This window comes from Chiloscyllium plagiosum, unplaced genomic scaffold (genome assembly GCF_037043375.1).
Source record: "Chiloscyllium plagiosum isolate Xiang-an unplaced genomic scaffold, Cpla_swu_hap1 HiC_scaffold_31, whole genome shotgun sequence".
Taxonomy (NCBI): Eukaryota; Metazoa; Chordata; class Chondrichthyes; order Orectolobiformes; family Hemiscylliidae; genus Chiloscyllium; species Chiloscyllium plagiosum.
Window position 1 is genome coordinate 12,651,760 of NW_028270169.1, and position 138,891 is coordinate 12,790,650.

Genomic DNA, 138,891 nt, shown 5'->3' on the forward strand with positions numbered 1-138,891 from the left:
GGTAAGTGGAGTTGAAATGCCCATCAGCCATGATTAAATGGCGGAGTGGACTTGATGGGCCGAATGGCCTTACTTCCGCTCCTATGTCTTATGGTCTTAATATGGCCTCCCAACTCCTGTACTCAATACTCTGACCAATAAAGGAAAGCATACCAAATGCCTTCTTCACTATCCTATCTACCTGTGACTCCATTTTCAAGGAGCTATGAACCTGCACTGCAAGGTCTCTTTGCTCAGCAATACTCCCTTGGTAAAAACAATGACTGCAGATGCTGGAAACCAGATTCTGGATCAGTGGTGCTGGAAGAGCACAGCAGTTCAGGCAGCATCCGACGAGCAGCAAAATTGACATTTCGGGCAAAAGCCCTTCATCACGAATAAAGGCAGAGAGCCTGAAGGGTGGAGAGATAAGCTAGAGGAGGGTGGGGGTGGGGAGAAAGTAGCATAGAGTACAATAGGTGAGTGGGGGAGGGGATGAAGGTGATAGGTCAGGGAGGAGAGGGTGGAGTGGATAGGTGGAAAAGGAGCTAGGCAGGTCGGACAAGTCTGGACAAGTCAAGGGGACACACCAGATGGCCTCCTTCTTTAGAGACCACAATTTCCCTTCCCACATGGTTAAAGATGCCCTCCAACGCATCTCGTCCACATCCCGCACCTCCGCCCTCAGACCCCACCCCTCCAACCGTAACAAGGACAGAACGCCCCTGGTGCTCACCTTCCACCCTAAAAACCTCCGCATAAACCAAATCATCCGCTGACATTTCCGCCACCTCCAAAAAGACCCCACCACTAGGGATATATTTCCCTCCCCACCCCTTTCCGCCTTCCGCAAAGACCGTTCCCTCTGTGACTACCTGGTCAGGTCCATGCCCCCCTACGACCCACCCTCCCATCCTGGCACTTTCCCCTGCCACCGCAGGAACTGTAAAACCTGCGCCCACACCTCCTCCCTCACCTCCATCCAAGGCCCTAAAGGAGCCTTCCACATCCATCAAAGTTTTACCTGTACATCCACTAATATCATTTATTGTATCCGTTGCTCCCGATGCGGTCTCCTCTACATTGGGGAGACTGGGCGCCTCCTAGCAGAGCGCTTTAGGGAACATCTCCGAGACACCCGCACCAATCAATCAAACCGCCCTGTGGCCCAACATTTCAACTCCCCCTCCCACTCTGCCGAGGACATGGAGGTCCTGGGCCTCCTTCACCGCCGCTCCCTCACCACCAGATGCCTGGAGGAAGAACACCTCATCTTCCGCCTCGGAACACTTCAACCCCAGGGCATCAATGTGGACTTCAACAGCTTCCTCATTTCCCCTTCTCCCACCTCATCCTAGTTTCAAACTTCCAGCCCGCACTGTCCCCATGACTTGTCCGGACTTGTCCGACCTGCCTATCTCCTTTTCCACCTATCCACTCCACCCTCTCCTCCCTGACTTATCACCTTCATCTCCTCCCCCACTCACCTATTGTACTCTATGCTACTTTCTCCCCACCCCCACCCTCCTGTAGCTTATCTCTCCACGCTTTGGGCTCTCTGCCTTTATTCCTGATTAAGGGCTTTTGCCCGAAACGTCGATTTTGATGCTCGTCGGATGCTGCCTGAATTGCTGTGCTCTTCCAGCACCACTGATCCAGAACACTCCCTAGGACCTTACCATTAAGTATATATGTCCTGCTAATATTTGCTTTTCCAAAATGCATCACCTAGCATTTTTGGAGATACAAATTGGAAATTATCTTCTCCAACCCTATAGCTTTACAATATCCAATGGAGAAAACCAGTGACTGGGAAAAAATTGTAAATCAATTCAAACTGCTCAGTATTAATCCACTTTCTTTATTGTATATCCAATTAATTATAGTCATATCATTATGATATGTATTTATTATTATGTTCTGGATGAGTGAATTTTCTCGTTGGTGGCAGTTAGAATTTATCTGAACTCTGGCTTTCATTGACCTTTGGTCACACCCTCACTATTCCTACTGCAGTGCTCTGTCTCTCCATGGTTCCCTGGGGTCTATGAGCCCTTTGAGAGAGTGAAGTGTATGACCAGTCCAATGGCCAGGATCAGGGGTCCTGAGAGGAAGGCTAGCCCACGGCGAATGATCAGTTGTTTTGTGGACAAGATTTCTCCGACTGTGGTAACTCCAGTTTCCAAAAATGAGGATTCGTCTGTCACCCGGTCCTTGTCCACATTTGGTTCCAGTTGTGAAACGTTGGACATCAGAGCCACTGTGTTGTTTGCTGTGTCCTCCCCTGTGAAGGAAACTCACAGTGAGACATTGTAAGCACACAATGGCACTGTTTGGTTCATTTTCTGAGGCGCACCCCATTGATCTTCTGTTGCTAATGCCACGTGATCTACATAAAAGAACCATCCTGCCAAAAGCATAGGGACTCACCTTAACGCCCAATCTTTTGACTCCTTCAACAAAGAGTCCACCTTCTCACTGCGTAGAGACAGGCGGCTCTACAGCCCTTCTGAGACAGTCAAAGGGACCAGCCCAACCCAGTAGATTAACCAAAATACACAAAGACACAACCTTCCTCGGGATTTCTACCGACTGTTCATAATTCATCTTCAATTTTTGCCTCAAGGAGGATGTTAACTGAGGACTATCACCACAAAACCATGCAGCCACGCGGTTAGCACGCAGAGCAAGATCTACCCAATGTTCAGAGATCACGTCGCTGGTGGAATATTGACACCTGAGCAGAATTTTCTGCTTTTTTGTCTCATTTGTCCTCAAGGATTGAGCAATCTGGCAAATTAGTCATTACTGCCCACCAATGCTTGCCCTAAGAAAGTGGTTGTGGGCTTTCTCCTTAGTCAGTTCTAACCAATAGTCAATTCTGTGAGACAGCAGCAAACCAGAAATAGCCTCTCACCTCACTTGTATGTCACAGTTGCCAGTTTTCTACAGATTATACAATGTTCACTCCCTTATATCTCTGTGTTCACCTGACTTCACCTAATGAAGGAGCAGCGCTCTGAAAGCTTATGATTTCAAATAAACCTGTTGGATGATAACCTGGTGTCATGTGACTTTTGACTTTGTCCACTCCAGTCCAATACTGGCACCTCCACATGATCTCTGTGTAAATCACAGATCATTTAGTTAAAGTTTTCACTATCTTCAGTGATCTCCAATATGGATTGGACTTTTAAGTTTGGCAGTGAATCAGGACTTAATGATAGTAAATGTTTTACTCCATTAAGGTTGATAGGTGCGCTAATTACTAACTTTGATTAATTGAATGAAAAGTATCCAAGAATCTTCTCAATCAACTTTTACGAAGCATCATTCCTTTCTTACCGGTTGAGAGATACTTGGTTTGACCATCAGAGGTGCTGTTTGAGATACCCAGTCCTCCCATCATCCCTGCATTAACCTGGGCCTTTGAACAAAACACAAAATTGTCATAGACAGTGAAGGATGGACGCATCAGAGAGAATTCTTCCTTTATCAAAACACTCTTCGATCTGTATGATTTACAAGCTTCTTTAAACATGACATTCCTGCCAGTTATTAGAATTCCACGTCATATTAATTGTATATTTAGTCCTCCCTAGAGATCTTTGAGCCTTGCTTCATGAGCTACCCATTGCAGTGATCTATTATGCAAAGCTCCAAGCAGATTGGAGGGAGTTCTTTATTTTAACAGAAAGTGATGATTCATAGCAGTTTGAAGATCGGTATAATTCATCATTCAATTTAGCAACAGGAGTCTCTTGTCCCACCAGTTCAAGATATCTTCAAAAGCAAGTTGTAAAGGTGAACAAGACAACCAAATCTTGGTCTGACCTCAGTTGAAAGTACGAAAGCTCTATAAGAGGTACATATGCCGACTTTATCACCTGAGGAGATGGCACAGTGTTTTGCGAGTTCCTGGGCATTGCATGGGGCACTGACATCTCTATGACTCTATATAGTTTATTGCATGATAGCAAAAGGGTACAAGTTGCATTAGTAAGTTGAACATTGTTCTGATCATTCTGCCAAATGGGCTCATGGCATGGTCTGAGGAAACAAGGGGCGGTGGGAGAAATGAAAATTCTACCAAAGAAAATGGCGCAATGACCTCTACTCCCTACTCTTACCTGACTGGCAGTTTTCTTCCAGTTGATCCAGCAAATCATCATCAGAAAAATAATGGATTGTACAGACGCACAGAGCAATATTCCACACCAGAGACCTGCAAAATAATAGTGGTGCAGTCAGTACAGAGAGAATGCGGCTGGGATTTCCTTTCAATTCTACTCTTTTAACAAACCCTTCTGCCTGTATCAGATGGCTGGTGTCAGTCTGTGTGACATTATTTTGCTCCCATTTGGCGTCAGCATCGCTCAATTCGGGACATGAGGAATTCAGCCAGAGATCTCACTCCTAATGAATATCTAACAGTTCTGTGATGGAAATGTACATGTGCGCAGATTGGGTGAGCTGTGACACTCACCTCCTGTCGTTATTCCAGTGTCTACAGTTTCAGATGAAAAATGGTTTCGGGATCAAGGTGTTGCTCTGAAAGGGTCAATGCTGAAGATTATATTTAAATTCTACCCAAACAATAATATCAAAGACTTGGGTGTGAAAAGGCAGAATATCTCAAGATTCTGAGGGGATTAGACCTGTTACCATATGTTTCCAGATAGTTTTAGTAATAATGTTGAACTTACTAATGCAACTTGTACTCAGTTGCTACCATGCAATAAACCATATAGAGTCATAGAGTGGATGTAGGTTTGCTCGCTGAGCTGGAAGGTTGATTTCTAGACGTTTCGTCACCCTACTAGGTAACATTTTCAGTGGGCCTCAGGTGAAGCACTGCTGAAAATTCCTGCTTTCCATTTATATATTTGAATTTCTTTGTGTTGGTGATATCGTTTCCTGTGGCGATGTTATTTCCTGTGGTGAAGTCACTTCCTGTTCCTTTTCTCACGGGGTGGTAGTTGGGGTCTAACTTGATGTGTTTGTTGATAGAGTTCCGGATTCTCTGACTCTTAAGCGCTTCCTAAAAATGCATTTCCCAATCACATGCTGTTGTTCGTTGGTATTGCATGTGCATTTGACACAAAGTACTATGTATATTAGGACAGAGTGATTGGAATTGGCCTCAAACATACACATATTAAAATGGGATACAACTGAGGCCCTCCACAGTCCTGAAGATCTGTACTCACCATCCCCAACTCAATTACAGAATTTTCTGACTTATAGAGCTGTACAGCATGGAAACAAACCCTTCGGTCCAATCGCCCATGTCGACCAGATATCCAAAATTAATCTAGTCCCATTTGCCAGCATTTGGCCCATATCCCTCTAAACCCTTCCTATTCATATACCCATCCAAATGCAATTGTACCAGCCTCCACCACTTCCTTTGGCAACTTATTCCATACACACGCCACCCTCTGCATGAAAAATATTGTCCCTTAGGTCCCTTTCAAAACCTTCCCCTCTCACCCTAACGTCATGCCCTCAAGTTCTGGACTCCCCAACCCCAGGGAAAGACTTAGTCTATTCACCCTATCCATGCCCCTTATGATTTTGTAAACCTCGATAAGGTCACCCCTCAGCCTCTGAGCTCCAGGGAGAACAGCCCCAGCCTGTTCGGCCTCTCCCTATAGCTCAAATCCTCCAACCCTGGCAACATCCTTGTAAATCTTTTCTGAACCCTTTCAAGTTTAATAACATCCTTCCTATAGCAGGAAGAGCAGAATTGCACACAGTATTCCATTAGTTGCCTAACCAACATTCTGGACAGCCAAAACATGACCTCCCAACTCCTGCACTTCAATTCACTGAACAAAAAAGGGAAGCATACCAAACACCTTCTTCACTATCCTATCTTTCTGCATCTCCACTTTCAAGGAACTATGAACCTGCACTCCAAAGTCTCTTTGTTCAGCAACACTCCCCAGGACCTTATCATTAAGTGTATAAATCCTGCCCCGAATTGCCTTTCCAAAATGCAGCACCTCGCATTGATCTAAATTAAACTCCATCTGCCACTCCTCAGCCCATTGGCCCATCTAATCAAGATCTCGTTGTACTTTGAGGTAATCTTCTTTGCTGTCCACTACACCTCCAACTTTGGCATCATCTGCAAATTTACTAACCCTACCTCCTATGTTCACATTGTTTTAGTACAGCTATGAAACTGGCTTTAACTGATAATTTGCAACCACTAGGATGATAAACCTGAAGTCAGTCATTCCAGCCAAACATTAATAAAGTGCTGAAGGCAATCCAAAACTTATGTGCGTTGTATTCACTTGTGCTCCATGTCAAAGATACAACTTCTATTCACAGGTACTGTCCAGTATTGACCTTGTGATAGAACAACATTCCTCATGCCTTATCAGAGTGGGTGGATAAATGACAGAGAACAAAAGAGAAAACGAATGAGATTCATACCAAATACACCAAGTTTTCCAGCAAACATCAAAGAGATTCCAATGGGAAACCCAATTAGATAGTAGCCAATCAGGTTACCGATAGCTCCTAGCTTTTGCTTCCCAGCTCCTCTTAACACTCCACCACATACACCCTGCAAAATAGACACACAGAACATAATCACAGTGACCACACCACACTTGGCTTCTACAGATGGGAAACAAAACTTAGCAAACTGCCATGTTCGCAAATAGTTCACAATCAATGGAGGACATTTTGGAAATGGTCATCAATGTCATTTAGGGAACAGGTCGCGCGATGAAGCAGCTTTCTTGCAGAGTTGGCGTAAAGTTACCAAATGGAAATGAACTAATGATATGAAGCCATGTCTGGAGTCCAAATGTCAGCCCCATGATCTAATTGGTTGGCAGAATAGTTCTGAAGGGGCTGAATGGTCTCCTCTTGCTCCTATGATCCAAACCAATGAGGTTGTTGACTCTCTGGCTGCAGACTCCATGAGAATGTGATAAGATGGTGGCACCTTTTCCCCATGAGAGCCGTGTTTCTCTGTTGCAGGCTGCATGGTTCACTCTGTTCTCAACATCTTTAATAAAACTTCAGCTTAAAGAAATTAATTACTATTGAAGTCAAGGGATCGCAAAACAGAAACATATAAATCATTCAGCGATACCATGGAAATGTAGGAAACAGGAGTAGCAGTAGGCCATTCAGCCCTTCAAGCCTCCTCCGCCATTCAGTACAACAATGTCTGATCCCCTAATTGCAGTACCTGTTTCCACTTTCTCTTCATTATCTTTGATTTCTGTAGCCCTTCAAACTATGTCCATCTCCTTCTCGAGAATGTTTTGGCCCCAACCACTTCCTGTGGCAGAGAATTCCGCAGGCTCCACACTCTCTGAGTGAAGACATTTTTCCTCATCTCAGCCCTAAACAGCTTACCTGTATTTTCCGAGTGTGACAGATATTGGGAATGAATTTCCTCAGATATTTCTCCCACTCGAGGTTCAATGGATATGTCTGTTTTCAACGGTGAATGAAGAATTCCAGTTTACCACCTTTGGAAGTTGCTCACTAAATATAAAGGGAAGGTCACCATTGCCCTGCTCTCTAATCAGAGAGAGATGGCTGGTGGTGGTTTAACCTGAGGGTCACCGTGCCTCAGGTGAGGGGAGACGTTGAGAAGATGGAACCTTCCTGGTAACCTCAGCAGTTGAGGGAATTGAACCTGCAATGTTGGCATCACGCTGCATCATGAAGGAAGCAACACTGGGTCCATCGGAAACTGTTGAGAGACGTCCAAACCAGCCATCCAGCCAACTGAGCTAACTGACTCCTGTCCCCCACTGTCATCAATGTTACCCGTCTTTCCAATTGCTGCCATACCTCTTGGTGATAAGAAGTGACTGAACACAGCAAAGACAAAGGGGGCTCTGATTTTGCTGAAGATATTGACAGCAAAATGAACCATTCCTCAACCCAACAGTTTCAATACAGCAATGAAACTGGTTTCTGTACAATAGTTAGGGATCTTAGTTATTTTGGGTAATTTGAAAACTGGACAAATACAACCCTAATGGTTTCCTCACAATCATTAAGAGTGTTGAGTTCAATACAGAAATTATTGTAACTTTTTCATGTCGTATGTAATTTACTTAACATTTGTAGCATCAGTCCAAGCCATTTGACCCATACCATTGTTAACGCTCGACATAGCCTGCTCCCACTCTCCTTCCTACCTACCCTCACATTCATCTCTCTCTCTCTCTCTCTATGTGTTTATCTAGAATCATTGAATTCCCACAATGTGGAAAAAGGATGTTCAGCACATCAAGCATCTGAAGAGCATCCCACCCAAATCCAGCCCCCTCCCTATCCCTGTAACCCTGCATCTGCTATAGCCAATCCACCTAACCTGTACATCTTTGGACTGTCAGAGCAAACTGGAGGAAACCCACGCAAACAGAGTTAATGTTTTGAGTCCAATGACCCATCTTCAGGACTGCTTTTTTAAATAACAGTCTAACTCCTTGTTGAATGCATGGATTGAACCTCGCTCTACGTCACCCCCAGGGCAGTGCATTCTGTAACCTGGTTGCTTATTGTATAAGAAAGCTTTTGCCCCACATCTCTCTTGACAAAATATCTATACAATTCACTTCAGGTCCATCTGCAGTGCAGCGTTTCACATGATCTATAAGACCATAAGAGAAAGGAACAGAGTAGGCCATTCAGCCCCTCAAGCCTGCTCTGCTATCCAATAGGATCACGGATGATCTGACACTCCAGACATGCATGTTCTTGCCCTTTCCCATAAACCTTGATCCCCTGACTGATCGAGAATCTGTCTCAGCTTTAAATAAACACAAAACATATCTTCTGTGTTCCTACATGGATTGATCAGTGACTATCATAGATTTATTACCGAGGCTTCCTGTCTCACCTGCAAGTGGGAATATTTTCTAATCCACCAGATCCTTTCACAATCTTAAAGCCTTCTATCGGATCACTGCATAGCCTCCCCACCTCTAACTGTTTCGGAATTTCTGGTTCCAGGTCAGAGAGTTCAGCATGAATTGAGTGGCTTTCATTTTTAGAAAGGGATGTTATTCTAAAATATCCCCCTTTTTTAAAGAAATTTAGGACGAGCTGAAGTAGAGTGGAAGCAAGAAGGCTAGCACAGAACAGTTGGGCTGAATGGCTGTAACATCCCTTGGAAAATGCAACTGCATGTGAACAAAAGTGGGAAATGGAATGTGAGAGTAGGATTTTTAAAAGTTTTTATCACAGGGTGTAGCTCTTGCAGCCAAACCAGTGCTTATTGCCAATGTCTAACGACCTTGGAGAAGGCGGTGGTGAGCTGTCTTCTTGAACTGCTGCAGTTCTCAGGGTATAGGGTCACTCATCGTGTCGTAAGGGAAGGCATTTCCAGAATTTTCACCCAGCGATGGTAAAGGAATGGCGATGTATTGCCAAGTGAGTGACTTGGAAGGGAACTTGCAGATGGTGGTGTTCCCATGTATCCACTGCCCTTGTCCTTCCAGATGGAAGTGATTGTGGGGTTGGAAGGAATTGTCAAAGAACCCCATGGCCAGTTGCTGTGGTGCATTTTACAGGCAGTACACATTGCTGCTCCTGTGGTTTGGTTCCTGATGGAGTGAATGGTGAAGGTGGTGGATGGGTCTTCAATCAGGCAGGCTGCTTTGACCGAGATGGTATTGAGCTTTGGATGTTATTTGAGCTGCACTCATTCAGGCAAGTGGGGAGTACACCATTACAGTGCTGGCTTGGGCCTTATAGTTGGTGGACAAGCTGTGAGGTGTCAGCAGCTGAATTACTTGTTACACAATCTCCAGCTTCTGTCCTGCTCTTGCAGCCACAGTGTTTATATAATCAGTCCAGTTCACCTTTTGTTCAATGGTAACTCCGAAAGAAGTTAAAAGTGGGACACTCAGTGACAATAATGTTATCTGACAGCTTTATGTTGGATGAGACTCTTGAATTGAAATGAGAGAGTAAGTCTTAAGTAAACGAGTGAACATTTAAAAGCAGAAATAATCACATAACCCTGCACTGATATCACAGATACCAAAATACTCACCGCTGTGGCATCAAAGATATGAAAAGCAGAACATAATGGAACTACTTCGATAACCAAATGGAGAATTTCACTGCAAAATGAAAGAGGGACATGAGAGAGGTTTCACATGATTCGGAATCCATTTTGTAAATGGGTTTTATGATGTTTTCATGCTTGTCGAACTTATATTTTACTGGCCTGTCACTGGTGAAGATATAACCCACCACGTTCCTTATTGCTCCAATTATCACAGCATTTATTAAGGAGATGCAACCTGCAGAAGCAAATTTAAAATGTGAAGAATTCCCATCAAATAATCTCATCAAAGTTTCAAACAACCTTTTGAAGGAACTTGCCATTCATTGTTACTGTGTTAGGTGCTCTTTTCAAATCCATTCCCATCATCGCCCCCTGGTGTACAGGCTGTCAATTCCCTGCCTGAATACAATCTGATGGACTCAACCATACTTCAGACCATTCCCTCCAGGAACCTTCCTCCTGATTAAGCCCAGGCAGTGAATATCGCCTCACTGAGTATGGTGGAGAAGGTATTAAAGCACTTAACAACAAAGTCATTATGAAGTGTTGTCATTGATGGAATGTAATGGCAGCAAATGACAGCACAGTAAGCTCCCACAAATGCAATACAACCATGACCAGCTATCTGTATTAATGAGGCTGATTGACAGATTAATACTGGCCAGCTCACTGTGACAATGTCCCTGCTTGTCTTCAATATAATGCTGTGGGTATCTTTTACATCAAGCAGGTGGGGTAACTGATTTAACGTCACATCTGAAAGCCCGCACTTTTGACCGTGTGGCGCACAATCACTTGAGTGTCCAACTGGGATTACTTGTGCTCAAATCTTGGAGTGAAGCTGCAACCAAGAAACTTTGGAAGCAGAGACAAGAGTATTATTAATTCAAACCTACAGTGCAGAGAGAGGTCCACTCGGTCCATTGAGTCTGCACTGACTCTCTGGAGAGTGTTCCACACAGATCCCCACCCTATCCTAGATACCCTCAAGACCTCACTGGGTGAAGTGCAGCATTCCCACTGACACCTGGGAACCACTGGCCTGAGGCTGTCCAAAGTAGAGGAGGAGCGTCCGGCAAAGTGTCAATCACCTTGAGACTTGCTGTTAGGAAAGAGCGGAAGCCGGCAGGGGGGTGGAAATCAGTGTGAGGAGCACACTGCCACACCAACACTCCACCCACCCCTTCCCACAACCACCACCTACCCCCAAGTGCAACAGAGCCTGTGGGAGCCCCATTCGTCTGTCCAGCTGCCTACAGACTCCCCCTGAGAGTGGGAGAGAGTCATCCGTGTCTGTGAGAGACTGCTGATGAAGCAATGATTTCCCATGCCTAGACTACTAACCTACACCTCTCTGGAAACGATGGGGCAATTTACCAAGACTGATCCACCTGACTTGTATCATCACTGGAATGACCTCAGCTACAGCCCGATGTGAACAAAACTTTATAAAATAATAACAGGAGAATATGGAAACAACTCCGGAGTGTGAAATGGAGCCAATGTTTCGGGGTCATTGACCTACGGTCAGGTCTGATGAAAATTAAAGGTGGAAAGATTTGAAAAGCTGTGGAACAAGATGGGGGTGGGGTGTGGGGGTGGGGGGTGGGGAGGTGAGTGGAGTGGATGCAATGCACAAGAAGGCCTGTGATATCATGCAAGACCAGGAGTGATCCAATTATGTTTAAGGGTCATAGAGTCATAGAGTCATAGAGATGTGCAGCATGGAAACAGACCCTTCGGTACCAACCCGTCCATGCCAACCAGATATCCCAACCCAATCTAGTCCCACCTGCCAGCACCCAGCCCATATCCCTCCAAACCCTTCCTATTCATATACCCATCCAGATGCCTCTTAAATGTTGCAATTGTACCAGCCTCCACTACATCCTCTGGCAGCTCATTCCATACACGTACAATCCTCTGTGTGAAAAAGTTGCCCCTTAGGTCTCTTTTATATCTTTCCCCTCTCACCCTAAACCTATGCCCTCTAGTTCTGGACCCAGGGAAAAGACTTTGTCTATTTATCCTATCCATGCACCTCATGATTTTGTAAACCTCGATAAGGTCACCCCTCAGCCTCCGACGCTCCAGGGAAAACAGCCCCAGCCTGTTCAGCCTCTCCCTGTAGCTCAAATCCTCCAACCCTGACAACATCCTTGTAAATCTTTTCTGAACCCTTTCAAGTTTCACAACATCTTTCCGATAGGGAGGGGACTAGAATTGCACGCAATATTCCAACAGTGTCCATGGGGCAAGGGAAAAGAATAGGTGATATAAGAACAAATAATGACAGAACAGGTTACCCTTGACAAGCTATGAAAGAGTCAACTGACAGCACGGAGAAAATGGAAGCAGTGATTATGATCTAAGTTGCTGAACACGATGGTTAGGGATTGGACGTCTGTGGACTGCCAAGATGAATGCTGAGGTGCGATTTCTCAAACTTAAAACCATAAGACCATAAGACATAGGAGTGAAAGTAAGGCCATTCGACCCATCGAGTCCACTCCGCCATTCAATCATGGCTGATGGGCATTTCAATTCCACTTACCCGCTTTCTCCCCGTAGCCCTTAATTCCTTGTGACATCAAGAATTTATCAATCTCTGCCTTGAAGACATTTAGCGTCCCGGCCTCCACTGCGCTCTGCGGCAATGAATTCCACAGGCCCACCACTCTCTGGCTGAAGAAATGTCTCCGCATTTCCGTTCTGAATTTACCCCCTCTAATTCTAAGATTGTGTCCATGGGTCTTAGTCTCCTCGCCTAACGGAAACAATTTCCTAGCATCCACCCTTTCCAAGCCATGTATTATCTTGTAAGTTTCTATTAGATCTCCCCTTAACCTTCTAAACTCCAATGAATACAATCCCAGGATCCTCAGCCGTTCCTCGTATGTTAGACCTACCATTCCAGGGATCATCCTTGTGAATCTCCTCTGGATACGCTCCAGTGCCAGTATGTCCTTCCCGAGGTGTGGGGACTAAAACTGGACACAGTACTCCAAATGGGGCCTGACCAGAGCTTTATAAAGTCTCAGTAGCACAACGGTGCTTTTATATTCCAACCCTCTTGAGATAAATGACAACATTGCATTTGCTTTCTTAATCACGGACTCAACCTGCATGTTTACCTTTAGAGAATCCTCAACTAGCACTCCTAGATCCCTCTGTACTTTGGCTTTATGAATTTTCTCACCGTTTAGAAAGTAGTCCATGCTTGTATTCTTTTTTCCAAAGTGCAAGACCTCGCATTTGCTCACATTGAATTCCATCAGCCATTTCCTGGACCACTCTCCCAAACTGTCTAGATCCTTCTGCAGCCTCCCCACTTCCTCAGTACTACCTGCCTATCCACCTAATTTCGTATCATCAGCAAACTTCGCTAGAATGCCCCCAGTCCCTTCATCCAGATCATTAATATATAACGTGAACAGCTGGGGCCCCAACACTGAACCCTGCGGGACACCGCTCGTCACCAGTTGCCATTCCGAAAAAGAACCTTTTATCCCAACTCTCTGCCTTCTGTCAGACAGCCAATCCTCAATCCATACCAGTAGCTCACCTAGAACATCATGGGCCCTCACCTTGCTCAGCAGCCTCCCGTGTGGCACCTTATCAAAGGCCTTTCGGAAGTCTAGATAGACCACATCCACTGGGTTTCCCTGGTTTAATCTACTTGCCACCTCTTCAAAGAATTCCAACAGGTTTTTCAGGCACGACCTCCCCTTACTAAATCCATGTTGACTTGTTCTAATCCGACCCTGCTCTTCCAAGAATTTAGAAACCTCATCCTTAATGATGGATCCTAGAATTTTACCAACAACCGAGGTTAAGCTAATTGGCCTATAATTTTTCATCTTTTGTCTTGATCCTTTTTTGAACAAGGGGGTTACAACAGCGATCTTCCAATCATCCGGGACTTTCTCTGACTCCAGTGACTTTTGAAAGATCTCAACCAACGCCTCCGCTATTTCCTCAGCCACCTCCCTCAGAACTCTAGGATGTAGCCCTTCGGGGCCAGGAGATTTATCAATTTTAAGACCTTTTAGCTTTTCTAGCACTTTCTCTTTCGTAATGGCAACCATACTCCACTCAGCCCCCTGACTCCCTTTAATTGTTGGGATATTACTCATGTCTTCAACTGTGAAGACTGATGCAAAGTACTTATTAAGTTCTCCTGCTATTTCCTTATCTCCCATCACTAGGCTTCCAGCATCAGTTTGAAGTGGCCCAATGTCTACTCTTGCCTGTCGTTTGTTTCTTATGTATTGAAAGAAACTTTTACTATCATTTCTAATATTACTGGCTAGCCTACCTTCATATTTGATCCACTCCTTCCTTATTTCTCTCTTTGTTATCCTCTGTTTGTTTTTGTAGCCTTCCCAATCTTCTGATTTCCCAGTGCTCTTGGCCACTTTATAGGCTCTCTCTTTTTCTTTCATAGATTTCCTGATTTCCTTTGTCAGCCATGGCTATCTAATCCCTCCCCAGATAATCTTTCTTTTCTTGGGGATGAACCTCTCTACAGTGTCCTCAATTATACCCACAAACTCCTGACATTTTTGATCTACTGTCTTCCCTGCTAGGCTCTGCTTCCAGTCTATTTTCGTCAGTTCCTCTCTCATGCCCTCATAATTACCTTTATTTAACTGTAACACCATTACATCCGATTTTGCCTTTTCTCTTTCAAACTGCAGACTGAACTCTACCATATTATGATCGCTGCTTCTTAAGTGTTCCCTGACTTTAAGATTTTTTATAAAGTCTGGTTCATTACATAGCACTAGTACAGAATAGCCTGCTCCCTTGTGGGCTCCAGCTGTTCCAAAAAACTTCATAAAGCTGTCAAACTTCATAAAGGGATTGGGACAGAAGTTCCGAACATAATGTGCTGATCAGAGAAGAATGCACACTGACAATTCAGGCAGGATTTGCACCGCTTCCTCAGATTAACAGGAACTTGCTGCAAAAAGAAGGAATGGTTCAGCTTCCATTCCTGCCTGCTCTGAATGAGCTAATCCCAGCTGGGCTCTGGGGTACGGTGTGTGATACGAAATGGGGTTTACAATTATAACAAAAACAGAAATTGCTGGAAAAGCTCAGCAGGTCTGGTAGCATCTGCAGAGAAAACTCAGAGTTAACATTTCTGAGGAAGGGTCACTTGACTCAAAACGTTAACTCTGATTTCTCTGCGCAAATACTGCTCGACCTGCTGAGCTTTTCCAGCAATCTCTGGTTTTGTTTCTAATTTCCAGCATCTGCAGTTCTTGCGCTTTTTATAAAATTATAACATTGGTCTCAGCACCCTTAGGTGAGGGAGGGAAAAACTTCCAGAGTTTCACCTCCTGATCCTTACACAGTGATTGTAATCCAGACATCCTTATTTGCTTCACCAACAGCCTTCCCTCTAACCAAACAGGAACTCTTTGCTGATTATTTTTACAATTTGTAGTTCCATTTCTATGTCCTCCAATAACAAAGCAGAGTAACGAGGATCTTGCTAATTTCTAGTCTTGAGATGGTAAATAACAGATGATATTTGCACCATCTCTGTGCCATCTGTGCCCACTTGATCCACAAACATCCACCATCGGCACTCAGTAGCAGCAGTGTGTAATACAAGATGCAACGCAGAAATTTACCAAAGATCCTTAGACAGCACTTTTCAAACCCACGACCACTTCCTTCTAGAAGGACAAGGGCAGCAGATACATGGGAACACCACTCCCTGCAATTTCCCCTCCAAGCCACTCACTACCCTAACTTGAAAATATACCACTGTTTCTTCATAGTTGTTGGGTCAAAATCCTGGAATTCTCTTCCTACCGGCATCGTGGGCTGCAGCAATTCAAGAAGACAGTTTACCACCATCTTCTCAAGGGCAAATACAGATGGGCTATCAACGCTGGCCAGCCTGCGACACCCAAGTCCCACAAATGAATTAAAAAGATTAATCACTATCTCAAAGAGAGCATTTAACCACTGAGTTCAAATAGTCCAACCATTCCTGGGGAATCACAGTTGCCTGAAAACATAACTATGGCACCCCCTTGGCTACAAGAACAGAGCAGAGAATGGGCAGACTGATCACCCAGAGCCTCTCTATTATCTAATATCTCAAAGCAAGAATGTCATAGACATTCACAGGCTGTCAGCTTTACCTGCTGCCACAGAGAGAGACTGGGGGACAATGTTGAAAATGGCCATCCATCTCCTACACCATCTTACCTTGAACATCAATCATCACGGTCATAGAGTCATAGAGATGTACAGCACGGAAACAGACCCTTCGGTCCAACTTGTCCAAGCCGACCAGATATCCCAACCCAATCTAGTCCCACCTGCCAGCACTTGGCCCATATCCCTCCAAACCCTTCCTATTCATATACCCATCCAGATGCCTTTTAAATATTGCAATTGTACCAGCCTCCACCACTTCCTCTGGCAGCTCATTCCATACATGTGTCACCCTCTGCGTGAAAAAGTTGCCCCTTAGGTCCCTTTTATATCTTTCCCCTCTCACCCTAAACCTATGCCCTCTAGTTCTGGACTTCCCTATCCCAGGGAAAAGACTTTGTCTGTCTACCCTATCCATGCCCCTCATGATTTTATAAACCTCTATAAGGTCACCCCTCAGCCTTTGACGTTCCAGGGAAAACAGTCCCAGCCTGTTCAGTCTCTCCCTAAAGCTCAAATTCTCCAACTCTGGCAACATCCTTGTAAATCTTTTCTGAACCCTTTCAAGTTTCACAACATCTTTCCGATAGGAAGGAGACCAGAATTGCACGCAATATTCCAACAGTGGCCTAACCAATGTCCTGTACAGCTGCAACATGACCTCCCAACTCCTGTACTCAAAACTCTGATCAATAAAGGAAAGCATACTAATTGCCTTCTTTACTATCCTATCTACCTGCGACTCTACTTTCAAGGAGCTATGAACCTGCACTCCAAGGTCTCTTTGTTCAGGAACACTCCCTAGGACCTTACCATTATGTGCATAAGTCCTGCTAGTATTTGCTTTCCCAAAATGCACACTGGATCAGAATTCCTGTCACCATTGTGGAAGGGCCAGCACCAGAGGAACTGAAATAAGGGTACCCACCACCAAAAACACCTTCTCAGGGACACTAGGAATAGGCAATAGATACAACATTAATGGAATCCACAAATCCTAAAATAACAGGATTGATTTCAAAACCTCAGTGGAAGTGTTTAGTGTGCAGACATCAGGCTCGGACAGAATCAAGGTCAGCTATTATAACTCCTGCAGTCAAACAGCCTATCAAAAATCACCATCTAGTTTGAGAAGATTTGTAGCTCAGATTGAAGTCCTGGATTTAGGTTTGCTCGCTGAGCTGGAAGGTTCATTTTCAGACGTTTCGTCACCATACTAGGTAACATCGTCAGTGAGTCTCCGGATGAAGCACTGGTGATGTAGCCCACTTTCTATTTATATACTTGGGTTTACTTGGGTTGGTGATGTCATTTCCTGTGGTGACATCAATTCTTATGGTGATGTCATTTTCTGTTCTTTTTCTCAGGGATCCAAGTCAGTGTGTTTGTTGACAGAGTTCCGGTTGGAATGTCATGCTTCTAGGAATTCTTGTGCATATAGCTAGTCTCACAATCAAAGAATTACCAATTGGGAAGGTCATGGAGGATGCTGATACCCAGGAAACTGCATCCCAATGAGAAGTCAAACCACTCAGGAGTTTTTAAAGGGGTGAATGTTTGAGAGAATGATCACAGTTTTGATTAATGAGGCTAAAGAGTTGGACTTACCAATGCAGTATATAGCGACTTTGGCAAAGTTTACAGCCTGCTGAGGATTTCTGGCACCCAGCGCATTACCCACATGAAAAGTTGCAGCCACACTGTATCCTATAGCAATCTGCAGGAGAAATAAAGATAAACAGTTATGTGTGCATTATTCTCTACTTTCTTCTCCCCATTTTACCTGTTACTGCAAATTACTGTTCTAGCAATATTTCAGTGTTGGTGAGATACTTTTCCACTGCTGGTGTCTTGTGCCATTTAATACCTGTACCACTTTGTGATACTGGATAAGGGCTGTTTAAAGAAATCATCCTTTATCTTTGCTTTGTCTATCTAGTGATGAGAGGATACACCACCATAAGATTATCTATAGAAGAGACACTGTTCTGAGTTAATGAGAAGATTTACTGCATGGTAGCAATAAGTACAATTATATCTGGTCAGGCATAAATAAGGGGGCGTTGGAGAGTTGGTATCTGCTCCTGTTGAAAGTTAGAGTAGAACCCCTTTCCTCTAACATCAGACTGTGTGTAGGATTAACAGAATGGGTGGAGCCAACGTAACATGACCATTTACCCCTTCATTATATTATGCAACAGATTGACATATCTGCAAACATATCCGTAAGGTTAGAGGTTTCATGCTGTATTGGTGCTGAGTTACAGTGAATTCAGTTTGCCAAGTGGTTGATTTTACAACTAACCTCATTAACCACCAGCCCCCAACCCCAGCTCCCCCCATCATCCTCAGGGCTTCTGGAAGGAGTAAAAAGATCTTAAGTTTCTGTTTTTAAATTCTGACTGTTAACAGAGTGTCCCAAGCATGGATGTCAATTGTGTGTAGGATCCGTGTTGGTTGTTATTCTATTCTTTCTTGTGACTCGCGTCTTCAAATTGCCTTATGATACTCATCACTCCTAGGCCTTAACTCCTCTTGTCTCTGCAACCTCATCTAAATTAAACCCTCCAAAACCCCTGCACTCCTCTGATTCCTTTGCTCACACCCTGATGTTCAGTCCTCCAGCATAGCTACATAGGTGTCTGAAACTCATTAATTTCAATCCTATGACCTCTCTATCCTTTTAAGTCCTCCTTAATGCTCCTCTCTGTAAACAAGCTTTTTTGGTCAACTATCCTGGTATATCCTTCATAAATTTTGTCTGGCTACACTCCAGTGGACCAACTCGTGATACTATACCAGGATTGAAGTGCTGTAGTAGTGTGTCGCAATTGCTGGGCAATGACTGGGTGACGTGGTGTCTCAGTGGTTAGAACTACTGCCTCACAGTGCTGGAGACCCGGGTTCAATTTTAGCCTCAGACTGACTGTCTGTGTGGAGTTTGTATGTTCTCCCTGTGTCCTCCCACAGTCCAAAGATGCATGGGTTGGGGGGACTGGCCATGCAAAATTGCCCACAGTGTCCAGTGATGCAGGCTAGATGGATTAGCCATGGGAAATGCAGGGTGGGATGCTCTTCGGAGGATCAGTGTGGACTCGATGTGCTGAATGGCCTGCGTCCATACAGTGGGGATTCTAAATGAGGTACTTGAAAGCCGCTTCGGAACAAATTTACGATGATTGCAACAGCTGCAAAAGTCCTCCATGTGAGATAAACAGTTTACTTGTTGCCAAGAGCTGGAGTTACCATGGTTGTCAAAGACATCAGTGCTCTTTGTGTTTTTATAATTTATCTAAATGAGAGGGCAGAGGTTTGAAGTTTCATCAAATAACATTGGCACTCACTGAGGATACCCAGGTTAAGAGACATGGCAAACTGAGGAAGGAGACAGAGAATGGCACGGGAGTCTGGGCAGAGCTGTGGCAAATGCAGTTTAGTGCTGCAAAAGATGGCCATTGAATATTTCGGAGAAAAAAGAAAAATCAGTGTGTGATAAAAAGCTTTAAAATGAGCTTGTGAGTTTTACACAAAAGCTAGGGATTAATGTTAAATTTCTAAACAATACCAGTTAGGTTACGACTGAAATATTGCATTCAGTCTGAACACCTCAGTTTAACTGCAGTAGGAAGAGGGGAATCTTAATTTTCATTTGATGCTAAAATCCTAACAGTTAAGCTGTTTGTGTTTTTGTTTTCTTAGAACTTTTATTCTTTGCTGAGACATGTATTTATGTAAATACTGTACTTTTATTGAATCTTTAGCCTTACCCTGTATGGTACAGTAATAATCTGAAATATGATGGTCTGGGCTCCAAGTTGAACTTCATTAAGTAACCCTGTGAACAAGTAAATGAAAAGCACACTATTACAGAGACTGGAGGCGAAATAAAACAGAAACGGCTGGCACTATTGAGCAGGTCTGGCTGGCAGTACCTGTGGAGAAGGATAAATAATACATGTTTGAGGTCAAGTGATCCAAAAAGGAAATCAATCTTTATTGAAGGAAATTATTTTTAAGGTAGAATGATCCTCCAGTTGCAACTGCTGCTGTGGATCTACTCATCACAGCAGGACACAGTTGGTTTAAGATATGGCCAATGTCTTGCAGTATATGGTAAGTTTAAAGGTGCAATTTGAATGTCAGTGGGCAGAGGGAGTGGGCAAGTGAGTGAATAGTTAAGTAGATGGGTTGGTGGGACAGTGGGTCGGGCGAGTAGGAAGGTGAGGTAAGTCAAGTGGGGGCGAGTGGTGTAGGTGGGTGAGGTAGATGAGGTGAATGCTGTTCTTTAGTGCATAAATGGCAAGGTGGTGTAAATTGATAAGTAGTTAGAGGTTAGTGGGTAGTAGGTTCATGGTATTAGTCAGGTTGGATCAAGGTTAGTTGGGTGATGTTGGAAAGGTAACCGGATATTCGGGAGAGTTACTCTTAGGTCAGGCATTGAGTCAAGCTGTGTCAACGTAGTCGAGTGGAAGGGGTAGTGTATAGAATCATGGAAGCCCTACAGGCTTTTCGGCCCATCGAGTTCACACCGACTCTCTGAAGACTATCCCACCCATACCCACCATCTTAGCCCTGTAACCCTGCATTTCCCATGGCTAATCCTAACCTGCACATCCATAGACACTATGGGGCAATTTCCCATGGCCAATCCACCTGATCTGTACATCTTTGGAATGTGGGAGGAAACTGGAGCGCCCGGAGGAAACCCACGCAGACACGGGGAGATTGTGCAGACTACACAGTCATCCAAGGCTGGAATCAAACCCGCCTCCCTGGTGCTCAGCTAAATAAAAAAATGACCTGAACTCTCTAATACCATCTTCTGAAAAGGATTGTTTATTTAAGATTTATTTGACTTATGACAGACGCAATCTAGAATACAGTGCAGTGCAGTAACATAGGAATCAAAATCAATTGATAAGGAATGTTAGCACCAGTTCATCTTTAGGTTCTCTATATCATGTCTCCCATTGTCTAAAGGTGGGGAGAAATTGAGGATGAGTCAATTTTGACAAAAGGGAGTTAAATAGCCACCCACACTGGTATGGGTAACCGGTTCGCAATGAGGTTACATGAATTATTGGACACACTAGTTATTGCATCATATCACTTACTAAATTTTAATGTTCAGTGTGGACTTACAATCTGGAAAGTGATGGCATAATAGAATCCTTGTCTTCCCAAATAGATGTTGAGGGATGTACAGGATTAGGAATAATGGGGTGCTTATGGCAGGTTCTGAGGGCTTGAAACATTGGAAGCCTTTGAGTAGTATAGAAAGTGCAGAGGGCTGCCTATAAAAGAAATTGCATAAAGAGGTTGAATGAAGGGATAAGAAAACAAGTAAAATCCAAAAGTGCTTTGCAAGTATATTAAGGCAAGAAGATTATTAGGGAAAGCGTAGACACTATTATAGACTAAAGTGGCAGTCTGTATGTGGCGTGTGGAGGACGTGGTGAGGTTTTAAATGAGTATGTTGCATCTGTATTCACCACAGAAAAGGATGATGTAGGTTTAGAAATCAGGAAGGTATACTCAAACAAATTACAATTGGGAGAGAGCAAGGAACTATTAGCAGACTTAAAATTGGTTAAATTTGGAGGTAAGGAAGGTGATTGCTGGGGCTATGATTTTCATTTACAAATCCTCTCTGGCCACAAGAGGGGTACCAGCAGACTGGAGGGCAGCTAATTATTCAAGAAGGTTGCGAGGGATAAAATAGGAAATTACAGACCAGTGAGTCTAACATTAGTGGGAGGGAAACTATTGGAAAGAAGTCTGAGGCAGAGAATTCATCTTCACTTGGAGAGGTGACGATTAATCAGGACTAACCAGCATGTGTTTGTCAGGGGGACATCACATCTAATAATTCTGACAGAGGTTTTTGAGGTTGTTAGGGGTAGGTAGATGAGGGTAGTGCAGTTGATATAGTCTAAACAGACTCCAGTGAGACAATTGACAAGGTCAACTTGCGGTTAGTGGTGTGCATTAATGATCTAGACATGACTGTAGGAGGTATGATCAAAACATTCACAGACAACATGAAATTGGTGATGCGGTAAATAGGGAGGAGGAAACCCATAGACTACAGGAAAATATAGGCAACTGCTTAGAGGCAAAACAGTACAAATGCAACTTGATTTGAGATGGGTACATTTTAGATTTTAAAGGCATCAAGGGGTTTAAGGAGAAAGGAGGAATTTGACATTGAGATAGAACATTAGCCATGATCATTATGAATGGGGAGAACATAAGAAATAGGAACCGGAGTAGACCATTTGGCCTTCTCCGTTATTCAATAAGATCATGGCTGATGCTCCACCTCAATAGGATCTGTGTGGAGTTTGCACATTCGCCCCGTGTCTGCGTGGCTTTCCTCCGGGTGCTCCGGTTTCCTCCCACAGTCCAAAGACGTGCAGGTTAGGGTGAATTGGCCATACTAAAAGGGTCAAATGGTCTACTTCTGCTCCTAGTTTTGATGTTACTTTGTTTCTGATTCTGAATATATTATGGGAAGGCTCACAAGGCAATAAAATATGCAATGAATGGTAGGGCACAAGAAATTTCAGACGATCAGATGGACCTTGGTGTGTATATCCACTGGGTCTTTGAAGGTGACAGGACAGGTGGACAAGGTGGATAAGAGGAGAAAGTGAGGGCTGCAGATGCTGGAGATCAGAGCTGAAAATGTGTTGCTGGAAAAGCACAGCAGGTCAGGCAGCATCAAAGGAGCAGGAGAATCGATGTTTCGAGCATAAGCCCTTCTTCAGGAATTTCCTGAAGAAGGGCTTATGCCCGAAACGTCGATTCTCCTGTTCCTTTGATGCTGCCTGACCTGCTGCACTTTTCCAGCAACACATTTTTAAGGTGGTTAAGAGGTCAATTGAGATATTTCCCTTCACTTGTCAAGGTATTCAATCCAGAGCAGGGAGATTATGAATGAGTTGTATTTAATGTTAGTTAGGCCACAGCTGGAGGACTGAGTATGCAGTTTATTCTAGGAAGGATGTGATTTCACTGGAGAGTGTGCAGAGGAGTTTGAACAGGATATTACCTGGGCTGGAGTGATTCAGCTCCGAAGGAAGACAAGATGGGCTGGGACAGTCTTTTTTAAAACAAAGTCAGAGAGGGGATCCGAATGAGGAGTACAAAATCATGAGGGGCATAGATAGGAGCGAGGGGAAGAATTATTTTCTCCTTTGTAGAGGGGTCCACGAGGGGAACAGATGAAAAGGTTTAGGGGTGATTTGAGAGAAAACTAGAGGATGGAGGCATTTGGAACTCACTGCCTGTAAGGCAGGTACAAGTGGGAACCTGTCAACATTGAAGAAGTATTTCGGTGACCGCTTGAAATGCTATAACAAACAAGGCTAGAGGCCAAGTGCTAGGAAATGGTGCTTTCTGACCAGCGTGAACAAGATGGGCAGAAAGGCTTCTTAATATATTGTAAAACTCTATATGATTCACAACATGTTTTACTAATGAGTTCAGTGGCATTAAACTCCATATCGATTTGTTTGTACCTTTGATCATTCCTGTATCTATGACTAACTTAGATTCTACAAAAGAGACATTGTGTGAGTTCATAGCTGCAGTTCAGTCTCAGTCTCCCTGGTTATTTCCTCTTAACTGATGTAGAGGTCCTTTGATATTGTTTTGCTGTGATCTATCACTTTGTACAGCGCTACATACGGAGAATTGTGATTCAACTGCAGCAGAGACAGAATTTATCTTGTGATTTCACGGAAAGTGTGAGAATGATCCAGTAGCACACTTTACATCCCCTGAGGTGGTTAAAAATGCATTTAGCATGCTTGCCTTCATTGCTTAGCCCTTTGAGTATAGGAGTCAGGATGTAATGTTGAGATTATGCAGATCATTGGTGAGGCCTCTTCTGAGCACTGTGTCCAGTTCCAGCCATCCTGTTATAGGGAAGGATACTATTAAGCTGGAGAGGGCTCAAAAGATACTTACCAGGATGTTGCTGGGTATGGAAGATTTGAGTTATACAGGAAGGCTGGATAGGCTGGGACATTTTTCCAGTGCAGCATAGAAGGTTGAAAGGTGACCTTATAGAGGTTGATAAATTTATGGGGGAGTATAGATAGTGTTAATGGTTGGTGTCTTTTCCTAGGGTGGTGGATTTCAAGAATGGAGGGCACATGTTTAAGGTTGAGAGGATAGAAATTTAGAAAAGACATGAAACACAATTTTCTTACAAACTGAGATAAGTACATGAGCAGGAAAGGTTTGGAGGGATGTGAGCCAGGAGCAGGCAGGTGGGACTAGTTTAGTTGGGATGATGCCCAGTATTGTTACGACATGGGGTAAAACCCTCTGCTAATTTATGCCAGCCACACAGAAACGATTCACTCCGTACTATAATCTGTTAAAATTCGAGAGGCACAGAACTATCCCTAAAAGTCACTATTTAAAGTAAAAATTTAAGAACTTTATTCTTTAAGTCTAAAAGAGAATATTAACTAACAACTATTTATAACTCCTTTCTCTTAAACCTTTTACCTCCCCACACTACAATTCTAGTCCAATAAAAAAGCCTGATTACGATTTACAAAAAGAAAAATCATGTTTCAAAACCAGTCAGCTTTGCTGAGTATCCTCTGTAGATGTTCCTCTGTAGATGTTCCTCTGTAGATTCTCTCTCCAGGGTTGGCCTCAATGTTCTGCTGCACAAACTCAGACAGATACCTCTCGGAGAGTTATTCTGAAAGATTAGATTTCCTTCAGTGTGGAAACAGGCCCTTCGGCCCAACAAGTCCACACCGACCCTCCAAAGGGTAACCAATTTCCCTCTGACTAATGCACCTAACACTATGGGCAATTTAGAATGATTGGTTCACCTGACATACACATCTTTGGACTATTCCACTGGCAGTCTGTACTGCTGGGTGGCTTGGCAGTTCTCCCATTCTGGCTAAAAGCTCAAAATGTCTTATGTTTATACCCCAAAACATCGGATCATTTTATTGGTTTTAATATGATCAAAATACTAACTTCAAACTTGATTGGAGTTTGGTATCTTGGGGCATAATTTAAATTGATTGGTCGAATTTGAATTTATTTTTGTCTCATAGCAACCCAGCTACTGCTAGCTGTTCGACCAAATGTTACATTTTAAATTTTCCAGTACTCTGTGTACTTGCTAAGTCCTTGCAACTCTCTTAAAGATACAGTACACCCACAATTTCATAACAGCATGAACTGGTTGGCCCGAAGGGTCTGTTTCCATGCTGTATGACTCTATGAGAAAAGACAATTGTGTGGACTGACTCATGCCCGGTTTATAATTCCTATCGAAGTTAAAAAATCACACAACACCAGGTTATAGACCAACAGGTTTATTTGGAAGCACTAGCTTTTGAGGCGCTGCTATAACCTGGTGTTGTGTGCTTTTTAATGTTGTCTACCCCAGGCCAACACCAGCACCTCCAAATCAATTCCTATCAAGATAAAGCTCACCCCACTGCCATATTGTACATGTGTCTTATGGCAATGTAAACTCCATTGCCATAAGAAGAGTGACCTATCTTTGTCGCACTCATTTGCCGTATATTTTGATGACCAGCTCCTTTCAGCATGTCACTGACATAGCATCACTAGAAGGTGTGTTTTTCATAGCAGTGTGCTAGTTTATTTACCTACGAGGAATGTTCCAATATGAAATGCCCACCATTCAATACAGAGCATGAACATGCTGGGAATCGCCAGGCGTATAAAGCTCCCCCACTCCTGCAGGCATTCAGTGGACCAACCTGCAGAAAAAACAAAACAACCAAGTGATTACAGAGAATGTATCAAAAGTGAGGACAGTCTGAAAAGCATCCGATCATCCAGATCACCTTCTCTTTCATCCTGGAGCAGGGGTTCCCTCTGGGTTCTTTGTCCAATTAGACATCATCCGTTTCGCACCACGACCCAAAGTGTAAGTGACCCTCCCTGAAACCTACCTCCCCAGCTCTGAACATGCAACTTCTTCCATCGAATGTACCCGAACAGGAGGAGAAGCTGACAGTACTGAGAAGCAACATTGGCAGCAGCCGAGCCCCTGGAAAACAAAAGTCTGCAAATTAAATGTGGCTTTGCAGAAATCCTAGGTTACTGTTCATTTCTCAGAACTAGTACCAAATTATACATTGAGAATGTTTAAATGTAGTGGACTACTTACGGCACTCCCAGCGTCAGCACGTAGAGCAAGAGGTAATTGATGACAGCATTGAAGATGTTGGCGATAAAACCAGCAAACACCTGAGGCATGATGATCCCCTGGGGTGGGAACAAAGCAATAGAGTCATTCCTGGCATTGTCCGTCAATCAAGCACAGTGCTGAGGTAGAGGGAAGATAAGGTGTAACCACTCTCACAATGCCCATGTTTGGAGACTCCTTTCTCCTCACTTGGATCAGGTTCACTGCTGGAACTTTCCTGATTGGAGGTGTGGATGATTTGTCCACTTTTGCAATTGGATCATCAAATGTAATTTCGGGTTTGCTCTCCACATTTCACAAATTAATCCCTGCAATATTTAGTAAAACCCAACTGCAGGGCGAACGTGAGGACTGCAGGTGCTGGAGGTTGGAGTCAAGAGTGTGGTGCTGGAAAAGCACAGCAGGTCAGGCAGCATCTGCGGAGAAGGAAAATTGACGTAATGAAGGGCTTTTGCCCGAAATGTCCATTCTCCTGCTCTTCAGATGCTGCCTGACCTGCTGTGCTTTTCCAGCAATACACCCTCGACTCTAACACCCAATTGCCGCTGACCATTAAAATAAGGAACATGCAATTGACAACGCCCAACTATATCACAATGTAAAAATTGAATCTCATACACTCCAACATTCAGTGACTTTACCTGGTTCTGAAGGTATCGAACCTCTAAGTCATAAAGAAATGCTGCCTAAGAGAAAATATTGAAAATAATTAGGGAAGCAATCACTCCTGAAATAGAAGAAGGAATTGCATTCATATATAGCCCTTAAAATGTTTGAACCACAGCTGCTGTTTAGTTCTGTCCAACATAACTAGACACAATTTACTCAGATGCTGTACGACCCAAGCTTTGACTGTCCTGAACAACATCTACAAAAGCAGGTTCGAGGCTAGGAATTCTGTTCAGGTTTCTCAACCCCTCACTCTCCAAAGCCTGTCCTCTTTCCACAAGTAAAAAATGTGATGGAAAACTGGAAGAGTGCTGCTCCAATACCCAAGAAACTTGGCACTATCCAGGAGAAACCTGTTCAGTGCCTCTTCCACCAGTTTTAATGTTGTCTTCCACCACCACAGTGCATCGTGGCAGCAATGTGTACCACAGCAGAAAATCACCAAGGTGCTTCCTTAGCACCTTCTAAACCTGCATCTAGAAGGATAAGGCCGACAGACACAAGGGAGAGTCACCATTCCTTCCAAGTTATCCTTCGTGGAATCCCTACAGTGTGGAAACAGGTCATTCGGCCCGACAAGTCCATACTGACTCTCTGAAGAGTAACCCACCCAGATCCATTCCCCTACTACTCTACATTTACCCCTGACTAATGCACCTACACATCCCTCAACACTATGGGCAATGTTAGCCTGGCCAATTCACCTAACCTGCAAATCTTTGGACTCTGGGAGGAAACCGGAGCACCCAGAGGAAACCTGCGCAGACATGAGAAGAATGTGCAAATTTCACACAGTTACCCTAGGCTGGAACTGAACCTGGGTCCCGGGCAGTGCTAACCAATGAGCCACGGTGTCACCTGCAAGATCTCAAGATCTCACCAAGATTTTACCAAGATCTCACCCTCATGGGGTCAAAATGCTGGGAATCAACATCACAGCAATAGGCTGAATGTCCTTGCACCACATGAACTGTAGTGGTTCAAAAACGTGGCTCACCACCACCTTCTCGGGGCTAACTCGGAATTATTGTAACTGCTGTGTGCACACCGCATTAAAGGACAAAATCAGAACAATTGAAAGAAAGGTAAAGTAGCAATTTTTCTCAATAGCCTTTGTCGAATTCCACTGCTTATAAATTGCCTGCTCTGTTACCTACATTAAAAACTAAAGCACACTTCAAATGCATTACTTGATCAGAGTGTTTTGTTGGATTTATAAGGTCACACACAGATGGATCCAATGCAAATTTTGCAGACTGAATCCTTTTGGTCTGTCTACATTTCAGCTAATGAATGACTTCAGCTGTCTAACAACCTGTTTGGATGCATCAATGCTACCTATAATAATTTACTTACAGGAAGAGCAGGAATAAATATCTTCACATAGAGTTGTGTTAATCTGCAAGAAAAAAATACAATGCTCTTAATGGCAGAGAACATCATTACCTGAATACAAAGATTAAACCCAAACTGCAGTTGCAATGATATAAAATACAGTGATATACAAACATACCACACCATGCAGATATTAGGTGGCTGTTTTCCACTGGCGCAGACACAATGGGCAAAGGGGCCTTTTTCTGTCCTGTAGATCTCTCTGACTCAATGAAGGCTGGTGTTTAAGACCTGACACATAACAAAGTCTATCAAACTTATATGGGAACGTAATATAAAAAATACACTGTATCGTAGAGTTGCTCGCCCCAGGCAACTCTGATGTTTCTATTAATTTCTGGTCTGGTATAACATTCATACATGCAGGAAATCAACATTAATTTCACTGTCTCATTGATACATTAAGGAGTGGAGATCCCTTTCAGTGTGACGACCCAGTGCACTGGAATAAAATGGCAAAAGGAAATGGACAAGGTTCTCACTTGGCTACTGCAGGAGACTGTTTGAAAGCCAATAAAATGTGCTCAATGTTGATGAAGAGAGCCCAGCAGGGGAAGCAGGCGATCAGGAGAATGAGAATCCCTCTTTGGAGAATCACTCCAATTCGTTTCAGGTTCTTACTGCCATACGTCTGGAAATCAGGACAAAATGTTTAAATGATTTGGATCAATATTGACCAGTGCATTCTATTCCATTGTCTCTCTATAAGATATTATTGCCACAACTTAAAAAAACAGAATATTTCTCTCTCATAATAAATGCATCATGATGGGATACCATTTATGCTTAGCATTGGACATGTTCAAATCACAAGTGCATATGAACTAGTTAATTCTTACCCACGATCACACTGATCAGAGATTTTACTTATCGTGATAGGTACTTTGATATTCAATCATCAATCGACACATCAGACTCTATTCCAAAGCTATCAACCCACAAACTATGAACAACTTAAATGAGAATCTATTCTGGATACTCACTCCAATGCAGGGTGGGAGAGCGAGGCTTAAAACAAGTCTTGTTGATTTCAATACCTTTAATTTTGAGTTCACAGTTTAGTTAAATAATGTGATAGTGTTTGCCACATCTATTCCTCTGAACTTTTCAGAACGCAGGTTAATGTTTCTCCCAGTGTTATTTCAGTGAAATTTATTCTATGTTTCCTCCCAAGTGAAATTCATGTCTCTTCACAATCACTAAATCCCAGTTCTTATCCTCAACTCCTAAGTCAAATTATAGCCGCCTGGTGCTAGCTGAGAACAGCTAATTCAGGAATTGGATCTGGCATTTCTGCCTGGCTCATATTCACACAATGTCCTGTGTTTTCCAATGTAGCTTGATGAAAGATTTATTCCTTTGATGGAACAATATCAACTGTTCCTTTTACAGACTGCAGTTTTCTGCACCCACCTGAGATATAAGAGTGTCACATGCTGTCGACAGGCCCATACCTATGGAGATACCTGATACAGTTATTACCTGTCCAAAAGAAATAACAAAGAGGAAGCCTTTAGAAATATCATCCTGTGATCTGAGGAGTTAATTCTAACTTTGTAATATGCTAATAAAACTGTATGTCATCACAGGAAGTGTTGCAATGTCACATGATCTTGCTGTCTTTTGAAAAGCCTGCTAGCAAGATGAACCCACTGTAAGGTGTTCCTTAACTAATTCAGTGTGTGCCTTACCTCAGCAGACTCCATAAATATTCTGCACTATCACAACAAGACCAAGAATTTGAGTGTTGCTGAGAAAAGGTACATCTTGGTGAAGCTTGCCATTTTGGTCTCATCAGGACAATTTGCAAGAACATCAGTTTCGGGGAGAATCAACATTTATACTGTGCTGCTAATGCTGATTGGTTCACAAGTCCACCTCCATGGACAATGCTCAGTTAATGATACTAATGGATTGTTTCAATCCTAAACTCTGACCATTTCCCTGAGAAATGGACTAATAAACAGCTGTCACTTTTTTGGTTGTATTAAAATAGTCACAGTGTGTGTATCAGTTCTTTCTGTGTGTAAAGAACATGATCCCATGTGTTACTATATGCAACTTTCAATACATGTAGATGTGACACATTGTAAGTCTAACAGACAATCCTAAATCGATTGTCGGACTACTTCTTGACACACTTGGGGTTATCCAGCAACGATATCCAATTGCAGCATTAGATCTAATATTGCACAGTAGGTGGCACATTTTGCAGGTGTGTTTTGCAGGCTGGATGTGTGCAGTTGGGTAACAGCCATTCACATGTCATTCCATTCCATCATTATGCAAAAGACCAAATGGGCCAGGAGATACAGAACTCAAGGTCACAGAGACAACTGAACACAACAATCCTTGCAGACTACAGTAACTAGAAAGCTGAGGTGATCATCTGAGCAAAACTTCAACAACTCGTTCACAGGTTAAAAAAGCTGGAGAGAGAAGACTACGTCATTCCAGGTCTTGAAATATAGCCGGAGTGTCTGGTTAAAACCAGAGCATTTCCTCATCCACTCCTGCTAAAGGTAAAGAAGGAAATGGACTCTGTTGATATAAAGGATCTTTCACGTGTGACAGAACCAAAAAGCTGGCGCACAGGTTTAGTCACAGTGCCAAAGCTGGTGGGATCTACCGAAATATGCTCAGATATTGCACAGTTGGTCATAATAGTCAAATGTAAAGTACATCTTCTGTGTATATCAATAGGGCCTCAGCTAAGTTGGGTGGCATTCAAGCTTCACAAAGCTAGACGTAAATAATATGTTTAATATTTGGGAAGTTACATTATGTTAAAGATGTTAGGCAAATGTAATGTTGATATAACTCCACGGTGCTCAGCAGACCCTGATAATCTGCACAATTTACAAGTGACCCATCCTCCTGTGTCGGCCAAGTGACTGCCAGAGGGTGATCTCCCATGGAGGGCATTAAGACGGAGCACAATCTCACCCTCACCCAATGTCCCCCACACCCATGGGACTTCCAGAATGGCTCATGGAGAATGGTGATGAGCTGGAATGCCAAGCTGATGTTCCTGGTCTTTAGCCTGGGGGGGGGGCTACTGAAGCAGCTGCTGGGCTCCAGTTGCCCTTTCATTGAGAGCAGCAGGTAAAGACCAGACGTCTGCACAAGGAGCAACTCATCAGCTGGTAACAGCACTGAGCTTGACACTCATAGGAAGCAATGCAACTTCATCACTATTTTATTCAGGAGACACTAGGATCAATAAATGTGCACATTCTCAACACAAAACTTACCGCTATGGCAAGACTGACAGCGCCCAATTCAACTTTACCTAAATGTCCACAGAACACAGAGCTGACAATATTTATTAGGAGAATCATCAGCTGTGACAAAAACTGTCAAAGAAAAATGAATGAGAAATAGTTTACACTGGCAAATGAATGTTTATCATGGTCGTAAACATTGAAAATTACTTATAAACTAGTTCAACAGATCAAATTTCTTATTGAAAACAATAATCACGTTTCTCCATAATAGTAACAGAAGTGTTTCATCGAGGGTTTCAGGATGATGAGGGATCTCATGCATTGATGAAGGGTTCAAACATCACGATTTATGAATGCAAAATAATGGTCTTTGAGGTAATCAGACAAGGTTAAGCAGTGGATTGTCCCTTTTAAGATAGAGAGGTGTAGAATACATCAGCAGACAAGGTTACTGTGGGTAGGTGGATGTGGGTGGATTTTGATAGGGGGATGTGGGTAGATTTGGGTAGGTGGATGTGGGTGGATCTGGGTAGATGGATGTGACTGGATTTGGGTAGGTGGATGTGGGTGGATTTGGATAGGTAGATGTGGGTGGAGTTGGGTAGGTGGATGTGGGTGGATTTGGATAGGTGGATGTGGGTGGATTTGGGTAGATGGATGTGGGTGGATCTGGGTAGGTGGATGTGAGTGGATTTGGGTAGGTGGATGTGACTGGATTTGGGTAGGTGGATGTGGGTGGATTTAGGTAGATGGATGTGGGTGGATTTGGGTAGGTGGATGTGGGTGGATTTGGATAGGTGGATGTGGGTGGATTTGGGTAGGTGGATGTGGGTGGATTTGGATAGGTGGATGTGGGTGGAGTTGGATAGGTGGATGTGGGTGGATTTGGATAGGTGGATGTGGGTGGAGTTGGATAGGTGGATGTGGGTGGAGTTGGGTAGGTGGATGTGAGTGGATTTGGGTAGGTGGATGTGAGTGGATTTGGGTAGGTGGATGTGAGTGGATTTGGGTAGGTGGATGTGAGTGGATTTGGGTAGGTGGATGTGGGTGAATTTGGATAGGTGGATGTGAGTGGATTTGGATAGGTGGATGTGAGTGGATTTGGGTAGGTGGATGTGGGTGAATTTGGATAGGTGGATTTGGGTGGACTCTTTTGGATGGTTTCAGATGAATGGCAATAGCTCATTGGAATCTTCAGTGGCCCAAGCAACTCTCTCAGAGTCTGCTGTGTCTGGGGTCCTGCACGGATCCAATGCACAATCCAGTCTATAATGCTCCAACAACTCCCTGACCATAAAAATCTGAGGTCATTAGGTGGGTGTAAACTCACCAGCGGGCCAGCCAGTCTGGAAATACGCTTTGCTTCCTGCCAGAAGTTGTTGGGTTTCAATCCCCCTATCTTCCTGAGAAATCGGCTACTGCAACTTCCATGTGTCAGGGCAGCATTGTTAGAGTTAAGTTGGACTGAATTCTCCATTTTTCAAAACCTTCAATGCAAAGGAAGAGTAAATCATTTCCCTTAGGTTTCTCATATATCTTCCTCCACTGCCCCTCTCCATTGAGGCTGAACCAGCCCCTTCTGTAACATATGGCTACAAACATAAATTGATTTCCACCCTTAGACTTTTGTTCTTGGATTAATCTTTATCGACTTTCCCTTCACTGCCCAGGTGTTGCACTTAGGGTTGAATGTTTTTGCAGAACTGCTCATGCAAATGATTGCATATTAATTATGTCAGTTTGTGAAATTTTCATCACAATAGATATTAAAACTTAATCAATGATCGATCTTTTAATGCTGTATTTTTGACTTGTCTGCTTTTGAGGTACAATCAAGGTCAACTGCATTGAGAAGCCAAGCTATTGCATTATATCTGTTCAAGTGATGCAAGGTTTGATGGCCTTTTTTGCAAAATCTTGCAAATCCTCACAGACCCTCTCGCAATGTGCAAAACATTGTTTTAGAGCTATTGCCCTATTTGATTTCCTAGCAAAGACCTTACGTCTTATCTCTCTTGTTTTCCTGTCTTTGTCCAAGGTCCATGTGAATTGAATACAAAATCCTGGCTGACAATCCAGTGAGACAAGCAGGAGGATGGAAGGACACAGCAAGCCAGGCAGCATCAGGAGGTAGAGGAGTCAACATTTCAGTGTAACCCTTCTTCAGGATTGACTCCTCCACCTCCTGGTGCTGCTTGGCTTGCTGTGTCCTTCCTGCCTCTTGCTTGTCTACCCTGGAATCCAGCAGCTGCAGTTTATTTGTCTCGACAATCTGGTGAGGCACCCAAGGAGTGCTGCATTGCTTTAAGTGCAGTCTTTCATCTATGATGTTACATCAAACTTTCCTATCTCTCTCTGGTCGAAGGAAGAGACGCACCATTTCAAAGTAGGTGATGGTGGGTGTGGCAAGCAGGTGGGAGAAGGGCAGGGGAATATCCCAGTTCCCTAGCAACTGTGTCTCTCTCAATCAACAGCGCAAAAACTGATTATCTCTCATCATAACACTGCTACAGTGGGATCTTGCTGGACAGAAACTGATTGCTACATTTACCACATAGGTAAAAACAATGACTGCAGATGCTGGAAACCAGATTCTGGATTAGTGGTGCTGGAAGAGCACAGCAGTTCAGGCAGCATCCGAGGAGCAGTAAAATCGATGTTTCGCGCAAAATCCCTTCAGTGCTCCTCGGATGCTGCCTGAACTGCTGTGCTCTTCCAGCACCACTAATCCAGAATACATTTACCACATGTCAATAGGGACTACAATTTAAAAAGTTCATTGACCAGAGTTTTTAAAAAAATGTTCTTGTTGAATTATAAAGTCATAGAGTTATACAGCATGGAAACAGACTCTTAGGTCCAGCTCACCTGGACCGAATAAATATGCCAATCTGACCCAGTCCCATTTGCCAGCATTTAGTCCATATCCCTGTAGACCCTTCCAGCCACATGCCTTTAAAATTTTGTCATTGCAACAGCCTCCACCACTTCCTCTGTGTGAGCAGGTTACTCCTCAAGTCCCTTCTAAATCTTTCCCCTCTCAACTTAAACCTACGCTCTTTAGTTTTGGACTCCCCACATGAGGAAAAAGACGATTTAGTCATGAATTAAACACTTCAAACAACACATTAGGTGATGCATTAGTGAGCTAAAGAGCCTAAGATTTAATAAGTAACTAGTATTGTCAGTGAGTGGGTGGCACTTTGGTAATAGCAGTTTTTCAAACTGAAACATCTTGTCCATGAATTCAAGTATATTTTAAGTGAACCAGTTTAATAAAGCAGAGAAGCTGTGGGTCGTAAGTGAACACTTGTCTTAACAGCTATTCCACAGCTGCCAACTAATCTACATGGAGTGTTATTGCCTCATGGATTCAGCACATATCCTATCATACAATGCAACAAAGCATTATCTGGAAACTTTCATCACTGGCAACATGCAGCACACACACACTTCATGTCACATTCACATCACACACAAAATGAATGTGACAATATGCACCACACCTGCTCAACACCCCTCTCCTGCTTTCCTATCTTAGCAAACAACATTTTTCCACCAGATCCACTGGCTGACAAAACTCACAAGGTGTTTGTAAATATCCATCCATTCCCTCACTTACCATACCCTTGTGACCAGGTCAACCCACATACTTGCCTGGGTCTGTAGTAGGTGGTATGGGGAACAACAGGCTAGATAAACATGCTTGGCCTCACCCTCTCCAATCTGCCTCACTCCCCAGTGTATCTGCCCACAACAGTTTTGAAAAGAGTGACTACTGCATTGTCCTTGCAGAAGCAAAGTCCCATCTTCCCGTGGAGGATGCCCTCCAGTGTGCTGTGTGGCACCTCGCTAAATGGGATACATTTCAAACAGATCTAGCAACTCAAGACTGGCCTTAAATCAGATGCGGGAGCCAACAGCAGCAGCAGAAATGTATTCAAACACAGTCTGCACCCTAACGGCTTGGCACATCCCCTGTTCCATCTCTACTATTAAGCCAGGGGATCAAGAATGCAGGTGGGCCTGACTGAAGCAACAAGTACCAACCTGGTAAAGCTGCCAAAGTGGACTGCTTGCATACCAGTCAGCATCAGCAGTTACCAATAGACAGGGCTAAGTGATCACACAACGAATGGATCAGATCTGAGAGTTGCAGTTCTGTCACGTGAATATTGGAGGACAACTAAACTATTCACAGAATGGGAAGGATCACAAATATCCCCATCTTCAATGTTCGACAAGCTGAAGACATCACTGAAACAGGCAAGGCTGAAGCATTCACAGCAATCTTCAGCCAGAAGTGCTGAGTGGATGATCTATCTCAGCCTCCTCCAATGGTCCCCAGCATCGCAGATGCCAGTCTTCAACCAATTTGAGTCACTCCAAGCGATATCAAGGAATGGTTAAAGCCACTGAATCATGCAAAGGCTTTAGCTCCTGACAACATTCTGGCAGTAGTACTGAAGACGCTGTGCTCCAGATTGTGTCACTCCTGTAGCCAAACTGTTCCAGTACCATACCTGGCACATAGGAAGATGGTTGTGGTTGTTGGAAGTCAGTCATCTCAGCTCCGGGATATCTCTGCAGGAGTTCCTCAGGGTAGTGTCCTAGGCCCAACCATCTTCAGCTGCTTTGTTAATGACCTTCCCTCCATCATTAAGTCAGAAGTGGGGTATTTGCTGATGACTCAAATGTTCAGTATCATTCATGACTCCTCAGATATGCAGCAGTCCATATTCAAATACAAAAAGACCTGGACAATATCCAGCTTGGGCTGACAAATGGCAAGTAACATTCACGCCACACAAGTTCCAGGCAATGACCATCTCCAATAAAAAGAGAATCTAACCAAGAGCTTTTGACATTCATTTACATTACCATTGCTGAATACCACACAGTCAAATTCCTGGGGTTTACCATTGACTAGAAACTGAAATGGTTTCACCATACAAATACAGTATGTAAATTAACTCGCTGAGCTCAAAGGTTTGTTTTCAGACATTTCATCACCATACTAGGTAATCTCATCAATCAGAGTCTCTGGTGAAATGCTGGTGATATGTCCCGCCTCTGTATTTATAGGTCTTGGTTTCTTAAGGTGGGTGATGTCATTTCTGGGTTTTTTTCATTTTTTTGGCATCATGGTAGCCCAAAAACCTACCAACGCACTTAAGGATCCATTAGATACTACCAGCAAAACGAACATCGTTGACAAGATACCATGCAAGAACTGTAAAAAACACTAATCGGACCAACTAGCAGGAAACTTGCCACCAGGATACATGAACACCAACTGGCCACCAAAAGACATGGCCCACTATCATTAGTTTCCATACATACAGACAAAGAAGGACACCATTTTGACTGGGACAACACGCATTTCCGAGGACAAGTGAAACAAAGGCACGTACGAGGAATCCTAGAGGCATGGCATTCTAACCAGAACTCCATCAATCAACACATCAATTTAGACCCTATCTACCTTCCCTTGAAAAAAAACCCAGAAATAACATCACCCACCTTAAGAAACTAAGACTATAAATAGAGAGACGGGCCATACCACCAGTGCTTCACCAGAGACTCTCACTGATGATGTTACCTAGTATGGTGACAAAATGTCTGAAAATGAACCTTCCAGCTCAGCCAGCAAACTTACATACTTATCATCAACTTGACCTACAAATCTTCTCAAAAATTGCTAATATAAATACAATGGCTACAAGAGCAATTCAGAAGCTAAGCATTCTCTAGTGAGTATCTCACCTCCTAACTCCCTACAAGGCACAAGTCAGGAGTGTGATGGAGTACTCCCTACTTGCCTGGATGGGTGCAGCTCCAACAACACTCAAGAAGTTTGACACCATCCATGACAAAGCAGCCTACATGGTCCACATTCTCAAGTATCCCCTCCCTCCACTGTTGCACGATAGTAGCAGATGCACACAGAAATTCGCCAAGGCTCCATATGTAGCACCGTCACTTACATTCAGAAAGGCAAAGGTAGCAGGTACATGGGAACACCACCCCCTGCAAGCTCCCCTCCAAGCCACTCCCCATCCTGACTTGGAAATATATCCCTGGTCCTTCACTGTAGCTGGGTCAAAATCCTGGAATTCCCTCCCTAAGGGTATTGTGGGTCAACCCACAGCAGGGGACTGCAGTGGTTCAAGAAGGTAGCTCACCCCCATCCTCTCAAGGGCTAAGTAGGGATGGGCACTAAATGCTTGACCGGCCAGTGACACCTACATCTCCATGAATGAGTACATTTCAATTCAGTGCCCCAAATGGAGCAGCAGACATCCTTCAAACCTTGAAGTGTGAAACATGTGAAGTCACAAGTTTCTTCTGACAAGCTCCAACAGTCCTATGTCAGGTCTTGAGCCATCGCAGTGCGAGTGTTCTGTGCTAAATCAGTTCAGGACAGAGTCAGGGACAGATCCCTGTCGCCAACCTTCATGACTGGGTTCTCAGAACAAATCCCTTGTGTGTTTGTGGGGAGGTAGAAACAATATTGCATATTGCTCAACAGTATCCACATAGCAAGTGAGAGTTCTTTGGGATCATGGCCTCAGGAAGTCTGGGTTCAAACACTTCCCCCCCCATTCCCCCTTGGTATGTTCAAACAGGTCTAAGCAGCTTGATTTCCAGACTCAGCAATTGAGGAGATGATCATTGGTTTCAAAGGAACTTTTTTTTTGCTAAGTTGAAAACAACGTCACCTTCTCCTGTCACAGAGGAAAGCACCCACAGTTACGAAAGCTAATTTCATAGATTCATGCCTGCACTCAGGAACATTGAAGCACTCTCTTACATGTCAGTGATGGAGGGTTGGTCACAGCAGCTACTCTCTTCAATAAATGGCCTGACCTTGATTTCTGATCTTGCCCTGAGCCTGGCATTGTGCACCGACCCATCACCACTGCAACCAAGATCAGACATCCCGAATGAAGAAGTGAAAACACTCACTCTGTTCACTGTCCAGAAGATAGGAGTGAATATCCACTTGATGGGAGGCGTGTACAAGTGTACAAGAGCAGAGGGAGACTGGGCTGGGGGAGAGGGTGGAGAGAGTGGTGGATACATTTAACAAGATTTTTGAATGTACCAGGGTAGATTGAGAGGGCAAAATAGAAGACCTTAGCACCCTGGCAGCATCTGATTAAACCTGTTTCTCTCTCTCTATCTGATTAACCCTGTTTCTCTCTCTGATTAACCCTGTTTCTCTCTCTCTCTCTGATTAACCTTGTTTCTCTCCCTCTCTTTCTGATTAACCCTGTTTCTCTCTCTCATTAACCCTGTTTCTCTCTCTCTCTCTGATTAACCCCATTTTTCTCTCTCTGATTAACCCTGTTTCTCACTCTCTCACTGATCAACCCAGTTTCTCTCTCTCTCTGATTAACCCCATTTCTCTCTCTCTGATTAACCCTGTTTCTCGCTCTGATTAACCCCGTTTCTCTCTCTCTCTGATTAACCCTGTTTCTTGCTCTGATTAACCCTGTATCTCTCTCTTGATAAACCTTGTATCTCTCTCTCTCTCTCTGGTTAACCCTGTTCTCTCTCTCTCTCTCTCTGATTAACCCTTTTTTGTCTCTCTCTATTTGATTAACCCCATTTCTCTCTCTCTGATTAACCCTGTTTCTCTCTCTCTGATTAACCCTGTATCTCTCTCTTGATAAACCTTGTATCTCTCTCTCTCTCTCTGGTTAACCCTGTTCTCTCTCTCTCTCTCTCTGATTAACCCTTTTTTGTCTCTCTCTATTTGATTAACCCCATTTCTCTCTATCTGATTAACCCTGTTTCTCTCTCTCTCTATCTAATTAACCCTGTTTCTCTCTCACACACAGATTAACCCTTTTTTGTCTCTCTCTATCTGATTAACCCCGTTTCTCTCTATCTGATTAACCCTGTTTCTCTCTCTCTCTGATTAACCCCGTTTCTCTCTCTCTCTCTGATTAACCCTGTTTCTCTCTCTCTCTGATTAACCCCGTTTCTCTCTCTCTATCTGATTAACCCTATTTCTCTCTCTCTCTGATTAACCCTGTTTCTCTCTCTTTCTGATTAACTGTTTCTCTCTCTCTATCTGATTAACCCTATTTCTCTCTCTCTGCTTAACCCTGTTTCTCTGTCTGATTAGCCCTAACTTCCTTTCTCCACAGACTCTGCCAAACCCTCTGAGTTTCTCCAGCATTCTCTGTGCTTGTTTCAGGTTACAGAAAAATAAGTCAGAGTTAGTGCAGACACTAACTGGAACCCCCCAGAGAGTGTCCAAGTCTTTGTAAGGACACTCTGGGCTCTAAGTAGCCGTGATTGGAACTTCTGTGCTGGGTGAAATTGTCCACAGCACCTTCAGCGTGTGGCTCAACTCTCAGACTCAAATCCCTCACTTGGGCGAACTGTCCGTGAGCCTAAAGCAGTGAGGAAATCGTGAATTGGAACAATGTATGTTACTCTAAGCACTGGGTATTCTTTACTAAACCTCAAAGCCAAGGCAATAAAAAAATTGCAGTGTTAACAGTGAAACAATGACTCGTTTCAGCGTTTTACTCAGGGATTTCCAAGTCTACATCACCTTCAGAAACCCGCGATTTCGTGAATGGACATCTGAAATACAATGCATGAAATAATACGACGCACTTGCATTTAAATCTTGAATTAATTGTGTCCTAATCTACCCAATGCATTGTTGCTCCCAGGTAAGTGCCGCCGAAATTGAGGGATGAACAGTGTATGCAATTTCAGGCGTAAGTTTCCGCCGGTCCCCCGCTCAAGGGTAAGTGCGGGAAATTCGCATTGACCCGGTCTGTTAGCGCACGGGGACAAGCGTGGAGGAAATTCGGGCGCGGCGTACAAGGGCAGGCACAAGTCGAACTTTTTCTCTCGATTCTGCAGGAATTCCCCAGCATTTTGGTGTCTCCTTCCCCCCGGCCATCAGTTCTGCCTCTCCATTGTGCATTATCCCACCCCGCTTGAAATTTACCTTTTCCTTGATTCTGAGTGTGAAGTTCAGCAAGTTCCTGTATCCCTCCAGCTCGATATATTTAGGAGCAGTAATTGGAGATGCCTGGGACTCTCCGAAGTTACAACTGCAGCAGCAGATGTATTGCTGTCTGTGGGCACAGTGGGGGGTAGCTGGATTGGAAAGTGATCATTTATGATCCTGAGTTACTCGATTCCTATCAACTGATCGCTTGAGAAGCCAACTCAGTTCTCAAGAGTATTCAAACAGTGTCCAGTCTCACGCACAGTTAACCGTTTCTTGTTGTTGATTGAATTTTAACCTCTGCCACGAAATGCATGATCTAACTTATTGTTTAATCAGTCCTGTAGCCAACACGTAAATAATAGAAAGGCTCGCCAATAAACTGGTGCTGTTTTTTTTTCCCCTGACGTGCAGTCACTATTGAGATGCAGCCGCCAATGACTGCACAGCAAGATCCCACACAGCACGCTCATGATGTGGGATTCATCTGTTTATGGGGGTTGTGGACTGAGGGATGAGTATTGGCCAGGGAACCAAGGTCAGGGGCTGGCATGGTGCCTCAGTGGTTAGCACTGCTGCCTCACAGTGCTAGGGACCCGGGTTCGATTCCAGCCTCGGGCAACTGACCGTGTGGAGTTTGCACATTCTCCCCGTGTGTGCGTGGGGTTTCCTCCGGGTGCTCCGGTTTCCTCCCACAATCCAAAGATGTGCAGGTCAGGTGAATTGGCCATGCTAAATTGCCCGTAGTGATAGGTGCATTAGTCAGAGGGAAATGGATCTGGGTGGGTTAATCCTCAGAGGGTCAGTGTGGACTGGTTGGACCAAATGGCCTGTTTCCAAACTGTAGGGAATCTAACCTCTCCCTTGCGACTTTGCATGTATTTGAGAGAGCCTAGGGTCTCAGGTGAACATCTCAGTTCAAAGATGACATTTTATTTATTCATTCAGAAAGTGTGGGTGTCCACTGGCTGGGCCAGCGTCCATAGCTCATCCACAGTTGCCCTCCAGAAAGTCAGGTGAGTGACCCTCTTCAGCTGCTGCAGTCCAACTTGGTGTCAGAGCACCCACAGTTCTGTTAGGGAGGGGGTGTGCAGGAGTTTGATCTCCTGACCTAAAGGAATGATGATGGAGTTCCAAATCAGGGTGATGTGGAGCTTGGAGGGGAACATGCTTGTGGTGGTGTTGGAGAGTTATAGAGTCACACAGCATGGAAAAACTCCTATCGGTCTAAGCAGTCCATGCTAACCAGAATCCCGAACTAAACTAGTCAAACCTGCCTGCACTTGGCCCCTATCCTTCTAAGCATTTCTTACTCTGTGTAAAAATTATCCCTCCATCTTTTTGAATCTTCCTCCTCTCACCTTAAAAATATGCCCCCAGTCTTGAAATCCGCCACCCTAGGAAAAAGACACCTTATCTATAACTCTTATGATTTTATATGCTTCTATGAGGTCACCCCTCAACCTCCTACGCTCCAGAGAAACATGTCCCAGCCTATTCAGCCTCTCCTTATAACTCAAGTCCTCGATTTCTGGCAACATCCTGGTAAGTCTCTTCTGGACCCTTTCCAGTTTAATAACATTACGAATACCAGCTCCCTTGTCCTTCTTATTGGTGGAAGCTGCAAGTTTGGTTCATGCTGTTGAAACAGTCAGAGTGAGTTGCTTCAGTGTATCTCACCAGTGGTACACACTCCTCCTACTGTGTGTCAGAGCTGGAGGGAGTGGATGTTGAAAGTTGTGGATGGTGCCAAACAAGGCGGCTGCTTTGTCCTGGATAGTGCCAAGTCTCTGGAATGTTGTTATGGCTGCACCCATCCTGGTAAATGGGAAGTATTCCATCACATTCCTGACTTGTGCCTTGTAGATGACGGACAGGCTTTGGGGAGTCAGGAGATGAGCTACTCACTAAAGTTTTCCTCATCTCTGACCTGCTTGTGTAGGCATTGTATTTATATGGCAAGTCCAGTTAAGTTTCAGCTCGATGGTGACCTCCAGGATGTTGATGGTGGGGCAGTTAGTGATGGTAACACCGTTAGCTTTGGGGAGTCAGGAGGTGAGTTCCTTGCTGCCTATAACATTCCAGCATTCCCTACAGACTGGGCTGGAGTGTCGGCCAGGATTATATTCTAAACTGACACGGATAGTAGAGAAAAGTTTGGGGATGGTGAATTATTCTCAAAGTGTAGATTGCGAACCTGTGCAGGTCTTCTTCATCAAAGAGGAGAAAGTGAGGACTGCAGATGCTGGCGATCAGAGCTGAAAATGCGTTGCTGGAAAAACGCAGCAGGTCAGGCAGCATCCAAGGAGCAGGAGAATCAACATTTCGGGCATGAGCCCTTCTTCAGGAATGAGGAAATTATGCCAAGCAGGCTAAGATAAATGGTAGGGAGGAGGGACTTGGGGGAGGGATGTTGGAAATGCGATAGGTGGACACCCGGACCAACCAACCCAACCACCCCGTGGCTGGGACACCCGGACCAACCAACCCGACCACCCCGTGGCTCAACACTTCAACTCCCCCTCCCACTCCACCAAGGACATGCAGGTCCTTGGACTCCTCCATTGCCAGACCATTGCAACACGACGGCTGGAGGAAGAGCGCCTCATCTTCTGCCTAGGAACCCTCCAACCACAAGGGATGAACTCAGATTTCTTCAGTTTCCTTATTTCCCCTCCCCCCATCTTGTCTCAGTCCGAACCTTCGAACTCAGCACCACCTTCCTAACCTGCAATCTTCTTCCTGACCTCTCCGCCCCCACCCCCACTCCGGCCTATCACCCTCACCTTAACCTCCTTCCACCTATCGCATTTCCAAAGCCCCTCCCCCAAGTCCCTCCTCCCTACCTTTTATCTTAGCCTGCTGGGCACACTTTCCTCATTCCTGAAGAAGGTCTCATGCCCGAAACGTCGATTCTCCTGCTCCTTGGATGCTGCCTGACCTGCTGTGCTTTTCCAGCAACACATTTTCAGCTTCTTTATCAAAGACCCCTCCCACCCCAGTTATAATCTCATCCACTGTCTTCCATCAGGTAGAAGGTATAATAGCTTAAACACACAGGTTCAAGAGCAGCTTCTTCCCCGCTGTTATTAGACTTCTGGATGCACCTCACAAATCTCAAATCGAACGTTGTTCTTGCTTTTTGTGCACCTTCTTTGCAACCATAACATTGTATTCCTCACTCTGTTCACTTTATGATCTTTGTCTGGTATAATCTGCCTGCACAGCTTGCAAAACAAAACTTCTCACTGTACTTAGGTACATGTGAACAATAATAGATCAAATCAAATCAACCATTGAGAGCACTTGGGATTCTGTACCATACATACTCTATACATCAATGAACTGCTGGCTCTCTTGTTAGATGGATTTTGTGGAATTTATAACAGATTATTTGGTCAGAATGTTTTGTACATTTGCCCAATTATTTGTTCCGTGCTTTGGTGCTTTATGCAAAACTTGAAGCTGAGTTTAAAACAATTTCTACAAGCCTTTAATCCTCAGCTGCATGTGGTTTACAAAGTAATGTAAGGAACTACATCTTCTTGCTTAATGGGTTGGAGTTTATAGGAGATCAGTCACTGTAAATATCACTAAAATATCAAAGGAGCTTGGTAACTTGAAAAATAAAGTGGCGCACATTTTTCGCTGCACAAGACAATGTTGCTCTTGGAGCAATGAGATTGTTGTGTTACAGAGACAGAGCAGCTCAGGTGTTAGAGTTGAGGAAAAACTGCCTGATGATAACTCTCGGATCGGTCCAGGTACAGGTTGCTAGAAATGTTAGTGTAGTGCAGCCAGACTCAGCAGACAGGAAACAGCTCTCTCTCCCCCGTCTCTCTGTGCACGTGAAAACAAAGGGACTCAAAAGAAAGAATACTAATTAAAAAGGAGCCCTATTTCCCACTGAGCTGCTATCGAGTAAAAGGGCAACAGCATGTCATCATTGCTGAGATCAAAAAAACTACCAGAAACACCTCCCTACTCTGGTGCCTGGATGAATGATCCACAGAAATCACTTTCCCTGTCTTTCTTTTTTAACTCAGAATATTTTTGTCAAACTATCTGCATTCCATCAGCTTTATTCATAAGATCATAAGATGTATGAGTAGAAATACAACATCCAGCACATCAAGTCCAAACCAACATTCAATGAGATTGTAGCTGATCGGATAATCCACATCTCCACTTTCCTGCCTTTTTCCCCCATAACCCTCGATTCCCTCATTGATTAAAAGCCCTCCATCTTAGCCTTGATAATACTTAACTCCCCACCCCGACTGCGGTAAAGAATTGCATGGATTCACTCCTCTCTGAGAGAAGAACTTCATCCTCATCTCTGTTTTAACTAGATAACTACTTACTGACTGAAACTTTCCTGGACTGCCTCCAATACCAGTACAATGTTCCTTCGGGAAGGGAAACCAGAACTGTTCTCAGTGTTCCAGCTGTGGTCTGGGCAGTGCCTTGTAGAGTTTTAACATTCTTATTTTTACACTCCATTCCCTTTGAATTCCAGCCAACATTCCACTTACCTTCACTATTACCTGCCGAAGTGATGCTCTAGAATCCCGAAATCTCACTCAGCTGCAGCTTTCTCCGGTCTTTCCACGTTTAAAATAAAAATATTTCGCTCTTTTATTCTTCCTGCTGAATTGCATAACCTCACAGTTTCCCACAATACATTCCATCTGCCGAGCTGTAGTTCACTCATAGACTCACAGAGTTGTTCAGCCTGGAAACAGAGCCCTCGGTCTAACTTGTCCATGCCGACCTACATTAACCTCGTCCCATTTGCCAGCATTTGACCCATATCCCTTTAAACCCTTCCTATTCATATAACCAACCTTTTAAATGTTGTAATTGTCCCCACCTACCTGACCATACCCTCTGTAGGTTTCTTGTGTTATATGATCTATCTGGTAACTAATTGTGGCCCAGCGTTGATCCCTGTAGCATTCCACTGGTCACAGGTCATTATCCTGAAAACACCCCCTATCCCAACTCTTCTTAATGGAATTAGGAGTGAAAACAATGACTAGTTTCCCCTTTGCCAGTTTTAAACCACCCTGAGTGATCAGTGTCTGCTCCCATTGCCCCTCTGAATGTGACAGTGACACGTGCAGCTACACACAACCCTCCAGAACATGTTCACAGTGATTCACTGCTTCTCCTGACAGTGCATTGTCGCAGTTCCTGTTACCTTCCTCAGACACCTACAGGGACAATGCCCTCCAGGTTCTATGTGAGCACGAGAAGTTTTACTTAATGCTTTCAAATGTCTGCTCAACCATAGTTTTCTTCCTGTCACCATCCCAGGCCCAACAAATCACTCATAGAGAGAACACACAACAGACAAACATAATCAAACACTGAACAAGTTAACATGACACTCCCAGTGACAGTTGGAAGTCATTGAGCTGAAACTACCTCCATTCCCAGGGTGGAATTTAATGTCCTCTTGAGGGGCACTTTTGGAGGTAGAGAGCATTCAATCAGGATGGAGATGCAGTGGAATGGGTTTACATGAATATGGAAGTAATCATATTTATATCAGTATTCGCAAATGATGTATGATCACATGATCAGTGGGAGCTGGTTCTTTAGCAGCCTCATCATAGATGCGGGGTCTTAACCCGTATGTAGTTAGTGTTTACCACGGTTAAATAAAACAACAGTGCCAGTTCGTATGTCAAAGCCTCCTGTAATCTTTACCAACCTGGTCATGTGGACCCAACCTCAGTCAGTGCCATTCATATGGATCTCGTCAGAGCAAGACACCCATCCTCAATGGCTTCTCTTCCAGTTACAGGATGGTTACCTCTGGGGTCCTTCACAAGTCCATTCTTGGCACCTTCCTGTTACTTCCATCCAAAGTGAGGTGGTGAAGTATTAAATTAGATGCTCCAATAAACACTCATCTTTTTCTTGCTAATAGATTTATTTACAGAATGCAGGCTGCTTACTCCTCCTGTGTCCCAGGTCTTTTAGGTGTTTAATCAAACAGTGCCCTTCACTTGTATATCTTCACAATATCACAAACGTATCAACCAATCAATAGCTATGATCAAATCTGAGTATTACTGAAAAAGGAGTCATTTTGTCAAAGCTTTCAACCTTGTGCTCATCAGGACGGTTTGCAAGAATCCCCGTGTGAAGGGGGACAATGGTTTCTGTTGTATGAGAAGAGTAATCAGAAGTCTCAGCTCAAACGGAATAAAATATTCCTCCAGTTTACGTTGGTATTCCTGCAAGGCTGTGTTTGCTGACAATAGCACATGCACATTGAACCAGCCCAGAGGGAAGGGGGCCCTGAGAATGGGGAGGGACTCAGGAGAGGGGGTTGTAAACTCCCCTCCCTGTCCCCATTCCCCTCTCGTCCTTTATTGTCCTTCCCTGTCCCTCCCCTCCCCGTCCCCCTCTACCCCATCCTGGGCCGTCACTCCCTGTCACTGAACCCCATTTCAGAAACGTGCTTCTCCTCTGTGCATGCTCAGTGCGGCTTGTGCATATGGCGTCACACATAAAGTTTACGTGTTGATGTAGCGGGTCTGGACATGTGCTTTTGGCAGGTGCCGTTACCCCCAGTTGAGGGTGTCCACAGCATTCCTGCACAAAAACAGAAATTGCTGGAGAAACTCAGCAGGTCTGGCAGCGTCAGTGGACAGAGAAAAACAAGAGTTAATGTTTGAGTCAGGTGACCCTTCTTCAGAACTGATTGTATCTAAGAGAAGGTGGTACACATCCTGATCGATAGGTGGAGATGGAACTCAGAGAGACAGGAAGATGTTCAGGCAGATGGTATTATGCCAGAGAAGAAAAGCTGATAATGAGGACTGTGTCATGACAGGGCCTGGGAATGTGGGGGTGGCCAATGGACATAGGAGGAGGCGTTAAGGTTCCAAAATGATTGAATTCAATATTGAGTCCTGAAAGCCGCAGGGTCCCCAAGTGGACAATGAGATGCTGACCTTCACTGGAGCACTGTAGCAAGCCTGAGACAGAGATGTTGGCCAGGGAACAGGGTGGGGTGTTGAAGTGACAGGCAACAGGAAGCATGGGCAGAACCTGGGTGTTCCACAGAGCGGTCACCCAGTCTGAGGATCATCTCTCCAAAGCAGAGGACACCTCATTGTGAGCAGTGAATGCAGTAGACTAGATGGAGCGAAGGGCAGGTAAATCACTGCTTCACTTGGAAGGTGCATCTGGGACCTTGGATAGTGAGGAGGGAGGAAGTAAATGGGTAGGTGTTACACCTTCTGCAGTTGTAGGGGAAGGTGCCGTGGGGCTGTGGGAGGGTGAGGGTATTGGGTATGGAGCAGGAGTGGACCGGAGTAACAGGATGGAATGGTCCCTGTGGGACACTGACAAGGGAGGGGAGGGGAAAGTGTGTCTGGTTGTGGCAGAAATGGTGGTTAGATCTAAAACTGCCTTTTGGGAAATATCTCAATGAGTGCAAGGTAAAATACTTTGATAAAGGTGTATTTTTTCAGCAATAACAAAAATACCATTAATTTGATTATTGCGTCCTATTTCTCATCCACAAGCTACAGGTAATAGCATTACTCAAAATGTCAGCATCACTTTCTGCAGGCCAGCTGCCAACATTGGACTACCCCATCTCTATTCTCTGGACCCTTAAATGTCTCTAAAATTGTTAGTCTGCTTCTCTGAGAACCCTGTGCATAAATTTCCCCAAATTCAAAACGGGAAAGTTTCATCAGCATTCCTCTTCCTTTCAGCAATGTTCAAACTCTTTTCTACCAAGTGTTTACATATTTGGGTGATGACTGGAGCCCACCAGCAGAAGCAGATTTTTGTGGGAACTTGGCTTCATGTTGTCCTTTGGTCACACCTTCACTATTCCTTCTGCAGTGAGTAACCGTACTCTGCCTGGGGTTGTTCCCTGGGGTCTACATGTCCTTTGTGAGAGTGAAGTGTATCACCAGTCCAATGGCCAGGATCAGGGGTCCTGAGAGGAAGGCTAGCCCATGGCGAATGATCGGTTGTTTTGTGGACAGGATTTCTCCGACTGTGATAACTCCAGTGTCCACAATGGAAGCCTCATCCATCACCTGGTTCTCCTCTGTCTGTAATTTGATTTGATGATCACATGGAATTGGATTCACTGCTCTATTTCCTGTGTCTATTTCTGTGGGGGACATTGTCACATTGTGAGCACATGATGACACTAGTTGATGGGATTGTTTTTGTGATGGTTGGTGATCAGATATATTTAACAAAAGGTCATGATGTGGAGGTACCGGAGTTGGACTGGGGTGGACAAAGTTAAAAATTACACAACACCAGATTATAGTCCTTTCAAACAAACCTGTTGGACTGTAACCTGGTTTTCAACTTTAACAGGGGGTGTTAGTGTTGCGATAACATCACTGGGCTAATAATTCAGAGACGTGGTAGGGCTGTGTTGGTGGAGTGAGTTCCAGCACAGCAGGTGGTGAGATGAAAATCCAATTAATACATTTGGTTATAAAGGCGATAAAGGCTTGTAGAGGTGATGATGACAACTATTATTGATCGTTGTAAAAGTCCAAATGCATCATTCGTGGAAGGAAAGCTGCCATCTTTGCCAGAGTTGATTGCCTATGGGGCAACCCCTGCTAAGGGGTTGACTCTTAGCAGCCCCTTGGAATGGCCTTGCATGCATTCAGTTCAGGGGCAATTAGGGATGGACCACAAATGTGTGACTTGCTGATCCCGTGAAAGAATAAAGGAAAAGGAAAGACCAGTGTACTCCTCCATGACTATCTCTCATTGGCCAAGCCCCTTGATCCATATATGGGAGATCAGTTCTGCAAATGGTGACCAACTTGGGTTCCTGTTTTTTTTTTGACTCTGTGTTGTATCTCTGCATTCAACTGTCAGAGGGCCAGCTCAGGAACCAAGTCCCTGAGACTAAAAGAATTCCCATGCTATGGATTATTTTGTGTGCTCTCTCCATTGTGACTGGATTAAAACATACAAATTCATGAGGGAACATAATAGGGCAGATATGGAGAGAATGTCTAGAATTATCCAGAACATAGTAAAGACGTTGTAAAACTTTAAAGGATGCAGAAAAGATTTACAAGGAACGGAGGGTTTGAGCTACAGGGAGAGGCTGAATAGGCTGGGGCTTGAGGGGTCAGAGGCTGAGGGGTATAGAGGATTATAAAATCATGACGGGCATGGATAAGATAAAGAGACAAAGTCTTTTCCCCAGGGTAGGAGAGTCCAGAACTAGAGGGCATAGGTTTAAGGTGAAAGGGGAAAAATATAAAAGGGATCTAAGGGCAATTTTTTCACACAGAGGGTGGTGTGTATATGGAATGAGCTGCCAGAGGAAGTGGTGGAGGCTGGTACAATTACGGTATTCAAAAGGCATCTGGATGGAGACATGAATAGTAAGGGATATGGGCTAAGTGCTGGCAAATGGGACTCAATTAACTTAGGGTATCTGGCCAGCATGGACAAATCAGACCGAAGGGTCTGTCTCCATGCTGTACATCTCTGTGACTCTATAACTCCAGAACTAGAGGCTCCGTGTTTAAAAATAAGGGGTCACCCATTTAAAACAGAGATGAGGCAGAGTCTTTTTCTCACAGAGGGTTGTGAGACTTTGGTGAAAGGAGGTGGAAGCAGAGGATTTGGATGTCTTTGAGGTAGAGTTGGATAGATTCTTGCTGAAGTAAGAGGGTAAAAAGTTATCAGGGGAAGGTGAAAGGTTATTGGAGTAGGTGGGACTGTGCATTTGTGGTTACAATCAGGTCATCCATGATATAATTAAATGGCAGAGCAAGCTCCAGAGGCAGAATCATTGATTCCTGCCCCTTGGTTCTACGTATCAAACTGCTGCTGTGCTATCAGAGGGTATAATCTCAGATCAAGGGCTTACCCATTTAAGGCAAAGATGAAGCAAAATCTTTTTCTTGCAGAATGTGTGGAATTCTTCACTGCAGTGGGCCTGCAGTTGGGTCATTAAGTGTATTCAAGGCTGAGACAGGCAGATTTTTAATCTGTAAAAGGAAGTTAGGGTACCGGGCTAAAGGCTGGCCAGTGAATTGAATTGAATTTGTCTCGCGAGCAATATAGGCAGATCACAGAGTTAAGTAGCATAGATAAGTAAATGATAAGTAAACAGTGGCAAAAACAAAACACAGGAACAAGCGAATGTTAAGAGTTTGTGAGTCCATTCAGTATTCTAACAACAGTAGGGTAGGAACTGTTGTGAAACCGGCTGGTGTGTGTGTTCAGGCTTCTGTACCTTCTCCCCGATGGTAGAGGTTGTAGAAAAACATTGTTGGGGTGGGATGAATCTTTGAGAATTCTGGCGGCCTTTCCTCGACAGCGGGCCTGGTAGATGGATTCTATAGATGGGAGGTTGGTCTTTGGGATTGTCCGGGCCGAGTTCACTTCTCTCTGTAACCTGTCTCCGGTCTTGAATGGTCCAGTTGCCATTCGAGGTGGTGACACATCCAGACAGAATGCTCTCGATGGCGCACCTATAAAAGTTGGCAAGGATATTCGCCGTCATGCCAAATTTCCTCAGCTGCCTGAGGAAGAAGAGACATTGTTGGGCTTTTGTAACCAGTGCTTGCACATGAAGAGTCCAAGAAAGCTTGATGTGAATGACCACTCCCAGGAGCTTGACACTCTCCACTCGTTCCATCTCTGTGCTGTTAATGTGGAGGGGGGCATGAGTAACATCCCGCTGAGAGTCAATAATGAATTATTCAGATTTGCCGACGTTGAGAGCTAGGTTGTTCTCAGTGCGCCATTTTTCCAGGTCTTCCACCTCCCATCTGTAGTCTGTTTTGTCGCCATCTGAGATTCGACTGACTATGGTAGTGTCATCAGCGAACTTGTAAATGGCATTAGTCTGGTAATTGGCGACACAGTCATGGGTATACAGTAGGGGGTTCAGTACACACCCCTGGGGGGCTCCAGTGTTGAGTGTTAGTGAGGATGAAATATTGTCCCCAATCTTCACTGATTGTGGCCTGTGGGTCAGGAAACTGAGGATCCAGTTGCAGAGAGTGGGGCTTAGTCTGAGATCACCAAGTTTAGTAATGAGTCTCGAGGGGATAATAGTGTTGAAGGTTGAACTATAGTCAATGAGTAGGATTCTTTTGTAGCTGTTCTTGGTGTCAAGGTGTTCTAGGGAGGAGTGAAGGGCAAGTGATATGGCATCTGATGTGGATCTGTTGGTCCAATAGGCAAATTGGAGTGGGTCAAGAGTAGTGAGGAGGCTGGAGTTGATTAATGCCATGACTAGCCTTTCAAGCACTAATGACCACCGAAGTTAGGTCCACTGGGCGGTAGTCATTGAGACATGCTGCATGGGCTTTCTTAGGCACAGGGATGATGTTGTCAGTTGCTGTGACAAAATTTAGATAACTGAGTTAGAACCCTGGAGGACAGAAAGAGAGACATCCTGATTTGTTTTGTATAAAATAGCATTCTCTTGTTTACATTTTCTTTAAAAACAGACACTGTGCTGGATTGACAAGATGGATTCCACTGATCACATGATACCAGTTGACCACAGTTTCTGGAAAGATCTGATCAAGTGTGACCATGGAACAGAAGCTTCCACCACCCACCTGCAAGATCACACCCGTGGCAAGGACAAGGTGAACCGGAGTCAGTTCTGAACAAAGGAGAAACGCCACCAAAGCTCTGTATGGCTTGAATTGATAAGATCATTGAATTCCTACAGTGTGGGGGCAGGACATGTGGCCCATCAAGTTCACACCAACCCTCCCACGAGCATCTCACCCAGACTGATCCTTGTAACCCTACATTTCCCATGGCTAATCCACCTAACCTGCACATCCCTGGACACTGTGGGAAATCTAGCGTGGCCAATCCACCTAACATCTTTGGCCTGTGAGAGGAAACCAGAGCACCTGAAGGGGACCTGTGCAGACACAGGGAGAATATGCAAACTCCACACAGACAATCGTCCAAGTCTGGAATCGAACCCAGGACCTTGTAGCAGTGCTAACCACTGAGCTAATGCACTGCCCCAATCCTGGTGACAGTGATGACCAAACACAATGAAATGTGGACAGGATGCCAAAAACACAGCTATCTATCAGTTTGGGGAAGCCTGTCTCTTGACTGAAGCTGCTAGTTTTTGAAACTACCTTCATTTTCTTTTTATTCTTACATGAGATGTTTTCACTGGCTAGTCCATAGTTTATTGCCCAGAGGACTGTAAAGAGTCAATCACATTTGGAGGTTTGGAGTCAGACCAGGCAAGGCTGGCAGATTTCCCTCATAAAGGACATTAGTGAACCTCATGGTTTTTGTTATGTTTCATCACCATTAGGTTAGTTTTCTATTCCAGATTATTTTTTATTCAATTCAAATTTCACCACCTGTGGGATTTGAACTCATGTCCCCAGTACACGAGCCTGGAGTTCTGAATTGCTGGTCCAGTAACATTACCGTTGCCTCCCCTATTCAGCTTTCACTTCTGTTTGTAAGTCTATTCATAACACCCAAGGCACAAGCAGCTCCTGGCTTAACCAACAGCCCTGTGGTTGACCGTACACTCCAGGGACAGCAACTCACCATCAGTGTCTCAAGGGCAATTAGGGATTTGCAATACATGCTGGCCCAGCCACTGATGGCCACATCTCATGATTTAATATAAAAAAAGCTAAATCCCTAGACACATTATCCCACAATTTCTGCAAAGAAACCAGTGTTTTGCCCGCAAACTGAGCCGTTCCCTTGCTTAACCCAAAATTATCAGCAATTTGACTGTCTGTGAGCAGTCTTTCTTTACCTGTTGATCTATACTGGCTTCGTGCAGCAGGTATTCTGTGTGAGATGTCCACATTTTACATTACACCTGCATTAACCAGAGCCTTGAAGCAAGACAAAAAAAATTGTTAAAGCCCTGTTAGGATTCACCTGAGGCAACACTTTCTGTACATCACAATCTCCCATTTCATTTTTATTTATTCAGTCATAGGATGTGGGTATCACTGGCTGGGTCAGCAGTTATTATTCACTCCTACTTGCCCAGAAAAGATTTAACAGTGGATTACATTGCTGTGGGTCTGAAATCTCATGTAGTTAAGGCCAACAATGCATGGAGGATTCCCTGAAGGACATTAGTGATGGGTTTTTAAACAATGATGATATCATTGCAGTTCTTTAATAAGATCCCTATAGTGCAGATAAAGGCCATTCACCCATCAAGTCTGTACTGAGCTTCTGAAAAGCATCCCATCCACACATCCCTAGGCATTATGGACAGTTTAGCAACCGCCAATCCACCTAACCTGCACATCTTCAAACTGTGGGAGGAAACGGGATCACGGGGAGAACATGCAATCTCCATGTGGACAGTCACCCGAGGCTGGAATCAAACCTGGGTCCCTGGCGCTGTGAGGTAGCAGTGCTAACCACTGAGCCACCGTACTGAGTTTCACTATCTGCCGTAAGTGAGATTGGAAACCATATTATGAAAGATGTTCTTACCTGAGATACTGGTTCAGTGATATTACGACTGGGCCACTTCCAATCAGAGTGTCTAGCATCTAATCTTACCTCATCAGATGTTTCCTTCCAGTTCATTCTGCAAACCACTGTTAGATAAACAACAAATCGTACAATTGCAGACATGAGCATTCCAGTCCAGAAACCTGCAAAATAACATGGGGGCAGTGAGCGTGGATGCAATGCTGTTGGGCTTTCCTTCCATTTCTGTTCATTTAAGAAACATTTTTGCCTTTATCAGGTCAACCTGTGAGGTGCTATTTGTCCACTTTTAGTCACAGCACCCCTGGATTCAGGAGGTAAATAATTTAGCCACGACCTCACTCCTGAATTCCATCCAACTATTGGAGTAAATGGGTCTGAGTAGAAGGTGGGCAAGATCCTGGCTTAGCTCAACCATGACACATGCTTCCAGCCAATATTCCAGGGTGGCACTGTGACTAGCACTGCTGTTTCACAGCCCCAGGTTCAATTCCAGCCTTGGGCAACTGTCCATGTGGAGTTTGCACATTCTCCCCATGTCTGTGTGTTTCTTTGCCGGGTGCTCTGGTTTCCTCCCACAGTCTAAAGAAGTCCAGGTTAGGTGGGTTGGCCACGCTAAATTGCCCTGTAGTGTCCGGGGATTTGCAGGTTAAGTGGATTAACCATGGGAAGTGTAGGGTTACAGGCATGGGGCACGTCTGAGTGGAGTGCTCTTCGGAAGGTCGGTGTGGACTTGATGGGCTGAAATGACCTGCTTCCACACCATAGAGATTCTGTGATTCTTTGGCTACAAGTGAGAATTGTACACGATGGCTCAGTGGTTAGCACTGCGGCCTCACTGCGCCAGGGACCCAGGTTCAATTCCTGTCTCGGGTACATGTCTATGTGTCGTTTACACATTCTCCCCATGTCTGCGTGGGTTTCCTTCGGGTGCTCCGGTTGCCTCCCACAGTCCATGTGCAGGTTAGGTGAATTGGCCATGGGAAATTGCCCGTAGTGTCAGGTGGATTAGTCAGGGGTAAATGTAGGGGAGTGGGTCTGGGTGGGTTGCTCTTCGGAGGGTCAGTTGGGCTGTAGGGCCTGTTTCCACGCTGCAGGAAATCTAATCTAATAATACAGAGTATTGATCAACATTGGCCCCAAGAACCATTCAGGGCCGGTTAGACTCATCATACGACAGGGGTGAACTAACTTAACTCTCCAGTACTGATTGCAAGGTGCACTACACCTTTAGAGAGTGGGTGGAGGGGTTGCTAATTGCCAGTAAAGAACAAAGGGAACAATTATTCAAATTCATACCAAAAGCACCAAGTTTTGTAGCAAACATCAGTGCTATTCCAATGGGAAATCCAATCAGGGAACAGCCAACTAGGTTACCAATAGCTCCCAGTTTCTGCTTCCCAGCTCCTCTTAACACTCCACCATTGATACAATGCAAACAAAGCATACCACAGTTATTTTATAAAGACTTATAATTTCTGCAGAAAGGAAACAAAACATAATGGCTTAGCATGTAGTTGAATCATTCTGAACCAATAGGTTACATTTTCAACACAATCACTGATGTTATGGAAGGAGGAATCGCTCATGTGAACAATAGTCTTTCTTGGAACACTCACACTGAAAGTAACAAATGAAAATTATTTTCTAAATCTATAATCTTACTGCACACAATGATTGGAAGTCTCCTGAAAGTGTAGGGATGCCAAAGGGAAGTTGGAGCTTTCAAGACAGATTTTTGTTGAATCAAGTTATCAGCGTTATGGAATCAAGGCAGAACAATGGACTTTAGACACAGATCAGTCACAATCCCGTTGACCAGCAGAGCAGGTTTGAGGGGTGGAATGGCCTCCTGTTCCTAAGATCCAAATCCATGTGCCTGTTGACCCTCTGGCCACAGTATCCATTGCAATGTGATAACAGTCAATGTGATATCACTTTCTGTCCATGAGACTCACTTCAGAGAGCTGCATATTTCAAAATGTTCTCATCAGCTCCAATGGAACTTTAGTTGACACATGCATTAAAATTCAAAACAGGGCACTTTTCAGTCGAAATGCTTTAAACAATTCCAAGGTCAAAAGGATTAGAGATGAATATCTTCAGGGATTTCTCCAGTTGTACGTTCAGTACTTGTTTTGAAAAAATACCTTTTCTGTCAATAATTGTCAAATGGGGAACTTCACTTAGTTACCTCAGAAGGTCCCCCACTATCGATCGTATTAGTGTCTTTCCAAGTTACTTTACCCTTCATGAAGCTCTTAATTGTAATGGGCACAGCAAAAAATTAGGGGACTGTAATAGTGCTCAAGACAGTGTTGCAGCAATCCAACAATTTGGAAACCAAGACGCCTCCTATTCTCAAAACACAGAAGAAATCTAAAACCAGCCCACACTAAAAATCATGCAACACCAGTTTATAGTCCAACAGGTTTATTTGGAAATACTAGCTCTCGGAGCGCTGCCCCTTCATCAGGTGGTTGTGGAGCAGCATCATACAACACAGACTTTATAGCAACAGGATTGCAGTGTCATGTAATGTAATATTGAATAAATTTAGCTTCAGTCTTTCATCTTTTAGAGTGACCATGTTAGTTTTTATTCTTTCATATGAGGGTTACCTCAGATTACAACAGGATCTGGACCAGATGGGCCAATGGGCTGAGAACTGGCAGATGGAGTTCAATTCAGATAAATGTGAGGTGCTGCATTTTGGGAAAGCAAATCTTAGCAGGACTTATACACTTCCCGCCTCAGGCGACTGACTGTGTGGAGTTTGCACGTTCTCCCCGTGGCTGCGTGGGTTTCCTCCGGGTGCTCCGGTTTCCTCCCACAGTCCAAAGATGTGCAGGTAAGGTGAATTGGTCATGCTAAATTGTCCGTAGTGTTAGGTAAGGGGTAAATGTAGGGGTATGAGTGAGTTGCGCTTCAGCCGGTCGGTGTGGACTTGTTGGGCCGAAGGGCCTGTTTCCACACTGTAATGTAATGTAATCTAATCTAATGGTAAGGTCCTAAGGAGTGTTGCTGAACAGAGACCTTGGAGTGCAGGTTCATAGCTCCTTGAAAGTGGAGTCGCACTAGATAGGATAGTGAAGAAAGCATTTGGTATGCTTTCCTTTATTGGTCAGAGTATTGAGTACAGGAGTTGGGAGGTCATGTTGCGGCTGTACAGGACATTGGTTAGGCCACTGTTGGAATATTGCGTGCAATTCTGGTCTCCTTCCTATCGGAAAGATGTTGTGAAACTTGAAAGGGTTCAGAAAAGATTTACAAGGATGTTGCCAGGGTTGGAGGATCTGAGCTATAGGGAGAGGCTGGACAGGCTGGGGCTGTTTTCCCTGGAGCATCGGAGGCTGAGGGGTGACCTTATAGAGGTTTACAAAATTATGATGGGCATGGATAGGATAAATAGACAAAGTCTTTTCCCTGGGGTCGGGGAGTCCAGAACTAGAGGGCATAGGTTTAGGGTGAGAGGGGAAAGGTATAAAAGAGACCTAAGGGGAAACTTTTTCACGCAGAGGGTAGTACATGTATGGAATGAGCTGCCAGAGGAAGTGGTGGAGGCTGGTACAATTGCAACATTTAAGAGGCATTTGGATGGGTATATGAATAGGAAGGGTTTGGAGGGATATAGGCCGGGTGCTGGCAGGTGGGACTAGATTGGGTTGGGATATCTGGTCGGCATGGACCGAAGAGTCTGTTTCCATGCTGTACATCTCTATGACTCTATGTAAATCTAAGAACTTTTTCAAAGTTACATTCTCAGTACAGCTTTTAACAATAGGCATCATCTCAGCTCAGATAATGCATTGTTTATGGGTGAATTTGTACTTGCAGAATTACATTTTATTTTGTTCAAAACTGCATAAACCCATGTTAGATTCTGTAACTCCCATTTTAGAAATAGAATCAGTCTGACCTAACACTGGGACACAGACAGACTTTAATTTCGTACCTTCAATGCATTATCTGAGCTGAGATGATACCTATTGTTAAAAGCTATCTTGACGATGAAGAAACCAAAACTAACATGGTCACTCTAAAAGATGAAAGACTGAAGCTAAATTTATTCAATATTACATTATATGACACTGCAATCCTGTTGCTATAAAGTCTGTGTTGTATGATGCTGCTCCACAACCACCTGATGAAGAAGCAGCACTTCGAAAGCTAATGTTTCCAAATAGACCAGTTACACTATAACCTGATGTTGTGTGATTTTTAACTTTGTCGACCCCAGTCCAACACCAGCACCTCCAATTCACGAAAACCATCCAATACAGCTTTAAAGACTTGACTGAAAGTGGGTGTAAAATGATTTGCCAGATTTAATCTGTATTAAAGCAGAAAATGGAAGCTTGGAACTATGGTGGGATCCCTGGTGGGTATTGCAGGTAAACAAAAATGATAGGATCGAATACACTTGAAATTATGGAGTCAACATTTAAAAATAGTGAGCAACAGGACATCACTAACAAGCATGCACTTAGCTCACCGAAAAGCTCACCGAAAAGACATCGATCCAATGAAATGCAACACCCAGTGGAATTATTTTTGCAACTAAACCAACAATTTCTCTGGAAAATTAAAGAAAGTGACAATATTGGAGAGTATTCAGATGATCCCTTAAGCAATTTTCTAATTGTGTATTGATGAGCTTTTATGCTGTACAATATTATTTACGAACTCATCACTGGTGAAGATATAGTCCACCACGTTCCTTATTGCTCCAATTATCACTGCAATGATGAAGGTGATGCATCCTGTGGAAATACACATAAAAACATGAGGAACTCGACAAACACATAACCTTCAGTCAGAAAGGGTCATTGGACTCAAAGCGTTATTCTGTTTTTCTCTCCACAGATGCTACCAGACCTATTGAAGTCCTCTGGTATTTTCTGCTTTTGTTTATTTCAGATCTCCAGCATCTGTGGTTGTTTGTCTCATTTTAATAAAATCTAGTCGAAGTTCCAGCTAATTTCTTTCTTTAAATGTTGCTGTTTACCATCCCCTTTCCCAACAGATGACCTCCCCACTCTATGTCCATGTGACTCCTGGCCTGGGTTCAGTTTAATGGACTTCACACCTCCCCACCACTCCCATAACTTGTCCCAGGACCCTTCCCCCTGATTAATCACAGACAGTAAATGTCACCCTATATGACAGGGGTGAAGGTAACATTTTCATTGTGTCTTTTCCCAGGGCATTTGGACCAGTTGGTTTCAAGGCAGCCAATACGGTAAATAGAGTCATAAGATGGAAACATTTGGTCTAACCAGTCCATGCCAACCATGTTCCCAAACTAAACTAGTCCCACCTGCCAGCGCTTGGCCCATATCCCTCTAAACATCTCATATTCATATACATACCCAAATGCCTTTTAAATGTTGTAACTGTACCCACACCCACCACTTCCTCTGCAAGTTCATTCCACACATGAACCACTCTCTGTATAAAAAGAAATTGTCCCTCATGTCTTTATCTTACTCTTTCTCCTCACACCTTAAAAATATATCCGCCAGTCTTGAAATCCCCAATCCTAGGGAAAAAGCACTTGCCATTCACCTTATATAGATCCATCATGATTTTAAAACCTTCCATCTGGTCACCCCTCAACCCTTTACACTCCAGTACAAAAGGTTCCAGCCTATCCAGCCACTCCTTACTCAAACCCTCCATTCCTGGCAACATCATTCTGAACCTTTTCCAACTTAATAATATCCTTGTATTAAATATTATATGAATATTATAGGTCAGGCTCGTAACCCACTCGTATAACCTTGTTTGTTATCAGAAAGTGATTCTTGATTGGCACATTTTAAATTAGGACGTTGTTGTACAAACATGTTAAATGTAGGATAGCATGACAGAGGAACTTCGATTATCCGAACGTGATGGGTGAGTACTATTTCGTTCGGATAATTGATTATTCGATTAATCGATTAAATGCCTTTCCTGTGGGGCTCGGAGTTTTTAAAGTCTGCACCACGTTCAGGAGACTGCAGCAGCACACAGCGCGCGAGCACCCAGCCGACACCTCCGCCACCCCACCCGTAAACCGTCCAACACCTCCCCCGGCCCCCAACACCGCCTCTACACCTCCCCCCGCCTCCTGGCCGTCCAGCACTGCCCCACCACCCCAACTCCAAACCCCACCTGACCCTGTCGAACACCGACCTCCGCCCACCCCCATCCCCGTCCAGCACTGCCCTCCCCCCTCATCCCCGTCCAGCATTGCCCTCCCCCCTCATCCCTGTCCAGCACTGACCCCGCCCCCATCCCCGTCCAGCACTGCCCTCCCCCATCATTCCCGTCCAGCATTGCCCTCCCCCCTCATCCCTGTCCAGCACTGACCCCGCCCCCCATCCCCGTCCAGCACTGCCCTCCCCCCCATCCCCGTCCAGCACTGCCCTCCCCCCCCATCCCCGTCCAGCACTGCCCTCACCCCCATCCCCGTCCAGCACTGCCCTCCCCCCTCATCCCCGTCCAGCACTGCCCTCCCCCGCATCCCCGCCCAGCACTGCCCTCCCCCCCATCCCTGTCCAGCACTGCCCTCACCCCCATCCCCGTCCAGCACTGCCCCGCCCCCTCATCCCCATCCAGCATTGCCATCGCCCGCTCATCCCCATCCAGCACTGCCCTCCCCCCTCATCCCCGTCCAGCACTGCCCTCCCCCGCATCCCCGCCCAGCACTGCCCTCCCCCCCATCCCTGTCCAGCACTGCCCTCACCCCCCATCCCCGTCCAGCACTGCCCCTCCCCCCTCATCCCCGTCCAGCACTGCCCCTCCCCCCTCATCCCCATCCAGCACTGCCCTCACCCCCCATCCCCGTCCAGCACTGCCCCTCCCCCCTCATCCCCATCCAGCACTGCCCTCGCCCCCTCATCCCCATCCAGCACTGCCCTCCCCCCTCATCTCCGTCCAGCACTGCCCTCACCCCCATCCCCGTCCAGCACTGCCCTCCCCCTCATCCCCGTCCAGCACTGCCCTCCCCCCTCATCCCCGTCCAGCACTGCCCTCACCCCCATCCCCGTCCAGCACTGCCCTCCCCCTCATCCCCATCCAGCACTGCCCTCACCCCCATCCCCGTCCAGCACTGCCCTCCCCCCACATCTCCGTCCAGCACTGCCCTCACCCCCATCCCCGTCCAGCACTGCCCTCCCCCCACATCTCCGTCCAGCACTGCCCTCACCCCCATCCCTGTCCAGCACTGCCCTCTCCCCTCATCCCCTTCCAGCACTGCCCTCCCCCCATCCCCATCCAGCACTGCCCTCCCCCCACATCTCCGTCCAGCACTGCCCTCACCCCCATCCCTGTCCAGCACTGCCCCGCCCCCTCATCTCCGTCCAGCACTGCCCTCACCCCCATCCCTGTCCAGCACTGCCCTCTCCCCTCATCCCCTTCCAGCACTGCCCTCCCCCCATCCCCATCCAGCACTGCCCTCCCCCCACATCTCCGTCCAGCACTGCCCTCACCCCCATCCCTGTCCAGCACTGCCCCGCCCCCTCATCCCCTTCCAGCACTGCCCTCCCCCCATCCCCATCCAGCACTGCCCTCCCCCCACATCTCCGTCCAGCACTGCCCTCACCCCCATCCCTGTCCAGCACTGCCCTCTCCCCTCATCCCCTTCCAGCACTGCCCTCCCCCCATCCCCGTCCAGCACTGCCCTCCCCCCACATCTCCGTCCAGCACTGCCCTCACCCCCATCCCTGTCCAGCACTGCCCCGCCCCCTCATCCCCTTCCAGCACTGCCCTCCCCCCATCCCCGTCCAGCACTGCCCTCCCCCCACATCTCCGTCCAGCACTGCCCTCACCCCCATCCCTGTCCAGCACTGCCCCGCCCCCTCATCACCGTTCAGCACTGCCCTCGCCCCCTTATCCCCATCTAGCACTGCCCCTGCCCCCTCATCCCCGTCCAGCACTGCCCTCCCCCCATCCCCATCCAGCACTGCCCCGCCCCCTCATCACCGTTCAGCACTGCCCTCGCCCCCTTATCCCCATCCAGCACTGCCCCTGCCCCCTCATCCCTGTCCAGCACTGCCCTCCCCCCATCCCTGTCCAGCACTGCCCTCCCCCCATCCCTGTCCAGCACTGCCCTCCCCCCATTCCCATCCAGCACTGCCCTCTCCCCTCATCCCCATCCAGCACTGCCCTCACCGCCATCCCCGTCCAGCACTGCCCTCTCCTCCCATCCCCATCCAGCACTGCCCTCACCCCCCATCCCCATCCAGCACTGCCCTCACCGCCATCCCCGTCCAGCACTGCCCTCCCCCCATCCCTGTCCAGCACTGCCCTCGCCCCCCATCCCCGTCCAGCACTGCCCTCCCCCCCATCCCTGTCCAGCACTGCCCTCCCTCCCATCCCTGTCCAGCACTGCCCTCCCCCCCATCCCTGTCCAGCACTGCCCTCCCCCCATCCCCATCCAGAACTGCCCTCTCCCCTCATCCCCATCCAGCACTGCCCTCCCCCCCATCCCCATCCAGAACTGCCCTCTCCCCTCATCCCCATCCAGCACTGCCCTCCCCCCCATCCCTGTCCAGCACTGCCCTCCCCCCCATCCCTGTCCAGCACTGCCCTCCCCCCATCCCCATCCAGCACTGCCCTCTCCCCCATCCCCATCCAGCACTGCCCTCACTGCAATCCCCGTCCAGCACTGCCCTCCCCCCCATCCCTGTCCAGCACTGCCCTCTCCCCCATCCCCATCCAGCACTGCCCTCACTGCCATCCCCGTCCATCACTGCCCTCCCCCCATCCCTGTCCATCACTGCCCTCTGCCCCCATCCCCGTCCAGCACTGCCCTCTCCCCTCATCCCCATCCAGCACTGCCCTCTGCCCCCATCCCCGTCCAGCACTGCCCTCCCCCCATCCCCATCCAGCACTGCCCTCTCCCCTCATCCCCTTCCAGCACTGCCCTCCCCCCATCCCCATCCAGCACTGCCCTCCCCCATCCCCGTCCAGCACTGCCCTCCCCCCTCATCCCCGTCCAGCACTGCCCTCTCCCCTCATCCCCTTCCAGCACTGCCCTCGCCCCCTCATCCCCATCCAGCACTGCCCTCCCCCCTCATCTCCGTCCAGCACTGCCCTCCCCCTCATCCCCGTCCAGCACTGCCCTCCCCCCTCATCCCCGTCCAGCACTGCCCTCACCCCCATCCCCGTCCAGCACTGCCCTCCCCTTCATCCCCGTCCAGCACTGCCCTCACCCCCATCCCCGTCCAGCACTGCCCTCCCCCCACATCTCCGTCCAGCACTGCCCTCACCCCCATCCCCGTCCAGCACTGCCCTCCCCCTCATCCCTGTCCAGCACTGCCCCGCCCCCTCATCCCCGTTCAGCACTGCCCTCGCCCCCTCATCCCCGTTCAGCACTGTCCCCACCCCCTTATCCCCATCCAGCACTGCCCCTGCCCCCTCATCCCTGTCCAGCACTGCCCACCCCCCATCCCTGTCCAGCACTGCCCTCCCCCCATCCCTGTCCAGCACTGCCCTCCCCCCCATCCCTGTCCAGCACTGCCCTCCCCCCATTCCCATCCAGCACTGCCCTCTCCCCTCATCCCCATCCAGCACTGCCCTCACCGCCATCCCCGTCCAGCACTGCCCTCACCCCCCATCCCCATCCAGCACTGCCCTCATCGCCATCCCTGTCCAGCACTGCCCTCGCCCCCCATCCCCATCCAGCACTGCCCTCACCCCCCATCCCCGTCCATCACTGCCCTCCCCCCATCCCTGTCCATCACTGCCCTCTGCCCCCATCCCCGTCCAGCACTGCCCTCTCCCCTCATCCCCATCCAGCACTGCCCTCTGCCCCCATCCCCATCCAGCACTGCCCTCCCCCCATCCCCATCCAGCACTGCCCTCTCCCCTCATCCCCTTCCAGCACTGCCCTCCCCCCATCCCCATCCAGCACTGCCCTCCCCCCATCCCCGTCCAGCACTGCCCTCACCCCCATCCCCGTCCAGCACTGCCCTCTCCCCCCATCCCCGTCCAGCACTGCCCTCTCCCCCCATCCCCGTCCAGCACTGCCCTCGCCCCCTCATCCCCATCCAGCACTGCCCTCCCCCCCCATCCCCATCCAGCACTGCCCTCACCGCCATCCCCGTCCAGCACTGCCCTCCCCCTCATCCCCATCCAGCACTGCCCTCTCCCCCCATCCCCGTCCAGCACTGCCCTCGCCCCCTCATCCCCATCCAGCACTGCCCTCCCCCCCCATCCCCATCCATCACTGCCCTCACCCCCCATCCCTGTCCAGCACTGCCCTCTCCCCCCATCCCCGTCCATCACTGCCCTCACCCCCCATCCCCGTCCATCACTGCCCTCGCCCCCCCCCCATCCCCGTCCATCACTGCCCTCACCCCCCATCCCCGTCCAGCACTGCCCTCTCCCCTCATCCCTGTCCAGCACTGCCCTCTCCCCCCATCCCCGTCCATCACTGCCCTCACCCCCCATCCCCGTCCATCACTGCCCTCACCCCCCATCCCCGTCCATCACTGCCCTCACCCCCCATCCCCGTCCATCACTGCCCTCACCCCCCATCCCCGTCCATCACTGCCCTCGCCCCCCCCCCATCCCCGTCCATCACTGCCCTCACCCCCCATCCCCGTCCATCACTGCCCTCACCCCCCATCCCCATCCATCACTGCCCCCGCCCCCCCATCCCCGTCCAGCACTGCCCTCACCCCCCATCCCCGTCCATCACTGCCCTCCCCCTCATCCCCGTCCATCACTGCCCTCGCCCCCCATCCCCGTCCAGCACTGCCCTCCCTCCCATCCCCATCCAGCACTGCCCTCACCGCCATCCCTGTCCAGCACTGCCCTCCCTCCCATCCCCGTCCATCACTGCCCTCGCCCCTCCCCCATCCCTGTCCAGCACTGCCCTCTCCCCCCATCCCCGTCCAGCACTGCCCTCACCCCCCATCCCCGTCCAGCACTGCCCTCCCCCCCCATCCCCGTCCATCACTGCCCTCCCCCCTCATCCCCGTCCAGCACTGCCCTCCCCCCCCATCCCCATCCATCACTGCCCTCACCCCCCATCCCCGTCCATCACTGCCCTCCCCCCCCATCCCCGTCCATCACTGCCCTCCCCCCCCATCCCCATCCATCACTGCCCTCACCCCCCATCCCCATCCATCACTGCCCTCACCCCCCATCCCCGTCCATCACTGCCCTCCCCCCCCATCCCCGTCCATCACTGCCCTCCCCCCCCATCCCCATCCATCACTGCCCTCACCCCCCATCCCCATCCATCACTGCCCTCCCCCCCCATCCCCGTCCATCACTGCCCTCCCCCCCCATCCCCATCCATCACTGCCCTCACCCCCCATCCCCGTCCATCACTGCCCTCACCCCCCATCCCCGTCCATCACTGCCCTCCCCCCCCATCCCCGTCCATCACTGCCCTCCCCCCCCATCCCCATCCATCACTGCCCTCACCCCCCATCCCCATCCATCACTGCCCTCACCCCCCATCCCTGTCCAGCACTGCCCCCGCCCCCTCATCCCCGTCCAGCACTGCCCCGCCCCCTCATCCCCGTCCAGCACTGCCCCGCCCCGTCTCCAGGGAAACCGGACTGGACACCAGCACTAAGACTGCTGCTACTGCTGCTGCCGTTGTGGGGTAAGTCTCCAAATAACACACGCGCACGCACATACTTTTTACTGCAACGTTTTGACAGGTTCCACCTCTGCCCTGTGCAGGACAATGTTGGACAGATTATCTGGATGGGTGGGAGGGTGGGGGGGGGTGGTTTAGTGTACACTCTCTGTAGAACTCCAGGGAAAGTATGGGGAGAGAGAGAGGGTGGGAGGTCAGTCATTTGGAGACGGTGTCTGTTTAATCACTGTAAGCAAATGACGTGATCACTGCTGGAAACACGTTTTTGATGTAATGTTTCTACCACCTGATGAAGGAGCGACGCTCCGAAAGCTAGTGTGCTTCCAATTGAACCTGTTGGACTATAACCTGGTGTTGTGTGATTTTTAACTTTGTACACTCCAGTCCAACACCAGCATCTCCAAGTCATGTTTCTATCAGGACTGCGAGATCTCCTTCAAATAATCCGATTTTCAGATAATTGGTATTCGGATAATCGAGGTTCCACTGTATATCATTTGTGTTTAATCATGCTGAGATTAGCACATGATTTGGGGCTTCATTTGAACAAGTACTAAAATGACATTTGATTGGGTTAGAAGTTATATATTTAGAATGGTTTACTTAATCGCGAAGAAACATAAAACTGAACAAAGATTGACTCCAGGGTGACACTTCAGCACCTGGATTCCTGAACAGAGTTAAGCTTATCAGTACAGTTTCCAAGGGGAGAACATTGAATGGATAGAGAGGGACACATTGCTCGAATCATCATCATTTTAGTCAGTGCAGTGGATTTACATGATTGAACTCACCAAGGCAACACAGAGCAACTTTGGCCGAGTTTATAGCCTGCTCTGGATTACAAGAACTGTTACAGCGATCCCATAGCACATAGGAATCTGTTGGAGGAAGAACACAAACCATTCTGTGCATGTTATTGTCCGTGTCTCCAGTCCCACCTAATCCATGGCTGTCAGTTACTGTTCTGTTAATGCATCTGGAGGTTGTTCTATAACTGGATGAATCAGGAAAGCCTGGGTCCATCCCTCCTTTGTGCTGAGTTACCTGATGTCAGTTGTGAAGCAAAACAAACACCGAGAAAGTGTTGGCGAGACTCTTCTGCAAAAACAGGTTCTTCACGTTTTCTTCAGTTTTAAGAAAACTATCAACGTCCTTGGGTATTACCACTGACCATAAACTCAACTCGACTTGCCACCTAAACGCAATGTCAAACGCTATGTCTGCCTAGACTCCCGATCCTACCCCATTGCAATGTGACCTGAGAGTGTTGGAGGTGTCGATTGGTCTGCCTGGTTGTGGGCCAATTGAGGTCCCTGAGTGGTCAACCACTCAAAAGCATTAGAGGCCTAGACCAGGTGTAAAGCCTGACAACAGCGGTTGGGTGGGGCAGTCGTGAGCAAGGGTGTGTTCGCTCACTTTACACCCCCTCCTGAATTGATCACTCTGGTGTCTCTGCTGGGAGCAGAGAGCTATTGATGTGGGGAAACCAATTCACCTTAAACTAATACATGTTTCTTCAAGAGTTAATTCCATTAGTGCCAAAGGGTGAGGGATCTCGTCCAGTCCACGGTGTGGAACAGCCTCTTAAGCAAAATGCAATAAAAGAGGAGACTATGTAACCTTCATTTATCACATTTGAGAGGGTGTTAATAATAATGCTATTCCCTCATTCGAATAAAATGGCTATTCTTTAGTCAAACATGCGTTGGTCATGTGAGTAGTGAACTTGTATCAAATCTTCATCCTTACCTTGTAGGATATTGCAATAATCTGATAAACAATGGACTGGGCTCCAACTTGGACATCACTAATTCAACCTGTGAACAGAAAAGACAACAGTAAATCATACTTTATTGAAACAAGCTAACGTCCAAATAGAAATAAAATGTAATGTGTGTGGAATCAGCATTTGAGCAAAACCCAAACCAATTTCTTGTTCTCCAATTTGGGAGATGGGTGGCAGCATCTGATTGCCCTTCCTTTACCATTCCCCACCACCAGTATCCTCACCACCAGTATCCCCACCACCAGTATCCCCAGCCCAACACACCACCCAGTCACTGAGCTTTTCGGAGGTCTCAGGGCTCCTGGTCTGTGCCAATGTCTCTCAGAAACCTCTCCCAGGATGCACAAGGAATGGTCTGAGAGTGACTTTCCCTCTCTTCTGAGGGGCAGTGTTTGCTCTGAGTCACAAACCCCTGAGATCAACAAGTCAGCAAAGTCTGGAACTGACCCTCGCTGCCTGGGGCCAGCTGCTAAAACCGATGATTTGTTCAAGATTGGGTGATTTTATACAGGATGCTAGGCACAGTCCGGCTGGTGTTACATAGCAGGAGCATGGCCTAGGGTTGAGAGTGCAGTGTATCTGAGAATGTTGCACCACAGAAGAAGACCATTCGGCCCCTCGTGCCTGTGTGTGTTTTTTGACAAAGCAGATTAATGCCACCTTATGGCAAACTGCACGTGGATTCTGGGACAATACTATGGATTCTAAATACTGCCATTGGAAATTCATAGGGATAGTTCTTCACCCAGAATACAGGGCCAGGAGTCCTGGGCTCAACTCCAGAGCTGAATAAATAATATCTCTGAATGGGATGTTGAGAAAATCTCCCACCCCCCTGAAGATCTGACTGCTCTTATGGCTGGGTTTACTTACAGTACTCTCTGCATTGCACAGTTCTGTAATGGAGAAGTCAGGACTCCTCTACACTGAGAATCAGAGATCAATACAGGACAGAAAGGCCCTTTGGCCCATCAGGTCTGTACTGCTAAAAATGCACAACCAATATTAGACCCACATTCCCACACCAAGCCCATAGGCTTGAATGTTATAGTATTTCAACTGCTCATCCAATTACCTTTTACAGGTAGTGAGGTTTCCCATGTCAACTACCCTCAAAGGCAGTGCAGTCCAGACCCCCAACACAGTCTGGGTGAAAAGGTTTTCCTCAAATCCCCCTCTAAACCTCCTTCTTTTCACCTTAAAGTTACTGACCCTTTAATCAAGGAGAACAGCTTCTTTCTATTCACCCCATCCATGTCCCACTTATAGTGTCATAGAGTCATAGGGACATACAGCACGGAAACAGATCCTTCGGTCCAACGTGTCCATGTCAACCAGATATCCCAACCCAATCTAGTCCCATTGGCCACTTATATCCCTGTAAACCCTTCATATTCGTATACCCATCCAAATGACTTTTAAATTGTACAAGCCTCCACCATTTCTTCTGGCAGCTTATTTCATACATGCAACACATTCTGCATGAAAATGTTGCCCCTTGGATCCATTCTAAATCTTTCCCCTCTCATTTTACACCTATGCCCCTTACTCTTGAAATCTCCCACCCTAGAGGAAAGACACCTGCCATTCACCTTATCCAGGCCCCTCATGATTTTATAACCCTCTATTCAGCCTCCAAATGTTTTGTGAATTCATTCACAGGATGAGAGTGTTGCTGGCTGGGCCAGCATTTATTGCCCATCACCAATTGTCCAGAGGGCAGTTAAGGGTCAACCACATTGCTGTGGGTCTGGAGTCACATGTAGGCCAGATCAGGTAAGGATGGCAGTTTCCTTCCCTAAAAGGCATTAGTGACTCAGATGGGTTTTTACAACAATTGATAACAGATTTTGGTTAGCGTGTTTTGAGAAGATTTGTAGCTCAGGTTGAGTTTCTGGATGTAAATTTGCTCGCTGAGCTGGAAGGTTCATTTTCAGACATTTCATCACCCTACTAGGTAACATCATCAGTGAGCCTCTGGTGAAGCACTGGTGTTAGTGACTTACTTTCTATATATGTGTTTAGGTTTCCTTGGGTTGGTGACATCATTTCCTGTGGTGATGTGATTTCCTGTGGTGATGTCATCTCCTGTTCTTTTTCTCAGAGGGTACTCCCTTTGAGAAAAAGAACACAAAATTACATCACCATAGGAAATGATGTCACCAACCCAAGCTAAACACACCAATTGAAAGTGGGTCATGAACACCAGTGCTTCACTAGAGGCTCACTGTTGATGTTACCTAGTATGGTGATGAAACATCAGAAAACAAACCTTCCAGGTTATTGTTAGACTTTTAATTGATGGCATGGTGGCTCAGTGGTTAGCACTGCTTCCTCACAGTGCCAGGGACCTGGGTTCCATTCCACCCTCGGGCAACTGTCTGTGTGGAGTTTGCACGTTGTCCCCACGCCCGCATGGGTTTCCTCCCACAGTTAAAGATGTGTAGGTTAGGTGAATTGACTGTGCTAAATTGCCCATAGTGGTCCAGGAATGTGTTGGTTAAGTGCATTAGTCAGAGGTAAATGTAGAGTAATAGGGTAGGGGAGAGGATCACTATTCAAAGGGTCAGTTGGGACAAAGGCCTGCTTCTACACTGTAGAGATTCAATAAATTCCGGATATCTTTTATTCAATTCAAATTCCAGCATCTGCCATGGCAGGATTCAAACCCAGGTCCCCAGACCATTACCAGTCTCTGGATTGACAGTCTCGCAAGAGTACCACATGGCTGTGCCTCTCTAGAGAAAAAAAAACCCAGTCTATTCATCCTCAAACCCTCCAATCCCACTTTTCTGAACTCTTTCAAGTTTCACAACATTTTTCCTATAGCAGGGAGACCAGAATTGAAGGCGGGACTCCACGGTGGTCTCACCAACCAAACCTCACTAACATTGTTCAACTTTATTTAATGTAAAGTCAGTAAAGAAAATAGAATTGGAAATGTAAAACCGCACAAATTAATTTCTCACAAGAAATATGAAAGCCCAATTCCTTCCCCATCCTGATGATGAATAAACCCATACAAGTCTCTCAACCATCCACCACATTGATATGCAGTGTTTCAGCTGGAGGTCTCGAGCCTTCCTTGTCTTTATTTTACTCAAGGTCCTTTACGTATATAAGTAATCTTTTCAAAATGAGCCAATTGTGCAAGAAATTATTCCTGCATTTCTCCTGTTTCAACAGTTACTACACGTAAATGACAACTTGCACTTATATCACATATTTAAAAGGGAAGTATCCCAAGGCCATTTACAAGGGGTGCATTAATGAAGACATTTTCACACCAAGTCACTGAAGGAGATATTAGGAAGGAAACCAAAAAAAATGGTCAAAGTCTGAGGTTTTAGGAACATCTTAAGGAAATGGGGAGAAGCGCAAATATTTAAGGAAGGAATTCCAGATCTTGGGGTTAAGCCTGCTGAAAGCATTGTCATCATCACACAGCAATATCAGGGATACACAAGGGGCCAAATACAGAAGCGCTCAGAAATCTCAAAGGGGTTGGAGGAGGTTAAAGTGATTGAGAGAGATGAGGAAATGTGGAGATGTAAAAATGTGAAAAGTACTTCAATGACTGTGCAGCACTTTGCCATGTCTGAGGTTAGGGAAGGCGCTGTATTGATAGAAATCTTTCTGTATGAGTCTGATAGGTACTCTCAGGTCATTAGGAGCCAGAGTAGAACTTGCTGTATCTTCTAATTTGCTAGTCAAAATAAGCAAGGAAAATGATGAATCTAACAAGTAACTGGATAAATTGTTGAATTATTTTGGGGAATGATGGTATCTTGTTCAGACTCAGACAAAAACTCCAAGTGTTACTATTTTTGAAAAGGCTTACAATCCAGATGCTTAAAGATGAGCTGGAGATCTTCATTTGCAGGAAGGTGATAGCGTTTCTTTCAGGAATTGACTGTTTTACAATCCTAGCCAATTTTCTTTGATGATTGTGAGCCTTTGTAAGCATCACTGTCATAATGGAGAAAGAGTGGACTTACTTATCTCAGAATGACATAATTGTAATGCACAGGTAAGGCCATTCAGCCCATGATGTCTGTGCTGGCTCTGTTGGACCAATTTATTAAGTGACACACCCAACCTTCCCCCTGTAGCCCTGCACATTCTTCCTTCTCAGAAAATTGCCTAATTCCCCTTTGAAAGTCTCGATTGACCCTGCCTCCACCATACTTCCAAACAGTGTATTCAGGATACCCACCACTCGCTGTGTGAAAATGGTTCTCCTCATGTCTCCATTACTTTTTCTGGTTCTCAACCCTTCCACAGCTTTTCCCTGTATGATCCGTCCCCAAATCCATTTCGATTTTTGAATATTCCATCAACTCTTTCCTAAACTTTGTATTCTCTAAGGAAAACAGCTCCAAATTCTGAAGTAAAGTACTATTGGATTCCAGATATTAATTCTGTTTCTTGCTACACGATGCTGCCAGATCTACTGAATTTCTTCAACCTTGGTCTACCAGCTCAGTTGGGCGAAGGTGGGTACTGCAGATGTTGGAGACCAGAATCAAGATTAGAGTGGTGCTGGAAAAGCATAGCAGGTCAGGCAGCATCCAAGGAGCAGGAAAATCGACATTTCAGGCAAATGCCCTTCATCAGGAATGAACCTCATTCCTGATGAAGGGCATTTGCCTGAAACGTCAATTATCCTGCTTCTCAGATGCTGCCTGACCTGCTGTGCTATCAGCTCAGTTGGTTGGGTGGTTGGTTTCCAATATAGTACAGCATTAATGGTGTGGGTTGAATTCCTACACTCGCTGAAATTATAATGATTGGCCTGCCTACTTGCCCTCTCCCCAGGGGGTGGACTCTTATGTTAAGCTCACTACCAGTTGTCTCTGTCTTATGAGACAGTGAGACTATGGTGACTTTGTTTATCACCAAGTTTCCAATCTACCTGCAAAACCGATGCTTCTTGTTGCTGGAAACACTTTTGAAATTTTTCTGCACTCTCTCTAATGTATCACATCCTTCTTTAAGAATGGCACTTGGAATCGGATGCAGTACTCCAAATGAGACCGAGCCAGTGGTCTACACAAGTTTATCGTAACTTCCTTGTCTTTATACTCAATGCCCTCATTAATAAACTTTGAAAGTTTGTATTTACTCTGCACATGCATCCTGTCACTGTCACTAACCCTGATGGAGGGTGTGTATAAGATGTGAGCTAGTTTATTTACCTACAAGAAAAGTTCCAATCTCAAATGTCCACCATTTGATACAGACCATAAACAAGCTAGGAATTGCCACACGTATAAAGTTGCCCCATTCCTGTAGGCAGTCAGTGGACCAACTGTACAAAAGAAACAAGGAGATTACTAACACACTGGAAAGAAAGTAAGAGAGAATCATTCATGACATCTAGCTCAGTGTTGAAATTGGCTGTGGATTTACTGCTGTGTTTTTGCCACCTTACATTTCATCCTTTTCCCTTCCCTACTCCCATCCCCCCTCCCCCACTGTGCTGTATACCTCGCCACTAATTAGATATTGTCCATTTCACATCATGATTGCGTGGTGGCTCAGTGGTTAGCACTGCTGCCTCATGGTACCAGGGTCCTGGGTTTGAATCCAGCCTCAGGTGATTAGCTGTGTGGAGTTTGCATTTCTCTCCTATGACAATGTGGAGTTGCCCCAGTTTTCTCCCACAGTCCAAAGATGCACAGGTTAAGTGGATTGAACATGGGGAATGCAGGGTTACAAGGATAGGGTTGGGGATGGGATGCCCTTCGAAGGGTTGGTGTGGACACAATGGGCTGACGGGCCTGCTTCCACACAGAGGGATGTTATGACCCAAGTGTAAGTGACCTTACCTGCCCAGCTTTGAACATGCAACCTTTTCCATCGAATGTATCCAAGCAGGAGAAAAGCTTGACAGTACTGAGAAGCAACATTGGCAGCAGCCGAGCCCCTGGAAAACAACAAGTTTGCAAATACAAGGGCAGTTTCAAATAGAACATAGAACATAGCATAGTACAGCACAGAACAGGCCCTTCAGCCCACGATGTTGTGCCGACCATTGATCCTCATGTATGCACCCTCAAATTTCTGAGACCATATGCATGTCCAGCAGTCTCTCAAATGTCCCCAATGACCTTGCTTCCACAACTGCTGCTGGCAACGCATTCCATGCTCTCACAACTCTCTGTGTAAAGAACCCGCCTCTGACATCCCCTCAATACTTTCCTCCAACCAGCTTAAAACTATGACCCCTCGTGTTAGCCATTTCTGCCCTGGGAAATAGTCTCTGGCTATCGACTCTATCTATGCCTCTCATTATCTTGTATACCTCAATTAGGTCCCCTCTTCTCCTCCTTTTCTCCAATGAAAAAAGTCCGAGCTCAGTCAACCTCTCTTCATAAGATAGGCCTTCCAGTCCAGGCAGCATCCTGGTAAACCTCCTCTGAACCCTCTCCAAAGCATCCACATCTTTCCTATAATAGGGCGACCAGAACTGGATGCAGTATTCCAAGTGCGGTCTAACCAAAGTTTTATAGAGCTGCAACAAGATCTCACGACTCTTAAACTCAATCCCCCTGTTAATGAAAGCCAAAACACCATATGCTTTCTTAACAACCCTGTCCACTTGGGTGGCCATTTTGAGGGATCTATGTACCTGCACACCAAGATCCCTCTGTTCCTCCACACTGCCAAGAATCCTATCCTTAATCCTGTACTCAGCTTTCAAATTCGACCTTCCAAAATGCATCACCTCGCATTTATCCAGGTTGAACTCCATCTGCCACCTCTCAGCCCATCTCTGCATCCTGTCAATGTCCCGCTGCAGCCTACAATAGCCGTCTATACTGTCAACAACACCTCCAACCTTTGTGTCGTCTGCAAACTTGCTGACCCATCCTTCAATCCTCTCATCCAAGTCATTAATAAAAATTACAAACAGTAGAGGCCCAAGGACAGAGCCCTGTGGAACACCACTCACCACAGACTTCCAGGCAGAATATTTTCCTTCTACTACCACTCGCTGTCTTCTGTTGGCCAGCCAATTCTGTATCCAGACAGCTATGTTCCCCTGTATCCCATTCCTCCGACCTTCTGAATGAGCCTACCATGGGGATAATTATCAAATGCCTTGCTAAAGTCCATATACACCACATCCACAGCTCGACCCTCATCAACTTTTCTAGTCACATCCTCAAAGAACTCGATAAGGTTTGTGAGGCATGATCTGCCCTTCACAAAGCCGTGTTGACTGCATTTAATCAAGCCATGCTCTTCCAGATGGCCTTAAATCCTATCCCTCAGAATCCTTTCTAACACCTTGCAGACGACAGACGTGAGACTTCCTGGTCTGTAATTGCCGGGGATTTCCCTATTTCCTTTCTTGAAGAGAGGAATTACATTTGCCTCTCTCCAGTCCTCAGGTACGACTCCAGTGGAGAGCGAGAATGCAAAGATCTTTGCAAGTGGCGAAGCAATCGCATTTCTCATTTCCCAAAGCAGCCGAGGACAAATCTGGTCCAGGCCTGATGACTTGTCAATCTTAATGTTTGACAAAATAATTCTGGAAACGTGTTCAATGGCAATATCAATAATAAGTTTTTCAAAGAGTTTAATAATTGCTTGCGACTTACAGCACTCCCAGCGTCAGCACGTGGAGGAAGAGGTAATCGATGACAGCATTGAAGATGTTGGTGATGAAACCAACAAACACCTGAGGCATGATGATCCCCTGAGGTGGGAACAAAGCAATAGAGTCATTCCTGGCATTGTCTGTCAATAAACCAACAGGGTGTGTGGCATGGTGCCACTGTAGAGGATTGTAGTGATGGTAATGAGGTCAGCCAGGTGGACCTCATAGAATAGGAGTTCCCTGATTGGGGCAATGAACCTGGTCCAATCAGGGAGCCCTGGCTGACAGGTAGAAACAGGTGCGTCCGAGGTCCTGCTCACTCTAGGTTCCAGCTCTGAGGCAGCTGGATCAGTGTTAAGGACTCTCCATGTTTAAATAAAGGGTGACTTATATATGGTCTTGGGTAGTATATGTGGAACAATCCATCTTCCGCAACTACACTGGCCCCACCCCCCACCTTTTCCTCCGCTACATCGATGACTGTATCGGCGCCGCCTCGTGCTCCCACGAGGAGGTTGAACAGTTCATCCACTGCACCAACACCTTCCACCCCGACCTCAAATTCACCTGGACAGTCTCAGATTTCTCCCTCCCCTTTCTCAACCTTTCTATTTCTATCTCAGGCGACTGAATCAACACGGACATCTACTACAAACCGACCGACTCCCACAGCTACCTGGACTACACCTCCTCCCATCCTGCCCCCTGTAAAAACGCCATCCCATTCTCCCAATTCCTTCGACTCCACCGCATCTGCTCCCAGGAGGACCAGTTCCAAAAACGCACAACCCAGATGGCCTCCTTCTTCAAGGACCGCAATTTCCCCCCCGACGTGGTCGACGATGCCCTCCACCTCATCTCTTCCACTTCCCGCTCCTCCGCCCTTGAGCCCCGCCCCTCCAACCGCCACCAGGTCAGAACCCCACTGGTCCTCACCTACCACCCCACCAACCTCCATATACAGCGGATCATCCGCCGTCATTTCTGCCACCTCCAAACAGACCCCACCACCAAGGATATATTTCCCTCCCCTCCCCTATCAGCATTCCGTAAAGACCACTCCCTCCGTGACTCCCTCGTCAGATCCACACCCCCCACCAACCCAACCTCCACTCCCGGCACCTTCCCCTGCAACCGCAGGAGGTGCAAGACCTGCGCCCACACCTCCCCCCTCACCTCCCTCCAAGGCCCCAAAGGAAACTTCCATATCCGCCACAGATTCACCTGCACCTCCACACACATCATCTATTGCATCCTCTGCACCCGATGTGGCCTCCTCTATATTGGGGAGACAGGCTGGCTACTTGCGGAGCGTTTCAGAGAACACCTCTGTGACACCCGGACCAACCAACCCAACCACCCCGTAGCTCAACATTTCAATTCCCCCTCCCACTCCACCAAGGATATGCAGGTCTTTGGACTCTTCCATCGTCAGACCACAACAAAACGACGGTTGGAGGAAGAACGCCTCATCTTCCGCCTAGGAACCCTCCAACCACAAGGGATGAACTCGGATTTCACCAGTTTCCTCATTTCCCCTCCCCCCACCCGGTCTCAGTCAAATCCATCGAATTCAGCACCGCCTTCCTAACCTGCAATCTTCTTCCCGACCTCTCCGCCCCCACCCCAGTCTGACCTTTCACCCTCACCTTGACCTCTTTCCACCTATCACATTTCCGACGCCCCTCCCCCAAGTCCCTCCTCCCTACCTTTTATCTTAGCCTGCTGGACAAACTTTCCTCATTCCTGAAGAAGGGCTTATGCCCGAAACGTCGATTCTCCTGTTCCCTGGATGCTGCCTGACCTGCTGCGCTTTTCCAGCAACACATTTCCAGCTCTGATCTCCAGCATCTGCAGTCCTCACTTTCTCCTCCTTGGGTAGTCTTGCAGAACAGCGACATCTAGGGGTTCAGGCACATAATTCTTCGTAGTTTGCATCACATGGAGACAGGGTGGTTAAGGAGGTGATTAACACACTTGCCTTCATTGCTCAGCCCTTTGAGTATAGGAGCTGGAACATCATGTTATGGTTGTACAGGACGTTGGTGAGACCTGTTTTGGAGTACTGTGTGCCGTTCTGGTGACCCTGTTATAGGAAGGATATTATCAAGCTGGAGAGGATCCAGAAAAGATTTACCAGGATCTTGTCTGGAATGGAGGCTTTTGGACTTCTTTCAGTGGAGTGTAGAAAGTTGAGGGTGACCTTGTATATGAAGGGCATAGATAAGGTGAATGGCAGGTGTCTTTTCTCTCTTGTAGGAGATTGCAAGATTAGGTGACATGTTTTTAAAGGGTTAAGATAAAGATTTAATAAAGAAAACAGGGATAACTTTTTTACACAGAGAGTGTTTTGTGTGTGAATTGAACTTGCAGAGCAAGTGGTGGATGCCGGTCCAGTTACAACATTTAAAAGATATTTGGGTAAGAACATGAATAGGAAACATTTGGAGGGATATGTGCCAAGCACAGGAAGGTAAAAGCAGTTTCGTTTGGAATAATGGTCAACATGTACTGGTTGGACTGAAGGATCTGTTTCTGTACTATATGACTCTATGACTCAATGATTGAAGTGTCCAACGTTGACAAGACTCATTCCAATTTCTCACCCAACATATTTTCAGCAGGTCATCTCCTCACCAACATCCATGACTTCAGCAACTAAATAAAATCACCTGAGAGATGGTGAAGAGGGAAATGAAACAGAAACAGAAATTATTGGAGAAGCTCAGCAGGACTGAAAGCATCTTTGGACAGAAATGTTCTGAAGAGGGGTCACTCTTTTAATAATGTTTTCTCTCCATGGATGCTGCCAGATCTGCTGCATTTGTACAACAATTCCTGTCCTTGTTTTAGATTTTCAGCATCAGCTGTCATTTGTTTTATTGAGATGGAAATTATTGTGGTTTGGTTCTGTGATGGAGTTGCTCCTTTAACAAGGTTATGTTACCCTTGTTTTATTTTCAGTGGGGTCATAAATGCAGAGTTGCCGAGAGGTCTGGCTTTGACGGGTTTTAGTGCCACTTTGATTATAGCTAACAGATATTGCCTCAGGCAAAAAGCTTTTTAGTTTAAGAAAAAAACACGTGTATAGTGAAAGGGGAGTGACCACTTCTCCCAGCTCAGCTTTTCTCTGGTTGAGTTTGGTTTTTAGCAGTCTGGCTGTTCCTTGAAAGCAGGAGGTTTGAGGCTGCTGATCCAAGAAAGAGCTCCATGGAAGAAGGTGTTCCATGCTGCCATCTCTCTCTCTCACTCTCTCTTCTATAAGACCCGATGTTTGATTTTACCCTTTGTGCCAAGGGGTATTTATGGGGATTGTTGCAGGAATTTGGAAAGTTAGGATAATCTGTTGGGTTTTGGATAGGATAAGTTATTCTAAAATCTGTTCTCTTTTGTTTATGCTTCATTTGGTAATCTTGCAAATAAATTCTGTTTTGTTTAAAACTAAGTGGCTTGACCAGCTGCATCCCTCCTGGAATATCCACTCTAGATTCATAGTCATAGAGTCATAGAGATATACAGCATGGACCCTGCTTAAAACAACTAACAAAGTTAGGGTCTGGGCTACTTTCTTGAAATGTTTAGAGGTGTTCTGGCCTGGTCCACAACAGTTCCTTCAAATTAAGAAACAAATTACTTTTAATTAGATGCAAAGAGTTGAGGTGAACTGCATTGACATAGTTAAGGTGAAGCTAGAGATGACACACACAGGAGAAAGGAATTAAATGATATGTTGATCAGTGAGATGGAAAACAATGGGAGAAGGAGCACAAGCACCAGTATGGATCTATTGGGCAGAATGGCCTGTTTCTGTGCTGTTAATACTTTGTATTCATGACAACCCTTCCAAATTAGTTCCTGAAATATTATGAATCTTCTCTCTGTTTCCAATTGACTGTCAGTGTAAGGAATGTGAAACTGATAACTCCCAATGATATCATGCTGTAATTATGAATGAATCTCACACGCAGTGACTTAACCTGGTTCTGTCGGTATTTGCTCTCCAATTCATAAAGACCTGCTGCCTGGAAAATAATCAGCGGACGTTAATACAGCAATCATTATTGAAACAGAAAATAAAGCTACATTTCAATCAGACTTGTGATTCGGATTTTTAAGGATTGTGTAATGGGATGGCAATGCTATTGGATCTTTCTTAATTTATCATCCCATTCTAATCATGCTTGAGAGGGCAGTGGTAACCACCTACTACCTACTCAGCAGTGCACGTGGATTATGTTCAACACGACTACTGGCTTTTCACACAGGTTCTGTATGAGCCAAGCTACCTTGAACTTGAAATATCCAAGGTCTATACTCATAGGCTAGTTCTACCTAACCTAGACATCCCAGGATACAATGGCCAATCCACCTAACCTGCACACCTTTGGATAGTGGGTAGAAAACCATGCAGACACAGGGAGAATATGCAAACTCCAGACAATCAGTCACCCAAGGCTTGGATCGAATCCAGGATCCTGAAGCTGTGAGCAGCAACGCCATCCATCCTGAGAAGGGATGTTCTTCCTCCAGAGGCAGTGCAATGCGGATTTACAAGATTAATTCCAAGGATGATGGGACTGACATATGAGGAGAGGTTGAATCGGTTAGGATGATATTCGCTGGAGTTTAGAAGAATGAGGGGAGAATCACATGGAGGTCTGTAAAATCCAATCAGGAGTGGACAGGGACGATGCGGGAAGGATGTTCACAATGACCAGGAAGTCCAGAACCAGGGTCATACAGCGGTGAATCTCTGGAATTCACTGCCACCGAAGGCTGTCGAAGCCAGGTCATTGAGTGCATTTAAGACTGAGATTGATAGGTTCTTGAGCATCAAAGGGATCAAGGCTTTTGGGGAGAAAACAGGAGATTAGGGTTGAGAAACCTATCGGCCATGATTGAATGGTGGGGCAGACTCAATGGGCTGAATGGCCTAACTTCTGCTCCTATGTCTTATGGTCTTATGGTTTTACCAGCCTAAGGATATGGGATGAATTATTTAGAACTCAGATGAGGAGAAATATCTTCATCCAGAGAATGGTGATTTCAAGAAGGGGTTAGGTCCCACACGTGGGGATCAAAGAATCTGGGGGATTAGCAGGAACAGGCGATTGAGTTGGATAATCAGCCACGATCACAATGATTGGCAGAGCACGCTCAAAGGGCTGAATGGCATCCTGCCGTTTCTATGTTTCTGCCTTAATCTGCACACTCTCTGCCCTGTCAGATGCACAGAAGAGCTCCAAAGGCACTAATTTGAAGATCAATTGACTTTTCTTCCTTCCAGGCCAATGTTTCTTGGTGAACCAATATCGAAAAAGCCAATTACCTGGTGATTTATTGCTTTGCTGTTTTGTGGGAGCTTGCTGTGTGCACATTCACTGCAGAGCTTCCTATCTTACAACAATGACTGTAGTTCTAAAATGCTTCAGTGAGGAGTGCTTTAGAAATCATGAGGTATTGAAAGGTGCAATATAAATACGATTCTCTCCTGTGAGTTTTAAAGGGTTCCCTAAACATCTCATTAATTAAATGAACAAGTTTTACTGTCACTGAATCAACTAGGATGGCTGAAGATTGGGCAGGACTGGAGGAGGTACGGTGAAATACTGTTATCATCCTCAGTAATGTTGTGTGAGAAACGTGTGACAACCAGTTTCCCAAGATGGAAGGTCTCACACATGTGAGGCACTTGAGTGAGGAATGATTTGGAGATGCCGGTGTTGGACTGGGGTGTACAAAGTTAAAGATCACACAACACCAGGTTATAGTCCAACAGGTTTAATAGGAAGCACACTAGCTTTCGGAGCGACGCTCCTTCATCAGGTGGTAGTGGAGGGCTGAATCCTAACACACAGAATTTATAGCAAAAATTTGCAGTGTGATGTAACTGAAATTATACATTGAAAAATTGAATGCTTGAATCAATTTATTTTCTAAAGAATCAAACAAGCAGCAATTCTGACATTGAGACCAAATTTGTATCAAAGATGTGAGCTTCAATCTCGGGATAGTTCAGTCTCAGTTCCTCAGTCTTGTGTTCAGTCACTCACACACACTCAGCCATTAACTCATTGGCTGGTCTTCTGTCTTTTATTCAAATTCCATTTTTTTCTTTCGCTTTTGTAATAGAAAAAAACATATAATTCTCACTTGGCTACCGCAGGAGACTGTTTCAAAGCCAACAGGATGTGCTCGGTGTTGATGAAGAGAGCCCAGCAGGGGAAGCAGGCGATCAGGAGAATGAGAATCCCTCTTTGGAGAATCATTCCAATTCGCTTCAGATTCTTACTGCCGTACGTCTGGAAATCAGGACAAAGACTTGGTATTGTGAAGATCCCATCTGACCAACACTGTAACAATCAGGTCCCAGAGTGAAATTAGGCTCGATGGATTTAAGTTTTATTCGTGCAAATTGGTAACCATGATGATCAGCCATTGCACATGTTCACATGAGGCTGTGAGTGTACTTTTAACAAAAGAACACAAGTTTATTATATAAAAGAAAGGGTATATCTATGCATTTGGAAAGATTGGATAAACCAGAAAAACAATTGAAGATTTAACACATTTTCCCATCAATTTTCTTCACAGACACTCAATCCCCAGGGAAGTATCACTTCTGTATTCGTTCCTTAATTTCTTAACTCATCCGGTCAAAAATGTTTCCTTTCAGCATCTATACATTCACCAGATGGGATTCTCCCCATTACGCTCTCTGCCTGAGTTACAAGACCTGGGTTAATTCACTGGCTTTTCATCACTGACTTCTAAGAAATGATAGGGGTTTTTCCTATGCTCTTGAATTGCTAAAACATTGTACAAAGAACAAAGAAAATTTACGCCCAGGAACAGGCCCTTCGGCCATCCAAGCCTGAGCCAATCCAAATGTACTCTCTAAACCTGTCGGTCAATTCCTAAGCATCTGTATCCCTCTGCCCCCCACCTACTCATGCATCTGTCCAGATGCATCTTAAATGAATCTACTGTGCCTGCCTCTACCACCTCTGCTGGCAACGCTTTCCAAACGCCCACCACCCTCTGTGTGAAATACTTGCCGCGTGTATCCCTCTTAAACTTTCCACCTCTCACCTTGAAAGCGTGACCTCTTGTTATTGAATCCTTCGCACTGGGAAAAAGCTTGTCTCTATCCACCCTGTCTATACCCTTCATGATTTTGTAAACCTCAATCAGGTCTCCCCTCAATCTCCTTTTTTCTAGTGAAAATAAACCTAACCTACTCAACCTCTCTTCATAGCTAGCACCTTCCATACCAGGCAACATCCTCTTAAACCTTCTCTGCACCCTTTCCACAGCGTCCACATCCTTTTGGTAATGTGGCAACCAGAACTATACACAGTATTCTAAATGCAGCCGAACTAATGTCTTGTACAATTTTAATATGACTTGCCAGCTCTTATACTCAATACCCGGTCCAATGAAGGCAAGCATCCTATATGCCTTCTTGACCACTCTACCCACCTGTGCAGCAACCTTCAGGGTACAATGGACCTGCACACCCAGATCTCTCTGCCCATCAACTTTTCTCAAGGCTATTCCGTTCATTGTATAATTCGGTCTAGAATTAGTTCAGCCGTAATGCATCACCTCACATTTGTCTGGATAGATATCCATCTGCCACTTTTCTGCCCAACTCTCCAGTCTATCTATATCCTCCTGTATTCTTTGACAGTCTCTATGCTTTCTGCTATTCCACGAATCTTCGTGTCATCTGCAAACTTGCTGATCATACCAACAGGGCACTCTTCCAGGTCATTTATGTATATTACAAACAACAGTGGCCCCAACACTGACCCCTGTGGAACACCACTGGTCACCTTTCTCCATTTCGAGAAACTCCCTTCAACTACTACTCTCTGCCTCCTGTTGCTCAACCAGTTCTTTATCCACCTAGCTAGAACACCCTGTGACTTCACCTTCTCCAATCAGTCTACCATGGGGAACCTTATCAAACGCCTTACTAAAGTCCATGTATATGACATCCACAGCCCTTCCTTCATCTATCAACTTGGTCACTTCCTCAAAGAACTCTATTAACTTGGTACGGCATGATCTTCCCTGCACAAAACCATGTTGCCTATCACTGATAAGCCCATTCTTTTCTAAATATAAATAGACCCTATCCCTCAGTACCCTCTCCAGCAACTTCCCCACCACCGACATCAGGCTCACTGGTCTGTAGTTACCCAGAATATCCCTACTACCCTTCTTATACAGGGAGACAACATGAACAACCTTCCAGTCCTCTGGCACCTCACCTGTATTTAAGGATGCCATAAAGATATGTGTCAGGACCCCAGCTATTTCCTCTCTCGCCTCCCTCAGCAACCTGGGATAGATCCCATCTGGTCTTGGGGATTTGATCACCTTAATAACCTCTAGCCTACCCATACATCTTCCCTACTTATGCCAATGTGATCCAGACTAATCAAGCTTCTATCTCTAATCTCAAGATTCATGTCCCTCTCCTCCGTGAACACTGATGCAAAGTAATCATTCAGAATCTCACCCATTCCTTCACTCTTTTGTAAGATGGGGGTAATTCCAGCCCTAATCTCTTGAACTACTAAAACATTGTAAGTCTTCTTTCCCCGCTCTACAAAAAGTCAAACTGTGTTTCTGCTGGTCCAGGTTTGTTCCTCCTGAGCTGAACCTGCTTGTATCTTCTGGCCTCTCTTTCTGCAAATCCTAAGAGCTCACTTTAGTAATGAGTTCAGCAACGAATTCAGCAGGTGACTTGTCTCATTGTTTAGCTCAAGTCACATGATTTTGTGGAATGGCTGCTTCACCCAATGCTAAACCAACCTTCCTGACTCGTAAAATAAAGTCACCTTTTACACAGAATGAAAAACCAAAAACCCATTGACCTTACTTTATTACCAACGTTCACAACTAATAATCTTAATCACATTATTGATGGCTGTATCACATTCAAGAGCAGCATGGCCTCATGGGAGTCTTTGAATCTGAGAGCCATGACGTTCTACAGTGTACCCCTTCAAACTGGCTGCTATCACAAGCTTTCACCAGGTGGCTCAGTGGTTGGTACTGCTGCCTCTTAGCCCCAGACAGCCTGGTTCAATTCTACTCTCTGGTGGCTGTCGCTACAGAGTTTGTAAATTCTCCCTGTGTCTGTGTACATTCCCTCGCACAAATCCAAAGATACACAGGTTAGTTAGGTAGATTGGCTGTGCTAAATTCCCCGCTGTGTGCAGGCTGGGTGGGTTAGCCATGGGTATATAGGGTTATAGGGATGGGGGATGCTCTTTGGAGGGTTGTTGTTGGCTGAATGGACTGCTTCCACACAGTAGGTGATCCATCTTTGTTTTAAGAGAGTCCAAGGGATATACTGTGGACAAGTTGAGTGACTGCTGAAGATCATACCTGAGCTGCTCAGGTTTGCTGTTCATTACTGTTTGCTCGGGATCAGACTCAATGCCAGAAGAAGGGATTCTTCATGAGGAAGACAGGGTTTTGAAAATGCCTGAGCTTGATGGACATATATACTGAGTACATTACAGAGACAATTTGTGAGATGAGCTTCAACTGTATCTGCCATTTCATCGATAATTTATCAACTTACCTGTAAATATATGCTTAACCATTGCTGATTCAAGGTTTGAAAGTATATAAAGATTTTCTAATTAACCTGTTCCACCCCCTGGAGCTGGCAGGATGTGAACCTGATCCATAGCCAAGATAGCATTTCGTGTTTACTTTGTTCGACTCTGGTAAAAGTACTTTTGTTTGTTTAAATCGTTGACCCTCATGGCTTCATTCTTTCAGTAAATAACTCAGAGTCTGTTATTCTTTCATTAAAAGAAACAGTTCCTGGACTTGACCGAGATCAGAACACGCTCAGTAAAGGTGCAGCTCATGTTTAAGTGTCATATCGCAAACTGAGCTTCATTGGGCCAGTCTGAATATTCTGCAGGGCCATTAGAGGGTAGGATGGTTCACTGGTATGTAATTGGCTGTTCACACAACCTCCCAACATGAACTTTGCTTCCAACCTCTTGTTTTGCAGAATCAGTTTCAGAATCAGTTTCTCCTTCGGCAAATCACTGCAGCCTCAGACCTGGCTGAGATCACATCATCAAGACTGACTAGGAATTATATTGAATACTTCCCCAGTTTAGATTACATTACATTACATTACATTACATTACATTACATTACAGTGTGGAAACAGGCCCTTCGGCCCAACAAGTCCACACCGACCCGCCGAAGCGAAACCCACCCATACCCCTACATTTACCCCTTACCTGACACTACGGGCAATTTAGCATGGCCAATTCTGACCCTGCACATCTTTTGGACTGTGGGAGGAAACCGGAGCACCCGGAGGAAACCCACGCAGACACAGGGAGAACGTGCAAACTCCACACAGTCAGTCGCCTGAGGCGGGAATTGAACCCGGGTCTCAGGCACTGTGAGGCAGCAGTGCTAACCACTGTGCCACAGTTCATGAGCTGAAATCTGCACCCTTCCCAAGGCCAGTTATGGGGAGATGTATTCTTCTCTGTTAATGACAAAGTATTATTGACTCCATGATGAGGACATTGTTGCCTGCAGTTAGCTGACCCTCCCTGAGATATGAGTGTCACACGCTGTAGACAACCCGACAGCTATAGAGAAACCCGATATAGTTGTGATCTGTACAAAACAAATAGAAAGGGACCTTTAGCAATGTGTCACCAGTAGGCTAAAACTAACTGAAAGATAGATTCTTTTGTAAATAAATAAAACAATTGAGAATTCCCTTTTATGTTTTCACTCTTCATTCTTTTCCCTATCTTTTAATCAGTGACCATCAGACATTTTGGATTTTACTGTCCAACCGTCTCCTGGCCGCTCTACAATCTTTCCAGCTCCATAAACTGGGTGACATCGGAAAATCAGTTCTGAAGGAAAGCTGTTTCGCGCACCAAGTGTTAGCTCTGTCACTGTCTCCATGAATACCCCCAAAGCTGCTGAGTTTCTCCAGCACTCTCTGCTTTTATCTCTGAACCCTGGCACCTGCAGTATTTGGCTTTTCCTTCAGGGTTTGCAGCCACGTCTCTTCCAAATGTGCACACCTTTTTGAAGTTTTGTTCTTTGATGGGATTTTTTCATTTTAATTATTTCATTTGTTCACCTTCATTGCTCTCTATCATCTTCCTAATCTTGGATAAAATGTTTGCTCAAACATTCACAGCCTTGTCTGATTCCTCATTGACTGTCCCTGGCTCAGCCTTATCCTGCACAATTCCCAAATGAAGTCCCATCCTTTATCTATCGAACTCACCCAGGACTCTTCCAACAATCCTCAGACAACTGCTCCCACCGCATCCTGTGATCCACACTCAGTGCCATGCACCACCATTTGCACACTCCCAATTTTCCTCACCATTGGAACTGCCACACAGTATCTCAAAGCTGTCCCAGTCCCCAGTCACATTTCATTCTTCATTCCATTTAACACTCTAACAAGAAACGGTTTTCTCTTCCATTCAGATTTTAGGAATGAATTCAGACAGAACTTGAAACATTAGCTCTATCTCTCTACCAGATGCTGCCAGACCTGCTGAGTTTCTCCAGCACTTTCTATTTTAGTACAAAGCTCTCTGTTCTCTGTATCCTGACTCATACCAAGTCCTCTTCGTCCTTGATCTGTATGTTCATTGAACTACATTGGATTCTAACCCACCCAGGCCTTCAATTTAGAATTAGAATATCGAACATAGAACATTCCAGCACAGTACAGGCCCTTCAGCCCTCGATGTTGCGCCGACCTGTGGAACCAATCTGAAGCCCAGCTAACCTACACAATTCCATTCTCGTCAATATGTCTATCCAAGGACCATTTAAATGTCCTTAAAGTTGGCGAGTCTACTACGGTTGAAAGCAGTGCGTTTCACACTCCTACTACTCTCGGAGTAAAGAAACTACCTCTAACGTCTGACCTATATCTATCACCCCTCAATTTAAAGCAATGTTCCCTTGTGCTAGCCATTGTCATCCGAGGAAAAAGGCTCTCCCTGTCCACCCTATCTAACCCGCTGATTATTTTAGATGTCTCAATTAAGTTGCCTCTCAATCTTCTTCTCTCGAATGAAAACAGCCTCAAATCCCTTAGCCTTTCCTCATAAGACCTTCCCTCCATACCAGGTAACATCCTAGTTAATTTCCTCTGAATCCTTTCCAAAGCTTCCACATCCTTCCTACAATGCGGTGACCAGAACTGTACACAACACGCCGAATGTAGCCGCATCAGAGTTTTATACAGCTGCAGAATGATCTCATGGTTCCAAAACTCAATCCCTCTACCAGTAAAACCTAACACACTGTATGCCTTCTTAACAACCCTATCAACCTGGGTGGTAACTTTCAAGGAACTATGTATCTGGACACCAAGATCTCTCTGCTCATCTACACTACCAAGAGTCTTAACATTAGCCCAGTACTTTGCATTCCTGTTACTCCTTCCAAAGTGAATCACCTCATTTTTCCACATTAAATTCCATTTGCCATCTCTCAGCCCAGCTCTGCAGCTTATCTATGTCCCTCTGTAACCTACAACATCCTTCGTCACTATCCACTGACCTTAGTGTCATCCACAAATTCTACTGACCTTAGTGTCATCCACAAATTTACTAACCCATCCCTCTCTGCCCTCGTCCAGGTCATTTATATAAATGACAAACAACAGTGGATCCAAAACAGATCCTTGCCATACTAGTAACTGAACTCTCGGATTAACATTTCCCATCAACCACCACCCTCTGTCTCCTTTCAATTAGCCAACTTCTGATCCAAACCACTAAATCACCCACAATCCCATGCCTCCATATTTTGTGCAATAACCTACCATGGGGAACCTTATCAAACGCCTTACTGAAATCCATACACACCACATCAACCACTTTACCTCATCCACCTGTTTGGTCACCTTCTCAAAGAACTCAATAAAGTTTGTGTTGACTATCCCTAATAAACTATTCCTTTCCAAATGATTATAAATCCTATCTCTTATAACCGTTTCCAACACTTTAGATTAGATTACTTACAGTGTGGAAACAGGCCCTTCGGCCCAACAAGTCCACACAGACCCGCCGAAGCGCAACCCACCCATACCCCTACATTTACCCCTTATTACCTATCACTAAGGGGAATTTAGCATGGCCAATTCACCTAACCTGCACATCTTTGGACTGTGGGAGGAAACCGGAGCACCCGGAGGAAACCCACGCAGACACGGGGAGAACGTGCAAACTCCACACAGTCAGTCGCCTGAGTCGGGAATTGAACCCGGGTCTCTGGCGCTGTGAGGCAGCAGTGCTTACCACTGTGCCACCGTGCCGCCAACAATTAAATCAAGACTCACTGTTCTATAATTACCAGGGTTATCTCTACTCCCCTTCTTGAACAAGGGAACAACATTGTTATCCTCTAGTCTTCTGGCACTATTCATGTTGAGAAAGCTGACATGAAGATCAAAGCCAAAGGCTCAGCAATCACCTACCTGGCTTCCCAGAGAATCCTAGGATTAATCCCATCCGGCCCAGGGAACTTATCTATTTTAAAATTTTCCAGAATTGCTAACGCCTCCTCCTTGTGAACCTTAACCCCATCTAGTCTCGTAGTCTGTATCTCAGTATTCTCCTCGACAACATTGTCTTTTTCTCGTGTTAATACTGACAAAAAATATTCAGTTACCACTTCCCCCATCTCCTCTGACTCCACAGACAACTTCCCACTACTATGCTTGATCAGCCCTAATCTTACTCTAGTCATTCTTTTATTCCTGATACAGCTATAGAATGCCTTAGGGTTTTCCTTGATTCCAACTGGCAATGGCTTCTCATGTCCCCTCCTGGCTCTTCTTAGCTCCCTCTTTTGGTCCTTCCTGGCTAACCTGTAACTCTCAAACACCCTAGCTGAGCTATCACATCTCATCCTAACATAGTTAAAAATCACACAATACCAGGTTATAGTCCAACAGGTTTAATTGGAAGCACACTAGCTTTCGCTCCGAAAGCTAGAGTGCTTCCAAATAAACCTGTTGGACTATAACCTGGGGTTGTGTGATTTTTAACTTTGTACACCCCAGTCCAACACCGGCATCTCCAAATCATCCTAACATAAGCTTTCTTCTTCCTCTTGAGGAGAGATTCAACTTCCTTCATAAATCACGGCTCCTGTGCTCGACAACTTCCTACCTGCCTGAGGGGTACATACTTCCCAAGGACACACAGTATCTGGTCCTTGAATAAGCTCCATATTTCAAATTTGCTCATCCTCTGCAGTTTCCTTCCCCATTCTATGCATTCTAAATTTTGCATAATCGCATCATAATTGCCTTTCTCCCAGCTATAGCTCCCGCCCTTCAGGATAGACCTATCCCTTTCCATCACAAAGTTTATGGGGTGGCATGGTGGCTCAGTGGTTAGCACTGCTGCCTCACAGCACCAGAGACCCAGGTTCGATCACAGCCTCGGGTGACTGTCAGTGTGGAGTTTGCACATCCTCCCAGCGTCTGTGTGGGTTTCCTCCGGGTGCTCCGGTTTCCTCCCACATTCCAAAAATGTGCAAGTTAGGTGAATTGGCCATGCTCAATCGCCCATAGTATTAGGTGCATTAGTCAGGGGTAAGTATAGAGTAGGGGAATGGGTCAGGGTGGGTTGTTCTTCAGAGGGTCAGTGTGGACTTGTTGGACAGAAAGGCCTATTTCCATACGGTAGGGAATCTAATCTAAACATAACCGAATCGTGGTCACTATCACCAAAGTGCTCACCTACCTCCAAAGCTAACACCTGGCAGAGTTCATTACCCAGTACCAAATCCAGAGTGGCCTCGCCCTTTGTTGGCTGGTCTACATACTGTGTCAGGAAACCCTCCTGCACACAATGGACAGAATCTGACTCAAGTAAAGTACTTGAACCATAGTATTCCCAGTCATTATTTGGAAAGTTAAACTCCACCAGAAAAGCTATCCTGTTACTCTCACTCCTATTGAGAATCATCTTTGATGCTTATCTTTATTTTTAAATGCCATCATCAACCTGAAGTTCCCTTCCTCTGGAAGGAATTCCATCATTCCCACAGCCTGAGTTCCTCCAATTCTGGTTGGTGCTGTGAATCCCACTTAATTAACCCACCAATGACAACCCTAACCCTAACCCTAACCTTAACGCTAAAGCTAACCCTAACCCTAACTTTAATCCTAATCCTAACTTTAATCCTAATCCTAACCGTAATCCTAATCCGAACCCTAACCCTAACGCTAACCCAAACCCTAACCCAATCCTAACCCTAACCCGAACTCTAACCCTAATGCTAACACTGACCCTAACCCTAACTCTAACTCTAACTCTAACCCTAACCCTAACCCTAACCCTAACCCTAACCCTAACCCTAACTCTAACTCTAACCCTCAGGAATTTGAACCCTAAATCTCTCTTCCTTTGGGATCACTTCTGCAAAACTACTTCAATGACCAAATGTTTGGGAACCTATCCAACAGCTTCCTTCTTTGCCTTGGTGCCATCTTGTTTGTGTCTGTTAATGACCCGGTAAGGTTCCTTGGGAGGTGTTGGTGTGTTAAAGCTGCTCTATAATGAAAGCTGGTGTTATTATTGGTAACATTCCAAGACCCTCCCCAGCCGCTGAGTGCCTGATACAAGTGACCAGTGACTCCCGTGTCGGCCAAGTGACTGCCAGAGGGTGATCTCCCCATGTAGGGCATTAAGACGGAGCCCAATCTCGCCCTCACCCAATGTCCCCCACACCCATGGGACTTCCAGAATGGCTCATGGAGAATGGTGATGAGCTGGAATGCCGAGCTGATGTTCCTGGTCTTTAGCCTGGGGGGGGGCACTGAAGCAGCTGCTGGGCTCCAGTTGCCCTTCCATTGAGAGCAGCAGGTAGAGACCAGACTTTTTCACAAGAAGCAGTTCATCAGCTGGTAACGGCACTGAGCTTGGCACTGATAGGAAGCAATGCAATTTCATCACTATTTTATACAGGAGATATTAGGATCAATAAATGTGCACATTCTCAACACAAAACTTACCGCTATGGCAAGACTGACAGCGCCCAATGCAATTTTTCCCAAATGTCCACAGAACATAGAGTTGACGATATTTATGAGAACTGTCACCATCTGTGACAAAACCTGCAAAAGGAAAACGAATGAGAAATAACATGCACCGGTCAGTTAATTTTGATCAAACCCTTAATTATTAAAATAATCAATCAAATTACACTGATACTACCTCATACTGAAAGCAATTGTCTTTTTTCTCAACCCTAAAGGATAATGTGGTTTTCAAACAATTTCATTGAAGTTTTCAAGATTGTGCAGAAAAAGTTAAAAAGGTGATCCAGGTAAAAAATTCACTGTGTTTGAAGATTCAAATATTGGGAGACATAAAGTGAACATAAACTGGGCTGAATCTAACTTTCTTTGGCTCAGTTCTTACTGAGTTTCCTGGAGGGTTTCTTTCCTGACAAAGGCTCCTGATGATGGTCTTCTGACCGAAATGTTGATTCTCCTGCTCCTCGGATGCTGCCTGACCTGCTGTGCTTTTCCAGCGCCACACTCTTGACTCATGAATGACCTGCCCCTGTCAGGCCTACGTCTAGTTCCCCTGTTTTTCTTGAAAGGCCTCACAGCTCCCAGGATGCAGTGTGAGATTGACATGTTGTACAGTAAGATGTGTGTCCCCTTGACTGAGGGCTGCTGACCAGCAAGAACCAGCTACAGGGAGAGACTGAACAGGCTGGGGCTGTTTTCCCCGTGCATCGAAGGCTGAGGGGTGACCTTATAGAAGTTCATAAAATCATGAGGGGCATGGATAGAGTGAATAGACACGATCTTTTCCCTGGGGTGGACGAGTCCAAAACAAGACGGCAAACGTTTAAGGTGAGAAGGGAAAAATTTAAAAGTAACCTAAAGAATGTTTTCAATCACATGGTGGTGTGTGTATGGAATGAGCTGCCAGAGCAAGTAGTGGAGGCTGGTACAATGACAACATTTAAAAGGCATCTGGATGGGTATATGAATAGGAAGGGTTTAGAGGAATAGGGGCCACGTGCGGGCAAATGGGAATAGGTCAGATTAGATTTCTCATTGGCATGGATGAGTTGGACCAAAGGATCTGTTTCTGTGCTGCACATCTCTATGACTCAATGACAGCTGCCTGATTGTAGGGTATGGCTGGGGAAGGTAGAGGAGGGTGTCTGTCTGTGTGTGCCATGTCCTTGCTGCAGCTTTGCAATTGGTGTGCCCTGCAATGCGTAATACCTCAAGGTATAGGAGTATCATTTGGCCCATCAACCCTCCTCTGCTATTCCATAATGGCTAATATGTTTCTCAACCGTATTCTCCTGTCTCCTCCCTGTAACCTTTGAACCCCTTACCAATCAAGAATCTATCCATCTCTGTCTTAAATACACTCAATGACACATATTTTCTTTTCCTGAATTCAAATTTCACCATCTACTGCAGTGGGATACACACTCACATTGCCGAACGTTAGCCTAGGTCACAAGGCCAGAATGCCATTGCCAGCCCAGAATGACACACTGCCCATCAGGGAATTGAACTCCAGTCACCCAAGTGACACTAACCACTACACTAACGAGGAAGTTGCAGACCTGTAATCCCTAAGCTTCCTACAAGTGGACAGGTGTGGTGCCGTGAGGATCCAGAGGAGTTGGCAATTATCAGGGTGCCAATGTCTGTGGGCAAGGCTGGGTGGAGCTGGTGCCTGTGGATGGTTAGACACTGTCATGTGGTGACCACATTGAGAGCTCTTTGAGGCCAGAGGCAAGCTGATAGTCACCCAGTTTCTTCACCAACTTTCACATCAAGAATTCTCAGTGACTAATTTGCTCGTAGTGGGTGGTTGGACAGGAGGCTGCATATTAATGGGGCAAGATGCCAAGTTAATAGTTTTATTTATTCATTCACAGCATAGGAGCTGGCAGTTGTAAGTTGTCACAGGAACATATTTCTTTTTGAATCAGTCATGGGATAAGGACATCATAGGCTAGGCCAGCGTTTATTACCCAGAGTCAACCACATCGCTCTGGGGATGGGCTCACATGTAGAACCAGGCCAGAATAGCAGCTTCTTCCCCTCAACAACATTGGGCTTTTCCAGCCATTGGAAAACTCGGTGAAAGAAGCTCTTTGGTCGGCCGGAAACTTGTTGGTCTTCCAGAGCAAGGAGTTGACGCTGACCGAGTGTTGCAGACTGACACGTTCCAAGGTCAAGGAGCACGTGCTGAGGGACATACTAAAGTCCTGCACAAGTAAGAGATGCCTTTGGTTGTTTGTTGGATAGAGTCAAACCCCAATGTTTGTTTATTTTCTTCATATTGCACAGAACCAAACTGCCTTAGTGACTACATATATATATATATGTGTGTATACATAGAGATATTTTTATGAATGAAGTTAGAAAAGGTTTCATGATCATCGTCAGACGCTTAAGCACAGACATTTTTGTAAAAGTCAAATTCAAATGCCGCCATCTATAGGATTGAAACCTGATCCAGCAGATCACTACCTGGGTCTCTGGATTTATTGGTCCAGAGATAGTACCGTTACACCATCACCTGCCCACGTAAGCAAGCACCAATCCCCATTAACAGGCTACCAATGAGAATTTTGTCTTGACAATAGAACTTAATTTAAAGATGCAACAAGTTGTTCCAAACATTAAGATGGGTTTCTCAAGCAGTTCCGTCACATTAGCCCAAGATGCTCAAGTCTTTTCAAGATTCCACCCATGGTCTTTGAATTAATACAACAAAGAGAAGTTGAAGAATTTCCTGTTGTGGCTGGGGAGCTGTGTAATACATCTGTGAACATAGCTAAGGATTTCCGAAATGGGTTCAATAAAATTAATGGGTTCAAAGAAAGGAGTTTATATTTGTGCTCAGACAGGATAGCTGCATAAATGAATTGAAAAGGATCATATAAATGGGCAGTGAAGGGTATTACAGAAATGAGCTAATTGAAAGCAGTAGTGTTGGGGGAGGTGATGGTGTAATGTTAATGTTACTGCGTGAGTAACACAGTTTCCAAATCCCATCATGGCAGATGGTGGATTTGTTGTTTAAAATCTGGCCTAATCAAACCACAGTCAGTTGTCATAGAAACCTTTTTGGTTCACCAATGTCCTTTCGGGAAAACCTGCCATTCTTACCTGGTCTGGCCTACATGAGACTCCAGACCCAGAGCAATACAGAACACTCTTGACTGCCCTGTGGGCAATATGGGATGGGTAACAACAGCTGGACTGACCAGATTCCATGGATGAAAAAACCAACACGGTTGGCAGGTAATGAAATACTAGGAGAAACTGAGGACTGCAGATGCTGGAGATCAGAGTCAGGAGTGTGGTGCTGGAAAAGCACAGCCAGTCAGGCAGCATCCAAGGAGCAGAGGGGCCCCACATTCCTAATGGTCAAAACGTTGATTCTCCTGCTCCTTAGATACTGCCTGACTGGCTGTGACATAATGAAATATTTACCAGGAGTGGCATAGTGGCTCAGTGGTTAGCACTACTACATCACAGCACCAGGGACTTGTTTTCAATTCAACCCTTGGGTGACTGTCTGTGTGCAGTTTGCACATTCTCCAAGTGTCTATGTGGGTTTCCTCCCACAGTCCAAAGGTGTGCAGGCTGGGTGGACTGGCCATGGAGAAATGCAGGGTTACAGGGATATGGTAGTGGGGATCTGGGTACGAAACTCTGTGGAGAGTCAGTGTGGATTAGATGGCCTGATCCCATGCTGTAGGGATCCTATGGTTCTAGGAGAGTGCAGCATATGGCAATGATGGCAAGGGTCTGCTGATGCAGTGGCAGTGTCCCTACCTCTGAGTGAGGAAGGTTTGGGTTCAATATCCGCTGCTACAGAGATGCGGAATAGTACATCTTGTTATGGACCAGGCCTGGCCTTTCAAAACATTTCAAGACAGTAGCCCAGACCCTAACTTTGCTAGTTGCTTTAAGCAGGTGTAGAGTGGATATTCCAGGAGTGATGCAGTTGGTCAAACCACTTACTTTTAAACAAGACAGTATTTACTTACAAGATTACCGAATGAATCATAAACAACAGCAAATAGAATACCGAACAACTTACCCCTGTCTGAAAACCCAACAGACTATCCCAAATTAATGATGCTGTTCCAAATACTTGCAACAATCCCCATAAACATCCCTTGGCACAAAAGGTAAAATCAAACACCAGAGGAGAGATGTCAGAGAGAGAGGGAGTACTAGCCTAGACCTGATTCTGTGGGTTCAGTAATCTTTCTTCAAACTACCTGCCAAAGGCAAACCAAACCAGAGAATAACTGAGCTGGGAGAACTGGCCACACCCCTTTCATTGTACAAGTGCTTTTTTTTAACTTGAAAGCCTTCTGTCTGAGGCAGTATCTGTTAGCTATTATCAACTTGGCCATAAAACCCTTCACCTCAGATTTCTCAGAGTCTGTGTCATTCTCTTAAAAAAAAACAAAGCACAGTATAACCTTGTTAAAGGAGCAGCTTTGTCACAATCTGAAAAAGTTGATTTTTTAAAAAAAATCTGTAAATAATATGGTGCCAGCAAGTGTAAACTCACCACTGGCCCAGCAAGTCTGGAAATACATTTTGCTACCTGCCAGAAGTTGGTTGGTTTCAATTCTTTTATTTTCCTCAGGAGTTCCTCTCCACAGGTTCCACACATCTGTGCAGCATTCCCAGGGATTAAATACTTTGGTTTTTCCATTCTTCCGATCCCTCACTGAAAACAAAATAAACTAGTTATTTGATTTCACTTATTTGAATACCTCCCCACCGCGCCCCCCCCCCCCCCCCCCCCCACCCCCACCCACACCAATGTAATCTCTGTATGCATGTTTAGATCTATTTCTACACCCAGTCTTTTGATAAGGGTTTAACATCTAAAATAAAATTGTTCTTCCAGAGATCGACATTGACATTGAGGATTCAGAATCTTTGCAGGACTGTTGCGTTTAAGAAATCAAATATTAATTATAGGGTTGGGATCTTGGGGGTTAGGGTTTTGATGAAAATGTTAGCTCAGCTTATCTCTTTGAAACGCTGACTGACCTGGCAATTTGCTCTGTTTATTTCAGATTTCCACCAAGTGCAGCATTTTGCTTTTGCAAGTTTTGTAAGTTGACTGTGTACGTGTTTAAAAGTTCCATTTCAGTAGTGAACAAAACGTAGCGAATGAACAATTCTTCAATGCTGCAGTGTTGGTTGGTATCAGCTTCAGTATTATGTCTCTGGGGTGAAGGATATACCCAGTAGCCTCTGTAGCATGTGAACCCAGATGTACTTACATTATTTCTGTTGGAGTGACTTGAGGTTCAATGGTTGCTTCTGGAATAAGGTCACTGAGATTCACTTGCGTACCTTAGTATGCTTTATACTTCACTCTCAGGATACGGATTTCACTGAAACATCCATATTCGCTGCTCCTGGTCAAACCATGAGAAGCTGGTCATGAGTGTTCTTCCCCAAACCATTGCAATTGATGTGATGAAGGTTCTGTGACAGTGTTGTCTCATGGTTGGAAAGAAAGTTTGAGTTATAAGGAGAGGTTGGAAAGGCTGGGACCTTTTTTCCTGGAGTCTAGGAAGGGTGACCTTGTAGAGGTTTATAAAATCATGAGAGGCATAGATAAAATAGAGAGCCAACAGCTTTTCCCCTGGGTAGGGGAGTCTAAAACTAGAGGGCATAGCTTTAAGATGAAAGGGGAGAGATACAAAAGGGTCCAGAGGGATAATGTTACCACACAGAGGTTGTGAGTAGAACATGCTGCCAGAGGTTTTGGTGGAGGCAAGCATAGTTCCATTATTTAAGAAACATTGGACAGGTACGTGGATGGGATGGGTGTGAAGGGATATGGACCAAAGACAGATAAGTGGGATTAATGTAACTGTGAAAACTGGGCAGCATGGACATGTTGGGCTGAAGGGCCTGTTTCCATGCTGTAAGCCTCTGTGACTCTTTGTCTAAACTTAGCCCTTAAATTCGACAACTTGACAAATACATATTATCTCAAATATTACAGATACAGAAGAGTGAAGGATGAGGCGAAGTAGCTGTGAGAGACATAGAAACACAGGAAGGAAGAGCAGGAACAGATCAAACAGCCCCTCAAACTTGCTTCACCATTTTGTATAATCATAGCTGACCATCCAATCCAGGACCATGGAGCTGTGTTCTCTCCATATCCTTTGAAATCTCTCACCATAAGAGCCACACACAACTCCATCTTGAAACCATTCAATGTTTTGGCCCTAACCACTTCCTGTGGAAGTGAATTCCACAGGCTGCCCATTCTCTGGGTGGAGACATTTCTCCCCATCACAGTCCTCACTGGCTTAAGTCATGTCTTTAGACTGTGACCCCCTGGTTGTGGAAATTGGAAGGAAAAATTAGAACTTCTCTGCCTAAGCAAATATGATTGAATTAAAAATGAATTGAATTCACAGAGAAGATTTTCAAGATAAAAGGATTTTCAAGATAAAAGTGACCTTAAATAAATGCAAGCTAGACACAGACATCTTCAACACTTAAACTGCAACAATGCTGCAGTGATTATAATAAGATCAACCAGGTGGACCTCAAAGAATACTAGTTCCCTGATTTGGGCTGTAAACCTGGTCCAATCAGGGACCCCTGGCTGACAGATAGAAACAGTTAAAAATCACACAACATGAGGTTATGGTCCAACAGGTCTATTTGGAGGCACTAGCTTTTGGAGCGCTGTTCCCTCATCAGGTGGCTGTGAGGGAACTGGATCAATGTCAAGGACTCTCTGTGTGTAATTAAAGGGTGACTTGGTGATGGGATACAGACCTCTGTGGAGTTATTCAAATATAAATAGTCAGATACAGTAGTACTTACACTTGATGTCACATAACCACTGCCTTGGAATTTGAAACTTACCAGTCATTTGTTAAACCTTAATCTATTTCAGTTCAATGCACAGTCTGATATATGTTTCTTAAATTGTGTCATCTGCATAATTGGACAGCCAGAAAGAAAATTAAGCAAACAACTTTCATAAGACAGGAAACATGGTAACTAATTTAGATTCCCTACAGTGTGGAAACAGGCCCTTCGACCCAACAGGTCCACACCGACCCTCCGAAGAGCAACCCACCCAGACCCATTACCCGACATTTATCCCTGACTAACGCACCTAACACTACAGGCAATTTAGCGTGGCCAATTCACCTGACCTGCACATCTTTGGACTGTGGGAGGAAACCGGAGCACCTGGATGAAACCCACGCAGACACGGGGAGAATGTGCAAACTCCACACAGACAGTTGCCCGAGGCAGGAATTGAACCCGGGTCCCAAGCACTGTGAGGCAGCACTGCTAACCACTGAGCCACCATGCCACCCCAGCAAGTGCCCACCATCAGGCATGTGATAAAGAGTAAGAACCTGTTTTAGAGATATTGATTAAAAGGTAAATATATGATATGACACTGGGGGGGTAACTCTCATGAACACAAGAAACATAGGTAGGAATACTCCAACAAGCCTGTTCCACTATTCCTTCCAATCATGGCCAACCTTCGATTTCAGCTTCTTTTTATCCACCTGCTCCCCAAATCCCTTGATTTCCAAAGATAAAAATCTATTTCAGCCTTAATCTATTTCAGCATTCTGCCATAGAGAAATCCATAGATTCACAACTCTTCAAGAGCACCACCACTTTCTGATCTTTATTTTTGATTTTGATTTGATTTATTCTTGTTACATGTTTCGAGATACAGTGAAAAATATTGTTTAGTGTGCTAACCAGACAAATCATACCTTACATCAGTACATTAGGGTACAGGAACAGGATGCAGAATAACATGTTATAGCTGCAGAGAAGGTGCAGAGAAGGATCAACTCTAATGTATGAGAGGTCTGTTCATAAGTATGCTGGTTTGGAAAATGTAGGGGGTGATGGATTCTCAGAGGAACGTAGCACGAACAGCCAAGTTTCCGGTATTGAGACTGGCTCTAATGCAACGAGGGGTACGTCGGGTTCCAAGCGATCGATTGTTTTAGGAGACGCTCTAATCCAAGATACAGACGTTTCTGTGGCCAGCAGTGAACAATCTGAATGGTATATTGCTTCCCTGGTACCAGGATCAAGGATGTCTCAGAGAGGGTGCAGAATGTTCTCAAGGGGGAGAGAGGCCAGCAAGAGGTCATTGTCCACATTGGAACCAACGACATTGGAAGGGAAAAGGTTGAGATTCTGAAGGGTGATTACAGAGAGTTAGGCAGAAATTTAAAAAGGAGGTCCTGGAGAGTAGTAATATCTGGATTACTCCCGGTGCAACGAGCTGGTGAGGTCAGGAATGGGAGGATACGCAGATGAATGCATGGCTGAGGAGCTGGTGTATGGGAGAAGAATTCACATTTTTGGATCATAAGAAGTTGTTTTTGGGTAGAAGTGACCTGTGCAAGAAGGATGGTTTGCACCTAAATTGGAAGGGGACTAATGTACTGGCAGGGAGATTTGCTAGAACTGCTCGGGATGGGGCATGTGACCCAGGGAGGTAGTGAGGAAAGATTTCAATCTGAGACTGGTACAGTTGAGAACAAAGGCGAGTCAAACAGTCAGGGCAGGCAGGGACAAAGCAGAGAACAAGGTAGGACTGATAAAGTAAACTGCATTTATTTCAATGCAAGCGGCCTAACAGGGAAGGCAGATGAACTCAGGGCATAGTTAGGAACATGGGACTTGGATATCATAGCAATTACAGATATGTGGCTCAGGGCTCGACATGATTCACAGCTTAATGTTCCAGGATACAACTGCTACAGGAAGGATAGAAAGGGAGGCAAGAGAAGAGGGGGAGTGACGTTTTTGATAAGGGATAGCATTACAGCTGTGCTGAGAGTATTCCCGGAAACACATCCAGGGAAGCTATTTGGGTGGAAGTGAGAAATAAGAAAGGAATGATCACCTTATTGGGATTGTGTTATATATCCCCTAATAGTCAGAGGGAAATTGAGAAACAAATTTGTAAGGAGATCTCAGTTATCTATAAGAATAATAGGGTAGTTATGGTAGGGGATTTTAACTTTCCAAACATAGACTGGGACTACCATAGTGTTAAAGGTTCAGATGGAGAGGAATTTCTTAAGTGTGTACAAGAACATTCTCTGATTCAGTATGTGGATGTACCAACTAGAGAAGGTGCAAAACGTGATCTACTTTTGGGAAATAAAGCACGGCACGTGACTGAGGTGTCAGTGGGGGAGCACTTTGGGGCCAGCGACCATAATTCTATTAGTTTTAAAATAGCGATGGAAAAGGAGACCAGATGTAAAAGTTGAAGTTCTAAATTGGAGGAAGGCTAATTTTGACAGTATTAGGCAAGAACTTTCAAAAGCTGATTGGGGGGACAGATGTTCTCAGGTAAAGGGACGGCTGGAAAATGGGAAGCCTTCAGGAATGAGATAAGGAGAATCCAGAGAAAGTATATTCCTGTTCGGGTGAAAGGAAAAGCTGGTAGGTATAGGGAATACTGGATGACTAAAGAAATTAAGGGTTTGGTTAAGAAAAAGAAGGAAGCATATGTCAGGTATTGACAGGATAGATTGAGTGAATCCTTAGAAGAGTATAAAGGCATTAGGAGTATACTTAAGAGGGAAATCAGGAGGGCAAAAAAGGGACATGAGATAACTTTGGCAAATAGAATTAAGGAGAATCCAAAGGGTTTTGTACAAATATATTAAGGATAAAAGGGTAACTAGGGAGAAAATAGGGTGACTCAAAGGTATTTGTGTGGAGCTGCAGGAGATGGGGATATAGTAAATGAATATTTTGCATCTGTATTCACTGTGGAAAAGGACATGGAAGATTTAGAAAGTAGGGAAATTGATGGTGACGTCTTGAAAAATGTCCATATTATAGAGGAGGAAGTGCTGGATGTCTTGAAATGCATAAAAGTGGATAAATCCCCAGGACCTGATCAGGTGCACCCTGTAACTCTATGGGAAGCTAAGAAAGTGATTGCTGGGTCTCTTGCTGAGATATTTGTATCATCAATAGTCACAGGTGAGGTGCCGGAAGACTGGAGGTTGGCAAACGTGGTGCCACTATTTAAGAAGGGTGGTAAGGACACACCAGGGTACTATAGACCAGTGAGCCTGACCTTGGTGGTGGGCAAGTTGTTGGAGGGAATCCTGAGGGACAGGATGTACATGTATTTGGAAAGGCAAGGACTGATTAGGGATAGTCAGCATGGCTTTATGTGTGGAAAATCATGTCTCACAAGCTTGATTGAGTTTTTGAAGAAGTAACAAAGAAGATTGATGAGGGCAGAGCAGTGGATGTAATCTATATGGACTTCAGTAAGGCATTCGACAAGGTTCCCCATGGGAGACTGGTTAGTAAGGTTAGATCTCATGGAATTCAAGGAGAACTAGCCACTTGGATACAGAACTGGCTCAAAGGTAGAAGACAGAGGGTGGTGGTGGAGGGTTGTTTTTCAGACTGGAGGCCTGTGACCAGTGGAGTGCCACAAGGATTGGTGCTGGGTCCACTACTTTTAATCATTTATATAAATGATTTGGATGTGAGCATAAGAGGTACAGTTAGTAAGTTTGCAGATGACACCAAAATTGGAGGTGTAGTGGACAGCGAAGAGGGTTACCTCAGATTACAACAGGATCTGTACCAGATGGGCCAGTGGGCTGAGAATTGACAGATGGAGTTTAATTTAGATAAATGCAAAGTGCTGCATTTTGGGAAAGCAAATCTTAGCAGGACTTATACACTTAATGGTAAGGTCCTAGGGAGTGTTGCTGAACAAAGAGACCTTGGAGTGCAGGTTCATAGCTCCTTGAAAGTGGAGTCACAGGTAGATAGGATAGTAAGGAAGGCATTTGGTATGCTTTCCTTTATTGGTCAGAGTATTGAGTACAGGAGTTGGGAAGTCATGTTGCGGCTGTACAGGACATTGGTTAGGCCACTGTTGGAATATTGCGTGCAATTCTGGTCTCTTTCCTATCAGAAGGATGTTGTGAAACTTGAAAGGGTTCAGAAAGAATTTACAAGGATATTGTCAAAGTTGGCAGATTTGAGCTATAGGGAGAGGTTGAATAGGCTGGGGCTATTTTCCCTGGAGCATCAGAGGCTGAGGGGTGACCTTATAGAGGTTGATAAAATCGTGAGGGGCATGGATAGGATAAATAGACAAGGTCTTTTTGTTTGGAGTGGGGGAGTCCATAACTAGAGGGCATTGGTTTAGGGTGAGAAGGGAAAGATATAAAGATACGGGGTAATTTTTCACACAAAGGGTGGTATGTGTATGGAATGAGCTGCCAGAGGAAGTGGTGGAGGCTGGTACAATTGCAACATTTAAAAGGCATTTGGATGGGTATATGAATATATGAATGGGTTTGGAGGGATATGGGCTAGGTGCTGGCAGGTGGGACTAGATTAGGTTGGGATATCTGGTCAGCATGGACGAGTTGGACCAAAGGGTCTGTTTCCATGCTGTACATCTATCACTCTATAAGTCTTAATGCTGATTGCTTTCTCAATAGATGTGCAATAAATGCTGGGGTAGCCATTAAAACCGACATCCCAGAAATGAATAAATGAAATAAAGTAATTTCTGCTCATCTCAGTCCTAAATAAATGAGTACTTATCCTGTGTCTGTTCCCCTGTGTTTTAGATTTCCCCAAGTTAGAAACAGTCTCTGTATTAAACCACTTCAGAACTGTGTGTGTTTCAATGAGATCATTCTCCTAAACTCCCATGAATGGAGCCTTTATTCACTCAGTTTCTATCATATGACAACACTCTTATATCAGGCATCATGACCACACTCGGGAAAGTGCACTGATCCTCAAGCTCTTGGGTTATCACAAAAGGTAATGATTTAATAAAAGCGTGTAGAGTATTTGGCTTACATATTTAATGGTATCAAGTAAACAAAAAAAAACACTCGACAGCTTCCTGTACTTAACAAGAAACACTACTTATTACAGATCAGCAAATTCTAATCTCCAGTAAACAGCAATGAACTACCAGCGCCTGCATTTACTTGGCAAAATTGTAACCCCTTTCATAACCGTTACATACATAGATAGACAAGTATGGACAAAAAAATTGGTTTTATGGGTGATGGGAAAAATCTGTGACTTTAACTTTTTCACAAAGAGGGTGGTGTGTGTATGGAATGAGCTGCCAAAGGAAGTGGTGGAGATTGGTACAACTTCAACATTTAAGAGGCATTTGGATGGGTGTATGAATAGGAAGGGTTTGGAGGGATACGAGCTGGGTGCTGGCAGGTGGAACTAGTTTGGGTTGGGATATCTGGTCGGCATGGACAGGTGGGACTGAAGGGTCTGTTTCCATGCTGTACATCTCTATGACTCTATAGTTCAATAGCACCAGTTCACAGGGTTTGCTGAGATTATCTTTTGTCTTGCCAGGACTTCCTGCTTTCTCAAAGATTCTTCATTTCTTCGCAGGAGCCACAGGGCAATTGGTACATTTACTGCAAAGTCTCTTAGTTACTGGTTTCAGGTAACAGCTGGTGGGATAAAGTAACTGGCTTTCTTCGGAATCAATGTATTTTTACTGCAGAAAGAGACACAAAGCACCTGCCCTTCCAAAGATCCAAAAGCCTCCTCCATTTATTGTTCAACCCACAAGCTATCCAAGAATTAATCAGAGGGTTGTTGTCAGGGTAATGACCTTTGGCATCAATGACTGGTCAAAATTGCCAAACCAATCAACTATCTGCTTCCAGCTGAATCTCACTCTGCATACACCCCGTGGTGTTGGACAATCTACAAACAGCTTCCCCCACTGCAGCAGCATAAATACCACTCACAATGAGCTTCAGTAATATGTTTTTAAAATTGCAGCATTTCCTTCAAAAAAACAGAAAACATGCTGATAATCTTTACCTGCCTCTGCACTTAAAGGATGAAACGCATTTCATCACAACATTATGATACACAAAGAACAAAACACAAGATGTATGCTGATCCATTCTTCCTCCACACACCTTATATATGTATATAATTTTTCAACATTTCTTAAATCTTTAACTTATACCATTATCTTAAACTCAGGACTATGCACCTGTAATCACATTCTCAATTCTAGAAATGTCAATTATCTTAACATTAAACAGTTGGCATAACCGGCTCCATCTGAATAGTCTTCCATTTAAAGTTTTCAGTTAAGGTCAGTGTATTATTGATGGTGAAGATTAACGTTTCTCTCTTATTGTGTTGAACATAGACTTCAAAGTTTTGAAAAGTCAATACATCCCAAAGTCTCTTTTGCTATAACAGAGTACTTCCTCTGATACCGACTTAGATTCTTAGAAATGTGTCACAGCCGACTCTATTCCAATTCATCATCCGATAACGTGACTGGACCTACCTCCATCAATTGCCTTTTCCAAAGATCCAGAAAAATCAGGGATGGCCAACACTGATTTCTTTATTACGACTTCCTTCAGCTTCTCGAATGTTGCCTGGCATTCCATTGACCAGGCCATATTTCCTTGTTTTCTTAATAAATTCACTAGCGTTACAGCTATTGCGTTCAAATTATGCAAAGATTTTGGTGGAGCATAGAACATATAAAGGTACAGCACAGCCCACGATGTTGTGCTGAGGATTATTCCTAACCTAAAATAAAATAACCTAACCTACACATCCCTGAATTCACTGCTGTCCATTTACATGTCCAGCAGTCACTTCAATGTCCCCAATGACTCTGCTTCCACTACCACTGCTGGCAATGCATTCCAGGTATTCACAATTCACTGCGTAAATAACCTACCTCTGATGTCTCCTCTACATCTTCCTCCTGATATCTTAAAACTATGATCCCTCATGTCAGTCAATCCTGCCCTGGGGAAAAGTCTCTGGTTATTGACTCTATCTATGCCTCTCATTACCTTGTATACCCCGATCAAGTCACCTCTCTTCCTCCTTCTCGCCAGAGGGAAAAGTCTGAGCTTAGTCAACCTCTCCTCATAAGACAAGCCCTCCAGTCCAGGCAGCATCCTGGTAAACCTTCTTTGCATCCTCTCCAAAGCCCCTGTATCTTTCCTATAATAGGGCAACCAGAACTGGACACAATATTCCAAGTGTGGTCTCACCAGGGTCTTGTAGAGCTGCAGCAAAACCTAGTGGCTCTTAAACTCAATCCCCCTGTTAATGAAAGCCAAACACCATATGCTTTCTTAACAACCCTATCCACTTGGGTGCCATCTTTGAGGGACCTATGCAGTTGAACACCCAGATCCCTCTGTTCCTCCACATTGCCAAGAATTCTGTCTTTAATTCTATATTCAGCATTCAAGTTCGACCTTCCAAAATGCATCACTTTGCATTTATCCAGGTTGAACTCCAGCTGCCATTTCTCAGTCCAGCTCTGCATCCTGTCTACGTCGTGCTGCAACCTGCAATAGCCCTCGATACTATCAACAGCACCTCCAACCTTTGCGTCATTGACAAATTTACTAGCACACCCCTCAACCTCCTCATCCAAGTCATTTATAAAAACTACAAAGAACAGAGGCCCAAGAACAGAGCCCTGCTGGACCCCACTCAACACTGACTTTCAGGCAGAATGCTTTCCATCTACGACCACTCTCTGCCTTCTGTCAGCCAGCCAATTCTGAATCGAGACAGCCAAACCTCCCTGTATCCCATACTTCCTGACTTTATGAATGAGCCTACCATGGGAAACCTTATCAAATGCCTTGCTGAAGTCCATATACACCACATCCACTGCTTGACCTTCATCAACCTGCCTCGTCACCTCCTCAAAGAATTCAATAAGATCTGTGAGGCATGACCTGCACCTCACAAAGCCATGCTGACTCTCTTTAATCATGCTATGCTTTGCCAAATAGTCATAAATCCTATCCCTCAGAATTCTTTCCACACCTTGCTGACCACAGATGTAAGACTGACAGATTTGTAATTGACAGAGATTTCCCTATTCCCCTTCTTGAAATGAGGAACAACATTTGCCTCCTTCCAATCCTCCGGTACGACTCCTGTGGAGAATAAGGAAGCAAAGATCTTTGCCAGCGCCTGAGCAACCTCCTTTCTCACTTCCCGGAGCAGCCTGGGAAAAATCTAATCTGGCCCTGGGGACTTACCAATCTTAATGTTTTCCAAAATTTCTTGCACATCAACTTCATCAATCTTGATGTGGTCAAGCCTGTTTCCCAGCTCCTCAAAGTTCTCATTCACAACTACTCATTTAGGGCTTCTCTATCTGCTCACACTCCACGCACAAGTTCCCTATTCTACCCCTGACCAGCCCTACCTTCTCCCTGATCATTCTCTTATTCCTCACGTGTGAGTAAAATGCCTTTGGGTTCTCCCTAATCCTTCCTGCCAAGCCTCTTACCTGCTCCCTCCTGGCTCTCCTCAGTCCATTTCTGAGCTCCTTTCTAGTAAGCCTGTAATCCTGTAAAGCCGTGCTAGATCCTTGCTTCCTCCACCTTACGTAAGCTGTCTTCTTCCTTTTGATGAGAAACTCCTCTGTTCTCGTCATCCAAGACTCCTTAACCTTACCCCTTCTTACCTGTCTCAGAGGAACAAATTCGTACATCACTCACAACAACTGCTCCTTAAACAGTCTCCACATGTCTGTTGTGCCCTTTCTGTGGAACAATTGCTCCCAGTCTGTACTTCCCAACTCCTGTCTGATAGTGTCATAATTTCCTTTTCCCCAATTAAATGCCTTCTCTCGGTAACTGCTCCTTTCCCTCTCCATGACTATGATAAATGTGAGGCAGTTGTGGTCACTGTCACCAAAGTGTTCTCCCACCGTGAGATCTGACACCTGTCCTGGCTCATTGCTGAGCACCAAATCCAAAATGGCCTCTCCCTTCATTGGTCTGTCTACATACTGAGTAAAGAAACCCTCCTGAACACACCTGACAAAAATGGCTCCATTCAAACCATCTGCTCTAAGGAGGTTCCAGTCAATATTGGGAAAGTTGAAGTCATCCATAACAACAACCCTGCTACATCTGCACTTTACCAAAATCTGCCGGCCCATGAGTTCTTCAATCTCCCTACTGCTAAGAAAAGCCCCAATGAAATGGCTGCTTTCTTGTTGTTCCTAACTTCAACCCATACTGACTCAGTAGACAAACCTTCCTCAACAGCCTTTGTTTCTGTAGCTGTGATGCACCCTCTGATTAGCAATGCTACACCCAGCCTCTTTTTCCACCCTCCCTGTTCTTTTTAAACGTTCTAAACACTGAAACATCTAGCAACCATTCCTACCCCTGTGAAACCTACGTCTCCATTATGGCCACAACATCATAGTCCCAATTACTGATCTATGCTCTAAGTTCATCACTCTTATTTCTGACACTCCTTGTGTTAAAGCAGTCACACTTTAACCGATTCCTTTGATACATCACATGAAAAACCTTCCCAATAGATTCACTACATCCTGTCACTGCCCCATCTACAACTGCACCCCCTCTCAGATATGTCGCTCTGATTCCCACCCCCTTGCCAAACTAGGTTAAACCCTCCCGAACTACACAAACAAATCTCCCACCCAAGACATTTGTGCCCCTTCAGTTCTTCATGTACAGGTCCCACCTTCCCCAGAAGGCATCCCAATGGTCTAAGTATCTGAAGCCCTCCCTCCTGCACCAGCCTCGCAGCCACGTGTTAAGCTGCACTCGCTGCCTGTTCCTCACCTCACTGTCTCGTGGCACCAGTAGCAAACCTGAGATCACTACTCTACTTGTCCTGATCTTCAGTCACTTTTCAGATCCTCAATCCCCTTCCTGGCTATTTCATTGGTGCCAATACGTACCACGTTTTCTGACTGCTCATACTACCCCTTCAGAATCTTGTAAATCCAATCGGCGACATCCTGGATCTTGGCACTGGGGAGGCAACATGCCTTCCAGGAGTCCCATTCCTGACCACAAAATCTCCTATCAAACCGTCTAACTATTGAGTCCCTACTACTAGCACTTTTCTATTCTTCCCCCTTCCTTTCCCTTCTGAGCCTCAGTGCCAGACTCCAGTGCCAGAGACCTGACAACTATAGCTTTCCCCTGGTAGGCCATCCCCACCAGCAGAATCCAAAACGGTATACTTATTGCTGAGGAGAACAGCGACAGTGGATCCCCACTCTATCTGTTGGTTCCCTTTCGTCCCCCTGACAGTAACCCAGCTGTCCTTATCCTGCGTCTGAAGACTGACCACCTCCCTGTACATCCTCTCAATTTCTCCCTCAGCCTCCCAGACGATCCGTAGTTCTTCCAGCTCCAGCTTCATTTCCCTAACTGGAGCTGGAGTTGGGTGCACTTCCTGCAGATGTAGTCGGCAGAGACATGTGTCGCGTCTCTCACCTGCCACATTCTGCAGGAGGAACATGCAACTGCCCTATCAGCCATACCTTGCTAATCTGAAAGCCCACACAGGACTAAACAAGGAAGAAAAAAAAAACTCACCCACTTAATAAAAATGTAAAGCCCAAATGTTCCCAAAAGCCCCATGATTTTGTGTTTAGTTTTCAATACAGGTGTTTCTATTCTAGCCTTCATTTTTACTGTCCTTGGTGACCCTTGTCTTTGACCTTTGACATGACTTAGCTAAATTTCCCGTGCTTTCACAAATTCACTTGCTATTGATGTATTACTAAGCCAGTCAACTTTAATTGCTGAAACAGGTCTTTTACTTGCCTCATCTGCTGACCCCGTGGGTTACTGTATAATTTCACAGTTATGGGCTTCATCAGCTAGATGCATAAACCTTTGCAATGTAGCTGGGGTGTTCTTTTACCCAAATGTCAACTTTGACATGGCTTTCACCCACTTGGTGTGGCTGAGCCCTTCACAACAGGTCAGTACAAATTCAACCAATCTAACTTAGAAAGGAATCAGGGACTGTCAACCCTATCCTTAAGTCTTCTCACCATGGAACTGGTTAATCATTTGGCTTCATTACTGCATTTACCCTTCTGTAGTCTGTGCAGGATCTAGTTTATCCTTCCAGTTTAGGCGCTAACACTACCAGTGAATGCTAGCTGCCTTTGACTTGCTTCAATCAAGTAGTTCTCCAGCGTGTACTGAGTCACTGTTTCCAGTTGATCTTGTTTCCTCTGGGTTCAGCCAATAAGGATACTACTTCATCATTCCTGACACTCCGACATGCATTTCATGAGGCTAACACAATAAATCCATCAAAAATGTCTTTATACTTTACTTAATACCTACTGAGTAATTCTGTAAGATCCTCCTGTTGTCCTTCTTCTAAATATGAGAGGATGATGTCGAACTGTCCTAGTATTTCCGTGTTGTCAAATCAAATTGTCAGCAGTTCACTTTGAGAACTGTCTCCCTTTCATTCTATGTCACCCTTATTATTTCCATCATCCTCCAATGCTCTTACCAATTGACAATCTTATTCTCCTGATCCACATGCCTCAGATAATACAATCGTAATGTGTCTGACTCACATATTCGATTCTCCTTTCTCCAGGCAGGACTATCTATTAGAGAAGTAACTGTACTAACCCTCTAACGACCATGGATCAAGTAACTACACTAACTCTCTAACGACCATGGATGGAGTACCTGTACTAACCTTCTAATGATAATGGATGGAGTAGCTGTACTAACTTTCTAATGACCATGGATGGAGTAACTGTACTAACCCTCTAACGGCCACGGATGGAGTAACTGTACTAACCCTCTAACGGCCACGGATGGAGTAACTGTACTAACCCTCGAACGACCATGGATGGAGTAACTGTACTAACCCTCTAACGGCCACGGATGGAGTAACTGTACTAACCCTCGAACGACCATGGATGGAGTAACTGTACTAACCCTCGAACGACCATGGATGGAGTAACTGTACTAACCCTCGAACGACCATGGATGGAGTAACTGTACTAACCCACGAACGACCATGGATGGAGTAACTGTACTAACCCTCTAACGGCCACGGATGGAGTAACTGTACTAACCCTCGAACGACCATGGATGGAGTAACTGTACTAACCCACGAACGACCATGGATGGAGTAACTGTACTAACCCTCTAACGGCCACGGATGGAGTAACTGTACTAACCCTCTAACGGCCACGGATGGAGTAACTGTACTAACCCACGAACGACCATGGATGGAGTAACTGTACTAACCCTCGAACGACCATGGATGGAGTAACTGTACTAACCCTCGAACGACCATGGATGTAGTAACTGTACTAACCCATGAACGACCATGGATGGAGTAACAGTAATAAAACTTCAAATGACCATGAATGGAGTAACTGTACTAACAATCTAACGGCCACGGATGGAGTAACTGTACTAACCCTCGAACGACCATGGATGGAGTAACTGTACTAACCCTCTAACGGCCACGGATGGAGTAACTGTACTAACCCTCGAACGACCATGGATGGAGTAACTGTACTAACCCTCGAACGACCATGGATGGAGTAACTGTACTAACCCTCGAACGACCATGGATGGAGTAACTGTACTAACCCACGAACGACCATGGATGGAGTAACTGTACTAACCCTCTAACGGCCACGGATGGAGTAACTGTACTAACCCTCGAACGACCATGGATGGAGTAACTGTACTAACCCACGAACGACCATGGATGGAGTAACTGTACTAACCCTCTAACGGCCACGGATGGAGTAACTGTACTAACCCTCTAACGGCCACGGATGGAGTAACTGTACTAACCCACGAACGACCATGGATGGAGTAACTGTACTAACCCTCGAACGACCATGGATGGAGTAACTGTACTAACCCTCGAACGACCATGGATGTAGTAACTGTACTAACCCATGAACGACCATGGATGGAGTAACAGTAATAAAACTTCAAATGACCATGAATGGAGTAACTGTACTAACAATCTAACGGCCACGGATGGAGTAACTGTACTAACCCTCGAACGACCATGGATGGAGTAACTGTACTAACCCTCTAACGGCCACGGATGGAGTAACTGTACTAACCCTCGAACGACCATGGATGGAGTAACTGTACTAACCCTCGAACGACCATGGATGGAGTAACTGTACTAACCCTCGAACGACCATGGATGGAGTAACTGTACTAACCCACGAACGACCATGGATGGAGTAACTGTACTAACCCTCTAACGGCCACGGATGGAGTAACTGTACTAACCCTCGAACGACCATGGATGGAGTAACTGTACTAACCCACGAACGACCATGGATGGAGTAACTGTACTAACCCTCTAACGGCCACGGATGGAGTAACTGTACTAACCCTCTAACGGCCACGGATGGAGTAACTGTACTAACCCACGAACGACCATGGATGGAGTAACTGTACTAACCCTCGAACGACCATGGATGGAGTAACTGTACTAACCCTCGAACGACCATGGATGTAGTAACTGTACTAACCCATGAACGACCATGGATGGAGTAACAGTAATAAAACTTCAAATGACCATGAATGGAGTAACTGTACTAACAATCTAACGAGCATGAATGGAGTACCTGTACTAACCCTCTAACGGCCATGGATGGAGTACCTGTACCAACCCTCTAACGGCCAAGGATGGAGTAACTGTACTAACCCTCTAACGACCATGAATGAAGTACCTGTACTAACCTTCTAACGACCATGGATGGTCTAACTGTACTAACCCTCTAACCCCCATGGATGGAGTACCTGCACTAACCTTCTAACGACCATGGGTCGAGTAACTGTAATAGCCCTCAAATGGCCAAGGATGGAGTACCTGTACTAACCTTCTAACGACCGTGGATGGAGTACTTGTACTAAACATCTAACGACTATGGATGGAGTACTTGTACTAACCTTCTAATGATCATGGATGGAGTACCTGTACTAACCCTCTAATGACCATGGATGGAGTACCTGTGCTACCCTCTAATGACTATGGATGGAGTAACTGTACTAACCCTCTAACGCCAATGGATGGAGTAACTGTACTAACCCTCTAACGACCATGGATGGAGTACCTGAGCTACCATCTAATGACTATGGATGGAGTAACTGTACTAACTCTCTAACGACCATGGATAGAGTACCTGTACTAACCTTCTAATGACCGTGGATGGAGTACTTGTACTAAACTTCTAACGACTATGGATGGAGTACCTGCACTAACCTTCTAACCTTCCTGAAGAAGGGCTCATGCCCGAAACGTCGATTCTCCTGCTCCTTGGATGCTTCCTTACCTGCTGCGCTTTTCCAGCAACACATTTTCAGCTCTAACCTTCTAATAATCATGGATGGAGTAACTGTACTAACCTTCAAGTGACCATGGATGGAGTAAATGTACTAACCTTCAAGTGACCATGGATGGAGTAACTGTACTAACCTTCTAACGACCGTGGATGGAGTACCTGTACTAACCTTCTAATGACAATGGATGGAGGACCTGTACTAACCTACTAACGAGCATGGGTGGAGTAATTGTACTAACCTTCAAATGACCATCGATGGAGTAACTGTACTAACCTTCTAACGACCATGGATGGAGTAACTGTACTAACCCTCTAACGACCATGGATGGAGTACCTATACTAACCTTCTAATGACCGTGGATGGAGTACTTGTACTAAACTTCTAACGACTATGGATGGAATACCTGTACTAACCTTCTAACCTTCCTGAAGAAGGGCTCATGCCCGAAACGTCGATTCTCCTGCTCCTTGGATGCTGTCTTACCTGCTGCGCTTTTCCAGCAACACATTTTCAGCTCTAACCTTCTAACGACCGTGGATGGAGTACCTGTACTAACCTTCTAATGACAATGGATGGAGGACCTGTACTAACCTACTAACGAGCATGGGTGGAGTAACTGTACTAACCTTCTAATGACCATGGATGGAGTAACTGTACTAACCTTCTAACGACAATGGATGGAGGACCTGTACTAACCTACTAACGAGCATGGGTTCAGTAACTGTACTAACCTTATGAATGACCATGGATGGAGTAACTGTTCTAATCTTCTCGCGAACATGGATGGAGTACCTGTACTAACCTTCTAACAACCACGGTTGGAGTACCTGTACTAATCCTCTAACGACAATGGATGATTACTTGTACTAACTTTCTAATGACCATGGATGGAGTACCTGTACTAACCTTCAAATGACCATGGATGGAGTAAATGTACTAACTTTCGAGGAGAAAGTGAGGGCTGCAGATGCTGGAGATCAGAGCTGAAAATGTGTTGCTGGAAAAGCGCAGCAGGTCAGCCAGCATCCAAGGAACAGGAGAATCGACGTTTCAGGCCATTATTCCTGAAGAAGGGCTTATGCGCCTCATTCCTGAAGAAGGGCTTATGCCCGAAATGTCGATTCTCCTGTTCCTTGGATGCTGCCTGACCTGCTGCGCTTTTCCAGCAACACATTTTCAGCTGTAAATGTACTAACCTTCAAGTGACCATGGATGGAGTACGTGTACAGCCATGGATGGAGTACCTGTACTAACCCACTAACAACCATGGATGGAGTAACTGTAATAACCTTCTAATGTCCACGGATGGAGTATCTGTACTAACCCTCTAACGGCCATGGATGGAGTACCTGTGCTACCCTCTAATGACTATGGATGGAGTAACTGTACTAACCTTGTAACAACCACGGTTGAAGTACCCGTACTAATCCTCTAACGACAATGGATGGAGGAAATGTACTAACCCTCTAACGACCATGGATGGAGTAACTGTACTAACCCTCTAACGACCATGGATGGAGTAACTGTACTAACCCTCTAACGACCATGGATGGAGTACCTGTACTAACCTTCTAATGACCGTGGATGGAGTACTTGTACTAAACTTCTAACGACTATGGATGGAATACCTGTACTAACCTTCTAACCTTCCTGAAGAAGGGCTCATGCCCGAAACGTCGATTCTCCTGCTCCTTGGATGCTGCCTTACCTGCTGCGCTTTTCCAGCAACACATTTTCAGCTCTAACCTTCTAATGACCATGGATGGAGTAACTGTACTAACCTTCTAACGACCGTGGATGGAGTACCTGTACTAACCTTCTAACGACAATGGATGGAGGACCTGTACTAACCTACTAACGAGCATGGGTTCAGTAACTGTACTAACCTTTGAATGACCATGGATGGTGTAACTGTTCTAATCTTCTCGTGAACATGGATGGAGTACCTGTACTAACCTTCTAACAACCACGGTTGGAGTACCTGTACTAATCCTCTAACGACCATGGATGGAGGAACTGTACTAACCCTCTAACGACCATGGATGATTACTTGTACTAACTTTCTAATGACCATGGATGGAGTACCTGTACTAACCTTCTAATGACAATGGATGGAGGACCTGTACTAACCTACTAAGGAGCATGGGTGGAGTAACTGTACTAACCCTCTAACGACCATGGATGGTCTAACTGTACTAACCCTCTAACCACCATGGATGGAGTACCTGTACTAACCTTCTAATAACCAAGGATGGAGTAACTGTACTAACGCTCTAACGACCATGGGTCGAGTAACTATAATAGCCCTCAAACGGCCAAGGATGGAGTACCTGTACTGACCTCCTAATGACCAAGGATGGAGTATCTGTACTAACCTTCTAATGACTGTGGATGGAGTACTTGTACTAAACGTATAACAACTATGGATGGAGTACTTGTACTAACCATCTAATGATCATGGATGGAGTAAATGTACTAACCTTCAAATGACCATGGATGGAGTAACTGTACTAACCCTCTAACAGCCATGGATGGAGTAAATGTACTAACCCTCTAATGACCATGGAATGAGTAACTGCACTAACCTTCTAATGACCATGGATGGAGAAACTGTACTAAACATCTAATGACCATGGATGGGGTAACTGTACTAACCCTCGAACGACCATGGATGGAGTAACTCTACTAACCTTATAATGACCATGGATGGAGTACCTGTGCTACCCTCTAACGGCCATGGATGGAGTACCTGTGCTACCCTCTAACGACTATGGATGGAATAACTGTACTAACCTTCTAATGACCATGGATGGAGTACCTGTGCTACACTCGAACGACTATGGATGGAGGAACTGTACTAACTCTCTAACGACCATGGATGGAGTACCTGTACTAACCTTCTAATGACCGTGGATGGAGTACTTGTACTAACCTTCTAACGTCCATGGAAGGAGTACCTGTACTAATCTTCTAACAACCATGGATGATTACTTGTACTAACCCTCTAATGACCATGGATGGAGTAACTGTACTAACCTTCTAATGACCATGGATGGAGTAACTGTACTAACCTTCTAATGACCATGGATGGAGTAACTGTACTAACCTTCTAACGTCCATGGAAGGAGTAATTGTACTAACCTTCTAACAGCCATGGATGGAGTACCTGTACTAACCTTCTAACAACCATGGATGATTACCTGCACTAACCTTCTAACGACCATGGATGGAGTACCTGTACTATCCTTCTAATGACCATGGATGGAGTACCTGTACTAACCTTCTAACGACAATGGATGGAGTTGCGGCACTAACCTTCTAACGACCATGGATGGAGTACCTGTACTAACCTTCTAATGACCATGGATGGAGTAACTGTACTAACCCTCTAACGGCCAAGAATGGAGTACCTGTGCTACCCTCTAACAACTATGGATGGAGTAATTGTACTAACCCTCTAATGACTAAGAATGGATTACCAATTCTAACCTTCTAATGACCATGGATGGAGTACCTGCACTAACCCTCTAACGACCATGGATGGAGTACCTGTACTAATCATCTAACGGCCATGGAGGGAGTAACTGTACTAACGCTCGAACGACCATGGATGAAGTAACTGTACTAACCCTCTAACAACCATGGATGGAGTAACTGTACAAACCTCCTAATGACCATGGATCGAGTAACTGTACTAACCCTCTAACGGCCAAGGATGGAGTACCTGTGCTACCCTCTAACAACTATGGATGGAGTATCTGTACTAACCTTCTAATGACCATGGATGGAGTAACTGTACTAACCTTCTAATGACCATGGATGGAGTAACTGTACTAACCTTCTAATGACCATGGATGGAGTAACTGTACTAACCTTCTAATGACCATGGATGGCGTATCTGTATTAACCTTTTCATGACCATGGATGGAGTAACTGTACTAACCGTCTAACTGCCTTGGATGGAAATGCTGAATTTCACTCTCCAAGGTATTCCTTGTAGAGGTAACAATGCAGGTCTTCACCTCCCATTTGAACCTTTCAGGTTACCGAATTTTCACCTGCCTGTTCTATCAGTTTCATTTGTGAAACCTTTAAATGTTCGTGAGCTCGTTTACATTCTCCTGTGGCTCTTTCTCAAGATATGGACATGTAAGCCAACAACAGGTAATCCTGTTTTTTGTTACAAGAACTTATTCGCTAATTGACATTAAAGGCCCTCTAATCTCATGACAGTAAATCAATTCAAATTGACAAATATCCCCAGTTCGGGATATTTCTGTTAGCAAATAAATCAGAAGTCCAGTCTTTTGTCTCAATCGTGTGAGTATTTGTGACAACATGCCTTTCCCATGGTTTTGAGGAATTGTCAGTCTTGCACCGACACTCTCTGTGTTTGCAGATGGTACACTTCCACTATTTTACACCCACACTGCTCATGATTTTCTGGAAAGCTTTGGACATGAACTTAGAACCTGCTTCACAACTGATGGTCCATAATGAGCCAACCCTGAGTGTACTTTTCCACTCCTACCTCAGGAGTGTCGTCTTTAAAGAATGAGCCTCTGGAAATCAGGTTGTCATCTCCATAACAGGTAAGAATGTATTGAAGTCCTGCTTTTGATTTCAGTAATGATCCTACATCTGAACCGTTCTTTAAAAACTGGTATAGAATCAAAGGTGCGGCTTTGACCCAGATGGTGTTGAGCTTCTTGAGTATAATTGGAGCTTCTCTCGTCCAGGAGAAAGTGAAAATTACAGACGCTGGAGATCAGAGTTGAGAATGTGGTGCTGGAAAAGCACAGCAGGTCAGGCAGCATTCGAGGAGCAGGAGAATCGACGTTTTTCGGGCATGAGCCCTTCATCAGGAAGGGTCCTGATGAAAGGCTTCTGCCCGAAATATTGATTCTCCTGCTCGATCGCTCCTCTCTCCCAGACATGGATTATTTCAGGGCCTGAGGAGTGGCCAATGGTGCTGAACACTCTACAATCATCAGTGAACATCCACACTGACCTTATGTTGAAGGGATAGTCATTGATAAAACAGCTGGAAATGTTTAGGCCAAGGGTACAACCCTGAGGAATGACTGCACTCATGTCCTGGAACCACAACTATTTTCATACGTGCTATGTGTGACTCCAGGCAACAGGGAGTTTTCACCTTTGTAAGGTACAGGGTTAAAATGGTGCAGAATAAGGGAACAGGTGTTGCTTCTGCAAAAGCTTACATTATAAAATTAGGCTGTGCATGCAAATACTAAACAGTGAGAAGTGAAAACAGGTAGAATTATCTGTGACTAATGGGGCAGAGCGACCGTGTAGCAGGATGTATCAGTAACAGGAGAATAGTGTGCCAGTCTCAGGAGGGGAGTGGCCAACGGATGGAATTTAGTTTGGCAGGATGATCGCACGAAGACAGCAAACTATGCCAGGATAGTCACATATAAGGAATGAGATAAATAAGAGTAAGGGGCGTCAGGCTGAGAGTAATGGGAGAAGTAAACAGAGGCGGAGAGAAGCTAGACAAAGGTGGAGTCTTTGTCTAGAACTTGTGATAGGCTACGCGCTACAGCAAAAGTAACTAATGGGGTGAAAGGGGAGGACCGAGAGATGCAGCTGAACAGCATAAATCAGAATGTAACCCTCAGATCAGGGTTCTTACTTGTTAGGCACCCGTTCTTGCAAGTACATATCAATAAAATTCGCTGCTTCAGAATTTGACTCGGACTGAAATTTATTAATATGTGAGTTTTGTTTCTCACAATTTGGGGGCTCGTCCAGGATATCCGGGATATCCATCATCACAGCAGGGTGGCCACCATTAATGGCCTGGAAGACGCGTCCCGTTCCTTGTAGAATGTTCCCCTGTTCCTCGGTGGTGGGTTCCCCCTTCTGGTTGACTGATTGAGACCAGGCGAAAGGTTGTAAGTAGGCACAGGGAGCCAGGCAACTCCGTGCATTGATCAAGGTAGGAAAAGAGATTTTTAAGTACTACCTTGGTGGCTGGGATTGAGTTCTAGTCGTTAATAAGTGTCTAACGAAGGAACTCAATATGGGCTGTGTCGAGGGTAAAGTAAAAGCCTCTGGAAAAAAAAATGGAAATAGAGGCGGGGTCCCTGACAACATACCTCCAGAAAGTCCATTGGACAGAATGTTGTGGAATTGGAAAAATAATACTTGTACAAGGGAAAAAGATAGCAAAAGGATGATTAAATATTGTTGCTTTGTATGGACTAAGGGATCCATTCTTCGTCCTGCCGTCTTCTGGCCAAAGTACGGGTCAGACGAAGACTGTGTTTGTAAATATTTGAATTTATATATCAATAGAAAACAGCCTTTCAGTCAGGAGGGACCAGATTATGTTTCGTGTTGGAAGGGCTAGTAGCTGAAAGGCTACTGAGAGTACACTTTATAACTAAATCATGGCCAGACATCAAAAGGAAATTCAGAAAATAGATGGGTGGAGTGATAAATCACTTGAGGAATTATTAAGAGAGGCACAGAAAGTGTTTGTAAAAGAGAGAGGATGAGAAGCAAAAACAGAAGGCGAAAATGATAGTAGCCATGGTTGACAAAGTAGTCAAGAAAAGAATCGAACCAGTGACTAGCAACCGGAGTGGAGGGTGGCAGCACGTAGACCATAGAGGAAGGGGTAGAGGAACGAAGAGGACCTTCTGTAGGGTCCAGTTGACAGGGACAAGGACAGAGGTGGAGACCCCAACAAGCAGGGTGTTACATCCAGAAAAAAATTCAAAAGATAGAGGGGTGGAGTGAGAAGCCTCTAGAGTTGTTGTTGCGGGAAGCTCAAAAAGTGTCTGTGAGATACGGTGTGTGTGTGTGTGTGTGAGTGAGAGAGAGAGAGAGAGAGAGAGAGAGAGAGAGAGAAAAGAGCTGTACAGCTAATAGAAAGTTTAACCCTTTTTATTTGGTTTGAATGCACATTTGTTTGTTGGTGATTGAATGTTTGTGCTTTGTTCCCTGGAGCTTGAGATCCAGGACTGTTTTGAATCTGATTTCTATTATGGAAATTTAACATGATTTCTTTTAAGGTTAAGGATTTTACAATGATTATGAAATAAAATGTTAACTCCTGTTCTTTGTACAGGTCGTGACTGCCTTACTATCAGTTTCTAACTAATCTCTTTTATCCTTACATAAAAGCGATTTCAAATCAGCTTAATACGGAGGAAAACAGCATTATAATCTTTTTTGTGTTTCAGACTCATTTGTTTTCACTTAATTTTAAGCCGTAGCTTTATTCAGAAAGTTCCCTCCCTCAATGACAGTTGAAATTTCAGTTCAACATTAGATTGTAATAAATCAATCCTATGGTTAATATCTGTGACCTTGGATTCGGCCATTATTCATGCATTAGAAGTTTTTTTTAACTTGAATACACAAATCCTTTTAAGACAGCTCCGGTTATTTCACGACCTATAGCAATGTAATTGAGCAATGACTGGTCAGGACTGCTTAAGAAAACTAATTTTGGATTCAAATTAAGGGACTAAAACCGGGTAATAATAGTGGATTTCAAAGTTGGGAATTGTATGCATTTTACATTTTAAATATTAAATACTGAATAAATGAATTTATAATGCATAAATATATATTTACAAGTAAGATTCCAAAATGTATAGTTAGGAACAGGCTTTAAAGTTAGACAAACATAAATTGATAAATTGGTTTTTGAAGCTATAGGGAGCAAGAAATATTGCAATTTTTCTTAAAAAAAAAATCAAGGTCTAAACAAAACATTGGGTGATGAAGAATGGCCATGAGGTGGCCCTAAAGCTGTTCAATTGGTCAAATCGGCTCAGCGACTAACCTGGCGACGTAACATGGGAGCAGGAACGAGAGAGTTAATTGGACTATGGCGACAGTTTTGTGATGAGAGGCACGAAGAATCAGTTTTGCGCTCATGACAAAATACTGCCACCAAATTGGGGATTGAATTAACTGCAAATGGTGCTATGGAATCTGTTACAGTTTTTAAAAATGAATGTGCGTGAGCAAAACAATTACAGAAAGAGAATGAGAAGTCACAAGTGACTGGTAAACAAACAGAACTACACAATTACAGTTCCTAAAATGTTTTAGTCACTTGTTGCATTTCCACCCTGAAGTACAGATAAAGATTATTTTATTTATATAATATATATAATTAATAATTAATATTTATAATAAATCAATTGTATTAGCCTGACTCAATATTAATTGGCAGGATTCCTTTACACATTCTCAGTGACCTGTCATATTGATTCATAGCTAATTTAAAACATGACAGCATTAATTCATTGTTAATTAAAGAATGGATAGCTACATTCCTGGCCAGAGTGTGTGCAGACAGTGGCAGCAACAGCCTTATTGGTAGAGGAGAGTCAGAAACTTACTTTTGGGGGGGCCTTAATAATCAGCACCCCACATCAGGTACGGACCATATTAAATCAGAGAGCAGGGCGGTGGCTTACGGACTCTAGAATTCTAAAATACGAAGCAATTCTAATAGAGAGGGATGACCTTACATTGATCACAGACATTTGTCTGAATCCAGCCACCTTTCTCTGGAAAGGGGAGGATGAAGCTCCCTCAGACCCAGAACATGACTGCCTCGACATTATAAAATATCAGACTAAAGTAAGAATGGACCTTAGAGATATCCCTCTACATGCAGGGGCCAGGCTGTTCATTGATGGGTCCTCCAGAGTGATTGAAGGTAAAAGACACAATGGATATGCAATAGTGGATGGAATAGAAGGGAGTGTTATTGAGGCTAGTTGACTATCTAATGATTGGTTGGCACAGACTTGTGAACTTTATGCACTAGGAAGGGCCCTTAAGTCCTTGGAAGGCAAAGAAGGAACTGTATCCCCTGATTCTAAGTCTGCCTTCGGGGTGGCACACACATTTGGGAAGGTATGACAGGAGAGGGGACTGATAAACAGTAGGGGTAAAGAACTGGCTCATGAGGAATTGGTAAAGCAAGTATTGGAATCCCTTTTGTTGCCAACGGAAATAGCAATAGTCCATATAAATGAAGGGTTAGGTATCTCCTGGGAGTTTCACATCCCTTGGCACCCACCTTCATCAGGAAAGGTTGAGAGAATGAACCAGACACTCATGAAGCAGTTATCTAAATTAATAGTAGAAACCAGACTCCCTTGGACTAAGTGTTTACCAAAGCCCTTTTGCGACTGCGAACGGCCCCAAGGATATTGTTTGGCCTGCCCTATCTGAACGAAAGGGGAAATGCCAACCCAGGAGACTAAAGATCTGTTCTTAAAGAAGTATATACTGGGCTTGTCCTCGTCTTTGTCTTTTCTTAGGAAACAAGGATCCCTGGCACAGACTCCGCCCCTTGAATTCGCCGTTCATCCCATCCGGCCGGGAGATTGGGTCCTAATTAAGTCATGGACAGAAACTAAATTGCAACCGGATTGGGAGGGGCCGTACCAGGCTCTTTTGCCTCCTGAAACGGTGATATGCACGGCAGGGAAAGGCTGGACTCACTACACCAGGGTTAAAGGACCGGTGGGATCCCCGGTTAAGGAAGAAGTCTGGATGGCCGGATCGATGGGAGAACCACTGAAACTCAGACTCAAAAGACTTTAAGTATCTGATTTTTATGCGGACGCGGGATAGTTTCTTTTCGATATCTATATATTGTATTGCAAGTTAAATCTCTCGGTCCTTCAATACTACTGTAGGATGCTGGGGACGCTGAGGGTTACCATATTAGCCTTCTTAGTATTGGGATTTTGTCAAACGCTGCTGTCATCTCCATATTTGTTATTAATGGTCCCTGAGTCTGAATATCTGCAAGTAATAGAGGTCGATGCTTGCAGCCTAGTAAAATGCACAGATGTAAAGTATCAGAGGGAGGATATTTCCTCCAAAATCCTTCTTAAGGGCGCAAGGTATGGTTCACAAAAACCACCACCTGGCATCACTATCCATAGAGCCCCCTTTCACCCAGCCCTAGACTGTCCTGACAGAAAGTGCCACCCGATATATCTCACCATTAGGAATACCTCCTCTGAAGACTCCTTTCCCCGTAAAGGCTCCTTAGTAACAATTTAAAGATAGTAATGGAAGCCACTGGGATGTGTTTTTCGGACTGTTTCCAAATAGTCGTAGGAAACAGAAAACGAGCCAAACAACTTGATAATAAGATACAACATTTTGCCCCTCCCAACGACCTAAAGGTGGTTAAAAATTATAGAGGTGAAGGATTTGAAGCAGACAATTGAAATAGAAACTGGAGCTGGGGACGAAAATGCCTGGGTTAAATGGGTAAAGTTCACTGTTAAAACTCTGAATAAAAGCAATTGCTATGTATGTGCCTCTGGTAGACCGGTTAGCCACATAGTCCCCTTTCTGCTCGGGTGGAACCAAAACAGGAAGGGCATGGAATGTATGATAGCCCTGTATCAGGATAAGGCTGCATGGAATGATAGGAATTGTATATCCCTATCTCTAATGTTCCCTCCCTTGGAGAAGACAGATTTGAAAGCTCCCCCCATTTTTGACCACGGTCGGGAATCACACATTGTGGATAAGCCAACAGGGTACAAATCGGTCTAGAGACTTGGGGGAGCTGAGGTTATGTATAGAAACTCAGAATGACACCGAAACAGACAAAGGAGGGAGCTACTCAGCATTCCGGGTTCCGCGGGCGAATCTCTGGTGGTACTGTGGAGGCAGAATATTGCGACCGACCCTACCTCCTGACTGGAGAGGGGTATGTGCAATTGGCAATCCCATTCACCTTGGCATTTGAGAAGGAGAAGGTGGTAGTAACAAAGACTGAGAGGAGTAAAAGGTCGGTATTAGATCCTTCCTTTGATGATAGGATTTATCTCGACTCTATAGGAGTTCCTAGAGGGGTCCCCGGTGAGTTCAAAGCCCGCAACCAGATTGCAGCAGGTTTTGAATCGGCCCTATTTTGGTCAACAAGAATGTGGACTGGATAAACTAAATTTTTTTTTACAACCAGTAAAGATTCATCAATTACACTAGAGATGCAGTCAAGGGTATTTCCGAGCAACTTGATGCAACCAGCAGAATGGCCTGGGAAAACAGACTGGCCTTAGATATGATCCTAGCTGAAAAAGGGGGTGTATGTGTGATGTTAGGAGGGAGCTGTTGTACCTTTATTCCAAACAATACAGCACCTGATGGGTCAATCTCTCAGGCCTTGTGAGGATTGACCGCCTTGGCGGAAGAATTGGCTGAGAATTCAGGAGTGGACACATCACTCACGGGATGGCTGGAATCCTGGTTTGGGAAGAGGGAAGGTGTGGTAGTCTCCATCCTCACTTCCCTGATGGTGGTAGCAGGGGTACTGACAGCAATTGACTGTTGTATCATACCTTGTGCACAGGGGTTAACCCAGCGGCTAATTGAGACGGCCTTGGCAAAACAAATGCCTCTAAAAGGTAATCAGGCAGAGGAACTCAACCTCTTGTACAATGAGGGGATGGGTGACCTGAAGGAATTAGCCACGATAAATGAAGTCTCAGGGATGATGCTAGCGAACTGGAAGGCAACGTATGAGACAAATGCAGAAGACAACAATTAGTAGCCAAGAAGAAAAGGGGGGGGATTGTAAGGTATAGGGTTAAAATTGTGCAGAATAAGGAACAGGTGTTGCTTCTACAAAAGCTTTCATTTTAAAATTAGGCTGTACATGCAAATACTAAACAGTGAGAAGCCAAAACAGGTAGAATTATCTATGACTAATAGGGCAGAGCGACTGTGTAGCAGGATGTACCAGGCATAGGAAAACAGAAGAAGGGAAAACAGGTAGAATTATCTATGACTAATAGGGCAGAGGAATGTACCGGGATGTACCAGTAACAGGAGAATAGTGTGCCAATCTCAGGAGGGATGTGGCCAACGAATGGAATTTAGTTTGGCAGAATGATCGCACGAAGACAGCAAACTATGCCAGGATAGTCACATATAAGGAATGAGATAAATAAGAGTAAGGGGCGGCAGGCTGAGAGTAATGGGAGAAGTAAACAGAGGAGAGAGAAGAACGCCACCCCTGCTCATGACTCCACCCCCATTCCCCCCACCATCACACCCACTCCAGTTACAGGTTCCGCCCCCACTCCCAGCTCTACACCCACACCAGATCCCAGCTCCCAGCCCTGCCGAGTTTTCACCATCCCCCCCAGACCTCCCCCTCACTGGGGACGAACGATCAGTCCTCAGCAAAGGACTCACCTTCATCCCCCTCCGTCCACGCATCAATGAATTTAATACACGCCGTGACGTCGAACAATTCTTCCGTCGCCTCCGCCTCCAAGCTTACTTTCACAATCAGGACTCCCGCCCACCTTCCGAAGACCCCTTCGCCCACCTCCAACACACTGCATCCCCCTGGACACCCCGCGCTGGCCTATTACCTGCCCTCGACCTCTCCATTTCCAACTGCCGCCGGGACATTAACCGCCTCAACCTGTCTACCCCCTCCCCCACTCCAACCTCTCACCCTCACAACACGCAGCCCTCCAATCCCTCTGCTCCAATCCTGACCTCACCATCAAGCCAGCAGATAAAGGGGGCGCACTGACCTCTACACCGCTGAAGCCAAATGTCAACTCGAGGACACCTCTTCCTACTGCCCCCTCGACCATGACCCCACCCCCCATCACCAAACCATCATCTCCCAGACCATACAGAACCTCATCACCTCATTTCCCACCCACAGCTTCCAACCTCATAGTCTGGGAACCCCGCACTGCCCGGTTCTACCTCCTTCCCAAGATCCACAAGCCTGACCACCCTGGCCGACCCATTGTCTCAGCATGCTCCTCTGCCCCACTGAACTCATTTCTACCTACCTCGACACTGTCCTATTCCCCCCTAGTCCAGGAACTCCCCACATATGTTCGAGACACCACCCACACCCTCCACCTCCTCCAAGGCTTCCATTTCCCCAGCCCCCAACACCTCATCTTCACCATGGATATTCAGTCCCTCTACACCTCCATCCGCCATGACCAGGGCCTCCAATCCCTCTGTTTCTTCCTCTCCCGACGTCCCCAACAGTACCCTTCCACCCACGCTCTCATTCGTTTGGCCGAACTGGTCCTCACCCTTAACAATTTCTCCTTTGAATCCTCCCACTTCCTCCAGACCAAAGGGGTAGCCATGGGCACACGTATGGGCCCCAGCTATGCCTGTCTCTTTGTTGGCTACATAGAACAGTCCATCTTCCGTAATTACACTGGCACCACTCCCCACCTCTTCCTCCGCTACATTGATGACTGCATTGGCGTCACCTCGTGCTCCCGCGAGGAGGTTGAGCAATTCATCAACTTCACCAACACATTCCACCCTGACCTTAAATTTACCTGGACCATCTCTGACACCTCCCTCCCCTTCCTGGACCTCTCCATCTCCATTAATGACGATCGACTTGACAGCAACATTTTTTACAAGCCCACCGACTCCCACAGCTACCTGGATTACACCTCTTCCCACCCTACCTCCTGCAAAAATGCCGTCCCGTATTCCCAATTCCTCCGCCTCCGCCGGATCTGCTCCCAGGAGGATCAGTTCCACCACAGAACACACCAGATGGCCTCCTTCTTTAGAGACTTCAATTTCCCTTCCCACATAGTTAAAGATGCCCTCCAACGCATCTCATCCACATCCCGCACCTCCGCCCTCAGACCCCACCCCTCCAACCGTAACAAGGACAGAACGCCCCTGGTGCTCACCTTTCACCCTACCAACCTTCACATAAACCAAATCATCCACCGACATTTCCGCCACTTCCAAACAGACCCCACCACCAGGGATATATTTCCCTCCCCACCCCTTTCCACCTTCCGCAAAGACCGTTCCCTCCGTGACTACCTGGTCAGGTCTACACCCCCCTACAATCCACCCTCCCATCCTGGCACCTTCCTCTGCCACCGGAGGAATTGCAAAACCTGCGCCCACACCTCCTCCCTCACCTCCATCCAAGGCCCTAAAGGAGCCTTCCACATCCATCAAAGTTTTACCGGCACATCCACTAATATCATTTATTGTATCCGTTGCTCCCGATGCGGTCTCCTCTACATTGGGGAGACTGGGCGCCTCCTAGCAGAGCGCTTTAGGGAACATCTCTGGAACACCCGCACCAATCAACCACACCGCCCTGTGGCCCAACATTTCAACTCCCCCTCCCACTCTGCCGAGGACATGGAGGTCCTGGGCCTCCTTCACCGCCGCTCCCTCACCACCAGATGCCTGGAGGAAGAACGCCTCATCTTCCACCTCGGAACACTTCAACCCCGGGGCATCAATGTGGACTTCAACAGTTTCCTCATTTCCCCTTCCCCCACCTCACCCTAGTTCCAAACTTCCAGCTCAGCACTGTCCCCATGACTTGTCCTACCGGCCTATCTTCTTTTCCACCTATCACCTTCATCCCCTCCCCCACTTAACTATTGTACTCTATCCTACTTTCTCTCCACCCCCATCCTCCTCTCATTTATCTCTCCACCCTTCAGGCTCTCTGCCTGTATTCCTGATGAAGGGCTTTTGCCTGAAACATCGATTTTCCTGCTCCTCGGATGCTGCCTGACCTGCTGTGCTTTTCCAGCACCACTCTAATCTCGACTCTGGTTTCCAGCATCTGCAGTCATTGTTTTTACCCAGAGGCAGAGAGAAGCTAGACAAAGGTGGAGTGAAGCTAGAGGTTGTGATAGGATGCACGCAACAGCAAAAGTAACCAATGGGGTGAAAGGGGAGGACCGAGAGATGCAGCTGAACAGCATAAATCAGAATGTAACCCTCAGTTCGGGGTGCTGACTCGTTAGGCACCCGTTCTTGCAAGTACGTATCAATAAAATTCGCTGCTTCAGAATTTGACTCGGACTGAAATTTATTAATATGTGAGGTTTGTTTCTCACAACCTCGATTCATATTCATTCCAGTTCTGTGAGGGCTTCTTGATGCCACATGGGTCAAATGCAGCCTTGATGTGAAAGTTAGTCACTCTCACCTCAGCTCTGGAATTCAGTTGTAGAGGCATGGGGTCACAGAGATGTACAGCATGGAAACAGACCCTTCAGTTCAAGCCATCCATACAGACCAGATCTCCTTACCTAATCTAGTCCCATTTGCCAGCTCTTGGTCTAAACTCTTCCTATTCATATACCCATGATTGTACCAGCATCCACCACTTCCTGTGGCAGCTCATTCCATACATACACCACCTTCTGTGTGAAAAAGTTGCCCCTTAGGTCCCTTTTAAATCTTTCCCCTCTCACCCTAAACCTATGCCTCTTCTGTTCTTGTTTGAACCAAGGCTAAACGGAGGGATCCAGTTGGAACCTAAACTATGCATTGGCGAATAGGTTATCACTGAGCAAATGCCATTTGTTAGCACTGACAACAATGCCCCCTTTCCATGACTTTTGTGATAACCAAGAGCAGATTGACAAGGCAGTAATTGGTTGGGTTAGATTTAACATGATTCGGGATTTAACACTCCCCCCGTGCTGTCCTGGAAGACCAACAAAATATATTTTCTGTTCCAGTCTCTGGCAGAGGTCTTGAGCACAACTGCTTCTGACTCAGGGGTAGCACAGCGCCCACCCAAGGCTGACACTATTAGTCACCCATTAGTCTGTCACAAGCCAATCCCTTTGGCTGGGAAATGTTGCAGAGGAGGGGAGCCACTCAATAAAATGTTTAATTGAAGTGCATTCTGCTGCTTCCAACTTTGCCACACTGTTGATTGCGATCCCAGTCAGTACAGTCCCAGCATGTTTCAGTATGAGTTCATGGTCATGCTGTTATAATTGGCCTGAGTACACCCGGGATAAGGAAGGGATAGAAAAACCGGACTGATTACTCCAGGTCATAATCCCATTGGAATTTGGGTGATCACGTGATCAATGCTGGCTGTTACACTCTCACAAACCGACTACATTTCAATGCAGAAGCAGTGGTCTCTCCAGCCGAGCAACATTTACAGACCAGGCAGTGGAATCTAACCCAATGTATGTTTGGTAGAGAACATGTGACCTCTTCCTAGTCGCTTTTAAGACAAGGAGCAGGAGGTTTACAGGGGATTTGAAGAAAAAATAAATTCACCCAGAGGCTGGTGGCTTTCTGGAAATCTCTGCCTAAAAGGTTGATAGAGGCAGGAACCATCAAATCATTTCTAGAGATTTTGAGATGAATGCTTGAAATGCCATAGTACACAAGTCTACAGACCAAGTGCTAGAAAATGGGGATTCGAATAGAGAGATGCTTGGTGACCAGTAAGGGCACAGTGAGCCAAAGGGTTTCTTATCATGATGTAAAACCTACATAAATTTAACTGTTTGCCTCTTTATATTTCAGGTTTCCAGCATCTGCTGGATTTGGCTTTTGCATTGGGAATAGGTTATGAGATGGGGCCTGGGGTGAGGGGCGGTGGGGAATGATGGTGCCATGATGATGGTAGTCATAGTGACTGAGCTATTAGTCCAGGCCAGGGTTCTGGGATTATCGGTTCAAACCCCACTCTGGCAGGTGGCAAAAACTAAATTAAAAATTTGGGACATAAAAAGGTGGTTTAATGATGACTGTGAAACTATTACTGATTAGCATATGCTCAGTGACCCAGTCTTCGGAGCCTTCTGTGGTAATGTATTGCACAGTTTGACCAAATATTGCATTTGGATCCCCCATCTAAGTCATTTGGGGTCCAAACACAGATTCCTGTGAGACACCACTTGTCAATTATTCCTATTCTCTGCTTCCAGTCTGTCACCTAATTCTCAATCTATGCCAGTATTACCCTCAATCCCATGTGTTTTAATTTTTCCCACTATCCTCTAATGGGGGACTTTATCAAAATCCCTCTTGAATTCCAAACATATCACATCCATTGGTTCTCCCTTATCTATTGTACCAGTCACATCCTCAAAAACCTCTAGCACATTAATTAAGAATGATTTGCCTTTCATAATTCCATGCTAATGTTGTCTAATTCCCCTGTCAATGTTTTCCAGATGTTCTTGTTATCCGGTCTGGATAATAGACAAGCATTGTCCCCACTCCTGATGTCAGGTTAACTGATCTGTAATTCTCCATTTTGTCTCTCCCTGCTGTTTTACAATTAGATTAGAATGAGATTTTATTCTCAAGTGTACTCCAGTACAGGAATACACTAGTACAGTGAGAAGTGTACAAAGTCGCTATTTGCTGGTGCCACCTTGGTTACAAAGCCAGAATTCTCAAAACCTCTGTAACTTAGAGGAGCAGTACCATATTCACGACCAGAATTAGACTTCAGCATTTTATATGGTCGCTCCCAGTTAATTCTTAAATTTCTCCATTGAGCAAATAAAATTAAAGTGCGTAAAACAAAGCCAATTATTGTTTGAATCTGCCCTTGTTCTTTCCAGATGATGTAAGAGTCATTTTAAATAGTGGGGTTACATTTGCCACTGTCCACCCTGTAGGAACTGCTCCACAGACCGTAGAATTCAGGAAGGTAAAAGTGAATTATATGAAGGGAAAAATAAACATTTTTTCTCATGGAACGAGTGTGAAGCTCACCCTTAATGCCCTTGAACTGAGCATCTTACGCGATCATTTCAATAACTAGGTGAAAGTGGGTACTGCAGATGCTGGAGAGTCAGAGCCGAAAAGTGTGTTGCTGGAAAAGCACAGCAGGTCAGGCAGCATCTGAGGAGCAGGAGAGTCGATCTTTCATGCATTAGGAATGATGAAGGCCTTAATACCGGAATGTCGACTCTCCTGCTCCTCGGATGCTGCCTGACCTGCTGTGCTTTTCCAGCAACACACTTTTCGACTCGATCATTTCAGTGGGCAGTTAAGACTTGTGGATATTCAGGGTGAATCTGGAGTCATTTGGAGGTCAAACTGGGCATAGGTGGCAGATTTAGAAATTTAGGCACTTTATTTCCGGAGGGCATTAAATGAACCAAATGTTTTTTTCAACAACTTTAATGATAAATTCACGCTCACGTTTTATAGCTCTGTATTTCAGATCCCCTTGATGAATTAAATTAAATTCATTAAGAGGATCTGAAATACAGAATTTTAAACATGAGCATGAATTTATCATTAATTGTTGTTGAAAAAAACATTTGGTTCAGTTAAATTAAATTAAACTTCATGAGTTGCAGTGTTGGGGTCTGAGCCAGTCACCCCCAGAACCCTAAGCCTATAGCTGTAAAGGTAAAATCACAACAAACTTGAAAGACCTGTTTCCTTATGAGAGGGAGATGACTGGTGGTGGGTTAACCTGAAGGCCACAAGAGGGCACACTGTTATGGTAAGGGCCAGGAGACCCGGAGTGGATTTGGGGAAATTACTTGTTCACTCCGCGGATAGTGGGAATCTGCAATGCACTGCCTGGGAAGGGAGTAGGGACTGGAAACCTTACACCCTCAAAAGATATTTGGATGGGGACTTCAAATATCATAACATTCAAGTACATAGGACAAGTGCAGGAATTGAATTGAATTGGGGAAACTTTGGGGAAATTGGGATTAGTGCACTTTTTGCGGTAGTTATTGTCAGTACAGACTCGATGGGCCGAAGGGCCTTTTCTGCGCTGTATGAATCTATGAGTCACCATGCTTCAGACAAGGGGAGAGTTTGAGAAGGAAAGTCCTTCCTGGTAACCTCAGCTAATACAGGCGTTGAACCTTTTGGATATATAGGTCAGGTGCTATCACTACCATAGCGCCAACAAGAAAGCAAGATCTCTTTCGGTCGCACCTTTGCTGAAGGTGTGTGAGAGCATGTCCAAAAAAGGCTGATTTAAAAAATTGGGGCTCTTGTGATACAATGGTAGTGTCCCTGCCTCAAGGGCAGACAATCTGTGTTTAACCCCTGCTTGCCCCAAAGGTGTGTCATAATATGTCCTCTATTTGGGATAACAATCTATATCATTCTCTCTCCATGATGTGGAGGTGATGGTGTTGGATTGGGGTGGACAAAGTTAAAAATCACAGGATACCAGGTTATAGTCCAACAGCTTTATTTGGAAGTAATAAACTTTCAGAGCTCTGCTCCTTTGTCAGGTAGCTAGTGGGACAGGTTCATAGGACATAGAACTTACAGCAAAAGATCAAAGTGTCATGTAACTGATATGATATATTGAACAAACCTGGATTGCTATTAAGTCTTTCATCACTTTGAATGGGGCTGCAGGTTTCAATTGGTTAATATGTAAATCCCAGAACTTCTTTTAAGTCACATTCCCGAGATAACTTAATGATTTTTTAAAAAAGGTGACATCTCAGCTCAGACAATGGCATTAAAGGTGTGAGGTTAGACTCTGTCTGTATTCCAACCTTGAGTCAAACTGGTTCTCTTTCCAAAGTAGGAATTTACAAAATGTCCATGGACTGACTGCCTACAGATTGTGCGCGTTTTGAACAAATTAGAATGTATCTGCAAATACAATTCTGCAAATGCAAATTCACCCCATAGACTTATATGGATGTGCATGCATGCGTGTGTGTGTGACAGAGAGAGAGAGAAAGAGTGTGAGTGTGTGTATGCATTATTGCTAGAGTCTGTGCGTGAATGTAATAGAGTATATGCCTGTGAGAGGGTGTGCACATGGGTGTGACTGTGGGTGGGCATCTGAGAGAGAGCGTGTGCATGAGAAAGGGTCTATGTGAGTGTGATCCTGTGTAAGAGTGTGTGTGTATGTGTATGTATGTGTGCTTGTGTGTGTGTGTCTGTGTGTGAGAGTGTATAGTGTAGTGGGGTCACCTGTACTGTGACATGAACCCAAGGTCCTGGTTGAGGCCATCCTTATGGGTACCAAACTTGGCTATCAGCCTCTGCTCAGCCACTCTGCATTTTTGCGTATCCTGACATCCGCCTTGGAGGATGGACAGCCAAAGATCCAAGTCTGAATATCCCGGACCGCTGAAGTGTGCCCTGACTGGGAGAGAACACCCCTGTCTGGCAATTGTTGAGTGGTGTCTATTCATCTGTTGTCGTAGAGTCTGCTCAGTCTCGCCAATGTACCATCTCTCTCTCTCCCTCACACACACACACACACACGGTGAATTTGTATTTGCAGATACATTCTATTTTGTTCATAAAGCACACAATCTGTAGGCAGTCAGTCCATGTGACATTTTATCAATTCCTACTTTGGAAGTAGAATCAGTCTGACTCAAGGTTGGAATACAGACAGTCTCTAACCTCACACCTTTAATGCATTGTCTGAGCTGAGATGTCATTTTCTTTTAAAATCTTAAGTTATCTTGGGACTGTGACTTGAAAGAAGTTCTGGGATTTACATATTAACCAGTTGAAACCTGCAATCCATTCGAAGTGATTAAAGACTTAACAGCAATCCAGGTTTGTTCAATATTTTGCATCAGTTGTATGACATTTTGATCTTTTTCTATAAATTCTGTGTCCTATGATCCTGCCCCACTAGCCACCTGATAAAGGAGCAGTGTTCCAAAAGCTAGTACTTCTAAATAAACCTGTTGGCCTATAACCTGGTGTTGTGTGATTTCTAACATTGTCTCTCCAGGCAGTCAGTTCCACATTTTAACCAGCCACAGAGCACCGCAACTGAACCTAAATTCTCTCCTCCTCAATTTGGTTTACATCTCTGTCGCCTTATTACAGAGCTTGTCATTATGTCAAACATGTTCCCACAATAAACTTTAAAAAGCAAACATTTAATTAAAGGATTTGCAGTGCACTTTATTTAACATAACCATTACCAAAGACAGCCATACCGTGTCTGCATTGGGTAAGTTTAACTATCCAAAGGACCCTGAATAATTATGATGAAACATTCCACTGGGTTTGAAGATGGGCTGACACAATTAGTGAAGAGTGGTGACTGAACATCTCTACCCTAATGGTTTGTGTGTTACCTTTCAATTATTATCTGCAAATCGGTAACAAAAACCTTCCCACAAGCCAGCATTGTCCTTATTTCACTCCCTTCTCACTTTCCAATTTGTGTTACCTCCTCACAGCTGGGGTGTGGGAAAGGGGATACAGGAACCCGAATCAGTGATGGGTTAAGTGTTCCAGAACACTGTGCAGCACCCCCTGCTGGAGAGCATGAGGACCATCAGGCTTAGCTGTGATCGCTCCTGGAAAGGGAAATTTTTTTTTAGATTAGATTCCCTACAGCGTGGAAACAGGCCCTTCAGCCCAACAAGTGCACACCAACCCTCTGAAGAGCAACCCACCCAGACCCATTCCCCTACATTCACTCCTGAATGATGCACTTAATGACACGGGCAATTTAGCATGGCCAATTCACCTAGCCTGTGGGAGGAAACCGGAGCACCCAGAGAAAACCCAGACACAGGGAGAATGTGCAAACTCCACACAGACAGTCGGCCCAAGGCTGGAATTGAACCTGGGTCCCTGGCGCTGTGAGGCAGCAGTGCTAACCACTGAGCCACCGTGCCACCCAATGTCAAATATAAACCAACATACTCATGAACCAAGGTTTAAATGCATCCAAATTCTGTATTAAAGGATATTTTTAAAGGAATTGTATAGAGTTTTTGATGTAAGCCAATGACACTGTATGAAATGTTTCTCAAACCCTCCAAGGATAAACTTTAATTGCAACAACAGCAGAATAAGTACATGCTCCTCACTGTCTCCTCCAATACAAGGAACAACCTGTTACTGAGAACACATCAGAATAATTGTTCGTATTCTTGTCTTCCTGACATGTTGACCTAATCACTTTAAGATGAATTTGAACTTAGATGCTAATATGTAATATCTGATTTAGTCTCTGTTGGAAGTTGTTTTTGATGATTTGTTTTTGCTTAAACAGGTTCGGTATTGTAATGAAATTGTTTGTCAAAAAGTCCTTGGGGCGGCATGGTGGCTCAGTGGTTAGCACTGCTGCCTCACAGCACGAGGAACCCGGGTTTGATTCCAGCCTCAGGCAACTGTCTGTGTGGAGTTACCACATTCTCTCTGTGTTGTGGTTCTGTTCGCCGAGCTGGGAATTTGTGTTGCAGACGTTTCGTCCCCTGTCTAGGTGACATCCTCAGTGTTTGGGAGCCTCCTGTGAAGCGTTTCTGTGATCTTTCCTCCGCCATTTGTAGTGGTTTGAATCTGCCGCTTCCGGTTGTCAGTTCCAGCTGTCCGCTGCAGTGGTCGGTATATTGGGTCCAGGTCGATGTGCTTGTTGATTGAATCTGTGGATGAGTCAATCAATAAGCACATCGACCTGGACCCAATATACCGACCACTGCAGCGGACAGCTGGAACTGACAACCAGAAGTGGCAGATTCAAACCACTACAAATGGCGGAGGAAAGATCACAGAAGCGCTTCACAGGAGGCTCCCAAGCACTGAGGATGTCACCGAGAGGGGACGAAACGTCTGCAACACAAATTCCCAGCTCGGCGAACAGATCCACAACAACGAGCACCCGAGCTACAAATCTTCTCACAAACTTTGAACATTCTCTCTATGTCTGCGTGGGTTTCCTCTGGGTGCTCTGGTTTCCTCCCACAATCCAAAGATGTACAGGTTAGAGTGAATTGGTCATGATAAATTGCCCATAGTGATAGGTGCATTAGTCAGGGGTAAATGTAGGGTAGGGGAATGGGTCTGGGTAGGTTACTCTTCGGAGGATTGGAGTGGACTTGTTGGTCTGAAGGGTCTGTTCCATATTGTAGGGAAATTAATCTTAAAAAAAGTACTTTTTTTAAAAAAAAGATATCTAATCTTTAAAAAAGATTTTTGTGGGCGGCACGGTGGCACAGTGGTTAGCACTGCTGCCTCACAGTGCCAGAGACCCGGGTTAAATTCCCGCCTCAGGCGACTGACTGTGTGGAGTTTGCACGTTCTCCCCGTGTCTGCGTGGGTTTCCTCCGGGTGCTCCGGTTTCCTCCCACTACGCCCTCATCCTGTGAGTATATTTTTTAAAAAGGGACACCAGTCTTGTGTCACTCAATACAACATACTTTTTGATTAGATTAGATTAGATTACTTACAGTGTAGAAACAGGCCCTTCAGCCCAACAAGTACACACCGACCCGCCAAAGCGCAACCCACCCATACCCCTACATTTACCCCTTACCTAACACTACGGGCAATTTAGCATGGTCCAAAGATGTGCAGGTCAGGTGAATTGGCCATGCTAAATTGCCCATAGTGTTAGGTAAGGGGTAAATGTAGGGGTATGGGTGGGTTGCGCTTTGGCGGGTCGGTGTGGACTTGTTGGGCCGAAGGGCCTGTTTCTACACTGTAAGTAATCTAATCTAATCTAATCAAAAAGTATGTTGTATTGAGTGACACAAGACTGGTGTCCCTTTTTTAAAAATATACTCACAGGATGAGGGTGTCGTTGGCTGGGCCAGCATTTATTGTCCATCCCTAATTGCCCAGAGGGCAGTTAAGAGTCAACCACATTACTGTAGGGTCTGCAGTCACGAGGTAAGGATGGCAGTTTCCTTCCCTAAAGGACGTTACTGAATCCAATCACTAACGGATTCATGCTCATCATTAGATTCTTAATTCCAGATTATTATTGAATTCAAATGCCATCATCTGTTGAGGCAGGTTAGAACTCAGGTCCCCAGGATTCCTGGTGAAGGGCTCCTGCCCAAAACGTCGATTTTCCTGCTCCTTGGATGCTGCCTGACTGGCTGTGCTTTTCCAGCACCACTCTAATCTTGACTCTAATCTCCAGCCCTCACTTTCGCCTCTCTGGGTGAACAGCCCAGTGATAATACCATTGGACCATCACCTCTCCAGGAAATGAAACAGTTATTAGACATTGTGGAATCAACTCCATTCTATTTGATTAATTTCTTATACTGATCAGCCTAAGATCATTGTTTCCTGACCTTTGGCCATTTCTCCCTTAACCTGACTCTTCCAATAACCCTTTTGATTGTGTTGATTAGATTAGATTAGATTACTTACAGTGTGGAAACAGGCCCTTCGGCCCAACAAGTCCACACCGCTCCGCCGAAGCGCAACCCACCCATACCCCTACATTTACCCCTTACCTAACACTACGGGCAATTTAGCATGGCCAATTCACCTGACCTGCATATCTTTGGACTGTGGGAGGAAACCGGAGCACCCGGAGGAAACCCACGCAGACACAGGGAGAACGTGCAAACTCCACACAGTCAGTCGCCTGAGGCGGGAATTGAACCCGGGTCTCTGGCACTGTGAGGCAGCAGTGCTAACAACTGTGCCACCGTGCCGCTCGTGTTGTGGCATGAAATGTTAATTCCAAAGTCAAATAGTATGTCATAACCACAGAAGTATTACAGCATTGAAGGATGTCATTCAGTGCATCAGGTCTGCTTTAGCTTGTTATTACTAGGGCCAACCTGCTGCCTTATCCCCCCCATACCCTTGAGCATTGATTCTGTCCAAATAGTGCCCTTTTGAAAGCCTCAATTGAATTTGCCCCCACCTCCACATTTCTGGGCCTTGTGCTCCATAACCTTCTCATCTGTGGGCAAATGCTTTTTCTCTCACTTTGCATTTGCTTCTTTTGTAAATCACTTCAAACTCGTGCCCCTCTCGATCTTGTTCCTTTTTCCAGTTGAAAAAGCTTTTCTGTCTACAACCACCTGATGAAGGAGCAGCGCTCTGCAAGCTGGTGCTTCCAAATAAACCTGTCGGACTATAACCTGGTGTTGTGTGATTTTCTCCAAATCACCCTTTGCATGGTTTTGAAAACCTCGATTAGATCATCTCTGAGCCTGTTGTCTCCAAGGGAGAACAATGCCAAGTTCCTCAGTCTACCCTTGTTTCTCCTTCTTGTGAATGCCTTCTGCACTCTCTTCATCGTATTCACATCTGTCCTCTACTGTAGTGCCCAGAACTAGCACAATACCACAACTGAGGAGAAAGTGAGGACTGCAGCTGCTGGAGACCAGAGCTGAAAAATGTGTTGCTGGAAAAGCGCAGCAGGTCAGGCAGCATCCAAGGAGCAGGAGAATCGACGTTTCGGGCGTGCTCCTTGGATGCTGCCTGACCTGCTGCACTTTTCCAGCAACACATTTTCAGCAATACCACCAATTGAGGCCTGAAACAAATGTCTTATACAAGTTCAAAAATATTAAATATAAATGAGACCGAAAAGACTTCTTAACCAAGCTTTTTGATAGTGTGTGTGGGTGAATATTCGCCCAGGCTTTCACTGGGCTATTTTTAATCCCTACATTTATATAGTGCCTTTCATGACCACTAGGTGTCTCATAACCTTTCACATCCAATGAAATACTTTCGAAAGTGTTGTCCCTATTATAATGAGGATATTGTTGCCACGTCTTTAATCAGGCAAAACCAATATAGTACCCACCTTTACCCCCTCCTTCACTTTTCTTTCACAGAGGCATTGCCCCAACGGGACTCTGCTTGTCACTGGTTCCTTGGTCACATGGGTGTTTTTCCTGGTGTGGAGTATTAATAAAGTTATTTATACTGGTGCTTTCACTGCATCTTGCACTCACACATACAGACACATGGGAGTGCTAGGGGAAAAGAAAAGCACTACTGCTGTATGGCAGTAAGTGTAAGGGGGGGATAAAAAGGTTTTTCCCCATCAATAATGCCTCTTTATTAATTCTGAAGGAAACTGAAGCTGACCATTCAATTGTTGGTGTTTCCAATGAATTTCATCGCAGCTGGATAAGTGTCAGATGTAGCTAAGCGTTTGCACTTTTGCCACAAAGTCAGGTGGTTGGTGAGGAATCTGAGCACCGAATCTAGGCTGATACATCCATGCAGTACTGAGGGAGTGTTGCAGATGTGGAACCTCTCTATTTTAATATTATGTTTTTCATTGGAATGCAAGCAGTTGATGGGTAACTCTATAGATGTTTATAAAATCACGAGGGGTACAGATGATAAAATCATGAGGGGTTTGATTATAAAATCAGGAGGGTATAGATTATAAAATCACAAGGGGCATAGAGTATAAAATCATGAGGGGTATAGATTTATAAAATCACGAGGGTGGCACGGTGGCACAGTGGTTAGCACTGCTGCCTCACAGTGCCTGAGCCTGGGTTCAATTCCCGCCTCAGGCGATTGTCTGTGAGGAGTTTGCACATTCTCCCCGTGTCTGCGTGGGTTTCCTCCGGGTGCTCCGGTTTTCTCCCACAGTCCAAAAATGTGCAGGTTAGGTGAATTGGCCATGCTAAATTGCCCGTAGTGTTAGGTGAAGGGGGTAAATGTAGGGGAATGGGTCTGGGTGGGTTGCTCTTCAGAGGGTCGGTGTGGACTTGTTGGGCCGGAGTGCCTGTTTCCACACTGTAAGTAATCTAATCTAATCTAGATTATAAAATCACAACGGGTACAGATTATAAAATCCAGAAGGATATAGATAAGGTGAAAG

General features: G+C 45.3%; 1 protein-coding gene and 1 pseudogene across 1 annotated transcript; both read right to left on the reverse strand.

Annotated features, from left to right (window-relative positions):
* Nucleotides 1–1,820: 1,820 nt before the first annotated feature.
* Nucleotides 1,821–40,994, reverse strand: LOC122563931 (multidrug and toxin extrusion protein 1-like). Its single transcript, XM_087977253.1, has 18 exons — nt 40,719–40,994; nt 33,069–33,225; nt 31,766–31,867; nt 29,925–29,993; nt 28,994–29,142; nt 28,473–28,515; nt 27,089–27,133; nt 26,409–26,506; nt 26,191–26,288; nt 25,882–25,995; nt 19,990–20,057; nt 17,831–17,939; nt 10,202–10,277; nt 10,025–10,094; nt 6,427–6,559; nt 4,110–4,204; nt 3,325–3,406; nt 1,821–2,263 (listed from the first exon to the last, which is right to left on the reverse strand). Exons 2-18 carry the CDS (start codon nt 33,213–33,215, stop codon nt 2,025–2,027), a joined length of 1,737 nt encoding a protein of 578 aa, XP_087833379.1. The 5' UTR covers nt 33,216–33,225; nt 40,719–40,994; the 3' UTR covers nt 1,821–2,024.
* Nucleotides 40,995–48,634: 7,640 nt separating this feature from the next.
* On the reverse strand, nt 48,635–96,013 carry LOC148141858 (multidrug and toxin extrusion protein 1-like; annotated as a pseudogene).
* Between the last annotated feature and the right edge of the window lie 42,878 nt (nt 96,014–138,891).

Bases quoted from the DNA above. Each gene is read 5' to 3' on its own strand.
- LOC122563931 (XM_087977253.1), bottom strand. From the start codon at position 33,215: ATGGAGAATTCAGTCCAACTTAACTCTAACAATGCTGCCCTGACACAT. The intron at 25,996-26,190 runs GTAGGTTTCAGG...TTTTTTCTGCAG, and splicing joins GCATGTTCAGAGCTGGGGAG to GTTGGTCCACTGAATGCCTG. The intron at 2,264-3,324 runs GTAAGAAAGGAA...TTTCCTTCACAG, and splicing joins AACCAAGTATCTCTCAACCG to GGGAGGACACAGCAAACAAC.